Source organism: Vicugna pacos, chromosome 2, assembly GCF_048564905.1.
Source record: "Vicugna pacos chromosome 2, VicPac4, whole genome shotgun sequence".
In the NCBI taxonomy this organism is placed as follows: domain Eukaryota; kingdom Metazoa; phylum Chordata; class Mammalia; order Artiodactyla; family Camelidae; genus Vicugna; species Vicugna pacos.
Genome location: NC_132988.1, coordinates 78,294,651 through 78,438,829, shown reverse-complemented (window position 1 = coordinate 78,438,829; position 144,179 = coordinate 78,294,651). Strand labels below are relative to the sequence as shown.

Sequence of the window (144,179 nt, the reverse complement as noted above, 5' to 3'; positions counted from 1 at the left end):
ATTTCAAGTGTCCTACTAGACAGCCAATGTGTATTTATGAATGGAATTACTAAAGAAGCAACTTGACTCCATCTAGGGAGCAGTTTCTGCGAGCCCTGAGCGATTCTCTGGGACTAAAGAACTGAAGAGAACTCGCTGGCCTTACTTTCACAATTGTCTTGGTACCTCTAGGGAAATGCACAAAGTGTTGCTGAGAAGCACAGATTGTGCATTTCTTATTTGTTTATTTATACCCCACCTTATTCCAGGAAGGATTTAAGATGGCTTAAGGAGATGCATATGGTAACACAAATAAATTCACATAAGCAGAGAAAGTTGAGGCAAAATTAAAAGTGTAAGAAAGAAAGACATTACCAGTAATGCACTTAGTATATAAAAAGTATGTCATGTAACTGCATACCTCTGCCAGAAGTGGGCCACCATTTTGTCTGTTTCAAGGAGAGAATACCATTAGTTACGCTTTCTACAGTGTTCTTAAGATAAATACCAACCAGAATCTCCAAAGCAGCTTGACTGCTTCAGAGAGACACGTGTCCAATGGGTTCTCATAGAATGGATAATGTCCTTAATTTGCTTTACAGCAAATACTTTTTTCAGATTATCCCTTATAACACCCCTCACTATGGATCGATGAAACCATCCCAAGGCACATTTAGGTTAACGATACGGTGCGTGGGGGTGGTGAGGCAATGCTAGGGATCCAGGTATACACACCTCTCACGTTGACTTTACCTAAGGATAGAGTCTGAAATGCCTAGAAGAACAGAAGAACTGCAAATCCTTGTAACAACCATTTTCCTCCTTCACATTAATTAAACACCTATTATATGCAAAGCGCAGTGCTAAATTCAAGGCATAGAGTCCTTAAAGTACTGTCAGTATCTGTTTTTATCTGGGGAAGAAGATGACAGATGTTTATCAAAGAATCTCAAAAATAGGCATATAATTATAGCTGTGATAAGTGGGCTAATGGAAACATCTGGAAAGTCAGTGACAGTTAATGAGACAAGGTGAGAAATCCAGTGGTATCAAGGGTAAAAGAGAGGACAGTGGGAGTGCAGAGGAAGGGTAGGTTATAAAAGCAACCAGCACACACACTGAGGCAGAAACATCTGCATACACTTGACCACTTGAGAAGGCTGGTCTGGCTGGAGGCTGGAGGGCAGGAGAAGAGTGTTGTGAGACCCGCTCAGAGAGCAGGACAGAGGCCAGTCCAGACCGCACCTTGCAGAATGAGATGAGGATTAAATTTTAACCTAAGAAGACTGGGAAGCCACTGAAAACTTTTGAACAGGCAGGCAGTGGTTCAAACATATTTGTACTTTTAAAAATTGTTCAGGGTGAGATGTACAGACTGGAAAGGTTAGGGTGGGAATAAATGTGGAGAGCAGCGCGAGAAGGCTCTCAAGGTGCAAAAGACAGTGTGGCTCAGACTAGAGTGTTGTGATAGAAATGAAAAGGTGAGAATGAATTTGAGAGCATCTTCGAGTTCAAATCAACAGGACCGATATTTTTGCTTCCAAGAGACTGAAATAGCTATTGATGGGCAGTGTTTTCTGAGGATAAATTTCCTAACAAGTCCTTGCAGTGCAGTTATTTTATGTGGCAAGTTAAGTACAAAGCCATATGTTTTAAAAGCCAGCTATTCTGGGGACAGAATGAAAAAAACCTAAGCAGCCTGGATAGAGGCCATCTTATCTCCCCTTGAAGATGAGTAGTCAAGACCCAAGGCAGGGCCAAGACTCTCTTCAGAGAGTAATTCTTTCAATCCACCTGAATGCACAGCAGTGGAGAAGACGTCAATGTCCTCTGCCATCAAGTGTGGCTAGTGAGAATTTTAATTGGACAATTTACATAACAGATTTTTCAACCTTGACCATTAAAAATCTCAGGGAAGCACTCATGCCACCCGCAATTTCGGTTGCATTTTCGGTAGTTACGTGTGCCTTCAACAAAATGAACAACTCTTTGCCTCACTTTTCTAGATGAAGTGAATTGCTACAAAGGATAATCAGATTGAAGCTGAGGTGAATTTGCAAACAATAAAGGCTTCTGGGTTTGGAGGAATTTAGCTCTTCTTTCAAGCAATAGCTGGATAACAAGGCCATTTGTCAATTAAGACCACACCTAGTTTGCGATCTTAAAATAGTGGCGTCTCGTGAAAACTGCTTATCTCCCTAGCCTCTGGAAGTCTCTCGTCTCTGGGGAACCCATTCAGATCTTCCAGTATGGTGTAAAGGGGGCTGCTCGAGTCTTGTCTCATTTTAGTCCACTGGGAAGGTGCCCATTCTCAGCATATCCCAGAGCAGGGTATTCATGAGCATCGATTGCCAGGCATCCTCATGGAGCTCCTAGAGCTTAGAAGACAGCTGGTTCCCATCCACAGAAGCAGAGGTTATGGCATCAACAATGTCTCTAACCCTACCCGTGCCACATGTGAGAATAATACTGAATTGCAGCATTTATGTGTCAAGCACTATTCTGAGAGCTTTATCTTGCTTCAAAACCAACTTATTTTACAAATGAGAAAACCAAGGCACACAGCTTGGATATATTTAAGGTCACAGAGCCAGGATGTTGCTGAGCCCGGATTGAACTAGGCAGTCTTCTCTGCTATCTGTGCTCTTAAATGCTCTTCTTGGCTGCCTGAGCTTGCATGCTCAAGAAATGGTCGGTCAATTTAGATGGACATGTGTAGTAGTATTTCCTACTTGGTTTTTCTTTCTCTCTTATTATTTTTTTCCAGGAAAATCAATGTTCACTGCTTCAGCAAAAGAAAATGCAGTGATGCTCTGTGAACGCCATAGCTCTGAGTACACAGGAAGCTTTCAAGCCACAGCTCACTCACATTCAAGTCAAAAAGCCAAGGAAGATGGAGCCTGAGACGTGACACATTATTGGTTGTGACTTCTACCATTGAGTTTGCTGAAATTTACTATGATATCCCACTGGCAGGGAGCTGAGCGGTGTTTCTCATCTATTTCAAAATATGCTTTATTTAAACACCAAAGCAAACCACTCAGGCATCGTCATAGGGAACTCCTTCTCTTGTTTGTGTATTAAGTAACTCTGTACTTCATGCCAGACTATACAGAAAGACAGGTGGAATCCCTGTGCTCAGTGGAATTGCATTCAGAGAGTAACCAGCACATTCTGTGTGCCTCGCAAAGGTGCCCCCAGAGGGGTCTGTTTGTGCTGAGAAGTCACTTGTTGGGTCCATTGACCAGTTTCCTATTTCTCAGGGAAAGTGGAGACCACCAGGCAAGAACTGCCTCTGTTTCTTTTCTCCGATGCATGAATCTATCTGTACTACCTGGCCTTCTGTTCTTGGAGGTGGCTCTGTAGCTGGGCCTCTACAAGATGGGCTGAGGAAATAAAACCTGCTGGTGCAAGAAAAAGACAAGAGAACAAACACTGGGGAGGCTGTGGAGAAAACAGAACCCTAGTGGGCTGTTGGTGGGATTGTAAACTGGTAAAGACATTATGGAAAACAGTAGATGGAGGATCCTCAAAAAGTTAAAAATAGAACTACCAATAGCCTTTGGCCCTAAATTCTGAATGCCCACGAACACCCCTGGACCTAAGATAGAGCCACAGCCACTGAAGCTGTGAGTTAGAGGCTGTTCCTGCTTCCTTCCACACTAACACAGGATCCTGGATGGGAGAGGCCAGCCAGCCAAGCCTCAGCCTTGTCCCCACAACCTAACTGTGTGGGGCATGGGAACGCAAGCGTCGGGCTTTTTGACTTCCCCGAACACACAGTAGCATGTTTCATGTCATTGAAAGCCAAGACTCGTTAAATTTTAGGGTGATAAACGGCATAAAACAGAAAAAACTGCAAAGACAAAAACTGATACATGCAGCATGGAATTAAAAATTTTGTGTGATAAGAACGCTAAATTATAAAGTAAATGAGACAATCGGGGGGGAAGGAATAATAACACATAAGCTAAATAAAACTCTAACAAGCTTATCATATAAAAATTTCTCTAAAAGTAATACAAAAAATCTTGTTAAGGGAATGACAAAGGGTAAAAGTGGACAATTCACAGGAAAAATAAAGAATGTGAGAAATTCGGGGCCTTTCCCGGTGTCTATGCCATCTCATGGATGAGGACTCGCTGGGGCTGCAGAGCTGAGCCTATGAGTGGCTGTCAGTGTTCTACTCCCACCAGCTGTGTAAGAGGATGGAGTAGAAAAAAGAGGGGAAATTGGAAGTCAAGTCCAAGAGAAGTGACACTGAGCACGAATGAGGTATATAGTGAAAAATGAGCTTAGGACAGCAGCCAAGGCCAAGTTACAAGGTTCAGGAGGCTCTCTCTTCAGACTATCTCATTTAATCCTCAGACAGCTACAGCACCGGTATCTTTATAATGCCTCTTTTACAGCAGAGGGAACGAAAGCTCAGAAGACTGAAGCGACTGCCCCAAGGGACCCCGTCATGTAGAAAAGCCAGAATGTGAAAATGCTGATGTTCCTCGTTTACTGCTGTTTTAGTTGTCAAAAATATTTATGGGATTTGCACGGCCAGAGAACAGAGCTGTGACTGATGACCCACAATCATCAGAGCTGATTTCATGTACTATCACGTCTTAGACAATCACACTTCATTTCGCCCTGGAACTTGGGAGAATGACATTGTCGCTTGGGTGGGGCCCTAAGAGCCCCGGGGGTGGGTCTGTGGGTGTTGCGATCTGCTGCACCTTGTTACATCCCCTGCTTCTGTCCTGGCCAACCTCACGCTTGGTGCAACCTTTTTTCTTAAGGAACAACGGTCTAGACAAAAAAACTCCTCCCTGGGCAGAAGTGCCTCCAGAGAGATGCTATGCGAACTCTTTGCGCCCCCCCTCCTTCCAGCCCTTCCCCGCAGGCCACCCGCCCCTCTTCCTCACTCTTTGCAGCTGCAGAATCACCACTACATCCCTGCTCATTGTAAGTGACCAGACTAGGCAAATAGGAAGACGGATGGTTGGCCAGGGAAATTTGGGCCACCGTGATGGGAAAGGTGCAGAGGAAAACATTACGGCCTGAGCCCCTTTGAAACAGGCTGACAGTTGACAGATGAGTATCCATAAAATGACAAAGGCCTCCCTGTGTAAAGACCTTTGCCACCAGCGCTTCTCCCTGGGAAACTAACTGCCCTCAACTGTCAGTGAAAATATTATTTTTTTTTTTTCCTGGTGATTATTCCCGTCCCCGTTTCTCGGACCACAGAATAGCCTGCACTTTGCATATGTGGGTTTTCTCCATCATGGTGGCTGTGGCAACCCCTGGCCCCCGATTCTCTCAATAAGAGGTGACAAGTTATCCTGGTGATTAAATGGTTATACCCGGGATAGTGAGCTGGAATGTGCAACTGTAAGATCTAATTGTGGTTCCGAGGGACAGATGCTGGGAGAATCCTAAGATTTTTTCAAAAGTAGTGTTAAGAATCCCTAAAGGATCCATGAAAAAGACCTGGCTGTATTTACAAAGCTTTGAGTCTGCAGCAGACAATGGATACTAAAAACAATGCTGCGCACAGCCTCAAAGAAGCCCTGCTGATGTGACTGCGGGTTTCGTATTCTGTTTATTTGTCTGTCCCATCGCCGTGGGCAATAGAGAGTATGAAAAGGGGAGGAGAGGAAAGAGGGCAAACTGTGGCAACTGTGAAATAGAGGGCGGGCTCTTCTTTCCCTCCGGACTCCTTTATCTTGGGAATCCTCTCAGGAATTTGAAGGAGGCATTTCCTCCTCTCTGACGACAACTTTGGATTCAGAGCCTGTCTTGATCCTTTTCTCTAGAGCACAGCTGTCCAGCAGGATTTTCCGTGATGACAGTCGTGTTCCACGTGTGCGCTGTCTGACTGCCTGATGGGTGGTCTCACGTGGCTACTGAGCACTTGAAATGGGGCTCATGTGAACGAGGAACTGGATTTTAATTCAATTAAATTTGGATGCAAGTATCCTTGATTAGTCATTGGACAGTGGAGCACTAGACCCGCCAGCGTGTCCACCTTAGTGCCGTATGTGAAGTATTCAAGTCCTGTGGGTGTAAACTTCAGAGGAGAATTAAAAATGAGACACACAGCTCAAGTACAGAATTTAACTGGATTCGGGCCATTTAACACGAGGTTAAGCAGCAACAGAGTCTTTCCAGGACTTCTATGTAGTCTCCTCTCTTCCTGTCCATGAGCCTTTCCTTCAGAGACTACCTCTGGAATGTTCTACCTCCTCCTCGAGCTCGGACTGGACTCTGTATTTTATGACTTTGAACAAGAGAGTGGATCCTTTGCTTTTGGGGACTTCAAGCCCATTTCCATTGGCTTCACATAAGAATTTCCTCCCTGTCAGCCTCCTGATCCATCGACTTGGCCATGACTCCTGCAAGGTTCTAGTCCCCTCAGCTCTGAACTTGCTGTGTTTTTTCTGCCAGTCCTTCCTGCCTTTGCTCTTCCACATATCAACTTTCTTCTGCATCTTCTCTCCCTCTTCCTACCATCCTTAGTTTGGCTCTTTACCTGCTCTGGAATCCCTGAGCCACCCACTCCCCTTGAGTAGCTTCAGAGTTCAAGGTCATACTAGGTTTGTGAAAGAAAATGTTCTCATCATTTTCCAGATTCCTAGCATTGTTTCCTCACAAATATTTATAATTTTAAGCTTTATCTTTTACATTTTACCACATTTACTTTCGTTCTCTTTTAAGTTTGCTTTTCAGTCTACCGACCTATCTGGGAAGATGTCAGAGATGTTCTTCTTTGTTTTTATCGCTGTTATTTCATCTGCCCTCACGTTCACACACACACACACACATACCCCAGAGGTATATATTAGAGTAATTCATTAAACCATAATATAAACTCAGTGGAGAGAGGCTGCTGTTTTAAATATGTGTGCCAGTATTTAATTAGAGATATTCATGAATACGTTTTATACTCCTCCCCACTTCACCCCCAAAATACTTCTTTTCCATTATCATTAAACTAACATGACAAAGTATAGATAAGCACTTCACAGCTTGTACAGCACTATGTAAATGTAATTTTGTCATTACATTTGTCTTGGAAGACAACTTTGCGGTGACCGTCTCAGAGAGGGGTAGTGGCTGCCTGCCTTCCCTGGAAGATGCCAGCCTGGCCAACATGGGGAGGCCTCAGCTGCCATTCTCTGTACACAACTCTGTCCCCATGGCTGCCTGGGCTAGAGGTGGGGACCCGACCCCTGCCAGACAAATGACATTCTCCCCCTGAGGACTTTGGTTTGTGATAGAAAGACAGGCGGTCTGAGCTCATTACATTGGAGGATATGAAAATGTGAGAAATTTACAGGGGAAATCTTGTACCTTCCAAGTGGATGGACAATGTGAAAAAAAAATAGGTCTGTGGGAGACAGAGAGAAAGAGAGGGATATTAGGTCCATGGAGAGAAGCAGAAATGAAGTATAAAGGCTGAGTTTTGTTGACCCTCCCTGGTACCTGGCTGCTTTCCTATTCTTTGTGCTTCGTTATATTTACATGAATGTTTGTTTCTGTTACTTAGAACCAAAGAGTTCAAACTAGCACAGCGGAACACTGAGAAATTGAAAATCCAGAGCATAATCTAGTTAACTCCATGTTGCTCTATAGTTATTGGCTATCACCCCTGGGTCTGGCCAGCCAAAGTATAAAACCATGTTTGTCATCACAAAGGTGAGGAGAACTAGAGGATAAACACAAATTCATCACTACTTCAAGAATCACAACACACCGTATGTTCCATGAATGGTTCAAGCCTTATAACCAGCAGGGAAGACACAAGGTGTGAGTAGCCATGGCCATGGTCCATGAAGCACCTGTACAATTGATTACTTTTGTAGTGTCAGGGCTTAGGGAGTCCTGGGCGGCACCCCCAAGAAATCCACTGCTAAGTTCCCTCTTGTCAGGCCCTCTGGTTCTCATCTGTGATAAACACAACAGGAATTCCAACCAAGTCACCTCTAGCCAATATTTTATTTAGGATGTAGTTACACAGGCCCTACATCATCAAATTTGTAGGCAGCTCCTCAGCCAACCCACATTACCAGTGTGTCTGGGATTGTGTGTTGTGATACGTGTGGTGTGAGGGGAGGAGGGAGGCCTGGAAGAGAGAATGCTTGTGATGACAGAGTTCTAGTTCAACCGACATGACCATGTCTTTTGTGTCTCCGGCTTGCAGTGACACCCATCTCCTCTCAGTTACCGTTTTCATGTTTCAGCTGGGAAACGCTATCTTCTCTAATACATATTTTCACATAGCCTATTAAGACCAGCATCTTTGATTCTTTGTCTAATTTAGGCCATACAAATGTGTATTGAGGTGCTTTTTCCCATGTTACTAGTCATGAGAAAAGACTTTTATTTCCTCTTTGAGGGCCTAGTTCAATGAGGAGAAATGAAAGGGCAGAAACAGGTAACTGTCCTTTCTTAAGGCAAGTCCTGCTGCAAAGGGACACTTACTCATGCTTTAGAGAAAGGAGAGAAGAGAGGTCTACCCATCTCTGAAAGGAGAACTGCCGCTCAGACACCACAGGAGTAGTGATGCTGTGGACCAGGATGCAGGGAGGCGGCCGCAGAACCCGGGTCTGATTCAACTGCCCACAAGCCTCTCTCATCAGATCTGGGGCATTTCTCTTAACTAACCGCAAGAGGCCTCTTTCTTCATCTGTTTAAAAAAAAATGGAGATAATAATAGCTGTTCTACATGTCCTACTATAGTTGATATAACGAGCAAATAAAATAAGGTATAAAAGTACTTAGAATGAAGCATGTTGACAATGTAAGCAAGACTTATTTTTTTTCTTTTTTACATTTTTATTGATTCATAATAATTTTACAGTGTTGTGTCAAATTCCAGTGTTCAGTACAATTTTTCAGTCAAACAAGTATACATTTATATATAATATATTTTGTTAAATTATATGTTAATATAGTATATGTTGTTACATGAAAATTATTATACATAAATTATAATTTTATATAAATATAATTATATTAAATATAATTTATTTATGTGTGGGTTTTCAAGTCCATTCAATGGTTTCTTTTGACCACACTCTTGACCTCACATCGCCTGTCATAAAATACATTTCCAGACATTTTATCTTTACAAAAAGAATACTTTACCACAGATTCAAGATAAAAATAGAAATTTGCAGCTAAAGGTCTACAGGGGAGAAAAATCTAAATGAGTCCATTAACGATAACTAAAAAGTCAGTCTATAACAAATGGAAAAGGCAAGTAAACAGTCACATTTAATGAAATCTAGTTAAGGAAATAAATCACTCTCTGTTTCTCTTTTCCCCAATGCCACTGTTTCATGACTAGGTTTTTGAAACTAAGCATTTGGAGATAAAGTTAATACTAAATGTGGTTTCTCAACTATTTAAATAGCAAGTCTTTCTCCCATGTTTACTTAAATGCAAACACAGAGCTGCATGTAGTCCAAACACTGAGGGCTTTATATACTAAGACGATGTAGTATCAGTGCAAATGAGAATCTACGTGATAAGAAACATCAAGCTTCTACCTTACTCTTTTCTGTCCCAAATGGAATTTCTGCAGATAAAATCCTTGAAATTAATGATTTGAAAAGATTAACTTTTTAGTATCATAATGAAAACCGAAGCTGATAATTAGCCTCTTATACTACTCATTTGTATGGTTGAGATTCTCATTTAAGCCATCAGAAAGTCACTTTTTAAAAACTGTTTATCAAATATTCCACATTTTTCTTAAACAAATATAGATTTATGGGGTGCTTATTATATACCAATTGATAGTCTACACACTTGAACTACATCTATAAGCAAAAGAAAATTTATTAAAAATTTGAAGGTAACCGAGGTAATAAAATGTTTTTTTTTGGCTTATCTACATAGTATTGCCTTAAATATGGTTAAAATAGATAATAATTTCTGTTTTCTACTCTATGAAGGTAATAGTTATCTTTCATAAACCAATGTTCTATTTTAACAGATCAACAAGAAGAAAGAATTTTTTTTTAATCTGAATTCATTTGACCTTGCAAAGTGTACAGTGGTGCTATATTAACAAAACAGATTTAGTTCAAGAACATCCCACCATCTCTCCTTTTTTCCTTCCACATTTTGATGTGCGTGTTAGTAGTTGGAGGTAAAAAATTAATAGACATAGTTTTGTTTTTGTATTTTGTCTATCCTTCCAAGAAAATTGAGTGTACAAATAAAGTTTAAAGGGGATGGGTATAGCTCAGGGGTAGATCTCATGCTTAGCATGCACAAGGTCCTAGATTCAATCCCCAGGACCTCCATTAAAATAAATAAATAGATAGATGATAGATAGATAGATAGATAGATAGATAGATAGGTAGATAGATAGTTAGATAGAGAGACAGACAGATAATAAAGTTGGAGACCATTGCTGTGCATGGCAGAAGTGAACACTCTTGTGAGCACATTTCCAGCACAGGAGTAGAGTGAAAAGAATACAGGATTAAAAGACGAGGTTGTGGGTTCTACCTCATGCCTTGATGCAAACTTGTCTAAACTCATAACTGCATTAAATCCCCTAGACATAAGCTCCTGCATCCGCAAAATTAGAGTTGGATCAGATGACCTGAAAGATCTTTTTTAAATATAAAATTCTCTAATTCCCACTGGTAGAAACAGTGTAGGACATAGATCAATATGTAATTCTGGACATGAAGAAAGAAATGCTACAAGCAAATATATCATTAAATACTACTCTAAAAAATTACAAAACAGAAGGCAAGTTTTTAACTATAAACAGATTAAAACTGTAAAAGCTATGAGTTATATTCAACTCCTAAGACCACAGTAGCCTGTGGGAGGAAAAAGGCATGAGTATAAAATTAACCAAATGGCAGCTTTTGCATTCCTACCTGCAAGAACTATTGAGATGTCTCATAGCCCAGTTTTTCTCTCCTCTTTGGACAGGACCAAATTATGTTAAAACCTTCCTGTCATTGCTGTATGTGCTGCTCTGTGCCCTGAGGCCACATGCCTGTGAGAAAAGTGTCTGTGTCAATGGTAATCACAACCCACCTGGCCCAAAGATACTCAGAAAATGCTTATTCCCAGATCCAGCAACACCAACTTCACTGCTTTGGTGGCCCCCGATGACATCTCATGGAGATGGGTGAGGACTTCCTCAAAGGCTTTTATTCTGTGCCTGGCTTCTTCCATTCTTTGTAGTTTCTTCTTTCAATTAATTAATTCCTTCAATACTTTTTAATCAATTATATAGTATATGGAAAATACTGTGCTAAAAACCAGGGACACAAAGATATTCTTGGTAGACAGTGTGGCAGGGAAGATAGACATAGAACACATAATTACAAGTGTTGGGTAAAAACAGAATCTCTAGGACTCTGTAAGAAGCTATGGTGAATTTCCCTTAGGTAAGTTTGGAAGCCATTTGAGTGGCACCATACGATCATGAATTATAAGTATCTTCTCAGGGGCCATCAACAAGCATCTCAAGATTACACACAGACATGTCAACCTGTCCAACTTCCAACAGGTTTTCTACCAATCTCAGAACCATTTAGGTCACCTTTGTCTAACAGTCTTTTATGTTACATAATTCTGGGGCCAGACTGTTAGTCCCAAAGTTGCCTTTACAATACAAGGTCCTTTCATACCAGGGTTCATGAGTTAGGCATGCCACTGAATGGTGAGAACATGGACTGCCAGGTTCAGATCACTGTTACAACACTCTCTGGCTGTGCAATCTTAGGTAGTTAGTCAACTTCTCTGAACCTCATTTCTTTACCTGTATAACAGAGGACTAATAGGGTTATTGTGAGGATTAATTGAGACATCTGTGCTTTGCACATATCTTGTTCATAATGGGCTGTCAAAAATGCTAGCTCTTGTTACTCCTCTCCTCCCTGAAATCCTCTTTCAATATGTGTGCATTTTGATTACTACTGAAAGGAAATGAAAAAAATTTAAATAGTGGATCATAGTGATAAAATTGTAGGTGATGGTTAATGATGTCTCAGTCTCTGCTATATTTTGTTCATCAAATATGTATCATATATTTAAACTTTTTCTTTTACACAGGTAGTACCTATTTATGGTATATAATGTAGAAAATCAGGAAAGTAAAAAGAAGAAAAAATAATCACTCATAATCTCATAATTTAAAGATGTCTATTGCCAAAGTAAATTTAATGCTAGGTGAAGATGGTAGGAACCTTGTTGGAAAACATCAATCTCATATTTAGTAAATAGGGCACAGATCCTGTTGAAGGGCTGACTTGAAAGGAGAGAAAAAGGGACTGACATGCTCAGATAGGGTTTTGGCTCGAGGTTCATGAAGGCCCCATCTCTCTCCATATAGCTAATCCAGGCTGAGGGAGCCCAAGTCTAGGAAATCATCAGAACCAAGAATTTCCAGCTCACTCAGTTCTAGCAATGGGGCTCTGTGAGCCTTGGTCACCCTGGCCACTGACCTTCCTCCCTGGGAAAACAGAGATAATCTTTGAAGACTCTACTTCCTTTTATCAAGTTATCTCATAAAATACTTAGTCTTATAAAATACTTAAGCTGGCCAATCTTCAAAAGTAGAAAGCAGAAATAAGGTAAAAGTATTTAATGCTTATAAACAACACAGAGTGAAACTCTTAGAGATGGATAAAAATATTTGGGTTCTACAACCAAGGATGGCAAATATAATGCTCCATGCATGGGCCAGAAGTAAATTGAATATCATTTAGTTAAGCATTTTGATTTTGTTTAATGGGAAGTTAATTCCTGAAATGGCAAACTGTCTCTTCCACGTGGCAGAATATAAATGGAATCCAAACCTACCTGGTTCTCATTTGGTTCTCTGGTTCCCATTTCTATACCCACTCTGGATGAGTATATTTGAGATCCAAAGTGAATGTCTCGACCTGCCCAAAGGCCTTCCTCACCCTGGCAGAATGAGATATGCAGGTGTCCTAAGGCAAAAGGGCCACCAACAAAATTTAAGTAGGAAATAAAAGAGCCTAATGGAAAGAGAATAGAATATAGATTCAAGAGACATGAGAACACCGTTTACCATCTCTGTGACCTTCAGCAAGACCCTTCACTTCATTAAACCTAATTGTGTCATCTTCACACTGGAAATAACAATAATTCTTTCCCTATGGGCTTCAGTGGGCTACTGGTGAACTCTTTGTAAATAGTAAAGTGGTATTTAAACACAGTATGTGATAATCATTGTTATATGCCAAGAATTAGTGTGCCAGTGAGATCTAGTTTTTAGACAGAGAGCTGAATTAGAAATTTAATTGGGGATAGATATACTAAGAATGAAAATGTCAATTTTATTTACTTTCTTTAAAAGAAAAATAGTGCCAGCTACAAGAACTAACTCAAGAGTTCAAGTTTAAAGAACACCATCTCCGTTTTAATTAAAGTACATAAACCATGGCCTATAATGACAGCTACAACCAAGAGGAGATGATACTAAAACCAGTAGTTTCCTGGCACCATTCCACTGGAACTAGTCTGTTTAATAGAGGGTTGGTAAAGAGCTACAGAACAGGGTATTCTCCTTTGAAGAGAACTCCCTACTGGCAGGTCTCTGAAAATCCAATTAGCAACAACTGTCAGAAATTAGCTATTGAAGATGACATCTATATAAAACCTAAATGCTCCTGTCCTTTCTAGTCTTTGCATACAGAATTAACTCATACTTATTTCCTCCTGGAGCCCCTGCTTGCCTAATCTCCAGAAAATACCTTTCCTCAAAATAGCTCCTTACCACTTCTGGGTCTCCTAGGAGCCTGTCTTTGGAATTGGTCCTTCACATGCTTCTGTTCCTGCCTTCCACACATTGGTGGTTGCTTTTGCTACTAATGAGGGCATCATGAGATCCTGGTGTACTGTCCTCTGCTGGAAATAGCCACTGACATCTTATGGCATAATCTCCTGCCTGGCCCCTGGTCTTCCCCCACATGGAGGTCCCAACTCACTTCAAGGGCTGAGGATGCTTCAAGCTTCTTCTGGCCTCAGGGCCCTGTCCTTTCTGAAGTCCCATCCCCTCAACCCAAGAGAGAAGAGAAAGGCCTTCCCTCAGCTCTTCCCTTCACAAGTCCAAGCTACTTATCATGTCTTGTCTCAGGGCTAGCCTATTCACAAGATGACTATTTACAGATATATTCCTTTCTGAAGGAACTCTCTACTCTTAGAGTAGGGTCTGGCCTTAGAGTCACACAATTAAAATAAAGCAACTTTCCCCAAGCCTGTATTTTTAGGTCTTAAAATTTTGACATTTTCAATATGTGGAGTCTGGTCCAGTTTATACTGTTTTAGGCTAAGTTCAGATCTTTTTGCATTATTTCTTTCATCATGAAGTAAAGACTCAAGCCAGCAAGATTTCCCTGTTGGTCTGGTCTTGGCCTTCCAGACTTTTGTGAAAAAATAAACAAATAAATAAGAAAATACCCTGAAAAGGGAATTGATTGTCTCATGTAACTAGGAGGTCCTGGAATGGAAATCCCACACACTCATTGTCACAACTGGTTTCCCTCTCTCTCTACCTCTGCATTGTGATTCTCTCTTACTCTAGAAGGAATTCCTCCATGTAGCAGGTAGAAGGTTGAGGGTTTTATGGCTACAGACAATTCTAAGCCAATTGTCACCCCACTCATCTTAGCAACCACAAAGAGGAGAGCAGAAAGGACTCTGACCCATCATTGGTCACACCCGCATCCCTGGCCAGTCATCAGAGTTGAGAGGATATAGGCAGCTCCACCAGAACCAGATGGACTGACAGAGGCCAGAGGAAAGGACTGTTCCAAGAAGGAGAAGGTAGGTACAATGAACAAACAGAAACAAGGGAAATTAGGGCCATATAAACACAAATTTAGGGATTGGAAAATAGATTATCTACCTCTTCAAAAGTGGTTTACTAAAACCTCCAATGTGCAATACTAAATAGATCCATTAATATCTTAGTGGGATAAACTTCATTTAGGCACCTTCACTGAATTGAAGACCCTTTTGATAGTATTTGCCTCCTGCCTTAAGTTCTGAAGTCTCTGCTAGAGTGGTACCTGTTAAAACAGAGAGATTCTGTTCCAAGCCCACTGCCAGGCTCCTGCCTAGGAAGTAGAACTTAGCTGCAACTCTCTAAATTGGAGATTTTCCAGGTTTAAAATTATCAGTCCCACTGGAAGCCCTGTTACATATGTAGTGTTACTACTTAGTAACACTTAAAACATGGGTTTTAAAATCAGACGAATCTGAATTTGAATCCTTTCTCCACCTTGTGAGCAAAACGGAGGTAGTAATTTCTACTCTACTAGGTGGTGGTGAGGACTAAATTAAGTCATGCTCTATAAAACTATGACTAATGGTAGTAGCACAGTGGTTTCATAATCAATTCAACTTTTACTTTCACTCAAACCATTTCTATATACTTTATCAGGAAGTGAAAACTTTTCAACTAAGTGAATCGTCTATTGTAATCATTCAACTGGCTTAAAAAAAGAAAACTGACAGTAACATCAGTTTTCAAATACAGCCCATGGTTTTTGAAGAAAGTGTTTACATAATGGGATTTTGGAATGTATGCAATAAGAAGCAGCAGAAGGAAAGAGCGAAAAGGGAAAAGGAAAGAGTGAAAAGAAGGAGTGAACAGAGGCCAGAGAGAGTGAAGTATGTACTGTGGGGTCTTAATTCTAAAGTCAGAGGTTTCTCACACTGATTCCTAACTTAGAAACTCGGGCTAAAGACCTCACAGTATGTGGAAATTTCAGTTTCACAGTCTAGGAGATTTGGGACTCAGATAACATTCATCAAACAGTTCAGCCTAGAGATATTCATGGGTCTGGCTTATACTCAGTGTAAGTAAAAAGGACCCCGCTGAGATGGATTCTTCCTAACTAAAACAAAACCACTGGAAATGAGAGACTATTAAGGAAGCTTAATATCCCTGAGAAGAAGCAACCTGAATTTAGCAGCTTAAGGTCCCAATCCTCGAAGAGTTTCAGGTTTCAAAGAATTTTAATTTGGAGAATTACAAATCTAGTGCATTATGGACATTGAAAGAATATATTAAAATCCCAAACTGGAAGAAAGTCTGAAGAATCTTCGTAAGTTATTACATCATTGAGGTTCAGTAGATACTTTCCATGAAAAAGTCAGATTCCATACTGAGATATGAGCAGGGTACTCGCGAGAAAGGCAGATGGGGAGAGGAGGAAGATGAGAGGTATGGGAGAGGGGAAGGAAAGAGAGAGAGAAAGAAGAGAAGAGCAGGTGGGAAATGAGAACGTGCTATAGTGGGAATGGGAAATAAAAAAACAGGACTCTCCCCTGCCCCTCCCACACACCTATCACTGTCATAGGCAGATTTACCATGAATTAGTCAAGTTTAAATTTTAGGGTGCCTCTTTTGCTCAAGTCTTCTTTCAAGACCCAAAGGAGAAGCCTGAACTGACTGTTCTCACTGTCATGTTTACTAAGTTTGCAAACCTAAGGTTTTTACCACAATCAGTCAGGACCACTGGCTCTTTTGGCTCCTTCCACTCCACATTCCTCTCTAGTCAGGTGGCACCAGGGGGAACAGGCATATTTCAGGATCACACTAAGGGGAAGTTAAGTTATGGATACCTCTGGGTTGAATTCAGTGGGATATATTTATGAAGTTCATAGTTATAGGGCCAGAGTTCATACCACCATCTGGATATGCCCCATGGTACCAGCACCAGGAAGATGTGACTGGAGGAGGAGAAAAGATGTTTAATGTGAACAGAGCTGTGAGCTATCTCTGAATAAATTCTTCAAAATATTACAACTCATATATGAAAGAAACTTGATACAGGTTTTCCCAAATTTGACAACTCTAAAGTTTTGCATGACCTTGCCAATAACAAATTATGAGGCTGGAGAAATGCTTCTAAACTACCAGTAAATTAAAAATTCTTTAACTATTCCAGAGGAGAGTTTATATTATTTCCCTAATCTTTTGTAAAAAAAAAATGTTATTATTTTGGTTTCTAGATAAAATACAAGATACCTGGTTAAATTTGAATTTCAAACAAACAACAAATAATTTTAGTATAAGTATTCCCAATATAGTACAGAATTCAAATTGAACTAGACTTCTTGTATGTTTATTTGTTAAACCTGGCAACCCTATAAAGTAAAAAATCATTAGTATAGGAAAAGAAGAGTATGCAGCCTAAAAATGCAGGAAAGGAAGCATTATAGAGGTGTGTTAGGCAATTAATTAAGAAAAAGCATAGTTGTTTTTCATGACTTTGTGATATTTATAGTACTTGCCAGCTTTGTCCTTTAATAAATATATATATACTAAATTTATAATCAATATTTCTAAGGCAGCCCACAGACCCGGATCTGCCCCTGCCCTCACCTCTTCCCCTAAAGGATACAAGAATCTCTCAGGTCTCCTAGGAGTAGAATGGGAAGGACAGCCAAAAGGAGTAATGATCTAATGCTGGCTAAATACATTAAAGGGAGTAAGAAGGGTTTTACAACTGTACCAGGGAAAAGAAATATTTGAGCATATGTAGAGCCATTAACAAATAAGGAAAGGGGTGAAATTAATAATGACTCTAAAACAGCTGAGATAATGAACTTCTTTTTCAACTCTGTCTTTGGCAAGATAAATAAGGAAATGGAATTTGCAGAATTAGGAAGTAATGAAGACCTTGTAAAAATAGCTATTAATATAAGGTAGGTAAAAAATGCTTAGAAAACCTGAATAAATCAAGATGACTTGGAAATATGCATCCTGGAGTCTAGAGGTGAGCACATAATGGAGTCACTAAACTGCAGATCATTGTTTTTAAGAATTGTGAGGAGATTGAGAGCAGAGAGGACAATGGGAAGCACACACACAAAAAATGAATTCCAGGAAAGAAGTTGAAAAGTATAAAAAATTATTCTAGCCACTATAAAGTACATTTGAATTATTTAATAACCCAAAGGAAACAGGCTACTTATTAAGGAAATTCAATAAAAATATTTATTAAAGCTCATAAGATCACAAAACCAGAGAAGAGTCAATAATTTGTATGTACATTAAGAAGGCTGCCAGATAATAAAAGAGGCATGTATGTAGTATTATATGTAATGAATATTTCATATGCAAAATTATTCTTGATTGGCTGGATGAAGAATGTAGTTTATTCAATTAAAACCAATACAAGAATCATAAATTACAAAAATAAATCATAAACACTAAAATGTAATGCTGGAAGAAAAATAGTGGGATAGAGGAAGAGTGAAAGGAGCAGGAGCTATGCTAATTGCCAGCCAGATTCTTAAACTCTTTTGAGATTCTCAAAAGAGGTATTAGCAAGATCTGTAACTGATAAGTTTCTGATTAGGAAGATTCTTCAACTTAGACCTCATGAAATCACAAAGTCCAAGAACTAGAAGTTACCTAACATAAGGATATTGAAATTAATTTTCACAAGGCAAAAAATAAAATCCAAGGAACAACAAAAATCAATGAAAAATTGACATTAGCCAATTCAATTATTCGATAGATGGGAAAGTTGGGACTCAACACTTGTCCAAGGTAGCTAAAAACAAAGCCAGGATTGGAAACCAGATCTTTCTGATTTTGTGTTTAACGGTTGTTTTTTAGATTTTGTCGTAAGCCCCATGAGGGCAGAGACCACTGTACCTCAGCACCTCACCCTATGCCTGGCATACACATACTCAATATTTGCTAAGTTATTTGGTAAGCATGATACTACCACTATTCACCTTTACTTTTATTTAAGGAATCCCCTCCTTTTGTTCCTAATGTCCTATTAGCAAGTAGTCTTGGTGTGATTACTCCTGAGGTGCCACAAGCAGAAAACTACTTATTCATTCTTGAAAATGATGTTAATTTTATTAAAGGCAACAGTGACATCAAAGTTTTTTGCCCTAAAAGAAAGGATTTGTAGATTCATGTTTGTGATAACCCTTTTAGGTATGTGTGTGTTTGCATTCATTCAGAGGAAAAGTGATCTCTAGAGAATGAAGATTATGTATGTGAAGAACCTGGGCAAGAGCAAGCTTCATCTAGAAAGGAAGAATAGATATTCAGCAAATGTTTCGTTTTCTCTCTCATCTTTGAAGCAGCAGGGGCATTCGCACCCACAGCAGTCAGATCACTTCTTATGCATCAAGAGACAACCTGGAATACCAGTGCACATTACTGCGAATGGAGAACATCCTAGAAAACGGAATAGAGAAAGGCTAAGAAGTCTCAGGGAAACAAATGGTCTCAATCTACTCTTAAGTGAGCCCCAGAACCACACCAATACCTGATTCTATTGTCAACTGACCTTGTGACATTAATGAAAGTGCCTTGGGTATCTGAAATGAATTTGAAGCCTCTGTTCAATGATTCCAGAACTTCTACAGAGAAAGGGCTCATAAGCAGCAATGTTTCAATGTGTTAGGGAAATTGCATGGCAAACACAACATTTTAATTTAGATTGTGTATGTACTTACGGTGGCTGGACAGAAGTTGGTCTGTTCTTAGAGATGATCAGTATTCTATTGTTCATCTCCTTCCTCAGGGAGGCCACAGTTTGGGCTCTCACTGCCTGTGCCCTCAAAAATAATAAAGGAGCTAACCTTGGGCACCTTGTTGTGATATAGGGAGGCTGTAAACAGTTTAACCTGGAAAAGATCTATCTTCATCATGATTAACAAATTTTGTCTCTAGGAAAGCTGCACATGGAGTAAAGTACAAGACCAGAAGAAATGGGAGTAGATCATTCTGACTGGACCATCTGACTGGGAGGCAGTTCAGAGATGATCCTAAATCCAGAACAGCTAAGAAAGAATTTCAACTCAAGAAGACAGATCAAAAACCACACTTGTCTGTTGCAGTCCTAAGTGCTGCTAGTTCTCAGAAACGAACCAGCTCAATGCAGCCAAGGATGTTTGGGAGTCTTTCGTCTGAATGCTGGATTGGACAGCTTATTGTGTGCTTTTTGAAATGAAGACTCTAGGCGTCTTGACTACAGCTAAACACAAGGTCATAACCTTCATCTGTCATTCAGATGCAAATGAACAGCTAAATTCATGTTTAAATACTCTTTAAGTTGCTCAGATGTGTTTCTTTCACTTGAGTATCTCCCCCCAAAATTACTATGGCATGTGTGCTCCTCTTCAATGTCCAATCTTTCCACTCTTGGAAAAGCAGAACTGGACCACTCAGCATTATTCTCTGTATTGTATTAATGAAGAGTTGCTAGGAAGAGACATGAGAAGGGCAGGCTCTCAGCTGACTTAGAAATTAATTACAGAAAAATGCAGAGACAGGGTTCTTAGAGACTCAGTGAGATCAAAGCTGATTTCAGACATGTTTCTGAAAAAGCAGAGGCATAAATTCTATTCTGTCATGAAGAAAATTGTCTTCTTTTCACTCAGTGATTTTTGTAACTCAAATTTAAAGTTCATCTTCTCTTAGCAGAATATTATTTCAACAAATTCTTTTTTGACAATAGTTCAATTAGACAAAAAGTTTCCTTACTCAATAAAAGAGACACAATGGTGCTGTTGTTTTGGCTGTGGCTTTTCAAGGAAACACATTTTAGAAAATCACCCCAAATAATGTCAGTTTGAAGGTGCAGCATTTATTAAGCTCTGACTACATGAGAGGCACTGTGCTGAGGAAAGTGAGTACAGAGATAAATAACACATGCTTTTGGATCAATCTAAAGACCTGTAACCAGGAGAAGGACAGGCACATTTGCAGATAACCATGATCCAAAGCAACTATAAACTGTGAATTCAAGGTAAGTCCATAGATAAGGGCCAAGAGAATGTCTATAAAATCTTATGCCACATTTACAGTAGTAAAAATGTTTAGAACAATGAGCAGTATTGTTTTGCTCTATTTGGTGGTGGGTAGTTCATATCTGTATCATTGAGTTGAGCTCTGAGCATCATATTTTAAGAAGGATATAGACAAACTGGAGTATCTTGAAATGAAAGTGAAAGGCTGGTTGAGGAAACAGACAAAACATGTCCTGAAGAGTAGCTTTAGGAGGTGAAGATGTTCAGCCCTGGGAAGAGTGATAAAGCAGCCCGTGATAAATGTCTTTAAAGAACAGAGTGCTGTCCTGCGAAGGGGGAGTGGACTCCAGCAGACAAGGCAAGTACCAGTGGGTGGAAATTAAAAACAGGTAACCCTGGATATTAGGCGACTCTTCTAGCAATTAAAACTGCTTTTAATTGGAATGGTTGTCTCTGAAAAGTGTGAACTGCTTGCTTATAGAATTGTTCAAGAGAGGCTGCATGGTTACTCGTGGAGGGTGTTGGAGAAGGGGTTCATGCAATAAAGAGGCTTTGGCTAAATGACTCTTTAGGACCCTCTGAGGTCTCTAGGGTCCTTAGTACTATATTAGGGGACTAAGAACATACAAAGGAAGAATGGGCAAGGAATATTAATGCTGCTCATAAGAACTGGGGGTCCTTGTACAGGACATGAGACTTAAGCTGAGATTTGAAGAGCAGCTAGGATCTCAGAACATAGTGATGAAAAGAAAGTGCATTCCCAGTATAAGCAGCAGCAAAAACAATTGTAAATGATGTTACCCTTGGGAAATAAGGGTCATGAAAAGAGTCTGGGCTTTGGAGTTAGACTGACCTGCATTCAAGTCCTGGTTCACTTTCTTTTAGTGACTGTGTCTCCACCGATGACTTCAGCTAAGACTGTACCCTCCCCAGTACCATGTCCTTCTTAGCTCCAGACCCGTTCAAAAAGCATCCTCATGGGTCTCATATACTTCTTAAACTCAATATGTTTACAGCTAAGCTTGCTGTCTTTCATTTGAAATCAACTCCTCTTTCTAAATTCCCTACTTCAGTGAAAGCATCGCTGAGTACCCTCGTTGTCTGGCCAAAACATGGGAATCAGCTTAGATTTATCCTTTTTCACACAGTATATGGCCGCTGCCAATCCCCACTTCCTGGCCACCTCCTCTCCTAAATAGATTGAAGTATTTTCTTCCTCCTTTCCAGGCCCATGCCTCTGCTTACTTCAGAAGTCTGTTGTTTCTCACTTAAACTCCTAAGTAGTCTAACTCGATCTTCACCACATTTTTGCCTTCAGCATATCTTCCACCTTGGGGTAAAAATGCCATATTAATTGCCAATCTTACCACATATCTTTTCTGCTTAAAGGTATCAGCAAATTCTTATCATCTTCATGATAAAATTTAAGTTACTTAATGTGGCACACAAAGTTCTTCATGGTCAAACCCTTGTTAAGTTGAATTCAGTACAACCCTTGTTTTACTCTCAACTCCTTCCTTAGTGAAGTTCTTGCCATTGTCCATTGTACCACATTTCTCCAAGCTTCTAGTCCTTTGCTCATGGAAACTCTTGGACTAGAAACCCACTTCTCAGTTATTCTCTTGGTTCACTCTTTTGTGAAGGCTCAGCTCTGGTATCACCACCCTTGGAAGCCTTCCCTGAACACATTTTCCTCTTTCCTCTTCCACTTTGTTAAAAGCTCCCAGAGCAACCTGTATGTGCCTTTATCATGGCATTACTCACACTCCAGTGTGATTGTCCACTTACTCCTCCACCTTCTATACCAGTCTCTGAGCAACTGGAGGGCAAGTATGGCATCTGGCATCTTCAGCTGCTGTATCCCTGGCACCTGGAAGCTACATAGTGGAATGGATGACAGTTCTCCTTACTGGTTGTACAGTCTTGAACTTAACTTCTATGAGCTTCATTTTAATAATCTGTGAAGCAGAAATCTAATAATCTGTGAAGCACTGTGGGGAGCTTGATGAATTTTAAGAGCTAGACTATTGTTCCATCTCTGGGAAGCAGAAGAACAGCTCAATTATGAAAGCATGTTTTTAATCAACAAAGGATTTGTTATTATAAATAATATTGAGTCATATCTGGATTTCAATCCAAAAGAAACAACTTTAATTTTTACCCATTTTTGCATTTTTCTTTTTTTAATAATTTTTATCATTAGAATAAATTCATTTATGTGTTCACCTCAAATTCTTTCTTAAACAAAGTAAAGCATTATTTAATTTGCATCTAAATGTTTAAAATACTGATTATTTATGAACGTTAACTTAGGAAACAATAGATACAAATATAAACAATTTGTAAAACAGACTTTGCACTAAAGGCCCTAACTATAGTGAATTTATGGTATTTCTATTTCTGATCCTAATGTATTTGTATTTTCCTTAGTCTACCTTAAAATGAAGTAGTGAACCTAGCTCAGAGCTAGCAAGTCAAATAGTGACGGGACCTGATACTCCAGGCCTGGCGATGCTGCGCAACTAACCAAAGTCAAAGTACGCTCAGAGGTAGGGTGACTGCCAGTCCATGGAACAGGCTAAAGCTTGCTTCATCCCCATCCTTTCCCCCAAACCCCAGCACCCAATTAGAGCTTCACTAATGCCACCTCTGTAAGACTGGCTCCATCTTGATAATACTAAAGGCTGTAACACACACACACACACACACACACACAAAACCCTTGTAATTCACTTATTCAATTTCCTAAAATGCTTATTTCATTTTGTAAAATATTGATGACAAATTCTAAAGACTTCTCCATTTGACTACCATTTATTGAAGACCCACTAAGCCTGAACACTGTGTTAGGTGTGGGGATGCAAAAGAAAGACACACAGGTCCTTGGCACCAGGACCTTAGAGTTGAGGAGACAAGCTCTATGTACCAGAACTGTAAAATAACATAAAATGAGTTAAAATGGTGACATATAAGATCTGCAAAAAGGATGTACAGATAAGGGATAATGGGAGGCCTGGGCTTCTTGTGGTAACAAGGACAGGGATAAAGAGCTTAGAGAAAAATAATCTTGAATACAATAAGGGTTATAAATATTGTTGAGTGAAGCAGTCAACAGGGATCTTAAAATTCACAAGCCAAAGGTTTGTGATTGTATCTATTTAATCATTTGAGCCTCTCTAACGACTGCACTTGGCCAGCTTTGGGGACGAAAGAGAAACAGGAGATACTGGGGACTACTTGCCCAGGTATGGATACTGGAGGGGTGGGGTATATATCCCCTGCTCTTATCCACCAAGTATAAGGGTAGATACAAAATTTTACTATCAGCTGAACGGGCCCTTGGGAAGAGTGAAGACACTAACTCAGCCACAGTTTTATGCACATCATTTTCCTCCTACTGTCCATGTACACTGTCCTCACAAGGGCTCTACCCTGCCCTTGTCTGGCTCTTTGTTTAGTATGCTTTGAAACATCAACTATTTAGCACCCTACTTCTAACCCATTAGTAATGTACTGGCTTCACTGTGAGTCCTCTCCTCTCATAAATAAAAGCTAGAAGAAAGACTGACTAAGGGAATATCACTCAATTCCCTTTGGGATGCTTCTCCATCCCCACTCATTCTTCCATCCTCTCAAAGAAGCAAAAGAAGATTCTTGCAGATAACCTGAGACAGCTGCCGGTTGCCATCAGTGTGGAGACAAGATGGAGACAACTTAAGAACCAGCGAAGGGGACCAACCACGTGAAGCACAGATCTTGCATAAAATCATCCAGTGTGAAGAACTGGGTGTCTGCATCTATGCTCATCAGGAAGTTTAACCAGGGAGACCAGCCAATGAGAAGAGAGATGGCTGAGACCTCCCAAGGTAGCTGCCTCATCTTTCTACAACAAGCTCACCCTGCACAGTTTGGGTGAGTGACGTATCACATTCAGACAGCAATGTTCTCATTTCAGCCTTTCAAAAGATAAAGCTACCAATGGAATTGGAGATTAGAGGAATTCTAAAACATCGTCCAAGTAAGTCTGCTGTGCTAGGAGAGGTGGTAGGTTTCTCTCTTGTGACCAAAAGCTAGAGGGTCAAGCCTATCAAAGAACAAAAATTCATAAATAATTTACTTTTTGAATTGATTGTGTATGTTTGGTTTGGGGGAGGGAGTCATAAAAATAATCATTTCTCCTCAAGGATCCTACTTATAATAACAATGATAAACAAAGGCTTCCATATAGTTCCAGGAAGTCTGCTAAGCAGTTTCCATGTTTAAACACACATAACTCTCAAAAATACCTTATGAAATTGGTACTATTACTCTACCTATTCTACAAATGAGGAAATTCAGGCATAAAGAAGTCATGCAGATGTAAAGACGCACAGCTGGCAAGAAATGGAACAGTGTTTATATTTACGCAGTCTGGCTCCAGGGTATGGTCTTTAAACTGCTACGGTAGCGTAGCCTGGTAAGACACCCAGCTATCTAAAAAGATTCTGTTCACATAAAGATGTTATCAATAAAATCCACCTTCCAAAATTAGCTCAGAAAGGAAGACAAAAGAAAAAAATGAATGTAGGGTAACTAGGCGTAGTAAAGAGAACACTGGAATAAGAATATGTTATATATGAATAAGTCATGCTGACGATTTTCATTCAACTCTACCTTCATCTCCTCAGTTGTAAAATGACACCAACCTCACAGCAATATAAAGGTAAATAAAGTTTTGCATGTAAATGCCTATTACCTAATAAGTGTAAATAAACACTACCATGGAACACATTTGGCACCTATGTTGGTAACTTACCTACTGTGTATCATTCTATGCTCACCTCTTCGACCCTTGTGATTATATTGGGTAGATAATCCAGGATAACCTTCCCATCAGAAAATCCTCAACCGTCTGCAGCTGCGCTTTACAAGGGAAGGGATGGTGCCCCGGGGACAAACTGTGATTTCCTGAAAGAGGATCAAACCCCGTATCCTTTTCTTACTGCCTTCTGACCTCGTGTTAGTAACCTGATGAAGACCAAGGGATTATTTTAGCTCTCACGGAGGCAGGGCCGGCGGAAGGAGGGGGTACTGCCTGGCTCACAGAAGGAGGGCGACATCTTCAGACACAGAACAGGCCAGTGACAACCTTTTACTTTCAATTACTGACCTTCTGAATAAAAGGACTGGTTGTATCAGCCAAAAAAACAAACAAAAACAAAAACAAAAACAAAAACACCCAATCACATCTGCGAGATCCCTTTGCTATGTAAGGCAACATATTCACAGAAGTGGGGATCAGGATGTGGATAAATTGGGGGTTGAAGGGGCATTATTCTGTCTACAACAGGGCCCATGATCAGATTTTGACTGAAGTGATCACTAGTGGAAAATCCAGGAGTATTTGTCTTTGATAAGAAGAAATACAAGAAGAAAAGATTAATAAAGGTCAATAAATCTGTAAATCCTAGGCTTCTCTTTCTATGGGATTATAAACAATGCATTTAATATCTTATGATGACAGTATTCACCTTAGTGTGACCAAAAAGTTAAATCTGTAACTTGTCTACTTTATGATAATAGACCATCCATCAGGGGCAACTTAAGACAGGGATTGCCAACTCAAATGCCCACAGGGGCTAGACAGATAATGTAAATGAATGAAGCAGTTCAGGTATTGGATTAGGCAGAGACGGTGATAAACTGAAGTACATGGCTTGTCTAGAAGAGGAAGCTTCTACCCAGTTGCAGGCAATTACTGCCGTACCAAATGCCAAATTCAACATAATTTAGAAATCTAGATTTTTATGTGAAGTTCCTTTTTCAGAAATAATTGCTCACTTTAAGAAATAATTGTGCTAGTCCAACAAAACACTTCTGTCTTTGGTAATCTACCTGCCAGTCATTCATTTCTGACCTCTCGCCTAATAGTTCATCATGATGTATTTCCTCCCTTGAAATACCTAATACCAAGTAAGCCAGAAAGTTCAGCCTCCCCAGACTTAGGTCCAGACCTGATTAGTCTCAACTTAGAGCCAGATAACCTGGAAGACTCATCATCCCTCGCTCTTATCCTGGGAGTCCTTTCTTCTGCACCTTCCCTTTCCATTCCTTCAGATGGAATTCTTCCCCTGTTCATATTTCTTAATCCTCTCCACTCTTCAGAGCCAAGCTCTAGTGCCACTCCTCTATGACACCTCCTGGGTGCTCCCAACTAGACATGCTCTTTTCCCTCCTTGGTGTTCTCCCAGCATGTCTTATCTCCTCACCTAAGCTGTGAGCTCCCTGAGGATAGGAACTGTGTTCCTCACCTTTAATGCCCTGCAGAGCTTTGCATGTACAAATTATCCAGTCTCCGTTTGCTGAATGAATGGGCTCTGAGGGAATCAGTGAGAAGAAGGGGAACTAAGTTTTATGTAGGTGCTTACTAAGCAGTATGAGGGCAGGTGGCACAGGTAACACAGTGGAAAGTGCACTGGCTTTGGATTCAGAGACCTGGGTTCAAATTTTGATCTTGACTTCTACTGGCCACCTGCTCAATTTAGGCATATTGCTTTCTCTTTCTGAATCTCAATTTTCCCAAATGCCTACCTCACATTGATCAAAATAAAAGATAGAACATGCAAAGTACTTAGTATAACACACACACAGAGCATCCCCCTCCCCCACTGACACACACACACAAGTCTAACCAGAAGTTTCCAGAAACTTCCTTTCTTTACCTAATGTTCCTAAACAACTTTATGAGACAAACTTTAGGCAACGCTTCCTTCAACCAAGCAGGGAGCCTGGAAAATTCCAGCAGAATTCCATGAGCTTTTCAGGGAATTATGAAGGATCCTTTTTCATGAGATTCTCACATTTTTCCATGTCAAGTTCTTCCTTTCAGTCATTATCATATTAGCCTAAGAGAACCAACCCCCTCCACACACCCCCCCCCCCCGCCAAAAAGAGAATACACAAAGAAGGACCAGATTTGTCAACAATCTCCTTAGGCTCATTTCCTTGAAATCTTTCTGTCCAGCCTGTGCTTATTTTCCTATCAATGACAAGGACCAGTTCATGGACTGCATGGAATATTTCAAGGAGACGTGCGATTCTGACCTCTGAATGCCAGGCTGACTTTCACAGTGCGTAGCTAGCTTTGGGGAGAGCAGCCTTTGATCAGCTCAGCGGGGGGAGCTTTATTAGGAGTGCTTACTGAGGACCGTGCACACGCTGCCATTTCTGCCCACCCACTGTCTACCCAAGGCAAGGTAGTGGTGGTACATGGCCTCTCCTGACTCACGGGAGTGGTGCTTAAGGTTTAGTTTATTTCTTTTTAAAATCCAGCTCCCTTCATAATGACCTGTCAGGGGGTAGTCCCCATCTCTTAATTGTCAAGGGAGAACCATGCCAAGATCAAAGCAACTGTGGAGACGGGAGGGAAGTCTTAGGACAACAAAAGAGAAAAGAGGAAAGAAAAGAAAGAACAAAGGAGGGAAGAGTGTAGAGGGAGACGGGATCACAGCATCCCTCCTGGGCCTCCCCTTCTGCTCGTTTGCGTCTATTAAACCTTCACAGCCATGCATCTTACATACCTAAGATCTATGGGCAACATGGGGCTGTGGGGCAGGTTATGCTCCATATTCGCAAAGAGAGACCAGTAAACTTTCAGGGGCTTAGCCCCGACCGCCGCCGTCTCTGGGCTCTGAATACACATTTCACACTGGGTTCTGTTTGGCCACTGCCTGGCTTCACAGCTGTGCCGATTGCTCAGTGGGGAATGCCACGTCTGTTCTCCAAAGGAATTCAACAAATTAACTATGAACAAAGTCGCTTGGACATAACAGAGATTCACACATGCTGTGTCATGCCAAGGAGAAGCTTGTCAGCTTGCTGTTTTCACAGATATGAAAAGAAAATTCCCAGGGCCCACCAACTGGATGGAAGTACAACTCTGTTTAGAAATGAAGGCAGGAGACGAGGTGAGGGAACAGGGCAGCACCACAGGCCAAGATGAAAATCCCCAGAAATACCCCATTAACAGGATCACAAAGACAGTAATTTGTGGTAGGAAGAAAAGCTTATTTTAAATAAGTCCTCACAGATTAGTATAATATCTATACACAGACAGAGGTAGATGCAGTGATCTAAAACCAAACAGTGAAAAAGGAAAGACTGGATGGAAAGCCTGAAGACCTTCAGGGTTTCTGTCTGGTGTTTTATGTACACAATTTACTTTTAATTCATATGATGATCCAGTAAGGTACATGTACACTCGGAAGGACAGTGGGAATGCCTGAGGCTCAAAAAGAAGTTAAAGCAGTTAGTCAGACAGAAAAGGTCACAAATTGTATGATTCCATTTATATGAAATATCCAGAGTAGGTAAATCCATAGGGGTGGGAAGCAGATTCATGGTTTCCAGGCGCTGGGAGGACGGGGAAATGGGAGTGATGGCTTAATGGGTAAAGGCTGCCTCTTAGGGTGGTGAAAGTGTTTTGAAACTAGATAGAGGTAATGGTTGCACAACATTGTGAATGTAATAAATGCCACTGAACTGTGCACTTTAATATGGTAAATTTTATGCTATGTTAACTTTACTCCAATGGAAAAAAAAGTTCAATAAATTTTGTCTACTCACAGACATAGAAAACAAACTTATGGTTACCAGAGAGGAAAGCAGGTGGGGAGGGATAAATTGGGAGTTCAAGATTTATAGATACCAAGTACTATATATAAAATAGATAAACAACCAGGTCCTATTGAATGGCACAGGGAACTGTAGTCAAAACCTTGTAATAACCTATAATAAAAGAGAATATGAAAAGGAATATATATGTGTATAAATGAAACACTATGCTGTACACCAGAAATTAACACATTTAAAATTGACTATACTTCAATTAAATCAATCAATCAATCAATCAATCAATCAACCTTATCTAGAGTTACATAGCTACTAAGTGGTAGAGCCTAGACTAGAACCCAGGTTTGGCTAAATCAGGTCCATAACAAAAGATGAATAGTCTGTCAATTCATTAGTGGTTCGTACATAAAACTAACCGGAGTTGCGAACAAGCCATGTCTCTTTTCAACGCTCGTCCTTGGAACATGTGGTTCTTCTTTATACCCTTTTTCCTCAGTTTACCAGCCCTAGATTTTTGCCTGGTTAACTTCTCACCCTTCAGGATTCCTTCTTCACTACTATAACCATAACCACATGCTTGAGTATATTACTTATTATGTTGTGTTTCCGCCCTGATTTAGTTGTGAGACAGAAGTTTTATCATGATGGTTAAATACAAAAATAGTGTTGGTGAAGCACTTTTATCAAAGAAAGGCAAAGTTAAATGTCTTGATTAGTTTAAATCAAGAACTAAGGCAAAGATGTTTATAATGCATATCTCTGGCTGGTGGAAGATCATTTTTATATGCTTTCTAAGTTTATTTTTATTTTTTAAATTAAACAAATAATTTCTTAAAACCTGCTATTTTAATAAATTCATAGTGTACAGAAATATTCTTTAATTTTGTCATTAACCCCTATACTCATCATCTTTTAATTATTCTCAAACATCATCATCACACAACAGAAAAAAGAAAACTACCTTGCTTTATTGCAGTTCTCTAGGATATCTGTAGTACTTCAACAATATTTCTGTGTTTTCTTTTTACCTTAAAGGTAAGAATATTTAATTCCTTAATCTTGAATTTATATAAAAAATCTTATTTTCAGCTCCTTTATGGGTTTAAAAGTTTTTGTGAACTGAAATTGCAATTCAACTACCATTTACAAATTGCTTGTAAGTGTATCACAGGATCTCAATTCATGTAGAAAAACTTTAAAAACAAACCCTCTCAGTCTGGTAACTACCTGTCCTGCTCTTCTCTCAAGAAGCCACCAATACTAATTCACTTATCCACACCATGTCCTTGACAGCCAGCGACAGGCGCTATTTCCTCCAGGTTCTGGATGGGGAAACCAAGGGCAGAGGGGTTAAGTAATGTACTGAAGTCTCACAGCTATTCATGGCCAAGTTTAACTCTCAATCAGTCAGCAGTGCTGATTTCCAATTAAAAATTTAAAACACAGCCAATGTGAGGAAGTGACATTTCTTTTGTTTTCAAGGAGCATCAGCGTATCTTCCAGACACTAATATCCTACAAGATTAGTCCCCTGGAACTGCTGATGGTCTGCCACTTTCCAGTCATCATATTTAAGTTGAATCCAGTCAACTTCACTGATACTCCAGAACTCTGATCTCCTAGAGGCCAGGAATGATTTTCCATGAAGCAAGGAGGGTGATAAATTATAGATAAACTGGCTAGAGATTGAAGATGGCATTGGATTGTTCATGGAGAAACTGCATGGCCACAGTTAATACTTTGCATAAATCCCTTGATTCGGCACAAATAAAATTTTGATTTATGACACTAAACCTTTAAATGAAAAAGCAGTATGTTTTTGTTTGACTTAATTTGAAGCATACTAAAATTGTACTCTATTTCTACAAGCAGTGGATAGCAAGAATGTTCAAGGGTCTCTGCCTATTTTTTAAGCTGTCGTTAGAAATGATTAATATTTAAGAGAAATCAATAAAAATTGAATTTGAAAAAAATCAATATTTAAGCTAAAGCATTACAAATCACATGACTAACATTGACACCCTTCATATATTAAAAAGGTTTGTTTTCCTGTGGCATGTGGATAATGCTACAGCTGTTATGAAGCAAAATTTTAAAAGTGGTGATATATTAGTTTGAGCCGTAAGGATAAATCATTTTGAAAATCAACCTCAGTCCTTTAAGACAAAGAAAAACATTGGACTAAATGACAGCAAATATTAAATCTCACTGTCAAATATATATTAATGTAAGTACATATGGATTTGTATACATATCTATTTCTAGCAATCTTTCTTCCACCCTTTTTTGCTTGCACAGTAGCTATGTCAAAAAAGCAGAAGTAGTTATTTAAAATGGTAAATATAGTTGTGTTTTAGTTGAGTTGTGGTGGATGAAAAGAATAACAATATCCTTAAGTTCAGAAACCATGCTGCCATCACAATCCCAAAGGAGTCTCCAAGCAAACATACACTCTTTATAACTAGTTACAGTTTATCCCCAGATTACTGTATGACCTTATATCCTGGTGACCTAGACCAGACCACGCATGAGCTTCCCAGGCCCCTTTTGTCCCTTCCAGCCTCAGTGTCCCCCAAACTGGGCCTCTCTCTGATTCCTACTTGGCTTTTCGAGAGCAGCCTAGTTTCATTTAAAAAGAGGCGCTACCCTGGCATGTCATACTCTGCTAGCTGCACATGACCCAAGGAAACACAGGAAAACAGCGAAAGAGAATATTTGCCTACACTTTCTTCTATTCATAGTTCTTTTACGATGAGCCCTATTTAAGGGTTACTCCTCTCCTTTCACTCAGATACTTTTCCAATCTCATGTCATTCCACACTTACCCACGGTTACTCTGCTTTAGCCAAGCATACAAAGAAATTTTGACATACAAAGAAACAGTCCTCTGTAGCTTGCTCAAAGGCTGTTCCATCCGCCTCCTCTGTGGCATGTGGCCCTAGCTCGGAGGTCTGCTAAGAGGATTAGAAACCCAAATTCCTCAAGCATTAGTAATATTTAGGTTTTACTGTTCCTGTGCATGGTTTTTCCTGCTAATTAAATGTTATCTCTATTAACAAGTGGGCTAAGCCTTGACCAAGAGTAGGTGCTAAACTACACTCAGTTATTGAATAAGTATGCAGGAAGAATAAAAAGGGATTAGAGCAAATTTTAGTATTATAAATAAAAATTCATAAATTATTTAACATTTCTTTAAGATGCTTTCTAGAAGGGCGATTTATATTTGCTAACTTTTTTTTTTTAAGCTAGTTAACTTCCTACCAAATAGTACACACAGTTGGGTTAACCCAATTTATTTTGGTCAGAAATTGATCTTGGAACCATTCAAATGGTTCATTCAAATGGACTGGTTTTCTAAGAATTTGTATAATTTGTGTAATGTATACTGTAAAGTTAGTTGAATGAATTCTTTTGTCAGGAATATATGATCAATGTGCATCTCCTGAAATACTATGGAATCAACCTTGCTTACAGTCTACCGAAAACAAGGTGAACTACAATTCCTTGCTGTAAGGCAAAGGCCACCATCTCTTACTGTTCAATTCAGGGAGATCACATGTGGAACTGCAGTAAGTCAGCAACATAATCCAGGTAGCAAAATTCTATGAATCAAATCTTTTTGATATGAGAGGTTCTTTCCAGCTCATCTCAGAATTAAATAAAATTTACTTCTATTCTGTCCTCATTCCATGCACCATGTTACTACTATGTTAGTTCACACATTAATGTATTAGTTAATCCATGCATTTATTAAACATATATTTATTGAGGACCCACTGTGTGTCCTAATTAAGAAGACACATATTTAAACAGAAAACAAGAACATGTTGAATTATATGAGAGAAAAACCTCAAGATATTTTGGGAGTAGAGGAAAGAGGTATTTAATTCACCCTGTTGGGGGATGTCATGGAAGCCTTTTAAAGGGGAGCCACCCAAGAATAGCTGTAAATGCTGACACTGAAAAGGGGCAGGTGAAGCATTATCAAAGCACAGATGTGAGACACCACAAGCTGCGTGCCAGAGCAGTTCTGTGTTGTCAGAACACCAATTTCAAGGCAAAGAACTGCAGCAGATGAGGCTGGAGTCATAAGTCAAGACCAGAGCACCAGGGACTTCTTGGCCACCCTAAGGAACTTGGATCATACCCTGTAGGTGACATGAAGTCACTGAAAGGTTTTAGCTAAAGGAGCATCAAAGTCAGATTTGAAATGTTGATTATCCCCTGTGGTGTCTGTGTTGAGGAATGAGATTTGAGGCAGACAAAATTAGAGCAGTAAAGATGAGACACCTGTGATAGTAACCCAAGTAGAGACGTAGGGAGAGTCACAAACTGGAGAGAGGCAACAGGATTGAAGAACATGCGGTGGATTCAACAAATATTCAGGCTTTAAAATTTGCAAGACAGTAGTGAAAAATGAGTGTTAGGTTTGGAGAATGAGGAAAAGGGCAGAGCCAAGAATGACAGGTTTCTAACTTGGGTGACTTCATATGTCAGTCAAATAGAGAAACAGAGAATTCATAATGGGAGACAAGTTTAGGGAGAAGGTGTTCTTTTCAATTAGTTTGAGTTGTGAACAGTACGAATTACATATAGATCATCTCACTACCAGAAAGATACCAGAGTATCTCACAAGTTGACTATAGGAACTTGGAACAGAAAGTCTGAGCTGGAGATAAAATTGTAGACCTAACCAATGTTATGAGTCCAAACCTCTTCTTCACTTTGACACTGAAGATACAGTTTTGATACCATAAACACAGCCACCAGAGGTTGTCATTTTATCTGACCTTCTAGAAAACTCCTTGGGTCCTGGGAATATCAAGGACATTCTCCCTTTCTCCTCCCTTCTGATAAGAATATTTTAGTGAGTGTTTTTCAGATTGTGTGTCATGATTTGTTAGTGGATTGTGAACTTAATTTTGTTGATGTGTTAGGTATTTATTTTGAACCAAGTAGACAAGAACAAAATAGACTGTAATAGAAGCAGCTAGAAAACAGTGTGTCTCATATAGTAATTGTGTATGTGTGTGCATAAAATTAAACAAAGTTAAAGATTACTTATTCTTACTGTGTGAGATTCACTTTAGTATAGAATATATTTTCTCTTTTCTTCTATTCAGTTATAGTCCATTCTATTTGAATGTGTGTGTGTGTGTGTGTGTGTGTGTGTGTGTTGGGTTGCAGTGTGTCGGCTGTGATCAAAAACATTTGAAATCCCTGGCCTGGACTGAGAGAACTTGAAAATAACTTTTAGATAGGGGAGGAAAGAGAAAACATAGTACTCTAAAAGTAGCAAGTTAATATTTAAAAGTTGATTCACTGAAGCCCAGACTTCAGACAATACTATAGAGCTACAGTCATCAAGACAGCATGGTATTGGTACCAAAACAGACATATAGACCAATGGAACAGAATAGAGAGCCCAGAAATGAACCCACAAACTTTTGGTCAACTCATCTTAGACAAAGGAGGCAAGAATATACAATGGAATAAAGATAGTCTCTTCAGCAAATGGTATTGGGAAAACTGGACAGCAGCATGTAAAACAGTGAAGCTAGAACACTCCCTTACACCATATACAAAAATCAACTCAAAATGGATTAAAGACTTAAACATAAGACAAGATACAATAAACCTCCTAGAGGAAAACATAGGCAAAACATTATCTGACATACATTTCAAAAATTTTCTCCTACAAGAAATAAAAGCAAGAATAAACAAATGGGACCTAATGAAACTTACAAGCTTCTGCACAGCAAAGGAAACCAGAAGTAAAACAAGAAGAAAACCTACGGAATGGGAGAAAATTTTTGCAAGTGAAACCGACAAAAGCTTGATCTCCAGAATATATAAGCAGCTCATACGACTCAATAAGAAAAAAATAAACAACCCAATCCAAAAATGGGCAGAAGACCTAAGCAAGCAAGTCTCCAAGGAAGACATACAAATGATCAAAAAGCACATGAAAAAATGCTCAATATCACTAATTATCAGAGAAATGCAAATCAAAACTACAATGAGGTATCACCTCACACCAGTCAGAATGGCCGTCATTCAAAAATCCAAAAATGACAAATGCTGGAGAGGCTGTGGAGAAAGGGGAACCCTCCTACACTGCTGGTGGGAATGCAGTTTGGTGCAGCCACTGTAGAAAACAGTGTGGAGATTCCTCAAAAGACTAGGAATAGACTTACCATATGACCCAGGAATCCCACTCCTGGGCTTGTATCCAGAAGGAACCCTACTTCAGGATGACACCTGCACCCCAATGTTCATAGTAGCACTATTTACAATAGCCAAAACATGGAAACAGCCTAAATGTCCATCAACAGGTGACTGGATAAAGAAGAGGTGGTATATTTATACAATGGAATACTACTCAGCCATAAAAACCGACAACATAATGCCATTTGCAGCAACATGGATGCTCCTAGAGAATGTCATTCTAAGTGAAGTAAGCCAGAAAGAGAAAGAAAAATACCATATGAGATCGCTCATATGTGGAATCTAAAAAACAAAAACAAACAAACAAACAAAAACAAAGCATAAATACAGGACAGAAATAGACTCATGGACAGAGAATACAGACTTGTGGTTACCAGGGGGGTAGAGGGTGGGAAGGGATAGACTGGGATTTCAAAATTGTAGAGTGGATAAACAAGATTACACTGTATAGCACAGGGAAATATACACAAAATGTTATGATAAATCACAGAGAAAAAAATGTGACAATGAGTGTGTATATGTCCATGAATGACTGAAAAATCGTGCTGAACACTGGAATTTGACACAACATTGTAAAATGATTATAAATCAATAAAAAATGTTAAAAAAAAAATAAATAAAAATTTTGTCATAAAAAAAAGTTGATTCACATTTGTATTTAAGGAAATGACTGGAATTACGGCAGAGACAAACAAGTCATGAATTAGGAGACAAGCTGGGAACCACATAAAGGTAAAATAAAGAATTATATGCCGATGTATGTAGAACTTGTCTTTAAATAAAGTTTATTTCAACAGAAAAGTAGATAAGATCAATTAAGACTATGGTATAAAAGGGTAGGGAGTGTTAGGTTAAAGATGAAGGAAGAGAAGCACATCAAAAAATGGATTGGCAAAGCAAGACATGTCCACAAAGCAGTGTGAGAAGGAGTAGCTAGAGAGTTACAAAAAGAGCCAGCAGAGCGGGCCGTCATTAAAGGCAAGGATGACAGCGAGTTTCAGCACTCCCCCAACCTCTACAAAATTCCCACCCCCGAAGTCTCTTGGGAGAAGATGCTACAAAAACCTCAGAAAAGTGAATATCCGTTTGATTTCTTCTTCCCTTGTATAACCTCCCTTCGGCCTGTATTTTATATTTTAAATTAAAGTAAATTAAAATTAACTTTAAATTGAGAACTTTGTGACTCTGGCTACAAATAAACATTATAAAACTAAGATGAAGAATTATGTAAGGTGTGCATTTTCCTGACCATGAAGGAGTTGAAAAAAATCACCTTTCTTGTTAAAACGTCTTACTATCACATCAGAGGATGTGATTCAGTGTTGGGTAACAGAAAAACCTCAAATGACAGCAGTGTTAAAAATATAGAAATTTGCTTCTCTCTCTCTCAATCAAAAAGTATGGAAATAAAAACTCCAGAGTTAATATGGCACTCCACAGTGACAATGGCTCAAGCCCCACTGGGTGTGACTTTCCTCCGCAAGATCGTCTCATTATTCAATATGGTGGCAGGCCCAGTGAAGTTCCATGTCTTACCTACACTTACATCTCATTGTCTAGTCCTTAGTCACATGAGCACACCTAGCTGGAAGGGAAGCTAGAAGCTATAGTCTTTATTCTGAGTTGTTCTGTGCCAATCTATAAATTCTATATACCTTAATTAAATCCGGGAGAGTCTACGATCACTATCATCCAAATAAAAATAGTTGCCTTTCCAAGGTGATCTATCTTTTCAGTTTTCCTGGGATTGAGATGTCTTCTACGATACAAGACTTTGAGTACTAAAAGTGAGGAAGTTCTGGGCAAACCAGGGGTAGATATCACATTACCTTTGACATAGTCAAAAAGACTATATACTTATTTTCAACAAAACTACCAATGCTAAAACCAGGTTTGGAATACCTTTTTAAAATACAGTCTTCAAAGCCTAAAGTTGATTTATGAAAATGTCCTCTGGGGTAGAAAATCTACATTTCATTTCCCCAAATAGCCAAGACCCATTTGGAGAAAATTCTGATAAAGTTCAAGCAAAAAATACTGACAGTATTTTTTGACAGTAAACCCAAAATATATTTCAGGAAATACTTTGAACACTGGATAACATTGTTTTTTTTAAACATTTTTTATTGATTTATAATCATTTTACAATGTTGTGTCAAATTCCAGTGTTCAGCACAATTTTTCAGTCATTCATGGACATATACACACTCATTGTCGCATTTTTTTTTTCTGTGAGTTATCATAACATTTTGTGATAACATTGTTGAAATAAGACTCAAGTCCTTTCATGGGACTACTTTGAAAGGAAATGATTGCAAAGGAGAACAATTTGTTAGCTTATAGGTATAACTCAACCTATTTTTAAATCAATAGCTTAATTAACAAAAGGCCCAAAATATTAATAAAATTATATTTGACTTCTTTGAAAATATGATTTTTCTCAAGCATATCTGTATTTGAATTTTTAATAGGCATTTCAGTTTTCAGTAAACCTGCATTATATTTTAATTGTGATTCAGAATCAATATTGCCCAAGAGATTATTTCCCATTATAGTCTCTGGAATCGTCCAGAGCTGCTTTTATAACAATTGATACAAGCCGGGGAGAGCATTTAGATGACTTCTCTAATGACACCACCTCCACAGACTGCAATGCTGCAAGGTTTCTTTTCAGCCTTGAAGGGAGGGGACACCAAGGACCCACTCCAACTTAATCTTTACTTGTCAAATCTGGACCGTATTTTATTTCACAGAATCAGAAGCAATATCTCAAAACATTTGCTGCGGGGAAAGACTTCCAGATTTGAGTGGAATAGGGCAATTTCATAGGACATTTCAATCAGGCAACAGATTTGTACTATTAATGGAGAAGTTAATGAAAACAAGTCCCCCAAAAAGAGCTAGCTGTGAGTCGGCATTTTAGACCTTCCAGCACTGAAGTTTGTTGTTCTCATTGACAGACAGGCAAAGAAAAATCATTCTGCTACTGAGAAAAAGGAAAATGCATTTCATCACCCTATCATACATGAATACAAACTTCTAGAGAAAAAAACATGAGAAACTAATAAACAACTATTTATCAAAGGAAGAGGAGGCAACATTTAGCTTGAAAGATTTTGCTCCCAAACTAAATTACATCTTCTATTCTGCTTTGCATAAAATGCATGATTCTGCTTAGATTGTTCTAGTTACCAAAAAATAAGTGAAGACTTCTGATCTGACTTCATAGTTTTTATGATGTGCTCTCATCCACGTCATAAATGGAATTTTTTTTTTTGGTTTCGCTTTTATTGAAGTCTGTGCAGTAAATATTAGCAGGTTGGAAAGCCTGACAACCACTTTTCTTAAGGCACAAGGAAAGTGCTTCCTGCTTTTCCCTCCCTACTGGTATCTGCCACAACATTAATTAAGACATAGTCTTTCCCATTTTTTCACATCTCTTCACATAAAGTATATATAGTAAAGAATAATTACCATTTTATAGCAGTTAATAATTTTCAAAGTGCTTTCTAAATCAACATCTCATTTTACCCTTCCAGTAACCTTTCTAGATTAATATAATTTTGCCTACTTTACAGACAAACAATTGAGATGTAGTATGTTTGAATATCTTACCCAAGATCTCATAGCTAGGAAGTGTCTGAAAATTCAGTTCTTCTGAGCCTAAACTCAGCACTCTTTCTCCAATGCCAAAAATTCTGTTTGAAAGGTTATCAGAATTTCTTTGTGCTGCTCATGAGAGGAAAAAAAATGAAACCAGTTTAATGTTCATTCTCTGTTAATATGAGAAAGAGACACTAAATATCAATATTCTTCAGCAAAGATCTGCAGGAGCCAGAATCTAAAAATGGATGCACACACACACCTCAAATTAGAGGAAGCAGACAGTCAACCATCTTGGAGCATATGTGATGAAATCTAAAAATCTTTTCCACCAAAAAACATGCATGCCACATACAAAATTTATAGACAATTTCTGAGAATTTACTGGGCCCGTTTAGCTCCTCTGTAGACAAGTGTAGATAGAATCTCTACTGTCCTGGAAATTTTTAGTCACCGTGGACATCTAAATCTATTTTACCAATATATCAAGTAGGCATTTTCTAGTTCTCTTACTGGGCTCCTCAATAGCATTAGACCCTAGTTGACATTCCTTTATTCTAGAAATATTTTCCTTCTTTGGCTATGTGAGATCACAATAGTTTTTTCCTCCTACTTCTCTGCTTCTTCTCAGACTGTTTGTTCTCAGTCTCGTTTGCTAGCTCATGCCTTTCTACCTGGTCTCTGGTTTCCAGTTTCCCAAGGCTTGATATTTTTCAATTTTATTCATATTTTAAAAGAACTAACTTTAACTTTTTTGATTTTTCTGAGTTGTTCCTCTGATTTCTATTTCATTGATACAAACTGTCCAGTATTTTCATTCTACTTGATTTAGGTGTTTTGTGGTTTTTTTTTTAAAATTCTTTTTCTACCTTCTTAAGGTGGAAGCTTAGATTGTTGATTTGAAATCTTCCTTCTTTTAATAATAAGCATTTAAAAATAATTTTCCCTCTAAATAAAACTTTAGCTGCATCCCACAAATTTGGATATGTTGTGTTTTCCTTTTCACTCAATTTGAACTATTTTCTAGTTTTCTTTGTAATTTCTTTTTTACATTTCTGTTATTTAGAAGAATATTTAAATTTTCAGTAATTTTGGATTTTCCAAATTTCTTATTAATTTTTAATTTATTTCATTGTGATCAGCAATTGCATACTATGTGATTTAAAATTCTCTTAAATTTATCAGAACACCTTTTAGATCCCAGCACATGGTCCATGTGTCTGTGAAAGAATGTATATTTTGCTACTGTTGGACGAAATGTTCTATAAATGTCCATTAAGTCAAGTTGGTTGATTGATAGTGCTGTTAATGTCTTCTGTGTCCTTATGGATTTTTATTGTCTATTTGTTCTATCAATGTCTGAAAAGTATTTGCGTGTTTTTCTATTTAGTTCTTTTAAATATTGCTTCATATATTTGGAAGCTCTGTTATTAGTTACATATATATTTAAGATGTTTATTTCTTCTTAATAAATCAAAGGTTCTATTTCAAATGTCCTTATTTATTTCATTTAATGCTCTTTTTCTATTTTAAACAATATTAATGCAGCTATCTTACAATTAGAATATGTGTATTATATTTTTCTATCCTATTACTTTTTAAGTAATGTGTCTTTACATTTATAGTGTGTATCTTATAAACATCATACATTTGGATCTTACTTTCTTCTTCGGACTGATAATCTCTTCCTTTTAATTGGCTCTTCTCTAGAAGAGCAGAGCAGAATGAAGTAAATGGAACAATATTATTCTAGGCTTCTTACATTATTTATATGTGAAGGGGAATAATATTAATCCAAATTAAATTGTGAGAGGTTTGGGATATATGTCTTAATTCCTAGAGCACATACAGAAAATAATACAAAGAAGTATAACTAGAAAAGATAAAATGGAATACCAAAAATATGTTGTATAAGTCAAAAGAAGAAATAAAAGAATAATAAAGTAAAAAATAAAAATCAAGATGGTAGACTTAAATTCAACCATATCAAAAAATTATTTTAAAGTTAAAGATTTTATTTCTACATGTATTATAACTGCAAAATTTTTTTATTATTTTTGATTTAGACAATCAATTATCATTTACAGAAATTTTAAAATAAGAAATAAAAGAGGTATTTTTAATCTTTAATGAGATATTTACCATTTCTAGCATTCTTTAGTCTTTCCAATAGATTTATGTTTCTTTCTGATTACATAACCTTTCAACCTGAAGCCTTCATTTAGAATTTCTGGTAGTTCTGGTCTGCTGATGTTGAATGCTCACTTTTATTTATATCTGAAACATCTTTACTTTTTGCTTTCACTTTTGAAGGATATTTTCACTAGATTCAGAGGTCTCTGTTGGCTCTTTTTTTTCTTCTTCTTCTTCTTTTTCTTTCAAGCACTCTAAACATGCAACTTCACTGTTTTCTGACTTGCATTGTCTCTGGAGAAAAGCAAGCCCTCACCTTTATGGTTGCTACCCTCTATATAATGTGTCTTTTTTCTAGATTTTTCTCTTTTTGGTTATTAATAACATGGTTATGATGTGTCTCAGTATGGTTTTCTTGATATTTATCCTGCTTGCAGTTTGTTGAATTACTGAATCTGTGCTTTAGTAATTTCATCATATTTGCAAATTTTTGAGCCATTATTTCTTCAAGTAATTTTTTGGCACCATTTTCTCCTTCCTCTCTTTTGGGGACTCCACACACTGCTTATATTATCCCTGAAGATTTGTTTGGCTATATTTCTTTTCAATTTTTTTCTTTCTGTATCAGTTAAATACTTCTTAGTGACATATCCTAAAGTTCAATGACCCCCCTTTTTTTCCCTCTTCTGTCCAATTTAATGTAAGTTCCATCCAATAAAATATTAATTTTAGATATTCTAGTTTTTACTTCTAGCATTTCCATTTATTTCTTTTTGAAAGCTGTCATTTTTCTGCTGAAATATACCCTGTCTTCACCATTACATCCCCCTTTTTTCCCACAAATCCTTTGATATTTTTGTAATAGTTGTTTTAAGCTCTTGTCTTCTAATGCAAATAACTGGGCCATCTACAGGTCTTCCTCTGTTGACCATATTTGCTTTTGTTTATGGGTCACATTTTCCTGCTGTTTTAAGTAGGAACACAGAGATGACTGAGATATGCTTTCTTCTATTTTGCTTATTGTGAAGAAATTATAAGCCACTTTCTCTATAGGTGGAATCAAGTTGATCTGAAACTGGACTTCAAGTTTCATTAGATTGAGTGCATTTGTGATTAGCCCAACTTCTAACCTCTCATGGCAAAATTAACTTTTTTATCTTGTCATTTTAGCCGGGATAAAGTTGGGCTCTAATTTCAGATACTTATGTTTTGCCTTTGATTCAACTTAATCAGAGCCCTAGAACTCAAACCCCAAGAATATGCAGACATCTGCAGTTTCTCTCCATTTTCTGATCTTTACTCATTGTCACTTTCTTGGCAAAATTTGTGGTGAGAAGATAATTTTCAGGCCAACTAATATAAATTTTTTTTGTATTTTGACTCTTTCAGATTTCAGTCTGTTTTCCTGGCCCACCTTTTTGTCCAGCGTTCAGCTGATTTGTCTTCATCCTTGCACAGTGTCTCTGTCTCTCAAGTTGGTTCTTCTATTCATATGATTCAGATCAGGAAACTGCCTCTGGTGTAGCAGCTACCACAGAGTTTTGCTGACCTATGAAATTCTTATTTTTTTCTGGAATTCAGTTGACCAGAGCTTCTTGTTTGTGGGTTTCTTGCTGTTACCATGACAGGGAAGTTCTCTGGCATCTTTCTACATCCTAACTGGTAGTGGAGCATCAAGATCATGTCTTTTTTATTTGCGTTAAATCTCTAGTGCCTAATACAGTGATAGAAATTAAATATCTGTAGACCATAAATAAAAATAGAATGAAGATGTTTCTGGTATGTGGAGAAAATAAAATATGATATTCACAGTTTACAAGGTAAAATAATAGATGGTAGTTTAGGACCAGAATATTTTTAATGATGTTTTAAACAAGAGTATCATTGTCTTTGAAAAGTCAAGTGATGTTTGGTGATAATATCCATGACCTGGCACTATTCCTTGATCAGAATAAGTAGGTAGTTAGGGGAATTCTCTCAGGCAACAACCTGGGATACAGAGATAAAAATTTAGGTCTTGAGAAAAATGGCAATTGCTTTTAAAATCCAGAAGGTTAAGGAATGGAGAACAACACGAGGGAAACACTCCCAATGGAGCATGGCTCAAAGCTCTCCACTAATATAATCTTTGCCAACAGACCAAGGTGGTAATAATGACAAATGGGTAAGGATTTTTGTTTCTTGTCTTGCTTAATTTCCAGCTCTTCTGTGTTTACTCCATTCTCTTGGAAAACGGAAAACAATTAGGATTTGACCTAACATGTGAGAGAAGATCAAGCTTGAAGGGAAGATCAAATGTCCTCAGACTGAGAGGCAAGTTGGTCTGTAATGTCTGGAAATCAGGCCAAGGCTGGCATCTCACCATGCACATGGGAAAGGCGTTAACCTACTGGTAGCAATGCATGTACTGCTTATTCCAAAACTTCTCAGGTCTCCTAATCTAAAAAGCATATGTGGACTGAAATAACAAAAGAAATCCAGTCTTTCCATTACACATTCTGTCATGTTATTAAACTGAAAATAAGTGCATTTTAAAATACCCACTAGCAAGAAATGTTATAGAATACAGATGCATCAAATAGTGTTGAAGTACCCATTTATCTCAGACTTATAGATTGTGTCACATGTCCTAACCCCCAAAAGGCAAGTTATGAGTGACTCTGAGCCAGCAAAGGGTCTCATAGGCTATATCAGGTCCACTCTCCACTAGTGCCGATGATATTACTCTAATTCTAAAATGCTGGTATCAATAGCATTGTATTGGAGTTGATGTTGTTATGATGACATTGGCATCCTTTTGTTGGCATTAAGCCTGTTGGCCTAGCTCCTCCATAGGCAATCACTACTGCATCTAAAGGATTTATTCAATGCCTGCTTCAGTGTATTTGTCTGTCAGACCTGCTCTTTAAAATCTGACAATATGTGATAAGCAAAAGGGGCAGCCAAAGACCCAAAGAGTAAAACAAACTTTCAATAAATACGTATGTATATAGAGAGGGCAATATGTTCATTGCAGAGGGATTGAATATAAAGGAAGGAATGAGGTCAAAGGAAATTTTCTGCTCTTCCAGTGGCCTGCGAAAGTTTTCTCTGAAATAGGAAGATATCAGAAGTGCTCAAGAAAGAAAAGAGAATGTGCAAATGTACGAAGATTCCTAAACAGCTTGGAAGTTTGAGATTAAAAGATTATTTATATATATATTATTTTTATACAGTTTTTAAAGGTTATACTCCATTTGCAGTTATTACAAAATATTGACTATATTCCTCATGTTGTACAATACATCCTTGTAACCTGTCTTTATACCCAGTAGTTTGTACCTCCCACTCCCCCACCCTATATTGCCCGTCTCCTCCCTCTTCCCATTGGTAACCACTAGTTTGTTCTCTTTGCCTGTGAGTCTGCTTTTTTGTTGTTGTTATACTCACTAGTTTGTTGTATTTTTTTAATTCCACATATAACTGATACACATTATTTGTCTTTCCCTTTCTGACTTATTTCACTCAGCATAATGCCCTCCAAGTCCATCTATATTGCTGCAAGTAGAAAAATTTTATGCTTTTTAATGGCTGAATAGTATTCCATTGTGTGTGTATATAGATAGACTGATAGATTAATATATACTGACAAAAAACATAGATCAATAGTACAAAATCAAAATCCCAGAAAGACACCTACATGAATGCATTCAACTGATATTTGACAAAGGAGCAAAGTTACTTCGATGAAGAAAGGATAGGTTTTTCAACAAAAAGTGATGGAATTGAATGTCTACACACAAAATAACAGAACTTACACTTTTCACAAAAATAAACTTAAAATGGATCAGAGACCTAAATGTAAAACCCCAAACCACAAAACTTCTAGAAGATAGGAGAAAATCTAGGTGATGTTGCGTTTGGTAAAGAACATTTTAGATAAAATAACAAAGGCACAATCAACAAAGTTTTAATAAAATTTTAAAATTTTGCTTTGAAAGGCACTGTTAAAGGAATAAAAATCCAGCCACAGACTGGGAGAAAATATCAACAAAACACACATTTGATAAAGGACTTTTTTCCCCCAAATATACAAACAATTCCTAAAACTAAACAATAAGAAAACAAATTACTCAATTTGAAAAACAGGGAAAAAATCTGAATAGACACAGCTCCAAAGAAGATACACAGATGGAAAAGAAGCATGAGAAGATGCTCAAAATCATATGTTGTTAGGTAATTGCAAATTAAAACAAGATACACATCAAGTAAAGTGGCCAAAATCCAAACAACTGACAACAACAAAGGATGTAGAGCAACAGGAAATTTCATTCACTCCTGATGGAAATGCAAAATAATACAGCCATAGAAGACATTTTGACACATTTTTGCAAAGATAAATCATACAATCTAGCAATCATGCTCTTAAGTATTTACCCAAATTAGTTGAAAACATATGTCCACACAAAAACCTGCACTTGAATATTTATAGAAACTTTATTCATAGCTACCAAAACTTGGAAGCAACCAAGATGTCCTTCATAGGTGAGTGGATAAACAAACTATGCCACATCCGTACAATGGAGTATTATTCAGCAATAAGAAGAAATGAGCTATCAAGCCACACAAATTCACAGAGGAAACTTAAATGCATATTGCTAAATGAAAAAAGCCAGTCTGAAAAGGCTGCATACTGTATGATTCTGATTACATGGCAGTCTGGAAAAGCCAAAAGTATAGAGACTGCAAAATATCAGGGGTTGCCTGGGGTGTGGGTGAGGGAGACGAACAGAAGGAGGAAAGAATATGTAAAGTACAGGAGATTCTTAGAATAGTGAAACTATTCTGTATGACAGTGTAATAGCGGATGTGTGATGTTACACATTTGTCAAAGCCAATAGTATGCTAAAGCACAAAGAGTGAACTTTAATGTGTATAAATTTTAAAAAATTATTTAGGAGTTCAGAGGATCTCAGAAAAGAGTAACGATTGTGACAGGAGACTCTAACTGTATGAAATGAGGTTGGGGACAAGATGCTTACTTAGGTAACTTTGGAAATGAATGGAGCCTGTAAGACTAAAGGCAAATAGAACTGCATATAAATGTAACTTAGTTGATAACGTTGTTTCCCACAGAGACAGGGGTTAACAGTTCTGATACTGCTATATGTATATACACATACATATGTACACTAGAATTGAATAAAATGGACAGAACATGGTAAAAGCCAGGTTTTTTACTATTGGAATGGTAATTTACAGATAAGCAAGAGCAGGAGGCTAAAATGATCCATGTGCTAATGGATTAGAATTGGAGGCACCAGAAAGAACTCATCTTTGGCTTAATATACATATTGTTACATACAGAAATATTTGAGTGTGTGTATATATACACATATATTTTTTGCTCTATCAACTTAGAGGATCTAAAATAAACAACATCCTAGTCACAACAAGCACACTTAGAACCCAGATCTTGGTTTCTAATATTATTCTCAAAAAAAAAAGAACCTGTGCCCCTTGATAAAATGCTGATTCTAGGACTGAGACAAGAAATATATAAGATGAACCTATAGAATCAGAAGTAAGGATGTGTTCAAAAAAAAACTGATGGGTGTATGACAAAGGGTCACAGGAGATAACTAAGAGAGCTCTCAATAGCCAAATCTGGAGCAATTTGAGCAACAAAATAAAGTAGTATTGGATTATAACTCAGAGTATAAAATAAATACCTTTGCGTCTATACTGACATAAATAAATGATTAAATAAATTAATAAATGAGGAAGAAGAAATAAATCTCCCATACAGAAGCATTCCAAAAAAACTATGTAGAGACTCCATCTTAAAGTAGGGGCATCGTATCTCCCCACTCGTTGAGTATGTGCTGTGCATAGTGACTTCCCTTCAAAAAGTACAGTATGGAAAGAGGTAAAAAAAAAAAAAAGAGAGAGAGAGAGAGAATAATCTCACAGTAGAGAAAATTGGCAAACACTACTTAAGCCAGGTGATCAAAGTCAACACCAAGAGTCATAAATCATGTTCCAGTATGTACCCCTGATAGGATGTGATGAAAACGGCACTTTACCATTGTGGTCTTCCTCTCTAAAACACACAGCCCCAGTCTAATCATGATAAAAGCCATCAGACAAATTCTAATAGAGAAGCTTCCTACAGTATGCTCGACCAGTACTCCTCAAAACCCTCAAGGTCAACAAAAATAAGGAAAGTCTAAGAAATTGTCACAGTTAAGATGAGCCTAAGGAGCATGACAAATAAATGCAATGTGGAATCCTGGAACAGAAAAAAAAAAAAAGAAGAACATTGTGTAAAAACTGAGAAAATCTCAATAAACTGTGGATTTCAGTTAGTAATAACATATCAATAATATATCAATGTTGTTCATTAGCTATAACAAATGTATCATTTGAATATAAGATGTTAATAATAGGGGAAACTCTACTTGGAGAAGGGTAGTGTTACATATGGGACCCCTCTGTACTATCTGCTCAAATGGTGCCAGAACAATTAGTCATATACAAAAAATATGATCTTTGAGTCACACTTTGCAACATATACAAAAGTTGATTCAAAATGGATCATAGACCTAAATATTCTATACAAAACTATAGAATTTCTAGGAAAAAATCAGAGAAAATATTTATGATTTGGGGTTAGATAACGATTTCTTAAGATACAAAAACACAAACTATAAGAAAAAAATCTCAAAATTATTTTGCTGAACTAAAAGAAAGTCCAATGTGTGTATACATGTAGAGCTCCATTTTTATTAGATGGTAGAAAACACAAATCAACTCTACACTGACAGTAGATCAGTGGTTGTCTGGACCTGGGGTTTGGGGTTAGGGATTGCCTAGGACGAGGCACAAGACTTTTCAGGTGATGGAAATATTCTATATAATGACTGTGATGGTAGTTATATGAATAATTTTTTGTCAAAACTCATCAAATGTACATTTAAGATGAGTGCATTTTATTGTACATAAACTATAGCTTTTAAGGTTGATTTTTTTAAAATACAGGAAAGTCCTTTTTATGTATTCTTTTTGCATTTAAAATAAAAAGGGAGGGAGGAAAAAAATTCGTAAAGGCTGAGAGATGAACCAGTAATCCCCACCCACCAAGCCCCTGCCACAGAGCCGATCTTTTTTTTTAAGAATCAGAGAAAATATTTTAATTGGTTACATTTGTCTCATATGGTTCGCAGGAAATTTTTTCAATTAAAGTGAGAGAATTTGTAAATGTAAACCAGGCTCAGGAAGCAGGCAAATTGTTATTAGTATAATAAGGCCAAGGTTTTGTTTTTTTTTTTGGAAGGAATAACATATAAACTTCAGTATTCTTAAGATTAATGATCCTGAGAAGAAAATCATTTTTTTTGTGGTAGCAAAATATATTTGTCCTCAGACTATAAAATAGCAAAATGAGTGACAGCCATTATTGATGGAGAATTGGAACTAGATTTGAAGCATCTATTTCCACTCTGCATCATCCAGTACTGATGGCCCAGAACACATTCCTCTTTCCCCAGGAGCCCGCAGAAGCTTGGGCAGCTCACCATCCTTTGATAACCAAACACAGCCCCAGTGTGCAAAAGGAAGGAGGCCACTGGGGTTGCAACTTTGTTTCAGAATGACCTAGAAGTGACAACATGTCACTAAATCATGTGGCCAAACCCAGCAGGAAGGAGCCCTGCCCACAGAGAGAGGACATTGCAAAATTCATGGTGAACAGGGTGTGGTCTAGGGAGGGGTGAAGAATTGGGGCCATTAATGAAATAAATTCATCGTAATCATTCTTCATGGAGGCAATTACTCAAGTCTCTCCCACATGCAAAATCTGCTCAGACCCATTCCAGCACCCACAAGTTTTTTCAGTTATGGTCTTAGGCTCAAAGTCCTAACACACATCATGTCAGTTCCTTGAGCAAAAACTTTGGTCATTCCCCACATCATTGAGAAAAGTATACAACACCTTTCAAATCTGACCTCAACCTCCATTCTAACATCAATCCCGACGTATAATCAGACCCCTCCCCTAGGCTGCCAATATCTAGCCTTTCTTTATCACTTACCATCACCTAGCACATCACGCTCTTTTGTGTGCTCCCGCCTCACACTGGCTCTTCTTTCTCCCTTTACAGCCCTAAGCACACAGCAGTTCACTTCTATCACTGTGCTGCGAGCTCCGTAAGCAGAAGAAATAAAACTGATTCCTGTTTGCATTCTTAACACCTGGAACATGGTAAGTACTCAGTAAATGTCTGTTACATGAACTAAAGCAATTCAATTGTAAAAAATAAAATAAAAAGGAGGCCTTTATTTGTAGTGAATTCAACTGAGTCAAACTTCATTACTTTTCATCTCTAGGTCAACCTGGAAATCTGGAACCAGAAATGGAACTCTAACCTACATGGTGCTTAGTAAGCAGTAGCATTCGATTCATAATTTGTGCAAGTAGACAGGCATTTTTTTTTTGCTTGAACATCATATCTACATGCACACTGCTTCTATTGATTGTTTATCCAAGAGGCCTGAGAATCAATTTATTAAAAGCCTCACTCTTTTTGGTTTGTGCTTCAGTGTACGATTGAGGAAGGACTGGGGGAGGCTTGAAACACAGTCATAACATGACAGAGGAAGAAAGGGAACAAAAGAATGTGTAGGGGATGATTAAGTGCTTTTGAATTTACACAGTGAAATATGGACAGTTTAAATGTCTTTGCTATTTGCTTCTTTTCAAACTGTGAGCAGTTTCAAACACCCCATGCTGCTCCAAGATTAATTGAGTTCTGCATGCTTTTGGCTTGCTCCGGGTACCAAGGAGAAAGGATTTCCACACAACCTGTATTTGCCAGAGAAAAGAGAATATCTCATTAATGTATGATTAATAGCCATTTGTGAAGTGATTAATTAGTCATTTTGACAATAAACTGAGCCTACGTATATGCCTTTGCTAGATTCAGGTTTCACATGTAGCAGAAAAAGAGGGCGTCTGGCTTCTTGCTTCCTTCCTGCACCAAGACTAGAAAAATCCAAAGGCCTTTGCATATTCTGGTCTTGTCTGATTTCATCTGGTTTGTCTTTAAGAACAACGGCCCTGAAATGGAAGCTCTCCAGCATGATTGATGGCTTCTCTTTCTATCTGCAAGTTGGAAATACAGAAAAGGATTTTCCCCCATAGGTCTTACTGCTTATTGGTACAAGAGTTATTTCCACTTTGCTGCAGAATTGATTTGCAACATTGGTGTATGAGTTTGTATATTTTTCTCACTGGCCCGTCACAAAGCATAAGTCAGCAAGACTTCTGCAGTATGATGGATTAGGTACAGGAGCCTCCTGGTAATGTTTCCATTAAAAGGATGAGCATATTGTCATTAACTTTGGGGGGCTGGAAAAATCCAAATTCTGTAGCTTGACATCTCACAGACTATATTATTTAGTAGCTTTCATTTCCCCCACATCCAGTACTATCTATTGTACCTCGGGTGGATTTCTGCATCTATGATTGCCCATTCTGTAAAATAAAGACATTAGGAAAACACTAAAGGGTCAACAGCAATAGGTCTAAGCTTACATCCTGCTTCCTACCAAATAAAACCACTTATTTGATTCAAAAGAGGAGAAGAACAGAGATTGGGGAAGAACATCTGCTTATCTAAACTGTTAGAAAGAATTATTCATTGCAGGATATACTGAAGCATCCTAAGAACTTAATTAACCAAAATGAAAACAGGAGCAGAAAAATCAAATCTCAAACTTCTGGTTTCTAGTTTTTTTGTTAAAATCATTTGGTAGCATAGAAACACTCATCTCCTCTTCCTGTCTCTTTCCCCTCCTCCATTTCTGTGTAATTTGGTGTAGGATGAATGTGGTGGGGGTGGGGGAGGTGTACTACCAGAAGGCTCTTTTGGAACAAGTTTGAGTAAAACAAAATAAGTAGAACAATGTAATAAAATAAATATTAAAAATAACTGTGACGTGTCTGAGAAAGGCATCACAGTGGTTTAAAAAAGAAACTGGCTTTGGATTATGACAGAGCTGGGTTTGACTCTTGGCTTCACCAATTTCTAACTGCATAGCATGAATAAGTAGCAATTTTATTAAGCCTTGGTTTTATTTGTAAAATAAATATACTAGTATTTACCCATGAATATTGTAAGATTCAGATTTAATGCCTATAAAATGTACAATGTCTGACACATACCTAAGGCTCCCTAAATAGATGTAAGATATAGAGCTCTGAGTGTGTGTGTGTCTGTCTGTGTGTGTGTGCAGTACTCTGAGTACCATTATCTCCCATCATCTAAAGATGCAACATGCCTACATAGCTTCATATACAGTCATATGGATATAATTAAATGCAAGGGTCCATGGGCTCCAAGGACATATAGGGACTCCCAAAAAGAGATCTACAGCCTCTGAACAACCAAGGTCTAAACCAATGAAAGATGAAGAAAAGTTTTACTCTTCAGAACATTCTGTTACATAAGCCTAACTTTAGTTACCACCTTTCTGGACAATATTTAGGCTGAAAATGGATCTTTTAATAACTGACAGGTTATTTTTTTCATGTTAACAGTTAACACACTGAAAAGCACACCATATCACCAGTTATCTTCAATGGACATGTCTATATAACCGTTTTCCAAAACTGTATGACTCAGGTTGGGAAATGAGAGGTCTCTGGAGTGGAGAGCTTGAACAATATAGCTGATACTTTTTCTCATCATTCTAACACGTATCTTCTTTTCATATTTTAAAATCTCTGATTGAAATCAGAAATGTCTTCTAATCAATGGTGAGTCAGTTTAATTGGCAGCATTGTTTTTATTTCTTAATGGAACATTAGGGAGACATATAATTGATGAAGTCTTAGAATTGATGAAATATATTAAGTGGTTTTCATGAACAAGAGCAGATATTGTCATAGACTACGTGAGAGTTCCACTAAGTGGCCTTTGGAGGGCACTGAGTGTTCCACCATGGGACAGCAGAGCCCACGTCTGGCCATTGCATACCATTTTGCCATTTTTTCAGTCAATATTTTAAGGTACAAGAGCTGTTACAGATTTTGGTGGCAGAATATGCCTCAATTTAATAATAATATAATTGGGAAGAGGGTTACATAGGGTAGCAACTTTTTTGAATACATACAATTTCCATAGAAATCCCCAAGGAATATGTACTATAAAGCATAAAATAATGGCCTTATCTTCTGAGATAAGCATAGTAAACTTAACAGGGATTAATAGACTGCTTTATTGTCGCTTGACAACTTCCATTACCAAATTCACCATAAAACTAAATTATATATCTCCAGGAAAAATCAATCAATATCATATCCAAGTCATGGTGTTATTTTATGTAACTTCAAGCCAGCAATAAATATCTTTTGATTTTTTGATTTGCCCTAAGTGTTTGAAATCAAGTGAAATACTACCTATAAAGCAACTAGTTGATATCTTCCATTTTATTCTTTGAATTCAGTTCTCTCAGGAATTTTTTTAACTTGAGAAATTTCTAGCTGTAGTCTTACTTTTTTCAACTTATGCAGGAACATAATGACAGTATCACATGTAGTGTTTATAAATGGATTAAAAAAATGAGCTTCATCTTTGGCATGAGTGATCTCTGCCATAAAACACAAAAGATTGTTATAGCAGTAAAGATTTTGCAGTAATGAGACAAGTCACTGAGAAAAGTGTTGAATTATCCTTTCTTTCAAATAGATTTACTTTTCATATCTATTACTTAGGATTTATCTACTATAGTGTGGGAGAAAAAGTGAGTTCTAAACCTCAAGCTAAATCAATACTATGTTTAAGTTCAATGATAGACATTCATTTATAAAATTCTCTAGTAGGTGGGACTCTCAGAAACAAAGAATAAAATTTGTCTCTGGGAATGATGTGACCTACATAAGAATTGGGCAGATCAGACAGATTCCAAATTAATAATGCATTATGCTCTTTCTTAAATATGTTCAGACTTGGAGAGTAAAGAAGGATTTTTCTGCTAAGCTAAAAAGCAGTCATAAAGCACAATAAACTAAGACTCTTCCTCCACTGTTGGTGGGAATGTTGTTTGGTGCAGCCATTAAGGTAAACAGTATGGAGATTCCTCAAAAAATTGAAAACAGATTTGCCCTATGATCCAGCAATCCCACTCCTGGGCATATATCGGGAGGAAATCTAATTTGAAAAGATACATGCACCCCAATGTTCATAGTAGCAGTATTTACAGTAGCCAAGACATGGAAGCAACTTAAATGCCCATCAACAAATGACTGGATAAAGAAGTTATGGAATGCTACTCAGCAACAAAAAAAGAACAAAATAATATCATTTGCAGAAACGTGGATGGCCCTGCAGATAACCATTCTAAGTGAAGTAAGCCAGAAAGAGAAAGAAAAATACCATGTGCTATCAATTTTATGTGGAATCTAAAAAGGGACACAAATGAACTTACTTATAAAACAGAGACAGACTCACAGACAAAGAAAATAAATCTATGGTTACCAGTGGGGAAAGAGGATGAGGAGGGATAAATTGGGGGTTCAGGATTAGCAGATACAAATTATTATATATAAAATTGATAAACAACAAGGTCCTACTGTATAGCACAGGGAACTATATTCAATATCTTGTAATAGTCTATAATGAATAAGAATATGAAAAGGAATATATATGTACAACTGATTACTATGCTGTACATTAGAAATTAACACATTGTAAATTGACTATATCTCAATATAAATAAATAAATAAATAAATAAATAAATAAATAAATAAATAAATAAAAAATCTGTTCTTAATAAAAATTAAAGTAACAGTAGAGTGGGATGAAATTGTACTCAGTTAATAGCAAAAGATTACCATTCTTTGAAACCAAGATCAAATTCAAGAAAATGGGAATTCCAGATTCTTTTGTAATTTGGATAATTATCTAAATGGATTTGAGTTCTGTGATTACTATATGGATTATCCTAATTGTAGTTATCATTGCTCATTAATGTACTCACTGAAAATATTTGATATTTAAAATAACTGGAGTAGCCATTTCTGATATTTGCTGTGCTCTTTCTCCTTAGTAGGTATATTTTCAGGATGTATGTGTGTGTGTTTAGCTACATTAACCATGTGAAGATAACAACTCTATCCACCACTGAAAACCCACTTGATATCCCACCCAACCATTGAGTCACGGACAAATGATGAAATCTAGTTCAATTAAAACTTTTTGATATTTGTTTTATGTTAGGACTCTTCTCTTGACTCAATAGCATTCTCTTATGTGTGTTCTTATTCCAAATTACTTAGTTTTAACCTACTTAGGTTCATGCCCCTCTTTGGAATTATGATGAAATCTAAGGACACGTTCCCTTCAAAAATGCTTGTAAATTCACACAGATTGACTCTCCACACAAACTCAGTGGGGGTGTGGCATTTAACATAATGGAAGAGACAGGTGAGATGAGAATGATGGGTCTGTGGGCACATGGACAACACATTCACTTGTTTTTTGCCATGTGTGAATGTAGCACAATTGTAGTCCTTTTGCTCTAAGAAAAGAAAGAAATTCAGACCTTCATGTGGAATCTCCAGATTTTTGAGTATTGATAACTAATTAATTTTTTAAACATAAGATAGGCCAAACATATTTTAGAGCCCAGAGAGCTAGTGAGCCTTCAGGCATGTGATCTCTTCCCAGGAATTCCAGCAATAGAATTGCTACAACCATTCCTAGGAGAGCCACTCCCACTTGCCTTCAAGAGGGGGACGAACTGACAGCAACAGGTTTCAATTCAGTAACTTGTGAGGGATATCGAGGGATTCCTCTAATTACATAGATTTTCTCATAATCTCAAATTCACAAACCAATATTTCTGATGTGTTCTGTTCCCACAGGTTCTCCCATCCTATCTCAAATATCTTCCAAATTTCCAGGGTACACACACAATATATATTTACTTGGGGTGTATCACTTCCAGGCTCTGTGCTTGGCATTGGACATACAATGACAATAAACACAGCTCTTCCTTTGTGGGCGACCACAGTCTAGTGAAACTAGAAACATTGTATGACATAAGTGATGTTGTAATAGATTATATACCAAGGTACAATAGAAGCACGAAAAAGAAAGGGGGCAACTCTATGTAGGAATCCATGAAAGATTTTACAGAAGAGCAAATTCTTGGGAAGAAGTCACCAAGCAGAGAAGGAGAGGATATATGTTCCAGACTGAGGAGGAAAATGTGTGAAGGCAAAAAGGAGGGAAACAGGACAGAGCAACACAAGTGCTTTGGAAAGTAGCAAGAAATTTTATATGGCTACCGTGAAAGTACAGGATTATAGCTACAGAGATGGGTGGAGGCCTTGAATGCTCTACATGCCATCCTAAGAAGTTGAGTCTTTCCTGTTCAAGATGGTTAGAAGTAGGGTAGTGACATGATAAATTACGGATATTCAAGTATGACTCCATATGTCCCACTTCTTCCTGGCAGTTAGGCACACTGAGTCTCATCACAGGCCATCCCCACTCGGGGTGGCCCATCTGTATACAAAGAAATGTGTGCAAGCAGCTTGGTTCCACATCCCATGAGGTTTCATTTCCTTGAGGCTGTTTTCAAGCTGACACAACCAAAACAGCAGCAAGCTGCATTTTCAGATTAAGCAGAATTAAGGGAGGAAAAAGAAAGAAAAGTGAAAACAGGCATATTTGCTGTCAGTGAGAGAAGAAAAGAATAAGTGAAGTTAGTCCACATGGAGAGACATTTGAAATGAAACTCCAGAACTGGCCTCATTAGAGAGCCACGAGAACCTGCACCCCTTCGCTCCGCCTGGCTACTTCTGCAATAATTTGCTAGTTTTATTTAGGAATCTCTCTAGCTGGGGATGGAACCTCTTACATTTGTCAAGTACCAGCAGTACATAAATGGAATAGCATTATAGAACAACAGACAGATACCTGCACCTATGCATATTAGTGATGTGCTAACATCTCTCTGTGGTTCAGAATGCGTAACGAGCTTTCTCTCTGCCAAGTGCTCAACGGCACAGTAAAGGTAACGTGTGTAATCACACCTTCATAATAAATGCAATCTAGTCAGCAAAAGCCACCCAGGGTAGCAGGGAAAAGAAATCTTGAAAATGCGTTTATTTTATTGCTTACTCCTCCATGTGAGTTTTGGCTCCCTACTGGCCACTGATGGAGAGCTAGTTCATGTGACAGGGGGCCTGAAGCTGACTGAAAAGGAACCTATTGTGTTTCTTCCTTTTTAAAAAAAATAAATAAATAAACACAACATTTTAAAAGTCAACTGAGTTCAGACTCTTTCCTCCATGAGCGTAAATGCATAGTAATAGAGCCCAAATCCTTGTCAGAGAGAGGCTGCGTTACAGGAAAGGGGGGAAGAGAGATCGCTGCCAGAACCAAAACCATTCCTTGAATCCCATTCACATCTGAAAACCTAAGAGCTTTCTCCTCCCTGCCACGTCATGCTTTTCTGCTGCCTATCCAAAAGCATGAGTCTTCTCCATGATTTTTTATCACCATACAAGGGAACCAGTCACTTCAGAAACCCCAAACGTTTCTGATTATTGCCTGCAAAATCACATGTGGTTGATATCTAGGCTGGAGTTCCCAATAAACCTTATTCTACTGGAGAAGATAACTGTAGCCTCACTAGAAATTTGCTTGAAATTTATATTCTAAGGGAGATTGCACAGGTCAAAGAGGAAGAATGCATGATGACATCAACTTAATCTCTCCACCCGTTTGCTTTCAGCTTTATTCTAAGAAATGTAATTGCAATCAAATAATATTATAGCTAAACATTAATAATACATAATATAATCATACTACATATGTCATATATAAAATATCATAGTAATTAATATATTTATATATAATTACATGTTACATAATTATATTGGTAACCAATAGAATAAGCAGACAAAAAAAAAACAGTAAGGATACAGAATTGGACAAGATTAACAAACCTGAACTAATTGACATGACAGTACGACATCCAACGGATGCAACTGACACATCCCTTTCCAAACTCACACAGAATATTTTTACCAAATTTTACCAAATGATTAGCTATAAAGTAGACTTCAAAACATCCCAAAGAATCTTAATCATTCGAATATACCCTGTTTAACACAACAGAAGAATTATTTAAAGTAGAAATCATTAATAAAAGAATATCTTTTAAAAACCCAAATGTTTGGAAATTCAGCTGAGCACATATAAGAAACTGAAAGGTCAAGGAAGAAATTTCAGTGGAAATTAGAAAGTATTTTTGACTTACAAAAATATATAATATACTGAAACGTGTGGGCTTTAGCTACAACAGTGTATAGAGGACAACTTATAGCCTTATTTACATTTACTAGAAAAGTTGAAACTTAATGATCTAAATATCAATCTCAAAAAGTTAAAAGAGCAGCAAATTTTGTATGAAGGAGGTAAAAAGGATGAAAATAATAGAGACAACAGCAGAAGTTAACTAAATAAAAACATACTTGCAATAGAGAAAATCAACAAGCTAAAAATTAGTCTTTTAAAAATAAACCAATGAAAGACAAAATTGATACATCTAGGAAAGACTGATCAAGAAAAAAAGTAAAAATTATCAGTATCAAATATGAAAAAAGGGATTTTCTTTCTACAGAAAGTAAAGGGTATGCTAACATTCAATAATTCAGATTAAATGGATAAAATCCTAAAAAAAAAAACACATCTTACCAAAACTGACACAAGAAGGAAAATAAAATCACAAGAAGAAAAAAAATCATGCATTTTTCCTCTTTGACCTGTACAATCTCCCTTAGAATACAAATTTCAAGTTTTAAACCTTCCCCCAAAGAAATCTTCAGGCTCAAATGGCTAGTAGTGAACTCTTCTTACCATTTAAGGAAGAAATTAGCACCAATCTTAAACTCCTCCAAAGAATAACAAAATGAAAATACTCTGCAATTCATTTTATGAGGCCATTATAAACCTAACATTAAAAGATATCAAGGACATTATAAATAAAGTATAAGACAATAGCTCTCATAAACATAGATCCTAAAGAAATACTAACAAATTGAATCTAAGTGATATTTTTTTAAAAGATTATACATTATGATCAAATTGAGTTCCTTGCAGGAATGAAAGGATGATTTAATATTTGAAAATCAATAAACATAATTCACCAGATTCACAAAATAAAGGAGAAAACTCTTATGATCATCAATAGATTTTCCTAAATTAGATTCATATTTATTTAAGCCACCATAAATAATTCCTACCATCTAATAAGTACATACTCAAAATTATATTTGTTTGTTTTCCTTCCTCTCTGTATTTCATGGCTAGAGTCTTCTGATGCCACTCACATTAATAGGTTAAACTCTACAGAAGATCAGCTATGATCATTTTCATTTAATTCTCAGTCAAACACTGCATTTTCCCACTGACTATGAAATGACTTCCAAAGTCTCTTTCTTTCCCTGTTATTCAAATTGCTCTACGATATGGCTCAATTTATCTTTTGTGTTTTTTCCCAAGATTCCACCAAGCATTTTACATACTTTGATTTGCTTAGTTGAAAAGTGTGTTGGAAACAATGATGAATTCACTGTAGAGAATTTGATGGGCACATCACCCTTGACCTCTTCCATTGTTCCCCATATAAATATACACATAAATAAATTCTCTAGAGGAACTGGCATGTTTTCTCCAAATGTGAAATGAGACCTAAGCAATTAACCAGTTTCCCTTTTCATATTGGTCACCAGAAATTTAAAAGTCATATTCAAATCTAGTGACTGTGTAGGATTTTAGAATTTTCTTGTCTGTATCTATTTCCCTTCTTGTCAGTTTCTTTGTGTTGGTATTGAATTTTATTATAAAATATATATTTATCTCCCCATTATTTTCCTTATAAAAATTATTTTTAACAATATTTCTTTTATAAATGGTCTATATCCCTCATAGAATGATGTGAAACAGGTAAGAAAATATCAAATTCCAATCTGGATGAACATATTTTAAGCTTTCAAATTTCTGGGCCTTTCTTCTTGATTTTTTTTCCTTAACCTAAATTATTCCCACATGACTATCACCACCCTGTTACCTAAAATATTTTACTCGTTTTACTCTATTGATCAAAATTGCATCCTTCCTTCAATGCTCATTTTGGATGTTGGCTTTCTCATAAAATTCACTGAAGCAAATGCAATTTGTATGAAGTTCACCTTCAAGTAACAGAAAACTTGTTGAATTTCTCTTACTCTGAACTCCTCCATGTGTTGGCTTTTTCCTCAGACTGGTGTTGAGATGGCTACAGCAGTACCAACCGTCACATCCAGTCATGGCAACATGCAAAGGAACAAAAGGCATCTATTCCTTCTCTTGCTAGAGGGAAAGGATATGGTTCCCAGAGTCCTCTCCCACAAGCATTATTAGCCAGAGTTGGGGCATAACCATTCCTGAACTCTGCACAGGAAAGAATAATGGAATTACCATGAACGGCTTAAGCTAACCACCTTAAATCCTCTGGGGCTAGACAGGAGGCCAGTTCCCCTGGAACCCATGATCATGTGGAGAAAGTGGACAGTAAGCAAAATCAAGATTTGTTAGGAAGGAAAAAGAGGTGAATTTGAGTACTGGGTAGACCAAGGGTGAATTCTGTCTTCGTGCTCTCTCCTTCCCAGAATTCCCAGGCCATTCAGTTTGTACCTTCCACAACTCACCTTATGTTTTCTGTATACTTCCTTCATTTCTGCTTCCTACCAGCATTAAGTTCTTTGAGGGTAGAGACCCATCTGATTGCCCCACTCAGCAACCTGAAGAGGGGTTGGTCATATTAGCCACTTAATAAGTACAGTTCAACTAAATTAATCTCATTTTTCTCCTGGAAGCCTCGGTACAAAAACTATGTCTCTTGGGATTTACGTCCATAGCAGATATTTTTGTGTAGCTTCATATTTTGACTTGGAGTGCTTGCCACCCACTGGTCCACACTTACAAAGACGCTGCTCATCCCACCTTGGGTGGGGTAAGTCCTGTGCTTTGATTTTCCCACAGAAAAAGCACCCCTCATTTGTCAACATGCACTCACTCACCTCGTTCCCTTTTTGGTTCATTTGTAGATTGGCTGGCAGGGGCTGAGTGCAAACTGAGGCTAAAGGACAAAGCCTTTCTCTGTGCAAAGATGACTGGCTCACACCTGGATCAAGCTTGTGGCCCAGGCCTCATTAGCACCATATTCTAATCCTGCAGAGAGCTCCCCGCTAGACCTCTAAGAGCAGCAGACACTGTGCCCTACAGTGGCCAGGAGGAGCCGGGGAACATCTGGTAGACCATAGGGTGGCTGCAAAATATTCAATGTTTGAAGAAAGGAATCCCCCCGACCTCGCCAGGCCCCAGAGATACAGCATTTGAAGAAAGACGTCTCCTCACTCAAAGCCGCTCTCTTCCCACCCACCCTGGCAGCAACAGTAAAACTTTAAATAATCTCAGTGGTTCTTTTCCTCCCACAGCATGAATACAATCTGAGTATAAGCAGGCTGTTGTTCCCAGGATCCAATGAAATATTTTATTTATTTCGATTAGAAATCATCCTAATCAGCTCATTTGAAAAAGAGTACCCTGGAATGCACAAACACCACTCTATTCCCTATAATAGAAGAAAAGATACATTCTCATGTGGAAGAGAGGCAAAACAAATAAAAAAATTCCTAGCTAAATTCCTGAGAAGCAAACTTAACCAAATTTCCAACAACTGCTTTGACTAAAAATACCAGATTCCATGTTAAAGATATGGGAGCACTTTTATGCATTAATATCTGCCCAGCTCACAGAGGCAGAGTAATCATTATGCATTCCCCAAAAGTGTTTGGGGACTAACAAAAAGCAGAAAAATCCTCTGGGGTGCCCACCAAAAAAGATGACTTCTGGGAATGTCAGACTAGAATCAGGACCGTAAGATTTGTTTGAAAGTTTAGAGTTTAAATCTACACTGCTCCATTCAGCCCATCTCTCAGAAGTTGAAGATGCCTGTTTCCTTTGACCCAACAGAACACAGGAAACCAGAGCCAGTGCTAAATTGTTTCAAGGTGGCACTGTCAAGCAGGGCTGAGCGTGTGTCCCCAACCTGTTTTCTTACATTGGCTTCCTTGTACTACAAAGTCTTCTAGCTTTACTTTTGGACAGCAAGGTTCAGACAAGGGACCTAAAGCAAAAAATTTTTTAAAAAAGGGGGTTGTGGAAAGATGAATTCTTATAGGTAACTAATATTTGTGCTTCTCTGAAAAATAATATGTTCCATCTGCTAGAGCTGAAACTAGGAAATCTAGGTACCAGTAGTCTAATGAAAAATGAAAGAATGAAGGAGAAAATGAATATAGTTCAGGCTCTAACTGGCACTATGACATTAGATAAGGTACTTAGCCTCTCTGAGTCTCAATTTCCTTATTCATAATCTGTAGCAGTAGTTTCTTCTTTGTAATGTAAGGAGGATTAGATGCGGTAACCTGTGTATTTTGTTTAACACAATGCTTAACTGTAATAATCCAAGAAATATCATTACTGTAATTATCACAATGGCTGGGCTTCCTGTTTCTGTGGTATTAGGGCTCTTGTCATGGAAAAGGAGTGAAGGGATAGGATATAGCAACTTTAAACCTACTGACCACAGAGATATGTCTTGAAAACTAAATCATCCTCAGTAAAAAGTTATTCCATACCAGAGAGACATTATTAACTGGGTCATGGCAAAAAAGAAGGAAAAAAAAAAAAAAAAGAAGCCTCCAGCCCTGATGAAACCCAAATTGTTACTGAAGACAGCAAGTAGCCAGTCAACAGCCCATTATCTTGATACAGAGATTTAACCAAAAGCTGGATCCACTGGCTGAAGATCAGAACTGGATCTTGATGAAGCAGCAAGTGGCAACAGCCTGACTGAGGGGAAAGAATCTCCACACCCAGCCCTCAGCTGAATGTCACAGTGCCTGACCTTGGGGAGGGAACACCCAGACTGCAAAGCCTCATCTAGAGAGCTGGGCTGAGGAAGGTTCAAAGGATACTTGATTTTCAACGTGACCTTGGGGAGGGAACACCCAGACTGCAAAGCCTCATCTAGACAGCTGGGCTGAGGAAGGTTCAAAGGATACTTGATTTTCAACGTGCCCAAAGTCAACATTTGGGGAAGAATCCTAGTCTCTCTTCTCTCATGCTCCCCTCTCTAACACATCTGCTTTATTCACTCGAGTTCCAGACCCTCCCATACACCACAGACCCACGCATACGCACTCTAAAAATAGCTAACACTCGCATACTGCTTACCACGTGCTTGGCACAATTCTAATGTTGTATGACTATTAATTCATTTAATAATCAGATCATTTATAGTCCCATTTTTACCTAATAAAACTGAGGTACAGAGAGATTAATTAACTTGCCTAAGGTCACAGAGGTGACAAAGCACAGAGCCATTATTGAAGGTGGACAGTCTGGCTCCAGAGTCTGTGATCTTAATATGGTCGCTCTGTTAGATGAAATGTGAAGTAAATACTACAAATATTCATAACTCACTCAACAAATATTCATTAAGTCCTGCAAAATTAGATAAAAAACAAGTAAATTCTTCAACCTCAAAGATCTTCGAATCTGGTAAATATGATAACTGCCATACGTAAATGACTACAATGAAAAGTAACAAGCACTAAGTGATAGTGATTTGGGGTTTCAGGAAAGAAGAAATTACTCCTGTCTGGGATGAGAAAAGTTTCTATAGGAAAGTCAAGATTTAAGTTTGGCTCTGAAGAAAGGGTCTAATACTCAGAGATGTCATGAAAAGACATTATAAGACTCATTTTTATTCATCACTGACATGAGAATCACCTGAGAACATTTTTTAAAATACTGATGCTTGAATTAATATTGATTAAAAACACTGATGCCTGAAAGAGTTAGTGTCAGAATGATGACTTGTGAAAAAGAGTCCACCAGCCATTGTTGACTTCGAAGATGAAAGGAAGCCACACATCAAGTAATGCAGGAAGCCTCTAGAAGCTGGAAAGGGCAGGGAAACGTTCTCCTCAAGAGCCTCCTGAGAGACATGCAACTCTGCTGACGTCTTGATTTTAGCCTGTGAGACCCATTTTGGACTCCCAATCTCCAGAATTGTAAGCTAATAAATATGTGTTTTGTTTTTTTTTTAATACTGATGGCTGAGATATCCCTACACATTCAATAGCACAGATAAAGTTAAACAGTCAAAAAATGCCAAGCGTGGTAAGGATGTGGAACAAATGGACTTCTCACACGCTGCTAGTAGGACTGGAAATGGTACAGCCACTCTGAGAAGCAATATGGCAGTATCTACAAAGGAAGACCTAGACTCACCATATGACCCAGCAATCTCACTCCTGCAAAAATGAAAACATTTGTCCATACAAAGACTGTTGCAAATATCCCTGGGAACATTATTCATACCAAATAACTGGAAGCAGTTGGTAAAAAGAGAACTAAATTGTGGCTTAGCCCGCACTATGGAATTCTACTCAGCAATAAAAAGGGGCAACACGGATGAGTCTCAAAAACATAAATATGTGATATGTAGAAATAGTCAAACCTAAATGAATACACGTTCTATGATTCCATTTATATGAAATTCTAGAAAAGGCAAAACTTCGGTGACAGAAAGCAGATCAGTGGTTGCCTGAGTTCAAGTGTCAGGGGAGGGGATCAACCACAAAGGGGTACAAGGAAGCTTAGGGAGGCAGAACTGTTCCAAGTCTTGACTGTGCTGATGGTTATACCACTGTATACAGTTAACACACTTCATCAGGCTGTATGGTTAAATGGATGAATTTTATTGTACATAAATTATACTTCAGTTAGCTGGAACCACATCATAGACCAATTAAATCAGAGCCCCTGACAGGTCTGGGCATCAGTGTTTTTTAGCTCCCTAGGAACTTCTAATATGCAGCCAGAGTGAAGAGCTGCTCCTTGAGAAAAATAAACAGTATGCTCAAATGTATGCATAAAAATAAATAAATATTATTTTATAAATAATTTTTTAACTTTTGAAAAGAATAAAACTGGGTATCTTCGGGAAACAAAGTGATTAGAGCACAGAGTCTACAAATACAAATCATTCAAATTAATCTGGAAATATAACCTGGGAAAGACCATGGAAGCCCATGTTTCTTCATAGTGAAAGAATGTTCCAGACTATCCATCAGAAAGCAAACTTTTCCCTGAAAACTTGTACAGAAATTAATTTCAATTTTTAAAAATGAAAATATTATTAATATTCATTAAGTGTCTGTGAATAGCATCATCATTGTTATTGATAATAAATATTCACTTGGACTCTATTGTGTCCACACTAAGGATTACAGTCAAGAAGAGAACTGATTATTATATCGCTTTTGATCTTGAGCAAGTTCTCTATTTTTAACCTCAATAAATTTCTATTTACTAATCTATAAAGTCAAGTGTTAAGCTAAATGATGTCACACACCCCTTCCAGCTCCATTTCCTCACATGCAAAGGAATTAAACCTAGGAAACAATGCCATGTTGAAAATAATGGAGCAGGGTCCCAAGGGACCTGGATCTGGAAATCAGTCAAGACATGTGACTGATATTCTTTCTGTCTTCTTATTTCAGGGGCCATACAGTGCCCGTCCTTCCATCTGCTTGCTTCTCCTCATTCTAGACTCATTTGTTCTGCTCACTTATCTTCCTATGCTCCAAAATGTCAGCTTCAGCTCCCAAGTCTACAGAATCTTTCAGATTGGCTTCCAAAATCTGAGAAAGAATTTTGTCTCTGCTTTCAACCTAAAGATGGCCCCTACCTCTTCAGGTCTAGTGTCAATTCCTGATGCACTTGTGTCTGGTGGGGTTTAGATTCTAGGGGTGGGAGTGTGGAGCAGGGAGAGTTTAACATGTAGGACTGCTCCTTCCTGGGCAGCGCAAGCAATGAGACTATCTAGTACCTCAGTGATTGAGTCATTTATTTTTCACTTTCCAGTGTCTTTGAGGGTTTTCTAATTTTATTATCTGAATATAAGTTCTGGAGATTTTTCTGTGTGTGCACATGTGTATGCTTCAGGCAACATTCTTCTACTGTTTATTACAACTTCTTCTGAAAACAATTATCAAATTATTGATACCAAATTTTTCCAAATATTTGGTTTGCATTTCTTCAATAAAAGGTATTATTTTTTACATCCAACAAGAAAGGAGTTTTTTGCACCTGGCTGTCTGGCTAAATCAGCAACTCTTTCATTTGTGTAGCAAAATCCCAAGAAAGCAGTAATTGCATGTCTTAAACAGAAATGATAATGTTGGAGGTGACATCTGATAGTTTAATACTTAAAACAGCCATAGCTTGAGTATTCTGAGAAACTGAGACATACTTTTCTAGGCAACAATATACCAAGATGGGTATTTGTTTTTTTCAACCAAAAGCCAAAGTATCATTGATAGAACAAACAACAAGCCAAAAGAAAAACTTCTCATTGCTGCAACAAAAATGTTTTATAAAATCTAACCTGACAGATGTTTTACAAGTCATGCATTGAATTAGATTTTTCAACTCATGAAACTCTTATAAATACACAGATTGATATAGTAGCAAATAGGAACAGAAAAGTCTAGCACTATGGAAATGCAGTTGCCTAAGACAATAAACTTGATTCTGAACAGAGACTAAGTGTTTTTTGAAACTAGTTATGATACATGGATGTAAACATAAAACAAGGACTAAGAAAGGGGAGGATACAGACAAGGCAAAGAGGAAACACAGCTCTCCCATGATTTTCATTTACTCTACAGTAAATAAAGATTGGTAGTTAAAAAATCAGAACTTAGTTCTACTATTATGTGTGTAACATATAGTAATTGTGTGTGCATATATGTATATACACATAGGTACATGTGCATGGTTAAGATCATTATCGAGTATATGCTTGGTCGATTAGCTAACCCCTTCTGTTGCCTTCATACAGTTAAAGAACCCCTTCCAGCACCAGGAAGAGAGCTGAGTGTGCTACCTGCTGTGCACATCCGTGGTCTGTGTCCACTTCTCTGTGTCTGTCCGTCTCTTTCCTTCTCTTTCTCCTAGTTTCAAGAGTAATTCAGAAATTCTCCCTGGCATTCTCATGCTAAAGCAATTTTCCACAGCAGCATTTAACCTTCCCTTGAGGGTAGATTATGCTCCCATGTCAAAGTCATATCAAACCTTTGGGGCCATTAACCCTTCTTCAGGCTGTAATGCAGCACTGCCAGTATGAAATATAAAATTGCTCATTAGAAACCAGCAAGGGGAAAAAAGTCCCCAGTAGACAGAACTAAAAGCCTGGCATCTCTAGATTGCATGCATCATCACAGCATCAGCAGCTGCTTCCTTAGGCACTGGCAGAACTGTAAATCTGAGAGCGTAGCTATTCATCTACAGTATGGTTAGGAGGAGGCCAGAAAAGGACAGAATGACATAGGCTGAAAAATGGGTTGCTGATCAGCTAAGATTACCATTTAACTCCAAAGGTTGTGCTAATATAATCATCCTCTGTCACTGCACAAGGGAAACTTAGGAGGGCCCTAATTACTTTGCTCTTGTTATCCTTTGTTCCCAATCCAACATTACATCTAACAAATGAATGGGCAGACCATCCACTTATTATATACATAAATTCATATTAGCTAAGATGGCACACATACTTTGATCTTGCCAAGAGGATTCTGGGAATTGACAGAAGTTTTTCATCTAAGTCTCCAAAGGCCTGGCCCAGGATACAGGCCTAAGCCATTACTCTTAGAATCAGCTCTGACTATTCCAGTGGGAGCAAAAGATAAGAATTTTTAAAACTATTCCCCTAACTCTTCAACCAGTGGAATGTTGACTCATCAGAGGAAGAGCTGACTGACTTGATATTGAGGTGATGCTTTTTCTAGGAAGGATCCTTTAGGAATCTGCAAAGTCTGGCCTCTAGAATTTCCCAATAGGCATTTTTTTTTATAAAGTTATATCCATCATCAAAAGGCCCCAAATGTTTTTGCTCATTTACATTTATAATAGTTGTCAGATTCAAATATTCTTCACTAGTCCACTTAGGAAGTATGTTATATTAACTAACAGGAATAATTATGTTTCACTTTATTTTGCTTTGACAATAATGAGAGGAAAAGAAAAAGTAGTAGTCTTTCTTTAACCCTGATGGGACCAGAAGGAAGCCACGGGGTCAGTGAAAGATTGGTGGATTAGAACTGGAACTCTGGTGGTTCTCATTTCAAGAAAATAGCCCACTCAGTATTTCTTTTCTAAAAAACACCATTTTATTTATTTTATTTATTTTATTTAGATAATTAAAATGAAACAAAAATCTCCTATGACTCTAGTAAACAAAGATAACACTAGCAATGCATTAAGATATCTTTCCAAATATATACAATATTATATATAATTATATTTATATAAATATATCTATTATTGACTCTTTGTAGCTGGTTTAAGGATATTAATTAATATATAGATCCTGAATACATACAAATGAATACAGAACTCAGCACCTCTCCCTTCTTTGCTGTTAACACCATATCAGGCCAGGGCAAAACATGAATATGACTTACTTTTTCCAACACTGCTTTCCCTGCTTCAAAAGTATGAACTCTCTCTTCCAAGCTTAGAAGCTCAGTATCTTTTCTGGTAAAAATCATCACCATGAATAGTGTAAAAATAAAGAACGAGTCTAAAATGAAACAAAAAAGTAGGCATAAGCTTAGGGAATAGTTTTCTTCATCTAAACCTATCAATCAAGATGTTAAGCACTCATAACACATTTCAATCAAACTCACGTGAAACTTGGCACTTCCGAGCCCTGCTCCTCTCACAGTCATATGGTCCTGCTCCCTGTCAAACAGCCTTCAGCTTCATGGGAGTGACATCTGTACCTCCAGATGTTCATGTTTTATCAGGCCCTTCGCAGCCATTTTGATCAGGGTACATGTACACAAATTATATCATAAATCTTCTCACACTTCATATACTATATCAAATAAGAAAAACCACCAAATTTACACAGAGCTATATTAAGCCCAGGAAATGTAACTTGAGATTTAACACACTATTTATAAGGATGTGCTATTATTCTTAATCCCTCAATTAATACCAGCTAGCACTACTGTACAGATTTATTACGGACCATATGCTCCTTAATTATCACTGCCTCCCAAAGTTACCACTCTGCACATCTGCAGCCGATGTGGGCTGCTGTTCCTCTGTCCCTGCCTCAGCAGGATCAGAGAACCATTTTTCAGCTGGACACCTTGACGAAGAGTCAACCCCAACATCGTCTCAGAAGAGTGATTATAATGAAATAAAAGGAAAGGGAAACTGACAGTGTTTCAGGGAGAGCGCTGAGGAAGGAAGAGATCCACTGTCAATGACGTACCTCATCTTTCAGGTTCATAGTAACTGAAATGGATTTTAATTGTTGATTGTTCATGTTCAGCCTCCAAAATCTGGCTGTTGCCAGTGGAATTAAGCAGGCGTTTTCCTCTCTTGAAGCAAAGGAGAAGGCACAGAGTGTGCAAACACTAACATTGTTCTCAGATCAAGACGTGTCGTGGTGATTTAAAATCTTTTGGACTGCACGACGGGGGGAAACATAACTCATGGGGACTTGGATTAAATTTGTAAAGATTTACACTGCAATTTTCAATGAAGTTCTAGTTAATTAAGCGTCTCTCTACGTTACAAAGGCACAGTTCTTATCAACTGTTTTCCCCTTTATTGAAGTTTAACATTCTTAAGGTCACACATTTCTTTCCTCCGGTAGATGCGAGAGACATATGTATTCAGACAAATGCTTCCTGAAATACTATAGGCTTGATTAGAAGATGGCAAGCTTTAGCAGAAAGATATCTGGCTTACGAATCCAGAGGCAGAGTTGGGAAAATCACCCAACATTACAGTTTTTCATTTGTGTTACAAAGGGCTTAAGCTAGCTGAACCTCAGGGTTCCTCTCATCCCTAAATTAGCAACACTAATATATTAGTATTGAATTCAAGATATTTATCATCTTTTGTGTTTTAGCCATCCAGGGAGCTTGATGAATATTTTTTAGTCCTATTCTGTATTGACAGAAATTAAGATCTCAAGAATCCATTCATTCACCAAATACCTTACAATCAGAACCAGTCTGAGAATCAGTCTCTTGCTTTGGAAATTTTCTTATTAATTCCCCAAAATTTCTTTAAAAATCTTTCAAAATTAGAGCTTTAAATACTTATTTACAGAAATTAGAGCCTAGAATAGTCAAGAAAATCTAGAAGATGAAGACCAACAGAGCTGCAGGACTTGCTACCAGAGTTCAAGGCTTATTATAGAGCAAAGATAACTAAGATAGTTAGGTTTCAGCCCAAGGATAGGCAAATAAACCAAAGAGACAGGATGGAGAACCAAGGAACAAATCCACCAAGATGCAGTCACCTGCTTTATAATACAGCTGTCACTGCAACCCAGTGGGGACAGGAGAGTCTTTTCAATAAATGGGGAGAAAAAGAAATTTGACCTCAACTTCACACTACGAACAATAATTAATTTGAGATGAATCAGAGACCCAAATGTGAAAGGTATACAATAAACTTTTTAGAAAAAATAGAGAAGAATGTCTTAAAGATCTTGAGATAGGCAAATATTTCTTAAACTGGAAAAGGAACAATTAGCCATAAGAAAAAAGATAATTTGCTGTGCATGAAATTTAAAACTTCTACTCTTTGAGAGGCACCATTTAAAAAATGAAAGAGCAAGCCACAGGCTGGAAAAAAATAATTGCGATACATGTATCCAGGAAATGACTCATTTAAGATATATAAACAACTACAAATCAATAATGAAAGACAGACAACCCAAATTCATTTTAAATTGGGGAAAGACTTGATCGGGCACTTCACAAAAGTGAAGTATATAGCCAATAAACATAGAAAGAAGCTTAATATTCTTGGTCAGCTGAGACATGCAAATTAAAACCATAATGAAAAACTACCACACACCATCTAAAATGGTGGACGTAGAAGGATCTATTCCCATAATGTCAAATGTTAGTGACAATGTGGAACTCTCATATATGGCCAATGGGGGTGTAAACTGAAGTAGCCTCTTGGGGAAACTTTCAGCCCACCTACTAAATCTAAATATGGCTTTATCCTATGACCCAGCAATCACTCCCGGTGCTATGTCCACTATAACAAACATTTACAACAATGTTCATAGCAGCATTATTTATCGTAGCTAAAAGCCAGAAACAACCCAAGTTTCCATCAACAAAAGAACGAATAACTAAACTGTAATACAATCATACAATGAAATAACTCACATCAGTGAACAAGAACAAACTTCTGCTTCATACTATAACATGACTAAAATCTCACTGAAATAATGTTTGGCAGAAAAGAAGCTTGACACAGAAAAGTATATATTGTGTGATTATACTTATATGAAGTCCAAAAACAGGCAAAACTAATATATGGTGGTAAAGAACAAAAGAGTGGTTACCCCCGGAATGAGGAGTGGGACTGAGGGCTGAGTAGGGCTGGACGTCTGGGTGGTGGTTACATATATATAATGATTGTCCTGTTGTGATCTGTGTGTGTCATTGTTTGTAAGCTATATCTCAATAATGTCTGTGTAAGAGTATGTGTGTGTGTATGTATCCATCTCCCAGAGAACAAAAGTGACATTATATTCTACTGATATAATTTTTGTTCTTATATTTTAAGTAAATTTAAAACATTTTTTCTCAATGTAAATTAGAACCCCCCAATTTATGAGAAAAGTAATAAACTGAGTTTCCTCTGTAGATGGACATACTCTTACTTAGATAGATATAACTTCTCAAATGGAGTATTAATGTAGGACTCTCTTCTTATTTAAGCTGCCAAAAAGTCACGAGGTAAAGGGAAAACTGTTTAATGTAGGAGAGTACGTAGAAATTTGTATCATTATATGTCAAGTGAGTAATGCATTTGAAGAAACGGAAACATATGACCAACAAGACCAACAGTCATTTTGAGAACATTCATTTTTCCTGTGAACTGAAATGAATATGGAGCTAAATTTTGAAGGGCTGAGGCCCTAAACACCCCTGCTGCTCCCCAAAACAGAGGTGAAATCCACCAATGACCAGTGGGCACCGTTGTCCTGAAGCCTAGATTCAGAAGAAACTGACACTTACCATTTACTATTTTTTTAAAGCAGGCCTTAAAAAAATTCACACTTTGTTACCTTAGTTTTCTCTTCTCAATGACTTTGGTGTGCACCAAACATGGTAAGAAGATGCCCCCCGAGCCCCAGCTTCCCTTTCCCTAGACCGAAGGGGCAAAGATTTCAGAGCAAGTGAGAAGACAGCGCCCTTCCAGTCTTCCCCTCTCTCAAGAGCTCAGGGCTCATCCACAGCAGCCCCTCATACTTAGGGGGTGTGAGCAGATGTAAAACAAGTCACAACAAATGTACGTTGTAAACAAAGCACCCAAACTGCAGAGTAGATTTAAAAATTCCTTTTTCAAGCTGAAAAAATGGCAGTTGAGAGGTTAATGGCTTGCCCTAGGGGACAAAGCTAGAAAGAAGCAACCTTTTTATCATGAACCACCTCTTCATGAGAGTATATTGTGCAGAAAAACACACACATACTCGTACCTTGGGAACGATGGCTCATCTGTTACACACATCAGACAGAGGCTCACCAAGATATCAAGGGCTCAAGGTCTTATTTTCAAAGAATAGGTGAATTCACCTCCATGACACTATATTCAATCAGCCATTTTTCAAATAGGAAATTGCAATCATGTATTAAAATATGGTCACAGACCTTAGGTAAGACATTACCCATAGATACTACCTTATATATTATCTCTATATATCTATATAATCTATAGAAGCAAAAATACCCACAAACCTGTAATACATAAGAATATTACATTTTTTACAGTGTTCCTCAAGAGGCAGGAAAATGAACACATAATCACTCCAGCATTGCCTGTGACACTTTTTGCGTTTTCTACGTTTAGTGTTTTCTTGTTAGAACCTAGACATCCCTTCTTAAGAAACTTACTTTGTGTCATAGCCAACAGATGGGAAATTATAACCAAATGTTTAAATATGACAATTAACTTCCTGACTAAACAAAATAACACCTATTTCAGAATAGAAACAATTATTTTAAATCAGTAAGAAACAGCATGTAATGTATGTATTCATGCACTGTAAGGTAGCTGACTTAGCCAAAGTTATATGTCATTGAACAAAGACAACTTCTCATGTAAAGCTGTTTCTACCCATCTGAATTCTGCTGATTTGCCTCACTAAAATCTTTTTTAAATTAATTCTAGAACTTCATGAGCCAAATTAGCTCAGAAAGATACAAACTCCCAGAGTACAGGAGACGACCTACTCCAATGCCCTCCTTTTCCTCATGGAAGACATGAGGTCCAGGAAAGTGATGTGGTCAGGTTCACAGGGCTCCCATTCCAAAAGGCATCTATTGTGAATATAATCTAACCAATTCAGAGACCATCCTTATTTGACTTGCGACTCCCTAGACTGACACTAGTCAAACTCATAAGCCCTAGTTTTAGAAAATAAAAGTTCTTTGTAAAGGCCAATGTTCAAGTCTAAGCAAAAGAGGGTCTTTCATACTCAAATCATTTCCTTTTTAAAACCAAGATCCTTGACTTGTTTCTAGTTATATGGAAATTGCTACTGACAACTTTGAAGAAACTGGGAAACCAAAACGAAAACGTCCTCAGGATTTTAACATCTTAGAATGCTCGCTAGATGTTGCCAGGGAATCATGCAACTCGATTCCCAGTAAGTACCTGCACCTATGGCATTTCTGATATCGAAAAGCTTGGGCTGTGGCTAAGACTGACCACCCTTCGTACCTGTGAGACCCTAGGCAGGTTACCTAACCTCTCTGTCCCTCAGTTTCCTCTTCTGTTACATGAAGATAATAATAGCACCTGCTCCACAAGTTACTGTATCCGGGTAGATACACGTGAAACACATAGAACAGTGCCTAGGGACATACGCTTTGACTGCTGTCATTACCATTACGTTGATGATAAGATGATGATTGTGTTGTTGCACTTGTAAAAGAGAAACAGTAAATAAGATTTATCGATCCATCCTTAGTCATTAACAAATTAATTTCATTTAAAAATTTACTTCAGAAATATTTTAAAAATTAACCTGTCTTAAGTTCACCTAGGTATGGCTTCTCCAAGCCTTAGGTCTCTTTGTGTACAAATTAGTGCCTGGCAGCTTGCCGTCTATGTATCACCTGTTCAATAGGCATTTGTTGAATTAATGAAGGTTTAAATAAACCAAGCTCAAAGGAAAAGAGATGGCTGCCCACCCCCCCCACACACACACATATCAACCCTGCCCAATTTATTGGAAGGCGCCCAAATCACTGATGAAACATTTGGCTCAAGTCTTCAAAATAGTACACAAATAGATAAATGGTCTTTTTTTTTCTTATAGCTTTTAATATCCTGTTCTTTATAAATGACTTTCAGACTCATTTTATATTATGGTTATCTTCTGAAAATGTATTATATCCTAATAGCCAGGCTTCTTTCCCTACCTCCAATCCTAGCTTTTTGGTTTGGTGCTGATTTTTTTACTTTGAGACATTAATTTAAGTATTCTGCTTGTCAGTGGATGAGTGAATGAATTATTCATTTTATTATGAAACATAAATTTTAAAGAACAGCATTATAACTTCTTTTTACATGCCAAAAATAATAGATCATCCCAGAAGCCATTATAGCACCCTTTGTCTCACAGAGGGTGCACTTTTGAAAGCTGTGCCAAACTAATGTGTTTTAGGATAACTACAGCCATGCAACCTTAAAAGAAGCCAGCTCAGTTCAGTATCTAAATAAAAATGTAAGCTATACGTCAAGTCAGAAATTAGGCAATATTGGAATTCCTTGATTACTGTTAGCACTAACCAGAACAAATGATCAAGGCGACACCAATAGGGCAATCACTGCCTCCTCTCCATAATGATAACACAAACCTTCACCTCCCATATCGAAATGTCATCTTCATGCAAATGTGATAGATGTAAAACTAACAAACAGAACTGACATAAGTTAATCTCAACATTAGTTACCATTTACTCTAACTAAAGACCGTATCATACTCTGCATGTAAGTATAAACATGCATATATAAACTAGACTGAATTGCACTAAGTATCTGTTAGTATAAAGCATTCCATCTAAAGTTTCTGATTTTTTTCAGATCAGTTAGACATGAATATTTTAAAGATGTGTCTCCACAGCCAAGCATTTATAACACTTTAGAGTAACCACTGTTTTTCCCTATATGTTATAGCCTCTGCTCAACCTAATGACAAAAACCATTTTTTAACATGTTTTTATAAATGCCTGTCTGCATCTCTCCTTTCCCAGACTTGTCTCATTAGTTGTATAGAGCAATGAGGTTTAGCTGACTGGCATCCTGTTAGACTCAACAGATAATATGCATATTACTTTCTGGCCCACCTTTATTTTTAAAAATTAATAAAAAGGAACATGAGAGATAATCATTACAGACTAAGGAACAGCCATTACAATGGAGGAGATAGATATACTCAGTGACAGAGAAGTGAATGAACCTAGGCAATTAAGACTATTGAGGAACATGAAAAACCACACTGATTATTTTAATTTCCTAAACTCTTTAGTGTCTGAAAGGCTCTTTAAAACTTCATATTCTTTCACATTTGTCTGCCACTATTATCTTGTCCAAGCTCTCCTTCATGCTACCCAGAAAGACCGTTAGCATCAAACTGGCAAGATTTAATCAGAGTTTATTGCTTCAGATAAAAACACTCCCATATTTTTTTATCTTTTTATTAAATTTACAAACTTGGGCACCCACATTAGGGATCAAAAGGTGAATGCCTGCTTCCTCTACAGGAATGCAGTGTTCCATTTCTCATATAATAAAAAGCCCTTTCCTTTGACTTGCTAACCAGAAACGAGGCTTTTTCTTATTGAAGTAGGGCCCAAGAACTTTCCCTGAGATTATACTCAGGGATGACAATCTCTTTAACGACAACAACCACAAAAAGACAAATTTAAACATCTGGCCCTCGCACATGGATGTATTACAAAAGCAAAGTAAACACACGATATTTGTAGAGCACAGAAATAATACTGCTGATTCAGAAGTCACATACTAGGAGAATTTTAGAGCTCCTATGTATACACAGACACATGATAATAAAAGTTAGAAGATTTCTTAACATATAATTTTAGCCCAATTTTTGATCTCAAAGAAAAGTGTAACTTCTCCCAGAAAAATATTTTTTCCTTTATAGTGACTATCAACTTCCAGTTTTGAGATTAGATAACTTATATGTTCTGATTTAGAAATGGATTCCAAAACTACTAGAAGTGTCCACTAACTGTCCACCTGCACCATGGTAGACCCTGGTAAAAAGAAAGCAAGATATGAATGTCATTAAAATTACATTTAGTAAATATTAACATTTTTTTCTTAAACATAAGAAAATTTCAAGTATGTAAAAGGTAATTGTTATTTTTCTATATCATTTCTTAATAATAACCACCATTTGTTAAGTCCATTAGATGCTAAGACTATTACACACATTAGCCAAATAAGATGAGCATTACTGTGTGTGTGTGTGTGTGTGTGTGTGTGCGTGTGTGTGTGCTCCAAGACCAATTGCATTTTGTTTTCTTATTTGTTTCTAATAAATTAAATATTGTTCAGCCTGACAAGCTATTCAAAGTTGGTTGAATAGTTCACTAATAGTTCATTAGTTGCCCTGCCTTACTTCCAAAATCATGATATGTGTTTTTTTAAATAAAGTATTCTATATATAAAATTCAAAATGCTAGTCATAAGTACCTCAAGAATGTGTCATATTATTTTAGAACTAAATCAGAGCACATTCTTAATCTAAAAGCAACATACCTAGATAAGGTTTTTTAACATTATAAATACAAAAATCTACAAAGAAATATAGGTCATTTATTTTACAAGCCACTGCGCATGAATAATACCACATTTTGCTATCAAATAAACTATTGAATTATGCATACTTTTTGGAATTTTAATTATTTTTGAGCCTTATTATAATTCCCTCTGGTAAGGCAGATTTTTAGTAAATATACAAAAAAATTATATATTCAAATGATTGTTGTCCTCCAACATAATAATTTTAGAAGGACTTTCATGTATATCCTTGTGTACCAAATGATTTCTAGAGCTCCTTTTTCAGAGATGATTACTACAGACTTGCTTTATAGTTTTAACAGCTTTGGAACAGCAACAACCTCATTCCCCTAAATATCATTACCCTGCCTTACTGAATTTTAAATATGTTTGGCTGATTTCAAGAAGAAAATCTATCCTCCATAAGTGAAAATATTCTACCACTCAGGATATTCAAGAGAAAGTGTGATAGGCTTGGAAAGGAAGTCCAAGAGTGTATTCACTGGAATAATCTCAAGGCAACTACTTCCAAAGGAACAAAAATTGGGGATATATAGCAATATTTTAAAAAAATTTTTGTATTACTTTGTCACATCTCATAATACTCTAAAAGATTTTGGTCAATGAAATTTATGCAATTCAGCACTCTTCCTAAAAAGGAATGAGGGAAGAAAATAATTCAAAGGAATTTTCAAATTAGATATGAAATGAATTAACATTAATTTCTAGATGCTCTACCATCATAGTTATAGCTTTAAGAAAGAAAAATTAAAGGTGTATAGGCTTTGTGACCCTTGGAACTGGTTGGAGGATGGTTAATGACCATGCGAAAAGGCAACCTATGATTAGAAATTGTGGGAAACCAAAAGTTACCGGAGGTGATAACTCAACCTTAACATCATCTAGCTTGTCCTGCTCTAATGAAGTCCACGGACCCTCAGTGTATGGTTTTGGTAACTCTAAGTACGCAGGAAGTTTAAACCCTCATGCTTGCTCATGATTTCCCAGCCTTGGATGCTCATGATCACCCTATTCTCCTGTACACAGTTCCCAATTTGGCACACTATTTTCTAGGGTAGTAATGGTGAAACACATGTAATATGCTTCCATAGTACACTATATATTATAAAACCACACACATTTTGGGTAATTATTTAGCATCCCCAAAGGTTAAATCCATTTTGCATCCATAGTGTAAAACTCAGGTCTGACTGGCTTTCCATTACTTCCCCAGTGCCTAGCAAGGTGCCTGGCATATAGTAAATGAATATTGGAAGGAATCAAGGAATGAAGGAAAGAATGGAGGGAGTTAGGGATTTTGTTCTTGGTAGGGTAGACCTTGATACAGAGTGCAAGTGAATGTCTTTAAACTGGCAGTACAATTTCTTTATTGATTAAGTTTTAAGTATTGCTGATACTTTATTAAATATATATTTTATTTTTTCTTCTACTCATATCATATCTTTTTCAAATAATGGCCAAAATAGTCTCAGTCAGTCCCTTTATTGATAAGAAATACACACACACACACACACACGTGCGCGCACACACAACATGCACATGCACACTTTTAAACAAAAGACTTAAAGAAAAGTCTGTTAGAGAATCTCATAAGCTCTGGGGAGATAACACATTTCAACAAATCTTTTCACTCAATGAAGGATAATTACTTTGAAAGGGAAAGTTTGCCTTCATAAATAGATTTTAACACTAATGAACCCACAAGAAGGACTTAGAATTGCATTGTTCTTGAAAAAGATCAAGAATATTGTCACATTGAGAAACCACACTAAGGGCTTGTTAAATGGCCTGATTTAAAATGCTATGTGAACCCAAACAAAGTATTTATAGTGTATCTTTCTGCTTCTTTACCTGTCCAGGCATTAGACAATACTATGCAGCATGGTCCTATAAAGGAACAGATAAAAGCCACATCCCCTTCATGTGAATGGGGCAGCCATTGCTCAGCTCCAGCCATGGTGGCTAGAAAACTTGCCAGAGCATCTTATTTTTTAAGAGAAGCCAGAAATAAGATTGTTACGTAAATCTCAACATTTTTAGTGTCAGTAATTAATCTAAATTTTTTGGACATTGTAGATGACTTCTACTTCTGGTTAGGACATCAGAAATTCACAGGACACCATTGTTCCTACTCCAGTAACCAGAACAAGATGTCTAAGCTACCCGATCATAGGTCTGTTGCTGTAGTTTTTAAACCATCGGGAGTTGAGAACACTATGAAACCTAAATAAGATGACGTGCCTTTCCTAGGACAAGAGAGAGACACAGATATTTTCGTATTTGATAAAGCAGCAGGAAAAAGAAGGATTGGCCATAGACAGCCAAACTTGTCACGAACTCAATAACTGCATGTAGGATGGGATTGCAGGTGGTCTTCTGAGGAGCTCCAGCCATGGAACAAGTCTGCACCCGTCTCCCAGCTGTGCCTTCACCAAGTGCACACTAGTGGTATAGTGAAGGCCGGGGGTGCACCAGGAGAAGTGAGGGAGGACCTCTGAGGCAAGCAGGGCTTTCCCTGGTGGAAGGGGGCAAACTCCTGAGACGGGGGGCAGGAGAGGATTGCTAAGAAAAGTCCCTTCACCCTTCACTGGTGCTTGGAAGCATGTCTTCAAAGGCAGGGTCAGATCAGGAGAGGTCTGAGAGACTTCTCAAAGATACAGAAGCTGGGAAGGAGTCCCGTGGGAAGTACCACATGGACCTACACACATGTGTGTGAGGAAAAGGTGAGGGCAAATAACAGTATTTCCAGACAACCAAAGAGGCAAACCAAAACCCCACTGTAGACGCCAAATAAAATACTTACAGGCCAGTAATGACTACCAGTTTTCAGAACTTTCCTCTAAACAAAACGCAGTATTGCCTATAATTCACAAAATGGCTTATTGCCAATCCTATCACTAGTCAGCAAGTAGCCAATAAACCAAATTTTAGCTCAAATTTACTAGTTTAATTTCAAATAAGATTATCCAGAGACAAGATACCCTTAGCATCTGGAGAGAAAAGTGGTCATAAGAGTGTGATCAGACTGAGAGGTTTTTGATGACAGGGTCCCTGTTTTTTTAATCTTTAAATCCCCAGTTCTTGGGGCACAGAAGTTTCAAATACTTACTGATCAGAAGAATATAACTTCTGATATATATAAGAAAATAGCATACTTTTATGAGCATTGTAGAGTCAATAAATTAACAAGATACTGCTTTTATTAACTAGCTCAGTCGCTCTTACCTCATTCATAGTTTTTTTTTTAATAAACTCTACCATATACAAAGAAAACCATACACAAGGTACAATTACACTGGTTACCATGTCAATGGGACATGATATCATTTCTTATCAACTTAACATCATCATATAGGGTAGGCATGCACTGCTGATGTTTTATGGACTTAGGGAGTTAAGGCAAAACTTTCCTACATTTAGTCTGCATAAACAAGTTTACAAGGATAATGTCTATTTGCAAAATTGGAGCTGGAAGAATTAAAAATGAGTTGCTAATATCATCCATTTTTAGCTGAAAAGGACCTAGAATATCTAACAACCAGAAAAATAAAATTCCTAAAGACAGGGCACATAGGAGAGCATACTTCATTGAAAGTCTCTTTAAAGCAGCTGCTGTCCCACGATATATTTCAAACAAGTATAGGACAGCCCAGATGCATTGTGGGATGATAAAACTTACCTCGGAGAGGGATAATTGTTAGCTGTAAATGTGTAAGTGAGATAAAATCTCAGGGTTTCCTAACTATTAGAGCCTACATGTCAGAGTGAGTTTTAATTAACAGAATGCTGTAAAGGTTTCTCAGAAACAACTATAAAATCTAAATAAATTGTGGTCTGTGTAAAACTTGGTGAAGATAATTTTTCTGCCAATGTGGTAGAAAATCTAGCTTGAAATTTATAGTGTTGATGGCAATTATATCTGCTCTATCAGATTTAGCAAGAAATATAATAAAAGCTCTAGGAACACTCTGTTGCAAAGATGTCAGCATTAATAAGTCAGGACTTCAACATTTTTACACTAACTTTAAAAAAAAACATGGAAATTAAATGAAGCAAAAAAAAATCAACCTATCATGTAATTGTGAATGCAGTGTTTGTTAATCCTCCTATAAAATGAATCTTTTGTAACCCTCAGGGAATAGACTATGCTAAAACTCAGTGCCAAAACTTGTCACTACAGAATTTCCACGATACGAAAACTCCAAGGGAAAAAAAAAATGGTGCATACATTTCTATTACATAGAGTGTTTAATAGAAAACAGATCAAAATAAATAAAGCTGAACACTATTGACAATGACAGAGGGAGCAGAAAGCATCACTGCAAAGTAAAAGTCAGAATTACAGAACATATCACAGAGTGACGCCTCTTGGAATGACTGCAATCTGTAAAATGTGAGCTCTGCTGATTGCCCGAATAAAGCTGCAGAAGGAAAATGATGCCTGGCACCTACAGATGACATTGGAAAATTACTAATTAACATATTTTTGTTAGAAGCCCACAGAAATGGCTTTTCTGAGAACATGTTCTCTAATACAGTCATTCCTGAGGTCTGCTCTAGAGAGGAGTCTGCTCTGAGAACAAGAAGCCCCACTCAGCCCCAAAGCTGAGTTTGTTCGGCAGCAGGACTTCCTCCAAATATGATCCTAAAGTTATCTTAAAATGTAACAATCCCAGGACTTCTACCAAGATTTTTGCTTTCTATTCACATTTTAATCTTTTTTGTTTGTTTTTAACTGAAACTAGGGCCACTGCCAGCTGTGACATTTACTGTGATTTTGGACAAGTATCTTAATGTCTCTGTGCCTCAGTTTCCCCAACTATGAAGTGATTAAAACAGTACTCAGAGGTTGCTTGTGAGAATTCATAGTGTCTGGCATGTAATACTCATAATACAAGCATTTTCTCTTTTTTTGGAAATTTCCAAATCAAATTTCCTTATTACTTCAATCAGTTCTGAGATAGATGACTGAAAAAAGAAGGAGCCGCTAGAGATTCTTATCTAATGAAGGATATAAGAACAATCTCCAGGCAAAGATCTATTTGTAAAAAAAATTGTGAAGCAGGCAAACAATAATTGATAGAGAAATCCTCTTGAGCAAGCTTTATAAGTTCAATAAGCATAAATGAACACCTAAATTTCTAAAGACATCAAAAAGTTTTCTTCTTCCTACCTTTACTCCCTCCCAACCTCAAAACATACCTCTTCTTTGGATTCATTTATTATTATCTTAAATGTGAATAGTTAGTGGTATAATATTTTTATGCAAAAATGCTACCATTCCTGAAGGTGCTGGAGGGTGGGGGAGAGATGGCCACATATCAAGCATTGTTAGTACTTTACTCCTTAGAGTAAATGAGCATTGGAATTTTCTGAGAACCAGTGTTGGTAAAACAAAGCATGCAGAGAATAGTTCTGAGAAAGATAAAGCACAGAAAGAGTAGATTACAACCTCCAAAGGCAAGCTTCATCTTCTTCACACTCTTGCCCGGGGCTAGCAAAACGTATCTCATAAATTCTGATGAATTACAGAACGACGTTCCGTAGAAGACGTCTTACCCGACCTCCACGTAACGAAATCATCAGATTAGCCGATACCCTCTCCTCCCGCGGTAAAGCAGACTTCGCACGTAAAGCAGGGCGTGCTGACGGCCGGAGGCTGGCACACTCCAGTTCCCAATAATTGCAGCGGATGTTAACAAGGGCAGTTACTTAGGTCTGTTCCCAAACCTGTTTATACCAGTTGCACTTGTTATAAAGATGTAATACAATTAAACGTTTGGTAAGATAATGTGAGTCTGAGGTGTGGCTTCTATGTCTTAGTTGGACCTGCCTCCCAGAAGGTCAAGCCTAAGACAAGGCTCTACATGCGGGCAGTTACTGTGATCCCAAGAGTGGAGAACCAGAAAGATCAGAAAGCCAAGCTAACAGTGTGTTACCGAGCAGGTTACAGTTGTTAGCAGCAGGGGCAGAATCCCCCCAGGTCCTCTGAGGAGCCATGTCCAATGTGTCTACAGGTCCCATCCCCCACTGATCAAAGGTTTCCCTTGGGGCATAACTCCCTGGCACACGCATGAGGTGGCTGCACCCATGTGTTGTGAGGTTGCTGAAACCTGTGCTTGGGGAGTTTCCCTAAGGCACACCGAAAGCATGTCATGCTGTGGCATTAGAAAGCCCTGGTCAAACGTACAGCTGACACTGAGCACTGTCAGTTTATACCTGCCAAACGCTGTGGCTGCGATAATAGCTGCAATGAGAGGTGGACCAAGATGAAGTGAGGTGCCCAATAGGCTGTAAAAAATAAAGTGACTGCTTTACAAAACCTTACAGTGATAGCTAACAAAATATTGCTATCAAATTTGATGTGGGTAAAACAACTATAAAAGTTTGGGAAAAAACAACTGTAAAATTTTTCAAATTGCTTCACCAGAGTCTACTCGAGCCAAAATGAAGTTGGATATTATAAAAATGTATTATGTGTTTGATGTATGCAGAAAAGGACACAGGTAACTCTAATGAGATTCATGCTCCATGAAAAGGCTTCTGGCTCCGGACTGAAAAATTGGTAAATGAAAGTGTACTTACATTTTTAGGTCAGGTAAAACATTTAAGACGTGTGTGTCATGTTTTAATCATGTCCTGCTTTATTCAACTTTTCGTAATGGTTCCAACTGCATTAGACAAATGAGCTCTTACTGTGTTTTCCTGAAATCCTTAATTTCATTATATTCTAGGTAGCATGGCAAAAGCACTTCTCAGTTTATCTGAGACACATGGTGCAAATTATTATCACATAGTTATATGAACTATTTTAATTAATAGAAAATGTTAACTAGTCAATCTTCCAAAAATTAATTGAGTAGCCACTCACTGCCTTTACTCAGACCACCAGCCAAAGCCTCCTAACTGGACTCCCTATCTCCAACTTGAATCCATTCTCCACAGTGCAAATCTTTCTAAAGTGCAAATTTGATCTTATCATCTGCTGGAAATCTGTTGGCCTCAGACAAAATTCAAACTACTTATTCTGACTCATAGGCCATTCATTCATTCATTCATTCACTGTTAATTGAGCATCTTCTATATACCAGACCCTATTTAACTCTCTATCCTAATTACTTGCCACTACCGCCTCACAATTCAAATTCCAACCATTTGAATGTGGATCTTTTCCCCCAGGGGTTAGCTAGGTGATGAGATGCCCCCCTGCCCCAGCTCTTTCAAGGCTCTGTTGAACTCTGTACCTTGGGAGTGGCCAGGCATTCCTCCTGAGGAATGCCTGATCAAATGGTCATCTCCTGCCAACTGGTTCTGAGTCCACCTTCATGGAAGCTGTCCCTTACAATCTTCCAAAAAGTACACGCAGCATTTAGCTGCCCTGTCTCCTGTCCATGTTTTTTTTCCACTCCAGAAAAACACTTCTCTGAAACCCTCTCCAGTGCTGGTGGAGAAAAGTGTTCTGTATAGTTAAGATGAGATCACTTATTACTCTTAAATAGTTGTTCCAAGGATTGCTCCGCCTCTAAGTCTTCCAGCTCCACCTCTTCCTGTAGCACATCAGCTTCACAATCTCGTTACATTTATTACTGAACAAAAATTAAAATAGGTGTCTATGAGAATAAAATGTCCCATAAAATGAGAGCATAGTAATAGAAGAATAAATTACAAGTAGTTGAAGCCAAGTTGATAGAATTCTTAATACTAGATTCTTTGATTTTTTTTAAAGCTATTTATTTTAAACCAAATTGACATTACCTGTCATGTAAGGGAAGAACTATTTTAAGTTTTGTTTTTTAATCTGAGTCTAGTTACTTCTTAGAGTCTGAGTTACTTCTAAATTAGAGTTAATTCTGAGTAACCCAAATTTTATAATAACTTTATATGAAGTGTAACCTCTAAAAATATCAAATCATTATGTTGTACATCTGAAAGTAATATAATACTGTAAGTCAATGATACTTCAATAAATAAATAAAAAGAATTTAAACTAAAGAAGCTTCATTTTTGCCTTTTATCACAAGAATAAGTATAGATCAATCACTAGAGCTAGTTAAGTGTAGGAATGTTTTATCTGCACATGACCCATATTTAATACAAAATCAACTCTCACTAAATGTTTGGGAGAATTATGTCCATAACTCAGTTTAGATTCTTAAATTACCAATAAAATTTAAATAGAGCATTGAGTACTGAGTGCTGTGGAAATGAATATGGTACTGAGGAAAACAGTAGAAACAACCCTGGCTTTGAGAAAGTCATTTTATACTTTGGAAGTCAGAATTTCCTCATCTATAAAATGAGGGGGTCAGACTGAATTGTCTCAAAGATGGTTTCTTAACCCTGATTTAACACTAACTTGACTTGTTTCCAGTTATCCTTTTCATGCTTGTTGACACATAGAGTTGAGATGTCTTTTTTTTTTAAACACAGAGCTGAGCAATTATTTATTTTCCACATAGAATTTATCCTCTGCCTGTCTTCTTTTTCTTCATTACAAAACATCTCTCCTGTTCTCTAATGTGGGTGTTGACAAGCAGTGATGAAGATGCCTAGCATTTCAGACCTTGCTTGTCAAGGCTGCTCATCACCACTGCCTTGAATTGGTCGCCCCCTTGGAAAGCTACAGGAACTCTCTTCAAAAGTCAGGACAGACGCAACACTCTTCCCAACATCCAAAGCACCGAGAGAAGAGTGATGGAAGCTATGCACATTGCTGGTGAAAATCTCCAAGATCTGCTTTAGCAGCATGACCTCCATGCATTCAGTAGAGCTACGTGGAGCAAAGACTGCTGCCAGTGGTGGGTGGAGAGTCATCAGTATCCCTTGAAATGGTGGGATGTGTCCATTTCTTTGGTACACGCTGTTTTGTAGCTTTGAATAAATACTGGCATGAATTTTAGAAAGTTTCAAACCATGGCTCTTGTTTTCAATTGAAAACATCTAACATTAAATGGTTGGGACCCTCCTCCCTGCTACCAGACACTTTTTACAGTGGTTTCAGAAACAACATCAATGATCACCTCAATATTTTGCTATATTGTCCATTCACTCTACAAGTACTTTTTGGAATGTCTACCAGGTGTCAGGTCCTATACTAGGCACTGGGGATATAGAGATAAAAGACAATCTCTGCCCTTAGGGTTTCACCGTCCAGTGGGAAGCCAAGCAATTGAAGAGACAGGAGATGCAGAAAGACATGCTCAAATAAATCTTGTCTATTAACTTGAAAGTTGTCACCAGTTTTATGGGCTTACTAGTAAAAGGCCTCTGAACTGAAATGAACCAAGCAACAGTAAAAGATCATTACTGAATACACTGCTATGCTATTGATTAACTCCTATTTGTCATACACATTAATGATGAAAAGCAACATGTAAGTGCTAAGTATGAGTTTTTCCCTATCCAGTTAATAACTTAATTGTGACATTTGGGTTATATGTCAAGCTTCAAGCAGCATTCAAACTATCACTAAAACCCAACAACACAGTGTCATCAAATACAGTGATCCAAAGATGATAAAATTTTATGCATGTTTTTATGCATTGCATATGTATAAGTCAGCAAATCTATAACGGTAATTTGCAATAGACATAAATTGATATTACTATAATAGCTGTATATTTAAGGTAACTGTCCATTTTGTCACAAAATGTGTGATAATCATGACATGCATAAAGTCTCCCTAAGGGAGCCATAGACTGTACTCAGGAGAGGCAGCCAACCCATAGGAAGTCAGCAGGGAGGGAGCCAGGAGAAAAATATCCCCTGACTTTACCCCTCTTCCTCCTTCCTGTCTCCAGCCAGCACCCCATGGGTGAACCCAATGAGAGGCCAGAGAGCTCAGAAGCCCATGAGTGGGGTCCATACAGGCCAGCGTCCCAATACACAAAATAGGGTGGAGAAGGGTAAGGTGTGCAGGGACAGCTGGAAAGTATTCAACACAGTACTAGCTGTAGTAATCGTAACAGTAGTACTAGTAGGAACAGTAGTAGTAGCAACAGTATTGAGAAATGTGAGCTAGATGCTAGTGCAAACAGGTCTTTATTCCACCCATGACCAAAGTTGTGGATTTCAAGATTGAAATCAGAATGGGTACTAGTGCTATTGCGTGTCATGTTCTATTAGTGACTGAAGAACACTGAGCTAAGAAGATAAACAATTCTGTATATGATACAATAAATATCTAAAAAGATGTTACTGTACTGGAAAGATAAGCTGAAATCAACATAAAATGTATTTGGGGAAAATAAATGTTACCTTTTACACGCCACAAATTAATCACAAAAAAAGAATAGAAGTAGATGTGTTAAAAGCTCGAGAATTTTACTTGATCCGCAATGCAATGGAAGAATATTCGACTTCAATTTGTGAGCAGAAATACAGACTCAAAACCAAGGAGGGACTAGGTCCATAGTCATAAGTCAGAAGATGGGGACTGAAAAACATGGTGAAGATCAGAAATACTCAGAAACAATTCTGCTGAACCCACAGCCACTGAGACCTGCTGCAGGTCCTTGTGTCACCAGAGAGGCTCTGAGTTGGATTTGCATTAATAATCAGTTGGAGCTTTTGGTCATTTCATTCTGCTTTTAGATACAGTTTGAATCAGTTCTTTACATAACCTCCATTTTTCCCAGGTGAGAAATTTGAGATATTTCAAAAGACTGGCAATATCCCAGTAATTTTCCACTTAAATCATATGCATAAGAAATATCTGACACAACTCATTTATCCTGAGACTTCTTTTCCTTTTCAATTTAAGATTTTAAAATGGAACATTTTAAAGTAGAGATTGACATGAAAAATGTTCTCAAAGATTCTTTGAACAAGTTGGGGTAGGAAGAAGAGAAAGCTAACAAGCTCTGAGTACTTAGTATGCGCTAAATACTTCACATGTATTTCTGTTCTTAATCCACAAAATCATCCTATAATGTTTACGGCACTTATTTCCATTTCATTAATGTGTAAAATCTTGGCTTTAAAGAGGTAAATAAATTAACCCATCAGTTAATAGCAGGATTCAAACCCAGAATGCATAATCTCTTCTTTGTTTTGATCTGGGATATTTCAAACCTTATTTCCCCTTGTAAATCTCTGTTATAATTTTGCTGTAATTAGCTTGCATGAACCATAATTGGGAGACAAAACACAAAAGATACTCAGAAATGTTCAGCGAGCGATGATCAATAGTGGAAAATAGCAATGATGTTCATACGACCTCAGGCTGACCAGACCTTTCAGCAAGCCAGCACCTGTCAATGCCACATTGCTCCACTACCATACATCTATATTTCCCATCCAGGTGTGTATGTAACTAGCTAGCAGATCATATTTTCTCAAGTCTAGTCAAATGTCATCATCCATGCACACAAAATACTCTGAACTGTTAAGTAATTCCTAAGAGGAAAGTGGGGTGAGACTTAATGGGGGCCATATTAATGAGTTAGCATTTACCATCATATATAAGCCCTGCTGATTCATTTTGGATCACTACTGAAAAAATATTAGGCTACATTACAACAGCTCAGGTCTATTTTAAAAATATACCACTTTTTTTTTAAGTATGTGGGTAACATTAAATGTAGTTAGTAAATTTCTTACAGATTCCACACTTTGAAAAATAATAAATTACTTAGGAACCTCTGACAATGTCTGACCATCCAAATTCAAACATATGAGGAAGTAATGCAGGTGCACGTTTAAAGGATGTAGCTCCGTTGCTCGCATTGTTTCAGATGCTGTGCTTTGAGTCTCTTGGAGACACACATTGACTTACTGAGGTCCATTCAGATTTCTCTGAAGCCCTGGCCAGGGCATGAAAACAATCTTGCTGCTCAGGAGGCCAAATTTACTCCCCAAGGGCACCAAGAATTTTCCCCAAGGGCAGCACTTAGCCCTGCCCCGACTACCTGGCTACAACGCTTGTTTTCAGTCATCAAGATACAACATTTAGTTATGCTATTGTCATGAACCTTTTGTGCCTTTGGGAGAGAATTATAGTCTACCTTCCAACCATATGACCCAGAGCTTCAGTCACAAAGCTGCTAATGTTGATCATATGACAAATAACTCAACCACTCTGTTAAATGCCTTATAGGAGCCCATTTAGAAGCTAGAGCCAAAAAAGAAGAGAGATGAGCAGTCAGTGAGGCTTCCACCTACTTCTCCCCTTTGCCACTCACAGCTCCTCGCTGTGTGCAGGAGGCAGCCCTCAGTCACTTAAGACTCTTGATGAGGGAGATACTCATGGTGTTTGACTTTATTACAGCCGAGCCAAATCAAATGCACAGGCACTGCTTCCTTAGATGTCTATATTTCACTTAAACTGGGATAAAGCAAAGAAACTGGAATATTGTCTCATCATGCATTCTAAATCAGCCAGGGTAGAATATAATGGGGAGTTAATCAGATCACTGAAACTCTAATTCACTTGGTATTGATCGGGCAGATTCCTAATGGGACGGCAGACCAATTTCAAATTACAGTAAGCTGACTTGTCCTGGAATACCAATGACCAGGCTGGCGGACGAGCCAAGAGGACCGTGAGCTCTGCTCTCCGGTTGCTCCCGCCGAGCCGGCAGCCATGAATGCGTAATCCGATGCGGCATTTAGCTAATTAATAGGGGATTGATGAAAGGTTCGGTTTTGAAAGCAGCCATCTCACTTGGATAAACGTGGGACCAGAGTCCCATGGGGATGGGTAGTCGGGTCTTGGGAAGGTAGGTATACAATGAAAGCTAATGGAAAGTAATGCAATTAACTCGGGCTTTTAATTATATTAATCAGTGACTTCATAGGAGCCCACTGCATACAGAATGCGCTCCTTTACTCTTGCTAGCACCATGTTTGTGATTCATGTCTGAATCGAAATCAAACAGCAATGGGAAGAAATAGATGCAGGCGCATTTATATTAGTTCATTTTCCCCATGGCTAGAAGTTTTTCTGGTATGTAAGAGTAAAGAGAAGAGAAAGGGGGCAGGAAGAAAGGAAAAGGGGGAGGGAAGCAATGGGTGATAATGGTCATCTTCTAAGGGAGAAGTGAGCTCGAAGTTGGTTTTGTTAAGATCGGTTGTTACTTTATACTTCCTTCTACGTTAGATTATTTGGCCTGGGAGTGTGAACAAATAACCAGCGTATTTACATGTAGTGAAAGCAGCTCAGTGACGAAATTGATTGATTTTTACGTTTTGGAAACAACCTGCTGAACTATTAGACCAAATACTCAAAAGGATGATTTATTCTCACTAACAACTTCTTGACTTAGTTCTCTTCTTTAACCATCTTTCCCTCTCCTGCGTGCACTGTGTGTGGACTGTGTGTATTTGCGCGTGTATACATGTGTGCGGAACCTATCGGGCTCCTCTTTTCTTTCTAGAGTCACAGAAATCACAGCTTCAGGCAGACACCAGACAGAAGTGTGTCTAGAACAGAACAGCTTCCAATGAGCCAAGACTTTCTAAGCTTGACCCAGACAGATGGACCTCAGCCCAAAGGAAACAGTCATATTTGCAAGGAAAATAAAGTCATATTTTTCTCCCACAGGGAGAAATTTTTCAATCTCCCGGTATATCCATCAGGAAACTTGCTTTAGGAAATTAAACCTGACATTTAAAAGCCAGAGCTTTACCGCTTAACCAGAGCTAGTACTCACTATTTGAAGAATTTTTCCAAGTATTAGCTGGATGTATTATTATCCCCATTTTAAAGAAGAGAAAAATGAGACACAAAGAGATTCATTAATTTGCCCAAGTTCATGTATCTCACAAGCCAAGGAGCCAGTACTCAGATCTACCCCAAAGTCCAGATTTATTACTACTCTTAACAGTCTGGGTGCTACCACATCTGAGTCCAGAGAGTTGCAGAGGGTGAATGGAAAGAAAAGGGGAGCATGGACTATTACTAATGACAATAGCTGAGCTCTGACCTATTTAAGTCAAGCATTATAGTTGTACAGAGCATCACAGACATATACTATCATGTTAGTCTAATTCAATTCTTAACTCTAACATGGATGTCATGTATATAGACATGATAATATCATGTTAGTCTAATTCAGTTCTTAACTCTAACATGGATGTCATGTATATAGACATTTCTAAAACCAACACAATTCCCTAAAGAGTTCAATAAGCAAATGATAGCATATTAATATTAAGTAATATTAGTTACAATGTAAGTGATAAAGTTATGCTCTGTGTGATTATGTGAAAATAATGAAAGATCTAAGAAGTCCAGGATTTCTTTCTCTGTCGTCAGAAGCTAGCTTGGCCCACGGGAGGCACTAATTAAGCACTTAATGAATGTGCTGAATAAATTAAATATTTATATGCAATTCCGTTGAGAAAATAGAATAAAAAATTATACATACCTATTGATTACAACACTGAAAGAGTTTCTGACAGAATGATTGTATAAAGTAGAGATTATCAAAAAGTAGGTTGTTGAAATGTAAATTTTTAATAAAATAAAATAAAAAGATTTAGTTGTCTGATTATTACTTTTGGCTTTTATTTTAAATATACACTATCTAAATTACAAATGCACAGGTCTTATAATATAGCAATGTCACATCTAGGTAATATAACCTAAAGAAACTCTAGCCTGTGTGATTCAAGGGTATTTTTATTAGCTAAAGAAAATGGTTAGTACCTAATAATCATCAATAAGAGAATAATAAGTTGTGGTCTACAAAAGGGAATACTACACAGAAGTTAAAATAACTGAATTGGGTTTACATGGAGCAATATAAATATCAAAACCAATGTTGACTTTTAAAAATCTACAAAGGTGTATATATATATTTATGTAAAATTTAAAAGTGATCAAAGCAATACTATTTGCTGTTTACAGATAAGAACATATGTGGTAAAAGTTTTGAAACATGGACATTAAAGATTTGTTAAAATGTGGTAAAATGTTAAGGTGTTAATATAAAAGTGTGAGTTCTTATGCATCTATTTTATATTATCTTTTGTACTTTGTGTATGTGAATTACATAATGTATATAATTAAACAATTTTAATGAGTACACATTCAATATTTTAATATGAGTAAAATTAATTATTTGTTGGCTTGAATAGTACCTTGAAAATCATTTTAAAAAATTATTTTATCTCCAGATACTTTACTCACCTTTTTGAATGTATGTTGGAAAATATTTGTGAGAGGGAGAAAGGAAAGCCTTCTATTCCCGGGTGGAAATTATGCCTGGAGTAGACTTTATCCGTTTGCACTGGGTTGTATAAACCTCATCTGCCTAATAGAACTGAATGGGGCATCAAAAGCAGTGACCACTAGAGAGCCCAAGGCAGTGGACAGAGGTGAGAACTAGAACCAAGAAGTTCAAACCAGTTTCCTAAGAAGGGAGTTCCATATCACCTGCATCAGAATCACCCAGGATGATAGTCAAAAACAAATTCTTGGGCCTAGGTTTATTTAATTATAAACACCAGAATGGAGCCCAAGACTTTGCCTTTGTAACAAGAACTCTCCAAATGATTCCCATGCACATTAAAATCTGAGAACCACTGAGTTAAATCACTCAGTGGGTTCAGGGCATTTTTCTGAGGACCCTATGAACTGGTGAGTTCCCTTGAACTAGGAAGCAAAATCCATTAAAAAGTCCAAGAAAATGTATGAGGTCTTTGAATGAGGAAAGGGACAAATCTGCTAAGAGATAGAATACTATAAGAATGAGAAAATGACAAGGCAAGCATGATGGCTATAAAACCAGTTTTACAATCACACACCCATTCTAAAGATAACGCTCAGATATTTGCTTGGAATAATAGACGGAGAAATCTGCTTATATTAAAGGTAACATCAGCCTTACCAACAAGCTGCTGGATATGAAGAAAAACCAAAAGGACATTGATACCCAATGTAAAGTGTCTAGCTCAATGCTTGGTTTACACTACCTGGTCAATACCCTTTGCTGTGGTGATGGCCAGTCAGAGTCAGGCAAAAGAAAAGGATGCTCTGGGAGCTTAGCACAAGAAACTTTCGGATCAGTGCAGGAAATGCAGAAAAAGAATTCCTAAAGGTAAGACAGACACGCAACAGACAAGGGCCTTCTCAGCTAGAGGAATCTCCCGGACGGGCAAGGAGGCATTGGCAAGGACTGCAAGGATGGCTGAGATCATTAGAAGCCAATCCCACAAGGACCTCTGGCACAAGGCAGAGCAGATGAACTGAGTGGGCAGAAAAACTGGGACACAGATTCTAAAAAGGACTGAGACTCTCACCAGGCTCTGGAGTGGTGCCAACCCACATCTCTGTAGGGCTACAATTGAGCAGCTTGATCTCACATTCCACCTAGATGGGCAGGCTTGGAAGACCATCAAGAGACTTCCAGCATCAGATGCTTCTGCAGTTGCATCAGAGGGATCAAGTAAAGGACTACAGACCAGGAACAAGCACTATGAAGGCTTTATAAGATTTGATAATGCTGTCTTTCATCCATCTTTGTTATTTTTGTACCTCTATTTCTTCACAGTGATTAAAGGCAAATCCTTCAAATGCAAAAGTCCAGTATACCTACTGTGGAGTATGGCAAGGAGAGAGAAGAGAATTCTCCTATTTTGTAGTCAGTTGGAAATATGGGTAGTAGCAGCTTGTAAAGGGAAAGAATGTGGATCAAAAAACGTGGCACAGGAAGCAAGCAAGAAGTGGGTAAGAATCTGCCTAAGAATTAGTTGGCCAAAAAGGCTTAAGGAGGCTCCCCCATGGTTTTCTGACCCTGAACAACATTCTTCATTCCTTTCTTTTATTAGACTAAGAACAAGCTGCTATATCCCAGGCTGATTAAATTGTAGAATGAAGAAACGCAATACGCAAGGGATGCAATTAAAACTCTGCCAATGAGACTTAACAAATTTCCTGAAACTCAAAACATGTATTTTACTCTATGGATTTAGGAATAATGAGAGTTATTAACACAGGGGTTAAGAGGAGCTGTAGCTGGAAGAATTCAGCTGACCAAATTAAGACCTTCGTAGAAAAATCAGGCTGGGGAACTGAGGTTATAAGGTGTTAAAAGACAAACTGAGGCATACTAAAAAATTTAAGAGTTTCCTTGAGTGAAAATCTATTCAAATCAGGCAGTGCCAGACAGGAAGTAGTTAGAAGCACTCAACAAACAGGAGCTTATGCTAAGACATTTATAGAGAAGAGAGGAAAGCAAAGCAAGGAAATTATTTGATTGGCTAGAGCTTAAGTGGTTGCACTGTTTTTGGAAAGTCTAGTTGGCTGTTTGTGATTGGTTGTCCTAAGTTTCCATCTCTCAACCTTGAGATATTTACAGGCTGAGGTTTTGGCATTTGCTTATGAGGGCTGCTAAGGCATTAGTGTCACCTCAGTGTAATGGCACGCTTGTTTAATTAATTTAACAAAGTAAATCTAGAAACCCTTTTATAACTTTTGCTAAATGTACCTAACTAAAATGATGAAGGGGGAGGGTATAGCTCAAGCACATGAGGTCGTAGATTCAATCCTCAGCACCTCCTCTAAAAATAAACAAATGAACAAACCTAATCACCTGCCCCCCAACCAAAAAAATGAATAAATAAAATAGTGAAGATAGTGTACTTTAAAAGATGTCAATCCTTTTTTTCCAGCTTAGATATTACTTATATTTACCCCAAATCAGTTTTGTCTTACCCTGAAACTTTTCCAGATATTTCTTCCAAATTATGATGAAATATTGCAAGTGAGTTTTGGGGTTTTTTGGTTTGTGTTTTGGTTTTGCTGTTGTTTGTTTGCAGCAGCTAGTATTCTTTTACTGCAGGATGAGGCCCTCCTGCACCCCCTCTCCCACCTGCCTCCAGATGCCTGATGCCCTCCCCGCCGCCCCACCTTCCCACCCCTCCCACACCACTTCCACCTGTTCAACACTATAGAAGATTCTTACCTACTTTTCACAACACAGGCCCTAACAGCTTTCTTATTTATACAAATTGTAGATTCATTAACAAAAAACAAACTCTTGCCTTGACTTTGAGGAAGAAGCTCCTGGTTCTCCCGGCCACTGCACAACTCACTCTTACTCCTGAGTATGCTACACTTACAATCCATAAAACTTTAGACTAATTTATAAATATTTACAGCTGGTTAGACAGATTACCGAGTAGTACATAATATTAACATGATATTTAAGCAGCAGGAGAGAAACTCTAACTCGGTGATTGTTCTAAATGTGTTTTAGTGGGGCTTGGCTTGAAGGTGACCCCCTACATAGAGAGCAACAACAGAAGAATGAGTTCAAGCAAGAGTCCCAGAGTGCTATCCATTCTAATGCATCCCAATTCTTTATTTCAAAATCATTCATTAAAATAAAGAGTATAGAAACAAATACATATGTACTGGACTGCCCTGTATCTCGGATATAGGAGAGGGGCAGAAGGGAAATTCACTGCATACCTTCTGCCTTGTAATTTTTCTCTTGTTCCAGACAATGACTTCAACTTTTCTAGCAAGATGAAGTTTTAATTGCCACAGGCTTTCTTCTTCATTGGTGTTCAGTGCCTCATCCCAAATAAAAAGGGATTCAGTGGAAAAGAAAAACACTGTTTCCCCTCCATCTCCTTTCCTGCTTCTCCTTGTGAGACCAAAAGAGAATGATTATAGTCACATAGTCTATTTCTCTATCAACAGCATGAACCTACAAAACTGTCTTTTCTCTTATTAGAAAAGTACTTTTCTCCACCTGACTGCCTCTGACTTTATCCTTTGCCATTCTTCTATTTCAGGAAAACTCACTGCATATTTCTTCCTGTCTCTCTGATCAATACATTCTTTCACTGGTTTTACTTTGTACTGCTGGTAATTTGCTGGACTGGTGTTTCAGTTATATTCCCCAAAGGCCAGTGTTCCTTCCAAAATAAATTCTTTTAAGACATTTGAATATTTACTAATAGTAATGAGGAGTTGTGAACAGTGATAAAAAGATTTCACCAGCTGATAGACTTAGGAATGCTGGATTAAAAGAAGAGGCAATAATTTCAACAGGGCCAAGAATTCATTTTTTTTATGAGAAACCAGACCCTATCTTTTAATGATCTGATATAAAATGGTAAAAAGTAGTAAAGTAGTGATGGAGGTAAGGTGCATGGAATTCACAGACAGCAAGAAAGGGACAAGCAAGCAGCCTTCAATTTGAACTCTAAGTCAGTTGATAAATTCTCTGCTCTGTCTTATGTGCTCCATGTTATTAGGGAAACACTAGGCTCATACCTTATGTATTTTAACCTGGAGGTCAAGGGTTTCCAGGTGAATTCTGTCTCTGATGAAGGTATTAGTAAGTAATCTCACAATATCCCAGGACACCCAGATGGTGAAGACATACGGGAATGTCTATTCGGCTTATTAGTGCCCAGTCTCTCTCTTCTCACATGTGAATCACCAAGTAGAAGGTCATCAACTGAATTCCTCTTTTATCAACAGTGCCTACTAGTAGTATGGTTGTCAAAATCCAGACTCTCCAGTGAGGCAAACTTTAAATGACCCCTGACCATTAAACTCTTTGAGGATTTCAAAATCATGGCAACATATTGTTCTAGTCAGCACAGGCTATGTTAAATTGCAGTAACAACTTAACCCCTGAATCTCAATCCATTCACATAACAAAAGTTCATTTTTAGCTTACGCTACATGTCCAATGCAGTTTGGTAAAGTGGTTCCATCCCAGAAAGTCACAGTGTCTTTGGCTGAGACTGGCTCTGTCTTCTTGCAATGCTGCCGTCTCAGCAGGTGGCTTCCAGATTGCTGAGGCAGAAAGCAAGAGAGCTAGTGGGTCATGTGGAGGCTTTTTACTGTGTACATGTCAAGCTCAGTAACAGTCCATTGGACTGAACCCATTAAAGGCCCCAATCAACTGCAGGGCCCAGCAAGGGAAACCTTCTTCTGTGTGCCCGAGAGGTCTAATAATTCTGCCATCTAGCTATGGTGTCAATTTCACCCAAACAGTATTTCATAAGAAAAACTCTCATTTCAAGTCTAGTTATAGACTTGAAAAACATCCCCTATGGTAAAATTTTTTATAGTTTAATTTTTGAAAGCCTTTATTCCTTAACTCATTCTAGATATTGTAAATTCTGATTTGCAATTTGAATGCCTTGAGTTTTTGTTAACTTTTTAATTAAGACATTAACATATAATAAAAGTCATTTATTTCAAGGGCACCGTTGGATGAGTTTTGGTAATTACATATACTCATATAACCACCATCACAATCAAGACATAGAATAGTTCCCTTACCCTCTTGCTGCCCCGCTGCTGTCAACACCAACTCCTATCCCACCTCTGACACCAGGTAACAATTCATCTATTTTCCATCAATGTAATTTTGAATGCTTTGAATTTAACTTGAAAAATTTGTTTCATTATCCAAAAAAAGAAAATTAGAAGTTTTTTGTCAGCTTTTGAAATTGAGACAAGTTATTTGATAAATATTTTATTCTACTCATCATTCACAGTATTTCCATCATACTGTATAATAGTAGTCCTTTGCATTCAAATAATACAAGATATACTGTCCAAAACACTTTCAAAAGGCAACAACCTGGTGACTTATTTACTTAATATGCTTATTGGTTTCCCCAGTGTTATGCAATATTAAATAAAAGTGTTCCTTCCTCTTTGTATCTACATCACAATCAAAGTTGAGTTGAGAGAAAAAAATAGGAGAAATTAGGGGGAGGTCTTCCAAACTTGCTTTGGAACTTATAGAATAACTGCTCTCTATATTGACGACCATAGATAGGGATGTATCAGCACATGTGAGTGTGTGTGTGTGTGTGTGTGTGTGTGTATGTGTATGTATATCTGTTGGAGGATCACTACCGAGAGCCACTACGAATATTCACTGCACTAATGAAAATTCCCTTCCCTCCTCCCTCATCACAGAGCTGTGACAAGGGATCACAGTAAATCCAGACTTGGAAAATGAGCTGTATCAACCCTCCAGTCAGGGGGAACTGCAACAGGAGGCTGTCAAAGCCCTGGGGGCAAGGTAAGTTACATAACCCTTTCAAACTCAATTGTAATTTGCTCTTCTCATCTTCTAGGGAGACAAAAGGTTGTCAGGAAAGGGTTTGCCACAGAGCTTTAGGCATGCACAGCAGTGGCTAGTGTCTTTATAGGAAGGCACCATAACGACAGTCATAAGGGAAATCGTTGAACCGACACAAGTGCAAAGGGTACAAATAACGATGTCACTCTATGCTTTTTTGAAAGGGAGAGAAGGCAGTCTGTGTTCCTAGGGAACCCAGTGAGTTGGGAGTAGAGTGCAGATGGCGCTGGTGAAAGAGCAAAGCATGAGAAGCAGGTGTCCCCATGCGTCAAGTGCAAGTCGGCGTATAGATATTTGCTAAACAACACTGCATTCTCAACACATTCCATCCTGACTGAAGTATTCATCTTTTCCTTCAATGGATCAACAAATATTTTGTGAGTACGTGCTCTCCGCAAGACAAAATATTAGGGTCAAGAGATGAGAGCCATAACCAGAGGTTGAGTTCCCTCACACAACATATAATAATATAAATGCTTTGCCTCACCTTCACCCACTCTTTTAGAGTTACCTTTCCACTATAACATTACTCCTAGGCCTTTCTCCTACCTTCACCTTTCCTGAGAACCTCCACCATAGAATCTATGCACAATGGGTTCTAGGCCAGAACTGTCCAAAAGAACTTCACAGAATGATGGAAATGTTCTATTTCTGTGTTGTCTAATGGAGTAGTTCCTAGCTATATGTGGCTATCAAGCATCTGAAATGTATCTAGTGAGGCTGAGACACTGAAGTTTTCATTTTAATTTTGATTCATTCAAATTTAAATAGTCACAGGTGGCTAGTGGCTACTGCATTGAACATTACTGTTTTTGACATTTTTAATTTCCTCATCTTGCTTCCACCCAATATTTACCTTTCCTATTTTCTTCTAAGTAACAAGTTCTTACATTAACTTGATGCATTAAGGAGTGTTTCAATGAAGGATCATAATACCCCCTTAGGTACTGAATTGAGTTGGATAGCATCCCTCCAAAACTCATGCCCTTCCTGGAATCTCAGACTGTGATCTTATTTGGATAAACAAGGTCACTGATGATGTAATTAGTTAAGATGAGGTTATACTGGACTAGATTGAGCCCTTAATTCAGAATGACTGGTGCCCTCATAATAAGAGGAGAAGACAGGCAGACACAGGGAGAACACCAAAGGTACCCTGTGGATTGCTGGCAGCACCAGATGCTAAGAGAAAGGCATGGAACATACTCTCCTCTAGAGCCTTCAGAGAGAGCACAGCACTGCTGACACCTCGATCTCAGACTCCCAGCCTTCAGACAGTGAGAGAAGGCATTTTTGTTGTGTTAAGCCACCCAATCTGTGGTAATGTTACAGAAGCCGTAGGAAATTACACAGGAACTTAAACTGGCTTCACCTATGTCTTCACCATTGTGTCATTTAATAAAGCCTTCATGATATTAAATTTGACACCAAAATTATTAATGTTGAACAGTGTAAGATCCACAGTAGAGTAACTAGCAATCAGGATGTTTAAGGATAGTAAAGGACAAGATGGTGCCTTGATGAAGTGGGATCTTCCCATTTCTTCCCAGCTAGATTTTCTCCCAAACCAGACTTTACTTCAGAAGACTGTATTGCAGACTGAGACATCTTTGTGAATCAAAGATGTGAATCAAGTCTTAGAAGGAAGCCTGGCTTCTGTCTGCAGCCCATTACTGACCTAAGGCCTCGATGATCACATTAAGAAAATAAAGCATTATTCATCCAGAGAAAAAGCATGACAAGTAATGATGTATTATTCCTAAAATGTAACATTCCTAAAACATCTTTCTGAAAACTCATGGGAATTCATACACACATGTATGTGTATAATATGTGTACCTTTACAAGGACAAGTGTGCGTATAAATGTGGATGTGTGTGAGTGTCTATTGTATGTGTACATCATGTAAATAAAATCTATGTTCCCTAAATGATTGAGTGCTTTCTCAGGGAAGCTGGAATCCCATCAATAATTTCCAAAGAGTGACCCTGGATCTGCCTCTCAAGGAGATGGTCTTTAATAAGTTTAGTTTATACTAAAGTCAACCTTGAGGGCACCATCAAGATGAACTACAATCGACCTGAAGAGCAGTCAAAGGCCTCAACACCCACAGTTCTGCACCCACCCCTACCCCTGATGAGGAGACCAAGAATTTAGAGCAAACCTGTATTCAACATACCACAGTCCACACCTCTCCTATGCAACTTTGGGTTGTTTCCATAAACATGCTTTGCTGCCATAGTATTCAGTCTAATATGTCTGTTTTGAGGGTTTTAAACATGCAGGAATGTGAAATATTTTATGGACAGGTTTTTTACCTCAGAGAGATCTCAGCAACTATGGTCTGGCCCTCAGGGTTCACCTGAGCAGAGAGACCCAGGGAGGGAAACCACAGGGATTTGTCAGAACCTGATAGGTAAGTCAGTGAAGCCTCTGGAGACCTCTCCCTCAGTGGGCTGCACTTGGAATAAAGAAACAGCTGTTTTTATTAGTACAGGTCCACCGAGAGAGTCAGAATGAGAGGCTTTTCCTGTGGCAGGAAAGACCTCATTAGACCATAATTGATGGGATCCAAGAAAGGTTGCAGAGAATGCCCCCTGCATCTCAGAGAGGTTCAAGGCTCCCCATAAATTTCACCGATGACATTGATCCCAGTCCTGGAAAAACCTCTGTGGGAACTGCATCGTTAGGCTTCAGTGGATTCCTACTCTTTTCCAGAAAGCTATATATCAGCTATAAATTGTTATTGATAAATGTTGGAACCCAGTTCTGGTGTTTTCAGAGCTTCTGCAGCCTGAAAGCACCCCACGTGTGGTAGGGATGCAAGAAGGACGCAGACAACCTGACAGGTCTGTTCACATCCCCCGGGAGCTCGGCAAGCAGTGGGGTTTCCAGCCTCACACAAGAAAGGACAGCATTCACACAACCGAGGGACATTTGCCCCAAGCAGCACTTTCACGTCAGCCCTCTGATAGCTGTCAGCGTGTTCTACGAGGGGGCTTGGGCTGGTACTCATCTGCTTTGGGTGACTTTCAGAGGTTTAGGAGTTTCAAAACCCAGTCATTTGCTCTTATCAGAGCCCTATTGCTGATCTGCCTCTGGCCTGAAAAGAGATTTGCAAGAAAGCAATTGTACTGCAGGCTGAGAAATACCCACAATTTGTAGCTGAAGGTGCAGAGCATTGATGAAGATGAAGAAAGTGAATATGGAGTAGAAAATTTTATTTCCAAGAATGCCTGATTTTTATTCAGAAGACATTGTCTATTGATTCTGTATAAAGTCAGGGCAACTTTTCTTTTATTGTGTGTGACTAAGATATATAAGGCTCTTTTAGCGCGTGTTTTAGAACTATGATTGCACAGTTCAAACGAGAACCGATACACTCCCAATAGGTGGACCTCAATGCCACACAGAGGGCAGTGGAAGATCTGCTCGTGTGTGATGTATTTATTTAGCAGGACTCTGGTCAACATTCTGCTCTAATAGCTTTTCTTTACCTACAGAGTAAATAAAGAAAACATTCTGCTCTGATAGCTTTTTCTTTTACCTACCAAACTTTTGCTCCTCCAACTACTCTGATTTTAATAGGCTAGAAAACATTTTCAAAATGGTTGTGATTTGGACATTTGGCCTATGAGATCCTATTTTCCAGTAAATACACCCTTATCTCTTATATCCACATGAGGGAAACATTTCAAAAAATCAGAAACATTCAGAAATTTGAGATTTTCATTATTTAGATTTGTGTATCACTCTTTCCTAAAACCTTTAAACTTCTCTCAATGAAAATGTAAATCAGAGATTAGGAAATGATGAGATCATGTAACATACCCACAGCTAGGCTATTTTAGTGCTTAAAATGGAATAAGATGCACAAACCAATATATTCCAAAGTGTATTAAAGTGCATTTGTTTTTAAAAATGTACCTTTCTATTGGGTAGAATCTTATGCATAGTAATATAAATATCAACAGAAGGAATTTGGGATTTCCTTCTTGCTGGGGAAAATACTAGTAATCATCATTCTGTTCCTTAAAATATGTGATTGTTCTGAACTTAAAACTTGATTTCCAGAATGCTTTAATATATCATACAGCGTACTATTACTCGTAGCTTGACATTTCAAAAAGTAGTAGATAGAGTACCTAAGATCTTTTTTAAAAGCATCTCAATTATTTATTAAGATTAATGGAGATGCATGTACAGCTTAAGAACAAAATTGCAATTACTTATTATATCTAAATTTATGATTGCACCGAATTTGAAGGCTGAATAATCACAAGCTAAGGACCACAACTTAAAAGTGTAGGGCATATTGTATTAACAGTTGATCATATAAATAATTAGGGAACAGCATAAGTAGTGGTTGAGCTCAAGAACTTACAAAGGTACCCAGATTCAAGCCCTTGTCCTGCCACCTCAGAACAGAATCTCAGTTTTCTACTCCATAAAATGGGCATAACAATTCCTGTGGGTTGTTTTGTGTGTGAGAGAATCAAATAAAATAATCCACGTAATCACAATATATGCACATAGTAAATACTTAGTATTTGGTGGCTATTCTTTTTAGTAACATTCATGATAAAAGCAAAACATAGAAAGAGTGTCTCTAGACATGCAAATTAAACCAACTTGAGGGACTGGTGGGTGATAAATAAATAATGTATTCTGAATTAGTGGACAAGGAAACAGCCTAAATGTCCATTGACAGATGACTGGATAAAGAATCTGTAGTATATTTATGCAACGGAATACTACTCATCCATAAAAAAGAATAAAATAATGCCATTAGCAGCAACATGGATGGACCTGGAGAATGTCATTCTAAGTGAAATAAGCCAGAAAGAGAAAGAAAAATACCATATATAACTCATATGTGGAATATGAAAGAAAAAAGAGACAAAGGAACTTATTTACAAAACAGAAGCAGACTCAGAGACATAGAAAACAAACTTATGGTTACAGTGGGGAAGGGGTGGGAAGGGATAAATTGGGAGTACGAGATTTGCAGATACTACTATATATAAAATAGATAAACAACAAGTTTATACTGTATAGCACAGGGAATTATATTCAGTATCTTGTAGTAACTTATGGTGAAAAACAATATGAAAACGAATATATGCATGTTTATGAACGACTGAAGTACTGTGCTGTACATCAGAAACTGACATAACATTGTAAACTGACTATACTTCAATAAAAATATATAATTTTTTAAAAATCTTAGCTAAAAATGTTCACTGATTTTCAAATAGGAGTCATTTTGATAAAGAAAGTTCCAAGCAACCTTATAGCTCTTACCTAGCCTTAGAAATTGTTTATGCAAAGATTACCAATTACCTCCAGAGGACAACCCAGTGGACCTTTATAATCTTGATGCTGCCTGACTGTGATGTGGCGTTTACTACACTATTTCTACAACACTGCTACTTGCTCCAGCTCTGCTTGTCTCAGTCTTCTAGTAATCCCCTATCCTTATTATTTCTCAGGATTTTGCTTTCTGCCTGCATTTTATTATTAATACTCCCCCAGGGAAATCTTAACTGTGCCAATCACTCTGACTTACGTCTATATCATGAGAAATCCTGAATACATAACTCCTGTTCCTAAACCCCAAATTCACATTCCTAATTTTCTTTGGATCTCTATATCTAGCACACTGGCACTAAGCGAAAGAAAGTTTCCTCCCATTATAGTTAATGGTGAGTTTTTTACTGAGTATATTGTTATGGAATTATCATACTTTGAGGAAAGAGGGTCAACACCACAGTCCTAACAATCAGCCATCAGTAAAGCAGTCTCTCAGATAAGAAACCAGGACTCCAAAGGAAGAGTCAATTTGAAATTTTCTCTGATCCTTGAACCAAAAAAAAAAAGAAAAGGGCAATATTACCAAGAACCAGTTCTGAAGTGGCAGAAATCACAACAGGGTCCACCAGGTGAAAATAACTTAGCAGCTGGAAAGGCAAGATATCAGGAAAAATTTCAGAGAGGGTGCACTTGACTTCTATGACTGTAGCTGTCCTAGAAAACAAGATATATATTGAGGCAAAAATCTAAGACTTGGGAACAAGTTAGCTAGAATGGAGTCAAAAACCCATTCTTTTTAGTATCAATTCATAAATTCTCTTTTTTTTTTCTAGGCAAAGTAGAAGCAATATATTTTGCAGCATTTTTTCCTTCCAACCAATGACTTGTCAATTCTCCCACCTCCTGTTAAACACGTAAATGAAGCAGCCTCCAAAATTTAACTTTTACACTTAAGACTCAGTATCTGTCATACTCACACTCTACATTAAGGTTACAAACAACACATGTCCCTCGTATTAAATATCTGAATGAAAAGTTTCCTCCTCATCGTGTGAACAAACCTTTGCATCTGTTAAAATCTGGTTCTGAGCTACACATAACATATATAGTAACTCAACTCTGAGTGAATCCATTGATATATTCAGTACGTTAACAAATTAAAATGTACCCAATTTTACCCATATTTCATTTTTACATGTATTTCAAAATGGGCCTTCCCTACCTTCTTCTTAGGTAGGAAAGTAATTAAAGGTTAATTGGACACCTATAGAACTTTAGTCAACTACTTAAATGAGAAAAATAGCTCTAATTTTTAAGATTTCTAATGGCTACAGTGTGGTTTCAGTCGGACCAAATTCAGGCAAGACAGCCTCAATTCATGCTGACACGTGGAAACCACAGAGATAATGATTAATCTAACAAAAGGGCAAGTTTGGCGGCTTCGTGTTACCGAGAAGCCATTCTAAGCACTACTTCTCTGTGGCAGCATTGTGACTGTGCCCTCCACCGCCTACAAACATCCTTTGAGGGGTGGAAGATCTTCAGCTGTGGTGCATCCAATTGACTCCATCTTTGACATCTTTAAAGCTTGGAATACTTGAAACAGCAGGTGAACACCAACATCTTCCTAGAATACCAACTTTACATTAAACATGTAACATTAAACAAAAAGCAAATGCACAAAAGTTTATATTCATTTTTAACAATGAGACATCCCTCAAGTCCCTGCCACCATTTGTACGGTTTCATCAGACTCAAAAGTTTTGCTAGAATATGGATTACTTTTGCAATAAAAGCAACTGTAATTCTTAAGATACCTATTTGAAATGTCTAAAACATGTACCACTTTTACTCTGACAGGTAACATAAATTTCAAACAAGCTCTTCCCTAGGTGACACTATTGAAGCCAAAAGGCAGGTGGGGTAGGTATTATTTTAGCCTAACTACATTGACAATATTTACACCTCTTTTAACAACTTACCAAATACAACACTGCTGACCTGTCATTTCGTTTGGATGTAGTGACTCAAAAGTACAGAATATTTTAAGACATGAAAATTTCACCTATTAGATTTCAAATTAAGTGATAAAAGCAAAGGCAATTCAAATAGTAACATGGCACAATTTTCCGTTAGTGGTTTTAAAACACTCATTTAAACAAGGGATGAGTTCACTTGGTTAGATATTTGAAATACAACTTTATTCTGATTCTAAACGAAAAGGAATGGGAATGACAGTAACAAACAAGATTTCACCACTGAATATTGTGATGTGACTGTAGCAGTCTTATATTTGAAACTCAGGGAGGAAACAACTGCGTTCCAAAAACAGCTAAATATGCAGGTCCAAAAAAATGAAGGTTGTTTTTTTTTAACTGCCACATTCACTCCGAAGCCCATTCATCTCCTTCAGCATCCCAAAGATTAAGCACATGTTCTGCTTAGCTATATAATAAAGTGGCAAACACGCTGCACCACTGACATCACAGGACAGTTGCCTATAAAACTAGACTTCTGACGCTGGGCTCCAGCTTCACTTTCTCACAGGTCGTCATCTTCATCCGGGAGAGCAGTTGTCTGCGCAACCTCTAGATCGTGCTCATACTGCGCGGCCAGGGCTGGGTCCATGACCACCTCCGGCGGGGCCAGAGCAGGCATGGCGACGAACTTCAAGTTCGGGTCTCCGATCAGTTTTCTAGCAAGCCAGAGGAAGGGCTTTTCAAAGTTGTAGTTACTTTTGGCAGAAATGTCATAGTACTGAAGATTCTTCTTTCGGTGAAAGACAATTGATTTTGCCTTAACTTTTCTGTCCTTAATATCCACTTTGTTGCCACACAACACAATGGGGATGTTTTCACACACTCGCACCAGGTCTCTATGCCAGTTCGGCACATTCTTGTAAGTAACTCTCGATGTTACATTGAACATTATAATGGCACACTGAGCTTGGATATAATAGCCGTCTCTCAGTCCACCAAATTTCTCCTGACCAGCTGTGTCCCACACGTTGAACTTAACAGGCCCTCTGTTGGTATGGAACACAAGGGGATGGACCTCAACACCCAAGGTAGCTACATACTTCTTCTCAAATTCACCAGTCAGGTGGCGTTTCACGAAGGTAGTTTTCCCAGTACCACCATCTCCCACCAGTACAAGTTTGAACTGAACTTGAGGTTCTCCTTGGGCAGCCATCGTGATGTTACTTCCAGAAGTGTCTCCACGCCCGTCGAACTGAGGCCATAAATTCTCTTTATTTTTCTTATGTCTTTAGTATTTAGTGACCTTAATTTTGAAAACCAAGACTTTCTCATCTTGGCTAGAGGTCACCAAGTCTAAGGGTCTGTTCATGCTTGGGTAGTAGATTTTACAGGGGCCGTTGGCCCAGAGGTGGCCAAGGGGTTCCACATAAGGAAACCTCATGAGAAGGTCAAGTCCATGAGAAGGTAAAACTGAGGGTCAGGTCAGGGCCAAGTGGTAAGGGGCCCCTGTGCCTGAAATTCTTCTTCCGGTTCTCATATCTGCTAAAGACAGGAAGGGTTCTGTGTTTGAGTTTCATTAAGGGGCCTGCTCCTCTACATCTAACAGTCAACAAATCCAAAAGGGAACTGACTTATTGCTGCTGGTTATCAATTGCCATCCCTAAAATGTGCGTTTTATGTCTCTGTTAATGCTGTTATGCAACTTCTCTGAATTTGTCTCCTCACTTGTAAACGTGCAGTGCCAAGACTTGACCTAAGTACCTCTCAGGGTTCCCCCTACACAGATTAGGCCTTAATCTGCACTCTTTTAACCACGTCACTCCACTGTTTTCAAAAATAAAAAACAATCTGAGTCAAATATCTATTTTTATTAGGTTTTTCAAGGGTCCTTAAGAGCATTCCAGCTCTGTCCACTCTCTCCTACAATTATATAACACTGAGCAGTCATTATTTTCATTCTCTTTGCATGCATTCTATTCTGGGTTTCTATCTAACTGTCATAAATTTGTGAAACAGAAAAACACATCCCTGCCTGCCTTTAAATACAATTTCCTGTTTACATAGCTTTGACAAATTCATGCTGATTGACTCCTGTCTTTTTTTAAGGCCAAGTGCTCAATTATAAAGTATTTTTACAGGGGTCCATCTTATCTTTTATACAGCATCAACCATCTTCTTATTCATTCAAAATAAATTTAAAATTCCATACATCTCAGCATTTGTACCTTCATCCATCACATGGATCTAAGATATATCCTAACTCTTTAATAAATTGCTAAAAAGAAAATTAGCTAGGATTAGTGAGAGTCATTGCATGGGCTCTAGAAAAGGGGAGACAGTCTAAAAACTTAAACACTACAAAGCATTATCTTGCTGAGATTATGGCTAAATCACCCTTTGTATCTGTGCTCAAAATCTCATGTAAAACATATAAGAAAATCAACTCTCTTCAATGAGTGCATAATATAATTTACTTATTAAAAGAATACTCATCAAGTAGAGGAAGTTTCCTTTCCTTCAGAACCTTTTAACCTACGCTGTGCCCGGAATACACAGACACACACACAAACAGTATTGATTTCCAGAATTTCTCCATGGAATGCCAAAAATAATAAACAAAAAATAAATCAAAAGCAACAGCCTCCTTCCATTATGTATTAAATATCTTCCCCATGAAGTTAGGACAAATAGAGATGTATATAGAGAGCAATGGAAACATAAATCTATTGTCGTAGTAATCGATTTCTGCCTTGTTCCTTTATTTCTAGTAAATAATGATCTTCAGGTCTTTCATGGTGGCACTGTAGCCAAAGTCAGCCTCAAGATCCCTGGAAGTGTTTCATCTTTGATAAAACTAGTGATGCTGCTTTCTCTCCAAAATCATTACACTCACCATTTCCTGTTGTAGAGTAGAAACAACACTTAGTAGAATGAGAAGAAATTTAAAAGGATATTCACTTTAAGAGCTTTCTGGCCAGCCATGTATATGGTTAATGAAACATTGTATATTGTTCTATGGCAAATAAGAAAGAGAAGTTCTCTAGAAAATGTGGCCCTGGCATATTACCATTAAACTCCTGAAAATGAAGATAAAATATTGATGTTGAATACTAGAAAAATCATGAAAAGTCTTAAATATTAAGTAGATCTGATTAGACCTGAAGCTCAGCCAAACTGAGAAGTCTCAGCTAATGAGATAAAAAAGAAAAATAATTTAACTTACCTAGATATGTGAATTCAGTAAGCAAAGACCACTACTGCAATTTTATACAGACCTTCATGTTCCTTCGCATTGCTCATTTCTCAGCAAAATTCATGGCATGATGCATGATCAAGTCAGATCATTAGATTTTAGGATATACAGGAAGACGTCAATTTATTTATAAGATAAACAATTGAGGTTGAATTCTGAATCTGGCACTTAATTATCTATATGCCTTGAGAAAAAAATCATGTAACCTTTTTATATAATGAGGTTGCATAGAGATATAGATGGAAAGTAATAGATAACTGTCAAGCTTCTATTTAAAGCATGTGGTTTGTGTATTCTAGTTTGAAACCAAGATGCTTTCTGGAGCGAGGGAGAAGGGATTCCAAGAGGGACAGAGAAAAAGTAACATGGGGCAAATATAAATCCTGTAATGTGAGCCTTTCTCTTTATTTTAGTACTAGCAGCAGCAGCATTAGTAGTAGTAGGTGGTGGTGGTAGTGGTGATGGTGGTGTTATTTCCAAAGGCAAAACTCACATAAGGTTGGCACTCATGGTCTCAGTGGCCTAGTCACTAAAGCTCATATATATCTATCTTTTTGTGTATATATATATTTTTTTTAATTGAAGTATAGTCAGTTTACAATGTGTCAACTGCTGGTGTACAGCGTAATGCTTCAGTCATGCATGAATATACATATACTTGTTTTCATATTCTTTTTCACCATAAGTTACTATAAGATATTGAATATAGTTTCTCATGCTATATAGTTTGAACTTGTTGTTTATCTATTTTATATATAGTGGTTAGTGTCTGTAAATCTGGAATTCCCAATTTATCCCTTCCACCCCCTTCTCCTCCTGGTAATCATAAGTTTGTTTTCTATGTCTGTGAGTCTGTTTCTGTCTTATAAATAAGTTTGTTTGTCTTTTTTTTTAAATTCCATATATAAGTGATATCATACGGTATTTTTCTTTCTCTTTCTGGCTTACTTCACTTAGAATGATGATCTCCAGGTCCACCTATGTTGCTGCAAATGACATTATTTTATTATTTTTATGGCTGAGTAGTATTCCATTGTATAAATATACCACAACTTCTTTACCCAGTCATCTGTCAATGGACATTTAGGTCGTTTCCTTGTCTTGGTTATTGTAAATAGTGCTGCTATGAACATTGGGGTGCATGTACCTTTTTGAATTAAGGTTCCCTCTGGATATACGCCCAGGTGTGGGATTGCTGGGTCATAGGTTAAGTCTATTTTTAGGAGTAAAGACAGTCTCTTCAGCAAATGGTGTTGGGAAAACTGGACTGGAAAGCTGTATGTAAATTAATGAAGTTAGAATACTCCCTCACACCATTTATAAAAATAAATTTAAAATGGCTTAAAGATTTAAACAATAAGATGACACTATAAATCTCTTAGAAGAATCATAGGCAAAACATTTTCTGATATAAATCACAGCTATGTTCTCCTAGGGCAGTCTAACCAAGCAATAGAAGTAAGAGCAAAAATTAACAAATGGGACCTAATTAAACCTACATATCTATCTTAATAAGTTCAATTACTTCAGTGAATCATTCAGTCAAGACTCATGCTTTGCTCCAGCCCCTCACTTCAGGATATGCACCTTTTATAAAGGGCTATGTTTCTCTGACACAGATGTAGGAACTGAGTTTTTGTGGGACCTTGTAGGTGGATGTCAAACATAAAATAAATGCTGACTGAATCTTATGGAGAAATCAATTGTGTCAACCACAGATTTTCTGGGTCAGTAGGTTAGATGTAATAGAAGCAGTGACAGATGCCTAGGATGATGACTCTTGCAGTCACCAATCAAGCCAGTCAAAAACAATGTTAAAAGAAACAGATACCCTACAACCAAAGAGATTAGAAGAAATGATGTGTTTTGTGCAATAAATTAAATCTGTGATGCCATTAATGAACAGCCCTCATATTCCTCTAACATTCCTCCCCCTGCAAAATTACGCCCATCATGTCTGGGTAACGGTGCCGTGAGGTCAACCAAAGCCCATGGACTTAATACAGATTAATACTTTATAGTTCTTCGAGTGAGGGTTTTTTTTTTTTTTCTTTTGATGAAGTCTTGATATCTATGCCCCACATCCCCACTTTAACCCAACGATCGTCACATGAAAGAAGTGCTACCAGTGACAATTCAATTTGCTTTTTCAAGAATTTGCAAATGTAGGCAAAGTCGGCTGGGAATGATGCATCTTTTACACAACTTTTACATTAAGAAGACATGAGCTCTATTGGATTACTATCATAGAGGCAAGAACAGCAAAAACTAAAAATGACATGTTACCTAATCATTACTTTGACAATAATTGTCAAGAACAGAATTTCTTTATAGATTTTGGACGTAGCCTTTGAAGCAAAAAAAGGACTCAGATGCTGTGTCGGCCTGAGCTAAAAGGATTTTAAAAATTTAATCTTTAAGAGAAGCTCCTGAGATACAGGCTAAAAGAGTTTATAAAGGTCATAAAAAAATTAACTTATCTTGCTGACTGAAGCTTTTTTAATGCACTCTAAGTTACAAAGGAATCGCATCTGGAGCCTTTAGGCCAATGGTCTACTATATTTTTCTCTCATTAGTAAGGACAGCAAAAATCTGCATTGGGATTTTTACCACTGCAATCATCTCGGATTCATTAGTCTTCATGATTGAATATGAGGAGAGCACGGAGCCAGTGGTGCAGGAATATTTCGTACTTACCTCATTTGCTCACACCGCAGTTCCGGAGGCAGCCAGAGTCAGGAGGGGAGTGGGCCTGCTCCCAGGGCTCCACGCGGTTAAGAGTCAGTCTGACTTCCATCAGGCCCAACTGAAGGAAATAAATGCAATAAAAGGTCTTTAAGGCCAGGACTATTGCTTACATAAAGGAAAGTTCATACCTCGCTTGATACAGAGCATCAAAAACAAAATGGGAGGGGCCTCTACAGATGTCATTGGCACAGGGTCGGACCATTCCTGAGCATTACTCCAGGAGACCCAAGGGAAGGGAACTTCACCTTGTGAGCTTCAGCCCCCTCAAATATAGATTAGGAATAATCAAGAGGCCCTGCCTACCTCTCAGGGAATTGTAAGCCACGTATGAAATACATTTAAGAACACTTTATTAGGATTAAGCCCCATATAAATATGGGCACTATCATCATATCAACCATGAAGACCATGATTATGCCTGAAAGATAGATATATGAATATAGTTATACCTTAGTTTAAATTAACCTAGTAGACATACACAGGATTTTCTAAAACCAGGCGCCCTATTTTATCCTTTATCTGTTTAACGTCAATGGTGCCAGGTACATAGCAGATGCTTAATAAATATTTTTTAAATGAATATGTTAGCAGACAGTGAGTCCCCTATATTAGGAAGCCCACCGAAGTGTGGGTCCTTGCCTCCAGCTGTGAAAGAATTCACGCAGCAGAGGCAGCGGAAGAATTGAACAGCCGTTTTATTGCTCAGAAGGGTAAATGCAAAGAATCACTTGATGGGGCAGGGTAGCCGTCAACGAAGATGGCGATAGAGACAACTCCGTCTGCAGCTGGGGCCATGTGGACTTTTATGGGAGGCTTCCACCATCATGTCCTCCTTCCCAGTGTGCTGGAGCCAATCATTCCTTATATGGGCTTCTCAGTCCTCGTATGGGCTTTTCTGGTTGTTGTCATGGCAATCATCAACTGTTAAGGCGCTGGTGGGTATGTCGTTTAGCATGCACATACATTACAATGAGAGTACAGTGAGGCTCGAGGTCCACTGGAAGTCAAATCCTCCACCATCCTGGAGACCATTGGTTCTAACCAGTTCTTATTTCTTCTCTGCAGCTGCCTCCTGAGACTTAGATAAGAGTAATTGATTTCTGTTTGAGGGAGGGGTAGAGATATGATCCTGGGGGCAACAGCCTTGGTAACAAAAAGGCAAGTTGCTTTTAATCAGAATGCTTGCAATCTGGTGAACCCAGCATCTCCCCTAAATAAAAATGTCCAAAGATTCTGTTCAGCCATGAAAGTTTTAAAGGGAAACTGGGGGGAGCGGGGATAATCTCAGTTAATTGTTGAGATAGGTGGTCAGAATAATTGCCCTCCCCCAACGCCTGCAGGTTTGTCCTAATCAACTGCTTGAGCCCGCTCTTCTGTGACCCATGGAGGCCTGGGAGACTTAAGCTCTTCCATAAACAAGAGGCAAGGGTTGAGGGTGGGCACAGGGTCCTGCTCAGTATCAAATAGATGATAATCATTTTATAAAGAGAATAACTTCAGGAATTTCTTAGGTAAAAAAATCCTCTTCCATGATTAAAATAAGATTCGATTTTTAAAATCTGTCTATATGATTTACACTTAGGGAGGGTTTACAGCATAATGGATGGGAGAACAGAATGAAAGTCAGACTGCCTAAGTTTGAAGCCCAAATCCATCGCTTATTAGCCAGTGCATGTGACTTAACCTTCTTCCTCTTTTCTAATACAGAGGTAATAACAGTACCAACCTCTGTTGTTGATGTTAGGAGTAAAGAGATCGTCCATGCAAAGTGTATAACACAGTGCTTGGGTCACGGAAGGTCCTTAATAAAAGTTGTGATTGACGTTGTTTTAACCGTAGCCGTGGTCCTTCTTCTTGTTGCTGCTTCTGTCATTAGATTCATCATTGTTTAAAAGTGGGCTTCAGCATAGGGAGAATTTCTCAGACAATTCAGGGACTAAGTCTGCCAGACTGGACGTTTAACATCACACTGACGCTTTCTGAGGCTCTCAAGATGAGAGGCTGACTTTCACTGCTGTCACTTGGCTCCTTAGGACTGACAAGGAAAGAGCCAATGAACACTTGTCAGACCTGTTAAAAAAAAAAAATGCCCATAAAATTTTGTAACCCAGCTGCAGTACTGGTTTAGCCATTTACTCTCAGGCTGAAGTCTTCTGTTAGCTGGAATTTTGATTGGACTGCCTCCCTTAACTTAAATTATTTTCCAAATTAAAAAACTTCCAATAAGCCAACCTTTAACAAGGAGGTCATGCGGGGGGTGCTTCTCGGAAGTAAATTGCATTCTTCTCATTTGTATTCATAACAAGATCCCCTAACAAGTGAGGATATTATATAGCTGGACAACAGGAAGCAATGTCTGTTAATCAGAAAATCCAGCATCATTTGCTTAGTAACTTTTTTGGTTAAAGATCCTGCTAGGATTTTTATTCATTTTGCTGAATTCTATGATTGTATCAGAGGTTCTTGGCATCCTTATTATTTATTACAACTTGCTCCACACAGGGGTCACTGTCTTCTAGCCTTTTTAATCATGATGATGACAGTTGAGAATTGACACCGTACACTATTGTGTACTGTCAAATGCATAACAAATGCCTTAATCAGGCTTAAATAGCTTAAGAACTGCAACTATTTATTGCAGGTCAAAGGCAGATTTCTAGGGATGGCCAGACGAGATGTGAGGACGCTGATTTCAATATACCCTCCCCCCCATGATATCATCTAATTTGATCAGTTGCTTCATTTTATATGAAACCCTGTCTCTTTTACAGTAGCAGTAACCGAGATCAAACAATCTAGGGAGAGGCATCAAGTAGAAGTAATAGCCGGATTATACTAGCTGTTTTATCAGGTTAATAAATTTATAAAATCAGAAACTTGACAGACAAATTAAATATAGCTCATTCCCTTAATAGGCTGAGGAATCTTCAGAGAGAACAAGGGCCTTTTAGCACTTGTTTAGTGATAAATAGACTACAATTGCAGCACCTACGTTTCCTTCTCTGATTCTCAGAGCAGAGAAGAAATTTTCAAAATGGAGTCCTCAGTCCCACCATAGTCACAATTTCTAGGCTTTATCCGATTTCTCCCAAACTGGAAGCAACGCTCTCTAAAAGCTGGTACAAGTCAAGTGTTAGCAAACAGGCTCATGGTGATCACCAAAGAATCATTTTCTGTTTCCCACTAAAATAGTGTATTTCATACTCAGAGGCAGAGATAGTAGGCAGCACATTCCACACCGTCTGACAGGTAGGATTAACTACATCAAGACTCTGTTTCAAAACTAAAAGGGTACTTGTTGCTCCTTAATACTTTTAAAGCAAATTCTTTGTGTCTGCTCTGAGCATGCCAAGGTGGGAGGGCATTTATTTCCACAGCAGGAGGCCCGTGGCAACACTCCATCGCTGGGACATTGCATTTATTATGCTAAATGACCGATGCACAGTTAATCACTGGGCCTGAGAGATGGCGTCGGGGGCGGCACTGGCTTCCTCTGTATGAGTATTGACAGGCTGGCTTGGAGATCAGCCTGCCTGGGGTTTCAGTCAATTAGAAAACACCTGATCCATGAAGTGGACTGACTGTACTTTCAAAATAAACTTGGATTGGACTAGATGCTGTTCTATTCCAATATGAATCTTTAAGTCGTGATCAACGAGGTCAGTGTACCTGCAATTATCCACTTGTTCTATGTGGGACATGCTACACTCTGGCTCTCTGTGACGGCTTCTAAAAATATTAGAGGAATAATCAGCATGATAAATGCCAACAACTTTTATGTTGATTTTATAACCACAACAACCATTTAGAAACATTTCATTTCTCCTCTTTCTTCCAGCTCAGAATAAGTCCCTCAACATTATCCAAATGACCGTGTGAAATGGGGAGACTACAAGAGCAGGTGCCTATAAATTACGTTTTGAGCAACCAACCATTCTGTTCTATGAAAGCATCCAGCTTTTCCAGATACAGGAAAAAATGATGTAAAGGTTTTGAGCTTTAATTGTTAACGTCTAAGATTTTTCTGTTCACCCTATCAAAACCGAAGAAAGTTTTCCTTGACCATCGTAGGGTCCCTGGCTGGGTCTGCAAAGTAAAATTGATGAAGAAAGATTAACAGGACAAAAGCATACAGATTTATTTAATGTAAGTTTTATATGACATGGGAGACTTCAAGAAGAAATAAGGACCGAAAGAAACAGAACTGAGTATTTCATGCTAGGTTTGAAGAAGAGTGGACAGTTTGGAGGAATATGCAAGGTCACAGAGTACAAAGTAACTGTAGTAATTTGGGGAAACTTAGCAAAGCTTATTTGTTAGGCTCCTTCTTGATGTCCCTTTGCCTTCAGAGATAAGGATGCTCCAGATATAGGGAGGGCCCCTCTCATATGAGGGTTTTATGGCCTGTGTCAGGGGAGAAGGGTAGGGTAGGGGGTAGGTGACCTTCTTCCTTTTGCCATTTTTCAAACTCCTTCAGCTTAAATATGCAATATGCAAAGGTGCCATAGTGTGGGACAGCTTGTCCTGAAGCCCATCAACCCTCTCCTGTTGCTCATCATCCTGTGGTTGTCTTGTGGATTCTACGTGTATGATGCTCTGTCCCTCCTTGTCTATTCCCACTGCCACTCCCCTGGTTTAGGCCTTTGTTACTGCTCTCCAGGGCTCAGCAGCCTCCTTAATACCAGTCTTCCAGCTCTTTAATCTACTTTATATGCTATGATCACATTAATCTTCTTAAAGTATAAATTAGATTATGTCATTTCCTTGCTCAAAAATCTTTAATGGCTCCATATTGCTTAATTTTAAAAGTCTGAACTGCTTAGTCCAGTGTTCAGCAGCCATCCCCCATCCCATCTACCTTTCAATCTTCTGTCCCTTTAGCGGAATTAATCGCTATTCATCACTACACAGTGTCTACACGGGATTTCCCTTTCCACGTGTTTGGCCATGCCCTTCTCCACCCACACTGGATTTCCCTTTCCTTCCCAAATTTATTTTGCATCACCAAATCCTGCCGGCTCTTCCTTCTCTAATGTCCTCCAATTGGATGTAATGTGTCCTCATGCTACAGAGAACTGGATCTATGTGTCTTACGACACTCTACCTTGTATGGTGGTTCTCTGTATCTCATATGCCTATATGTGTGTGTGTGTGTGTGTGTGTGTGTGTGTGTGTGTGTGTGTGTGTGTGTTTATTTATTTATTTATTTATCTTTATTTATATTACCTAAATTCCTTGAAAGTAGAATCTAGATTTAATTCATTTGTACATCCCTCTTAGTACTTATCTCAGTGACTGGCATATTGTATCCATTTAATAAATATTTATTGATGTGTTCCATTCAAAAATGAGTGGATGGTTCCTAATTTACTATCTTTAAAGCATCATAAATTTACTTTTTCAGACACCTGCTTTCACCTATTCAGAGCTTGAAGCATTCCAGATTCTAACAGCTGTTCATGGACAGCTGGGAGGAATCACAATGCAGATACCAAATCATCAGTATAGCTCTCAAGCTCACATCTTCACCTGGTTATGCGTTCCAGACAGCTGTGCCTTCTTGGAAATGCACTTGGCTTCGGAAGCAGGCCCTGTCTGTAGTACCTCTGTAGCATTCCAGAATAAACACGACGGGCCTTGATGTAGAGTAGAGTTTGTGCAAGTTTGTGATCTGTTTATGTTCTTTGGGGACTTCGGGGGGAGTCATTTTGCATTTGTAACAATGCTTCTTAGGGCCTCATTCAATTTCAGATCACACTGATTTTACTTTTAGTGAAAAAATAGTGCAGACCCTGTGATGGCGAAAAGATGAGTAAAGAAAATGTATAACTCAGCATATGCTGGAGGCCAGAAACAAGACCCAATGATGCATATTTAGGCTCACTTTTCCTGAACTGAATGCATGTTCTGCATCCAAATGTACATTAACTTTATCTGTTGAGCCATTTTTTAAACTTGTCTGCTCTGAGATTTTTCTTAGCATTCTCTTGGGACTGTGACCAGAGGTAGAGCATTACTGAGTATCCATGTTTCCTCATCTCCCATGGTGTATTTTATTCCATGCCCTTTGTTTTGTTTCTTTCCACCTGATTACTCATATGTACCCTTTTCCTGTACTCTATGTTGGGTGGGGGTAGATGGAGAAAGAAAATAAATATGCCCACGGTTGTCGCTAGTAGACACCAGTTTATAAATAGCACTGGTTTGACTGTGCACTGGTTTTCTGAATACAGGAAGGTCAAGAAAAACATTTTCTTTTGAAATGAAAAAAGGAGGTTAAAACAAGAGTTTTAATAACAGGCTTGACACAGAGCAGTGTAATACCAACATGAATTACACTTGGTACCAGACTTTTATTGGAAGTCTTAGATTGCTTTGTTCCTGTCCCTGACATAATATTCAGAGTTGGGTTTATATTTGTCCAGAAGGGAGCTGCTTGCTATAGTCCATGCAAATCAAATGCTTGATTTATGCACCATTCTACTGGAGGGTGTAACATTAAATTTAATTTTGCGAGGAAAGCCTGAGGTGTTTCAATGCCTGGGCCTGACATTGTGAACTAGGCAGAGAGGTGCACAAGAACTCATCACAGTTTCCAATATGCGAAATGCAGCATTTGAATGAAACATTTGTCTCTTGTCAAAAAGGCGGAATGTCTGTTCTTGGTAAAATATTTCTACCCCCACCCCTCAGGACACACCCAGCACATTTTTGGCCTTCATCACAGATCTCGATGAAAGATGAGTGACTACAGGCATTTTGTGGACTGAGGGGGACATCGAAAAACAGCTGTCTGTGAAACGCTCAATAATCAGTAATATCAACCCCACCGTCTTCACCTTGACTGCTGAACGTTGCCACAGAAGGTCCGTGTGACTGTGCTCATCAGCCAGATGACAAGTTTGAGATGGTTCATCCTTAGCTGGATGTGAGTCGCCTATCCTGCTGCTCATCACTGGTTGGCTCCCTTTCTAATTCCCCTACAGCGACTACTCAGCACTTACCCACGCTGTCCTCAGAATCACAAGCTCAATGCCGAACCCTCAGGCTCAGCAGAAATTCTGCCGTTTACTTCCAGAAGACCAAGGGTCCTCAGAAAGCAACACCATCAGCATTCCTTCCACGTGTTCCATACGCTTCTGCTAGTGGTGTTGGTCCTCCATTGCTCACGGAAGAGCGTCCACCCCCTTTAAAATGCAGGTAAGGCCTTTAGTAACCTGCCTTGCCCTTGCCTTCCAGCCTCATCTCTTTCATATCCCACCTGGACTCTTGGCCTTCCGAGCTGTATCACGGCCCCTGCTGGCCCCCAGCCTGGAATGACTTTCCCTACTCCACCACTAGCAACGTCTACTTCTCTGTGAAGCTCTCCTCTGTCAAGAGAGACTAGCTTACTCCATTCATAGCCCTAGTATAAAAACAATATTATGTTATTTTTCCTGGACCTGGCTTGCCCACCAGTTTTAAGTGCATCTTATTTAATTTTGGATCACCCAGAGCACCCAACACAGAATCTGATACCTACTAGGCACTCAATCAGTGCTTCTGAAGTTAGACTGAATTCAATGATCACTGTGATAGCCAGAGGGAAACAAATGTGTGTGAGGCAAAAAGAATCTACATTATCCCAATTTTTCCTACACTTAGCCAAACTAATATAAGGTGAGCCAAATCATAGACCCAAACTTCCTTTTTTTTTTTTTTTGTATTCGTGAATAGTGAGTCTTTATGGGATAATTCCATTCTCCTAAATTCTTCCTTTGTCTCTTTTTTTCTAACATTTTTTATTGATTTATAATCATTTTACAATGTTATGTCACATTCCAATGTAGAGCACAATTTTTCAGTTATACATGAATATATATATATATTCATTGTCACATTTTTTTCTCTGTGAGATACCGTAAGATCCTGTGTACACTTCCCTGTGCTATACAGTATAATCTTGTTTATCCACTCTACAATTTTGAAATCCCGTCTATCCCTTCCCATCCTCCACCTCCTTGGCAACCACAAGTTTGTATTCTGTGTCTATGAGTCTGTTTCTGTTTTGTATTTATGCTTTGTTTGTTTGTTTTTGGTTTTTTTTAGATTCCACATATGAGTGATCTTATATGGTATTTTTCTTTCTCTTTCTGGCTTACTTCACTTAGAATGACATTCTCTAGGAGCATCCATGTTGCTGCAAATGGCGTTATGTTGTCGGCTTTTATGGCTGAGTAATATTCCATTGTATAAATATATTGCATCTTCTTTATCCAGTCATCTGTTGATGGACATTTAGGCTATCTCCATGCATAGACCCAAACTTCTGTCTTTAGAAATTCTAGATCTGGAGCCTGGCAGTGGCAGAAATCAACTGTCCTTTTGAGCTTTCTCTTTAATTATGTATGCATTTGTTTCAACCTATGAAATAAATACAGATGTTCCAAGTTTAAAACGTATTTTAATTTCCCAGTTTTTTTTTAAAGTTTACATGAAAATAGGACTTGTTTTACTCCAATTTCCTGAGGAATCTTTCCTTACATACATGTGTCCTAAGACTCTCTTGGTCTAAATAGTCAGAAATCTTGATAGTCAAGTTTCACTATTTAAATATTTAATCATACCTTTAACTAATATTGAGTACTTAAATAATATAAATTCTTTCGACTCAACCAGGCTGACACAAGTTATTTAAAAATAACCACATCCTATGTGTGAACTATATCTAAATACTATGCCTATCAAAGTTCCATTGAAATATCTTTATTTACATTTTGTGTTGCCTTTTACTATGAAATCTGGGAGACTAACGTTTAATTCTGGACTTAAAATGAAAGTGAGAACATATTAGCATCCCATTCTTGCCTTTATTCAATAAAAATAGGTGAGAGAAGGGCAAAGCCCTTTTTTTAAATGCCAGTCAGAAGCAATAAAATCACCATTCCAAACTGTGTGGCCAGTGGCCAAAAGTGACGAAAGGGATCCTGGTGTGGTGTGCAAGTCTGTGGACAGAAGAAACCAGGTCAAAAGAAAGAAACTCACTGAAATGTTGTATCTTCAAATACTTGTTCAAAACAAAAGTACTCTGTCAGTTCATTATTGCCCTGTCCCTCAGTTTTATTCTCCACTCCACCTCCCCAGCATATACACACAGACACACAGACACACATGCACACCAGCTTCAACATCATTGATTCCAAGAGTTTGTAGGGTCTCTTGTCTATTGGGAGGTAAGTGAAAAGCAGGTCCTAGTTACATAAGCCCATGAAGGAAGGGAAGTCCATCTGCATTCTGAAACCGAAATGCAATAGTCTGTAGGAATGAAGTCACTAGACTAGAAATCAGAATTCTAGGATCAGCTCTGCCGTGCAGCAAGCTAAACATGTCAACTCAGACTAGTCCTTTCACTATCTGAGTCTGTTTCTTCATGTTATGCTGGAACAGTTGGAGACAATATTCCCCTGTACTAAGGAGAAAAGATATTAGAGATAAAGGGAAAGAAAAGCTCTACAGAGAGAATGAGCTGGTACAGTGAAGAGACTGTTAATGAATAAGTTAAGAAAAATAAGGTTAAAGTGGAAGTGAAACCAGATTCTGGAAGGTGTTAAAAGCTGAGCTAGAGTTGGGAAGCTAGAACAGAAGGAATTGCTTTAAAATAAAGTTTCAATCTGATAATCCTATTAGTTAACTTCATTGTGGACAGAGAGGTGTGGTAACAGGAACATGAGAGGATGAAAATAATTAGAATACTAGTTGTAAAGATGAATTGCTAGGCAGCAAGTTCAGGGAAATCAAATATTTTCCATAATGCAAATCTGTTCAACTAAACTTGAGCGATGGCAAAGAATAATTAAAGGCTATTAAAGGGGACCAGCTCCCCTAGGACTCAAATCATCCTTTATAATTGGGCTGCTTTCATGGATTTTCTTGGGAATCTGAGTTACTATGCAATTAAAGGTACCTATCATGTGAATTCAGACCCAATCCAGTCTCTTGTGCATCCAGAGTTAGAATGACATGTAGATGATGTAGCTCTTTTTAAAAATACTGCTAATGGGATAAACCCAACGTTCACTTAAACTGGAAGATCAGTCTCTGAAATACATATTTTTATAGCATTTGCTTAAACCCATGAAATAATTGTCTTTGTTGATTGACACACTTCTATCGTACCCTTAACAACTATTAGACAAAGAAGGGCAACTACTGCTTATTTTTTATTGAGTGTTTTCCTTGTGCCAGGCATTGTTTAGGCACTTGACACGCACTATCTCATTTAATCATTACAAAAATCTCTGTGAGGCACATACTATTATTATCCTCACTTCACAGATGAAGATACTCTGCACAGAGAGACTCAGTAATTTGCCCACATTTGTACCAAGAATCAGTGACAGACCTGGGAACCCAATGCTGCGGATTGGGTCCAGAGTCATTTCTCACTTCTAAATACACTGCCTCCCATCTGAAAGGGTTGGACCCCAAGGGCAGCCCGTGTTTTCTCTCCGCATCTACTCCACCCCCAACAAGAACAATTGCTGATGTGTCAGCTCACTTAGAGACCAAGAACGTTATAGAAGGCGCAGATTTTTGTTACCCTTGTAACAGAATGCTCTATTAGAGATTAAACTTATCACACCAGAGCTCAAATCAGTCAGCATTTCAACAAAAGACCTGTTCCCAGCAGCACACCACGGGTGGATGGTACCAATGGTCCACCTTAGTCAATAATAAATACTCTTCCCAGAAAACTCTTGCTGTTCTATGTTTACAACATTTTCTGCAGATGGTGTTGTGCTTTAATAATATATATTTAAGTTTCAAATAATTACATTTGTATTTCTTATCCTTTGATAAACATTATATTCTACACAGAAGTTAATTCAAAGAACTCCAATTACATAAGTCAGTTCAAACTTGCTGTGGCACAGTTTGTGTGGTTCACCCCTGTGATACTACATATGTCTGTCTTGAAACAGTAGATTCTAAATAAACAATAATAGCGCAGAGATTGTAAAGACAAAGAAATAGAGCTTGAGTTAGTTTAATTATACCATCCATTCCAAAGCAGTAGATTAAATCATGCCAGTGTTTACTATCATTCAGAAAATTTATAATTTTTGCAGAAGATGAAAACCTCAGAAGTTTTTACAGAATATAATATAACCAGAGCAGAATTGCTTACTTGAGTCTGTTGGGAAGGAACAGGTCTAACACAAAAAGAAGGGGGTGTAGAGGATTTGCTTTAGGTTGAAAAATCTTGGGTTGAGTAGGACTTTTATGTTGTATCTTCTAAACTTTTCTCATGCTCCAGCAAGTCCCCAAACACCCATAAGGGAGGCTGTGATGTTCTTAAGACCTATGATACCCAGTGACCATGAGACCAGCTATTCCGTCAGTGAACTGGGTTTCCCTGCAGCCCTGTGCGCACATCAACAGCTACAAACACAAACACAGCTGTCAGGCTGAATGGACTATTTCTCCATTTCTCCTCTTCCTCATTCCACTCACAAACAAACTGCTGAGATCAAAAAGTAACTTAAATGTCCTGGCATAAAAGCCACACAATCAGCTGGGACTCTAGTCTCCTTTCCTTTGTGTTTTATCAAAAAGAACTGGGATGCAGAGATAAACAAATATTTGGTCCATTTTAGAAATCCTGTTTGCTGAGAAAGCACCAGGGCAAAGGGCAAACTTTACTAGATTTTAAGGCAGGAGATCTAGGTTCCAGTCATACTTTAGTTACTGCCATAAGTTTGAGTAGGTCAAATTCTTACTAGGAAAAAGGTTTCCCATCTGCAAAATAACCTTAATACCCTCAGGTGGTTACCATGAAGGTAAAATTAAACAATACGTTGTAGAAACATAAGGAATCATATAAACATAAAATAATATTGTTAGCCTTCCCTGAAATTAAATTTATATATATATATATATATATATATATATATATATATATATATATATATATATATATATATATATAAAGAGAGAATTTATAAGATTACAAGCATGTAGAAAGATTACAAGAAAATGTAGACAGGACAGGAGAGAATGACCAATGAATATCCAAAAGTGTTTGTAAGACATCAGAATAATTTTCTACCTTCCTGAGTTTGCTAGATAGAGTATTTAACAGCACTGTTAGGTATATATTATTTCCTTTCATTTTAGGGATAATTAAAATAAGGCTTAGAGATTCATTAGTTTATTCAACATGCATTTACTGAGCATCTCCAATTCAGGCCCTGAGAGTTAAGTTACTTTCCCAAGGCGGCACCACACCAGGCAGCAAAATCAGGATCCACACCCAGGTCTGTCAGCGCTCCAAGCCCACTCCAGCAGCAATGATGGGAAGTGCCTGGAAGCTGTGAGGAGTATTAGAGCACATACATTCCCAACTCTCTCTCTATTCCAAGCATAAATAGAGGACTAAATACCATGGAAGAATCTTTGCATCATTAATAACTAAGAGGAGGTGGTGACAGGCTGCTGCTAACATTCCCAGATGACATAGTCAGCATTTTGGACGACAGAGTAGAATCCACTAATTCAGCTTAACAAGTATTTACTGCTAACCTAGGATGAGCCAGGTAACATGCTAGGTGATTGTGGAGATTAAAGACATGAGTCAAGTAGTCCCTGCCCCAGCGAAGCCCAAAAGCTAAAAGGGAAAACAGACGTAAGAAGGGATAAAGACCTTGAAGGACAGCTGGAGATCGTCCTTGACAAACCTGGTTCCCACACGTGAGAGACAGCCCCTGGGTATAACCCTGTACGTGTTGCTGTTGTTTTTAATGTATGTGTGGAGGACACTGAAGTTTCAATGAGCTGAAGCAAGTAAATTTTGTGTCCTCAGTAGGCACATTATGTGAGATCTGGCTGAAACTCAAGTCATATTAAAAATAATCAATCTTTGGCTGTATATACTAACATTTTATTAGCACTTTATGATTCCCAAAACACTTCCTCAAACACTAGGCACCTAGTGCCTAGGTGAGAAACTCTATGTTAAAGGATCTGTAAAGATGCTTTCAGCTTTGCATTTTACAAAGGAATTTATCCCTTCCAAATAAAAATACTGTAAGTTACTAAAAAGCATTGATAAATTCCCTTTCAGAAAATGAAGATACAGAAATTCTGTTCTTCCTTCATTTTTCTTCTCCATACAAAAACAACCCTCATTAACCTATCCCCTCAAGTTTGTCAATATCGATAGTTTCGTGTTAAACTGGTTTCCACTAGAGGTGGGGGATGTAGGGGGAAAATATATGCCCCTGCTTTTTTTTTCAATATCCTGAAGTGTACCTGGCAGGCATCTTAGGAAAATGAGCCCCATGTCCATATGAAGATTCAGGATTATCAGTAAACTTGATGAAAGCTAAATTCTCTTTCCAAAGCATAATTGTCATCCAGGAGCTTTTCTCTCTCCCCTGTTCTCAATTCTTCATTACTATACATGCAGCAGTTAGCATACTGCAGAGCAGGAAGGCTTTAAATCTCTGAAGTTTAAAGTTTGTTAAAATGCACATAACTGTACATATTGAAAATCTTAGATTCCTCTGTATCCCAAATGCATAGGGGAACTAGGCTTGAAATTAAAAATAAAAAAGGAAAGTGCAGTAAATTGTTCTGTTTCTCTCTGTGTCATATATTCATCAGGATAGAGCTGCACGACAAATTCAATGAAATAAAATGAGTTTTTATAACTCAATGGGAGTTCTAGAAAAGTATCTGAACTCAGTATTTGTCATGGACATTTGGAAAGACTTACTATCTCAGACCCAAAGCACTGATGCGAGTTCTATGAATATTAACGAAAAGTAACCAAACCAAGGGGCAAATGGTTCTCTAACATTCATTTCCCCCACCCCCCCTACTTTTTTTTCCCCCAAAATAGTCCTTTGCCTCCTGAACAATTCAAGCAAATGTCTCATGCTTTGTGTCCTGAACTTGGAATTATACTTGCTAACTTAATTTCATATGGAAGGATTTTGAACTGGAGTTGACTCAGAAGCCACTGATCACCTCAGTGGATATTTTCATGCCTGGACTGGAGTGAAGTGATCCATGTGCAGCAAGAATTGCTACTGAAGATCTCGTCTCAGAGCAAATGTCAGTCACTGACGGATGTCAAATATGGGTACATGAAAGTACATGAATAGCAGGAACTTGTTCAGGAAAGGGGTCCATGGTGAAGAGAAGGGAATGAGCAATTTATGGAGTGTCTGCATGGGACCTGGTGCTTTGCTGCATTATATCATGCAGTTCTTCTCCTTGAGGTGAACATTATTATATGCTCTTTACAAAGTAGTTAGTTCAATCAACAAATATTTTTGAGTATCCATTACATACCACATGTTGTTTATAAGTAAACCAGCCTATAAGGTCCTTTCTATTATGGAGCTTCACTGGATGATGTTATTTTGAAGGTCTTTAAATCTATATGGCATTTATGCATATATATTAATAAAGAGCTACCAAATCAGTAACTTGACACCCGTAATAACCTGATACACATTCAATATCTTTGAAGTGCTTTGTCAACTATAAAGCAAATATAACCTTCGCTTATAGGATGTGTTTAATATATTAGAATGTTCCTGACCTGAAAAGTGGGGATAAGAATACCGACTCCTAGAATTGCCTTCAGGGTTACAGGAGATAGCATATATATTATTTTGAGCCCAACAAATATTATTTGCCCCTCTATTTCACTTCCTTTCCGTCCAATTTATTGAACCACTGCTTACCACTAAGTGAAATGTAATATAAATATAATTTATATTACATTTCACTTAGTGTAGATCAATAAATTTCTAAAGTAATGAAAAGAGGTCTTTTTAAGGCATATTTACATGAGATAATTCCATTGCCTGACATCCATGGACAGCATTAGAGAGAAGCTTTATTGAGTTCAAAAAACATACTTATGCATCTATGCCATTCTATAATCTGTAAAAAAATATGAAGTATGATATTACAGACCAGCTTTATTGCAGCAAACTTTCATGAAAGTAGTCTCTATATTCTTCTTCTAGTATATCTAAAACTTACAGTTTTAGAAAAACATGAGAAGGAAAACAGCAATATTTGATACAACACAGAAAAGAGTCACTGACCCTACCATGAAGAAATATTTAGTAACAAATCTATGCTGAACTTATTAATGTACATGGTGTTTTCATTTTTTCTCTCTCTCTTCTTCATTTCTCATTTCTGCTAATTATCTTGAAGATAGTGCAGGATTTGGAACAATTTATCATCAGAAATCTCCAGCAGATGGTGACAAAGAAAAGCTTTACCTTTCTCTATGATTTATACTTAGGATTCTCCCAGCAGTTAAAAAGATGTTGGGAGCACTGTTCCTTCACCAGTTTGGCTACTTTACCAGCAGTCTTTAGTGATGGTTGAATATTTACCAGTATTTTTTTTCTTCTTCCTGACCAACTCTGTCAAAGAAAATTCTAAAAGAGAAGGCAATCTCAAAATAATCACCTTACTAGAAATCAACAAACCTACAGGATCTTATTATTCAAACAACCGTTTTCCAAATTTCCCTAACATCCAAAGACAAGCCTGTGGAGCGTTTTAGTCTTCATTCCAAGAGCCAACATTGAACACTTTTTCTTCTTGTAATAAATACCCACAAGAGAGAAGATCTGAACAATGTGTCTGAAAAAGTTCCTTATCTTGATTTCCAAAAGCTTTTCAACATTCAGTTTCAAAGATGAAGTATCATTATGCATAATTACCTATGTTTTGTGATGATGATCCCCAGGAGAGTATAAAAAAGTCTTGACATAGCTCTGTGACCTTACATATATGATTGCTCTTCTCTCTGCCTGTTTTTCAAGAGAGAAATGTTAGGCCAGTGGTGGTTCTCAACAAGACGCAATCCCCGCCCCCTGACACACACTCCACACCGCCATTCTCCCTTCCTTTGGGCAGTTGGTGAAGTCTAGAGACTTTTTTTTGTTTGTAACAACTGGGGCTTGCTACTGACATCTAGTGGGTAGAAGCCAGGGATACTTCTAAACATCCTACAATGCACAGGACAAACCCCACAGCAAAGAATAATCTGGCACAAAAGCCAGTAGTGCTTAGGTAAGAAACTCTATGTTAGAGGATCTGTAAAGATGCTTTCAACTTTGAATTTTACAAATTTAATAGGTATAATATACATATATATATATATATGTATATTATACACACACACACACACACATATACACACACACTATACAATTCATATTAAACCAAACTTTCAACTTAACTAAATCTCAAATTTATTTTGAAGTTCTAACCAATGAAGAGGAAATGAAATAACTCAGCAGCTAGCCAATTAAGCAACACGTATGAAGTATCCACATTGAACCTGCAGCACTCGAGCAGGAAAAGATCTTAGGATGTAGTTCCAAATGAAATAAAAAGTCGGTCCTTGTGGGCTCCACCAAGAATAAACTCACTGGAGAACTGCTGGAAGACCTTCATGGTCTATCAACAGCCCTTTACTTCAAGCCAAAATAAAGCAAGACAGTTGTGAAGAGCTAGTCCTTCTACAGAGAAGTTTATGAAGATTTTCAAATAATTTATTCCTCAAAGGAATAGGAAGGCAGTGAATCAGCGGAGGTGGCAATGGCAGTACTCAGCAAAGGCTTAAACTATTCCCAACCCTTCCCTTAAAACAGCCAGAGCAACTATTAGCCCAGTTAAAAACTCATGGACTACATTTTCAACAAAACAAGGTGACAAGGTATCCACATGATATTTATCCAAAATACAAGCAAGTGGGGACAAATCACCAACAGTCATAGATGTGCATACTAACAGTGTTCGTGCAGGAAGAAGCAGAGGAAAACAAAAGACATCTACGGACTGAGAACAGGAGAACCCAAAGTAGCTAGCAGGTATTATTGGAAATCATGGCAGGCCAATTTGAGAGCAGTGATCAACACTGGAATAATTTTGCTCAGTGTAGTAGTACACGTGCACAAGGAGTTTAAAGAATGACCTAAAAGAGCTGGAGATATTCAGCTACTATGCACATATGGAACTGACCAGCCAGGAATTGCTTCCAGGACAGGGTGCCATTTTGAGGAGTGGAATCCAAATTAAGCAGGACAGGGACAATAGCCATAAAGAAAGAAAATGGTCCAGATAAAAGTGAATCCAGGGAAAAATACCAAGAAATATCAGAAATCAAGCTAGCAATGCTTTTTGATACTACATGAATGTCAGTAAACAATAAAACAAAAAGAGAATTGTTGTATAAAGTTAGAAAAGCTGTATGAATCGTGTCTCATTGTAATATTTCTGAAAAACTAAATTCACATAAAAATGAGCAGCAGAAAAGTACTGAGGTCTGTATTTTGGATAGTCGCTATAAGAAAAATGATAATAAGGAGCAGAGTAAGAGCCCTGTAGTCCGGACTGTCCAATAGCACTTTCGCCATGATGGAAATGTTCTCTATCTGTGCCGTCCAACACAGTAGCCGTTAGACATATGTGACCGTTGACTAGGAAGTCTGACAATCCAAATGTTTGATTTTAGTAAATTTCAATTAATTTAATTTAAATAGCTACGTGCTATTGTCAGATGTGACAATAAAAATACTTTATGACAAAGGAAGCCGAGTAGCTGATTTTAAATACTCAAGGAGAAACGTTATGAGGCGAAGATTTTATATTTAGAAAAAACTGACTGTAAAGTATAAAAAGGGCAGACAGCAAGCAATAAGAATTCAGTTACTACTGTCCTCAGAAGTGCGTCTTGAGGAATCTACCGCGGAACAAACCTCAAACAAGCAAGATGACTAGAAACCCATGGCAAGCATTAAATATAGAGCTATAGAGTTAAGATTTAGTGAGGATTGAAAGGGAGAGATTATAGTATGTAATGGCTACATGCTCTGATAATGTAGATCCAGAACAACCATTAAAAAATGTGGCGAGTATGGGACCAGCATATGTAAAATAATACTTGTTATTTTTAATTACTTACTATTACTAATAATCACTAACTAATTATTTTTAGTTTTTTATGATGGGCAGTGGTAGTATTAGTATTGCTATTCTGACACAATTGTATATATAAAGAGAGATTAAAAAATAATCATGGGGATTTTCTGATTCTATTAACCCTTGAGATCTAAGATTCTTGGTGTGAAACTAAGGAGACAGAGATATAATACAGATCCAGTTAAATAAAAGCACTGTAATCCTAAACATAAATTGGAAATATTGGTATAAATTTATAAGTATTTTATGTTTCTATACTAAAAGATTTATTCTGGCATTATTTTACATCTTTATATTTATATAACAGTTTGTTATATGTCATGAATATTATAACATACATATTAATATAATAATACATAATAAAATGTATTACATAATATAGCATTTCCTTATATATGCCTATATAATATATACGTATAGTGTGTATATGTGTATATCCTAGCTCTGTCCAATAAGAAGGCCTGGAAAAATGACCACTCAAACAGATACAAGGATCTCTAGGAGCCAAGCTGTGGTCTTGAAAAACCATCTCCATTAAAAGAAACCAGAGCTTCTTAAAGATATGACTGATTCAGGTCAGGATTAGGAAATGTACATGATGACCTTGAAACACATTGACATATAAAATGGATAGCAAGAAATCTATCTGAGACTAACAGAATCATGCCAAAAAGACTCGGAAACTAATTTATGAGTCCCCCACTGGCCAAAGGTGAAACAATTTAGACTCCAATAGGGATAAGCCATGCAATGGATTAAAAATTATCAAATATATTTAAATTATGTTTGGAATCCTTGAATTCCTAACAGCCAGTTTATCTTGAATACGGAGTAAACATAAAAGACAGCATTATCACCAGATAACCAAATGACATATAAGAAGAATCATCTTAAAAAATGTTTCTGGTTAGTAAAAAAAAAAAAAGAAAATGATAGAATTAGATAGAATGATAAAATTAGAGTAACACCGTTTTACAACTGAATAAATCTAAGTATTGAGCGTCAACAGCTGCTAACATCACAAAGGAACAAAAATTAGATTTGATATATCTTCTGGTGAAATAACACAATGCCAAGGAGATTGTACTCGAGCTCTACAAATGTTAAATAAATGGATGGATGGATGGATGGATGGATGGATGGATGGATAGGTGAGTGGAGATATATATATATATATATATATATATATATATATATATATATATATATATAAAACAAGACCATGTAATAGGAATTCTAAAGTGACTTTAAGCTTTAACACTGTGTAATTCTCTTTTAGCATTGATTGATTACCAGGGCCTTTGATGAAGTGAGTATCTCTGAGGACTTACATAAATTAATGTGGAGAAAAGTTCTCCCTCCCCTGAGGAACTGGGGTGTTTTCTCCTTATGGACAGTGCAGCTGATAGACCGCCCCTCTGGCCTTATCTTTGTGTAATGACAAGTTTATTCTTTTTCGTGTGTGTGTCTAACTTGTGCTATTGTGGCTTCCTTCTTGGCTTCATGAGCATAAAAATCCTCTGAGGATAAAAAACAAAGGATCAGAAAGGAGGCAAAGGTAAACCTGAGCCTGACTGAATGCACAGATGCAGTGTTAATCCTCATACTGCAAAGAAATGAAGTTTGAGAGGAAAATGCAGAGAATGGGAGATAGCAGCTGGTTTATACTTACATGCACTTCCTGCACTAGTCACTAGTCTTAGCTTCTCCCTACTGACTTATCCAAACGCAGTGGTGCGTAAATATTCTCCCATGAGAAACAGTACCAGTTTTATGTAACTAGTTTCATCAAAGGACCCATAATTACTGTCTGTAGAAGCCTATTATGCTTAGAAGGAATCATGCTATTTAGACCAAAATATTTATATATATATATATATATATAAAATAACATTTTGATCTGGATAAAGGCCAGATTTTCTTCAATAAGAAATCATACTATTCCCTCTGCTTCATGGAAACTACAGTTTAAAGTCTTTCTTCTACTGAGCTGTTGTATATCACATGAACCTTACAATCTGTCTAGCATTTTCGTCATTTCCTTATTTTTCTGGCCTTTTCTTCATACTTTTTAAAAATCTCCTTGCATTGGCCTCCTGAGCCAGTTGGAGTAATATTATGAAGCAAATGGCCAGACATAATGACTTTCCAAGGTCCTTGTGCCTCCTTATTAGCATTCAGTTAGCATAAGTCCTGACTTTATTATTGACTACATTGAATACACAAGACACTGACCTCTGCCATCTGCGACTAAATCTCTTCCTGCAGATCTATCAGAATGGTTTCATATATGGAGGAAGCAAGAGAAAACAAAGCAGCAGCCACTTATCTTTTCTGTCCCTAGAAACTTTAACACACTCACATCTGCAATCCAAAAAAGAAAAGACAGCCCCCTTTGCATTAATTACCGTAAAATCTGGAGTGAGGGTTGGAGCATAACCAAGAAGAAAAATTCAAGATGGCAATCCCAGACTCATCTTCCTAAACTAAGGTAAGACCGCTGAAAAAACAGAACCAGATATATCTGCCCACCACAAAGCAAGATGACCAGCACACATAGTTTATTACAGAGCTTTAAAATGAAGTGATAGGACCCAAGGAATGCATTGATTGAGTGATAATGACTTTACCCTCTGTGAATATGGGGAAATTTGCCAGTATAAGATAGCCTTACATTCCCAGTTATTCCCATACACAGTCATACTCACAGAAGGGCTGATGACGCATTCTGAGGGAAATATACCATGGAAATTATGCACTCTGGCCTTGAAGCTTTGGTGAGTGCAGAAAGGGAGGCCAGCAGACAACTGTGATATGATACACTGAGCTTTGTTCTGAAGACCCGGGCTTGAGTCTGGATTCTGCCGCAAACTTTGTGATGAAAAGTGACTCCAACTCCCTTAATCTCCTTCTTTTTTTTTATTTGACAAATAGTAGGATTTTAGATGATCTCACGCCAACATGAGCCATTTATGCAGAAATTTATCACCATTCCTTTCTTTTCTTGCCCCTACTAAATTGGATTATGCCTTTCTGGCATTACAGAAGCATATTGTCCCATATATCTCTGCTACCAGAGGTGAAATGATCTGGTCACATGTCAATTTTAAGAGGTGGCAAAAAAGAAAACCATACCAATGTAGGCTGTTTAAAAGATGAGTTTTTCTCCTAGCATATTTAATTGAATTTTAATGACGAAGAAGACGGAAAGAAGGGCAAATGCAGAAGCTTGAATGAGAAGCCATGGTTTGACCTAAATGTAGTATAAACTAACATCAACCATCCATTATTCTCAGGAAGACTGAGGCTTCTCTGCTTCCCTGAAGCACTTCCTTCTCCTCATTCCTTTATCAATCTACTTGACAAGAGAACAAATACAGCTCAGATCTGTAGAGTATGTTGGAGTTTGTAAAGCTCTTTCAAATATGTTATCACATTTAGCTGCTAACACAATGCTTTGACTTCATTTAGGTCTGTATGTCTGTATGCATGTATTATTGTTACGACTTGCAGATAAGAAAACTAAATTAGAGGAAGGTTAGATTCCTAAATTGTTTATATATCTAGGAAAACACTGAGCTGAGATCCCAAACCAGGTTTTCAGACTGTAAGTTCCCAATGTCTTTTCCATGGCATGCCACCAACTACCCCAACCTCAGTACACAATAGGAACCTCAGCTTAAGAAAAAGAATTTTATCTCCTTCCTTGATTCATGCCAAATAAATCCAAAACATGAGGGAGAGGTTAATGATTCCAGAAGTAACTTTTGCGTGCTCCAGTACAATACCAAAAGAGAGTCAATGGAAGACAAATAAGCTGTAAAATAGGAGAAAATATAAGAAGGTTGCAGTGGTTTTAACCGGATATATGTAAGATAGAGCTGTGAAAATGTCATAAATTATATTCTATATGGAAATGTACTACATGGAAAATGTTCATCAACCATATTCCGTTAAAACTTAAGAAGAAACAAGAATCGAGATTAGATGTAAACATAATTTTAACAACTTTTTATTATAAAATTAATGCATGTTTACTCTTTTAAAGTTTAAAAACACAAATTAACAAAAAGAATAAAATTACAAGCTGCTATTATCTCTTCATCCCCAAATAACCACGATTATATTGGTAGAGATCCTATCTGGCTGTGTTTTCTATGCATAAAAATGTATTCTTTTTCTGTACTCTACATATAATTTCATAAGCTTTCTTTTTTCCCAGCAATTTAATGTGAACACTTGTTCACATTATTGAATATTCTGCAACAATATTAAAAAGGCTACAAAGTATCCCATTTACAGTAATATGCTAAAATTTAGTTAGCCAATTCCATAGTTACATCATCTCCCATTTTTGATACTTACAGATAATGTTTCAATAACACCCTTGTAAACATATTTTTGCACCTTTTGATAACTGGGCTGTAGGGGTGCACCCTAGGGGAAATTTCTAAAAACAGAACCAATTAGTAAACAGGTATGCAATTATGAGCTTTTTTTACCCACTGCCAAACTGCCCTCCAGAAAGCTGAAACCAAGTTACACCCACTTGCGACGTGGGCTCACACCACTCCCTCTCCAGCACCAGCTATTATACTATCTACTAATCTGTGATACATGATGTATAATACTTCACTGGGGTTTTAATTTGCATTTATCTCTTAGTGTGACATTTTCCCCACATGTTCATTGAACATTTATATATCTTCTTTTATGAATTATTAATTTATATCTAAGAAAGAAATTTTTGACAGTGATGTACTACAGGAAGTATAAGAATGCTTTTCTCTGGAGTTCTTTAATATAATCATCTAAACCAGTTCTAGTAAAAACCCTTCTTGAAAACAGGGAGGACTGAACTAGATGAATTCATAAGAGCCCTACCAATCCTAAATTTCATTCACTCATTTATTCATTTAATCCTCTCCTGAATCCTTACTTTGTATAACATTTTATAAATTTGTATAGAGCTTTCTCATGCAATATTTTATCTGATCTTCACGGTAACACTATGAAAGGCATTACTGACCCAGGTCTGTAAATGTCTTCAAGAGGCACAGAAATTCCTTCAACCGAATAAATAATTTTTGTATCTGAGCACAAGGACATTTGTTCATTGGAGAACATCCTGTAGCTTTCATCAGAATCTTAAAGGCTGAGAATCGATGCCTTGTGAGAAAGAGAAGGAAGTTCTTCCCAGCTCTGTTTCACAAGTAAGAAAAAAGACCCCCTCCTTAAAGTTAACTGCCTTGTCTAAGGCTCAAGGCCAATCAGTGGTGAGAATGAGGATTAGCCCTGGTAGTTCCGAGTTCAGCGCAATTCCCACTGTCACTCAAGTGGAAAGAAGAAGTGTAGAAGCGTAGCACGTCATCCTTGCCTCAGGAGCATAATGGCCATCAGAGGAGCCAAGACTTAGGCATGCAAAGCTAAACAAGGTAAGTAAAGAATATCACTTTCCAATAGATTTCCTAAGACCTTGTGCTACACAATAAATGACCTGAATTTCAGAAATTATCTGAAAAGTTCAAAGTAGCCTTCAGAGAAAAGATCTGGACTGAGATCTACTAAGAAGAACGGGAGAAAGAGAATTCACGAAGAGGAGAGAGAGAGAAATTTAAGAACATTGGGCCTTGCGTAGAAATGTGCACATTCCAGAGATACTCGATAGACCACTGAGACTTTGGGAAAGAATTTCTACGTACACACATTGTGCTGAGCATTGGAACCACTCAGTGTAGGTTTGTACCCTGGGAAGAGCTATTTAACTTACCTAGGTTGCAGTTCAGTCACCAGGAAAATAAGGATAATAGTATTTAGCTTGAAGGGAAAATTTAACAAAATTGCCCGCCAAGCATATAACACAGCACTTCTCACAAAGCAGAGTCTCTATGAATTACTCACCCACCCCCAAGAAAAATATACATTTGAAAAGACAGGTTGAGACAAGATTTTAGAGAACACTGAATGCAAGGCTAAGAGTTTCGGGAAATCCTTTAGGATCTGTTGCTCTGAATAGCAGTGATATGATAAAAACAATGTTTAACAACGATAAATTTCACATTTGGGGGTATGATCAATTAAAAATTAAAAATTAGAAAGAAATGGAGTTGAGAAGAATAGCCAAGAGATTATTTATATATTCCACACCTAAGAAGTGGTAATGTCTGGTCTTGATGCTAGCAGAGCAACTCGAAAGAAAGGTACAAATAAAAAGAGATATTTTAAAGGATTTGATTAGCAATGAAAGAAAAAGGAGAAAAAAGATAGCTGTGAATGACAATACTTAGGGATGTCAAAAATAAGAGCTAATTAGGAGAGGTGAACATTGTTGTCTTTTAAACAAATTGAGTTTGAAATGACAATAGAATGTCCTATCTGCCGGGTTTCAGCCAAAAACCACTCAAGTTAATTTAAGCAGAAAAAGATTTGAAACAGGGAATTAAATACTTAAGAACAACTGAGAGCACTAGAAGAGAGGCTGGCCCTCCAGAAATAACTGCTAGAGGACTACGGCTGAGCGGGTCTGCCAGGGATGCGGTTAACTCTGCCAGTGTCAGGACGATAGGTGTTTAGGAGGCGCCTGGTAAGGTGATTCTTCATGTCAGGATCCCACCACTGTAACTGTGGTCCAGAATCACGAAGCTGGTGCTGTTACTGCTGCCGCTCTCCATAGCCACAAAGTGAGTTAGTGGGCCCGATCCAGCGCTGCAGAGAAGTCCAGCACGTGTCCATGGCGTGCTGGGGAGCAGCGCAATGCGAAAGCAGCTGGACCACGTGTTTCCGCCTTCCCAGTCTCACAGACACACAGCTAGTAGGCAGAACCTGTTTTGAACCCAGGGGCCTAGCTACAGGGGAGTCTGGGGGATGTAGTATTTTGTTTTGTTTTTAAATTTTTCGGTTTTCCAGACTCTGCACTTTATGAAGGCCCAAGAGAAGGCAGTTGGAATGGAGACACTGCCAAACTACCACATCCACCAACATGCCTCTGTGTAAATATTCAGTAGGTATTTGGAGAAGCATGGCCAAAGCTCACACGAGAGATAGCAGCTAAAGATAAAGGTATCGGAGTAAATAGGAGAAAGATGATAGTTGACCTAATTTTGTTTGAATATTTATAGAAAGGAAAGACAAAGCCTGAAAGACTTACAACTGAAGTTTGCAACTACTTGTACACCAATCATTGGGTCTATGACACAATGAATACCTCTAGGTGTCCATCAGGGCAGGACCAAAAAGGTGAGGGCCAGGAGCACCCAACCATTGTCCACAGACAACTGACATACAGTGTGATTTCAAGAGCACTGGAGTGACCCTAATAGCTAACTCCCCAACATCCCTTCCACCCTACGTGATTAATCTAAGCCAGTTAAGCCAGTATGGTTCCCCTTGCAAGTAATTGGCTTAATAATGCACCCAACAGTGGATTGTGACCAGTATCACTGGCAGTGGCACGGCTTGGCAGTGGCAGGGGAATGTTTTCTCACTCAGAGAGAGAAAGAGACAAAAAGAGAATGAGATGCTCCCATGCTTTTTGTGGGCATTGGCCTTTTTGAATGTGACCCCTGGAACAGACACTGCGATCCTGCCTGAGAATGAGGCCAATAAATGGCAGAGGGTGGAGCCAAGAGAGTCGCATAGAAAAAAACCTGGCACCCTCAAGAACTACTACACCTGGGCCTCTATTCCCCCATGCCATTCTTTGTTAAATTGGGCAATTTGAGCAGAGTTTTCTGTTACTCACAGCCAAAGACATTATCACTGATTCCAGCACCATGTTCCCCATGACACTGTCCATTAGATTTTCGATCTTTCCTAGCCTGTAATTTTCTCTACAAATAATAATCAATATATTTTAGTAGTCTAAAAAAGTATATGTATGGAATGTCATTTGAAGACTGTATTTATCTTTCAAGATTATTTTATTCAATTCAATTATTCAATTCAATTGAATCGAAAGGCTCAGAAATCAGAAGGCATTTATTCTTCAAGATTCAACTGGATTCTAATTTGAGCTTAAATTAGGTTTGCCTTGGGGTCTCTGACATGTGTGGAAACATGTGGTGAACTGATGGGAGTGCATGCCTTCAGGCATTCATCTGAATGAGCTTATTTTTAGGTAAAAATTGAGGAAAGAGTCTCCACTTCAGAGGAAGGGAGAGAGCATGCCTGTCCTGACTCAGCCCCATGAATCTCTAACGCCCCCACTGGAAGAAGTCAGAATGAGTTAAAAAGCCAAAGGAGCTGTTTCTTCTAGGGACTCTTTGAGATAGGCCACAAGCAACCCGAATTGGTACCTTGGTGAGGAAGCATGACTAACAGCAGCTGAAAGACACCACTCTCCCTGCTCCTCTATGGCTAAACGCAGCTTTGGCACATTGAGGGCTCCGAAGAGCAAAGTCACCCGGCATCTGTCGGTGCTTGGCCCCTTGGGGAATACTGAACAACCAGGGCGTCGGGAGCACTCTTAGCCACGACACTGCGACTGAAGCTCACACAGAACACTGGCTGTAATGGCTGCACACAGACGGCACACAAATAATTTCAAGGTCAAAGTCTTGGAAAGTGAGGCCAGAACAAGAGAGGCAGAACTCAGCAGATGTTGTGTGGACAATACAGTTCACCAGATTGTGTGTGAAGACATGTGAGACTGACCTGGTGCTTCCAGTAAACTGGTTCCGCTGTGATCAGGAGGAATCCAACAAGTCAACCAGGGGTTATTACCATTAAGGTGGCGCCCTTAGGGGGAACTCAGGCTGCATTTTGTATTCTAGGCTTTATCCCTGGATAAAATCTTCATCAAGAAGGTAGGAAGAACGCTAGACACATTCCGGCCCTGAACAGAACTGGGATTCTGACCTCATGCTCACAGCCTCGGATACGGCATACTGTAAACATCTGGAAACCCACCATCGCTTCCATCGTAAGGATCTTATTGAGAACAAGATTGGTGTGTCTCCCATTAGATTCATGTAAGAAATTTGCTTCAGCCCTTATTACCAGGAAAGCTCTATCCTTCCTGAAGAGTGTGTGTTTTCTTCTTCAAAGGCAATGAGGATTTGCTGCCCACTCCTGTTTCTCTCCCTCCTTTGCCCAGCCTCAGGCTAACTTTCCCCTGAGGGTTCTCATCCTACTTGCTCTCTATTTTCCCTTGTTCTGAGCCCGCCCCATGCTCGTTGTGTATAGAAGGCTAGTGAACAACTGCCTTTAAGAAGTGAGGTGTGGGGGCAGGGTGAAGGGTAAGAAAGACAGAAGGGCCACAAGAAGGGAGGAAGGTTGGCTGGGAGAGCAGAGAGAGAAAAAAAGAGGATGGAAGAAAGGGGAAAGAGGAGAGAAGGCAAGAAGGGAAGAGAGGAAGGAGGAAGAGAGGAAGTAAAAGAAGAAAGCGGAAGGCACAAAGCAAAGGCGCAAAACGAGATGGAGCCTGACTGTGGAAGAGCGCCTCACAGTTGGTACCTAGCGCCTGCACAGGTGCTCCCTCGCTGGCTCCACTTAGAAGACGGTGAAATTCAATGATCAGGGAGCTAGCTACTAAGAAATTTTCCAAAATCAAGCACTAGTAATAACTGTTAGAGAGAGGACATAAAACTCCCTCCTGGTTTCGAATTGAGTTGTCTTCCACGTGTACCGTACAAGGTGATAAGAAACACACACACAAGGACGTTGTCTCCCCAGGGCCCCTCATCTATGATGATTGGTGCCAAAGGTACAGAGGGGTCCTACGTCCTCGCCCGCTAGCAGGCTAGACTATTCGCCCAGTCCAGTTATCAGAGGAGTGAGTTATGACTCAGCACCCAGAGAGCGCAGCACTGCCAGGATATAACCGGGGGCAGGGAACAAGCCAGCAGAGCTGGAAAACCCTGGAGGGTACCCTGAAGACTTGACAGGGGGAGGGCAGGTGAAAGAAAGTCCCCAGATTATTTATCTCTTATGACACATTAGTGGCCTGACTCAGCTAAATTTAGAAGGCTTTTTAGTAGAAAACAAGTAAGATTTAACTATCAAATCAGCTGAGTTTCCTAGTCAAACTGATAAACACCAATCTCAATTTGATGATTTTTTTTTACCTTTTACAATTTATTATTTTTAACAAGTATATATATAATACACATACGTACATGAGTATATGTATGTGTATGTATATATATATACATGTATTCAGCAAAAGAGATCCATTATCCTTTAGAAAATTCTGCAAGATACATAAACAATCTCTACTACATTACATAGCGTTGTGTTTGTTATCATGGTGAAACACAGAAAAATCAGTCTTTGTTTTTCCTGGAGTTTAAAAATCTAGCTGACTCATAAAGATAAATACAGAGGATAAATGAACTCTCTAAAGTTACTCATCAAAACACTTCCCTTATTCACGATCAGGGGCTATCTTTAGAAAGTTAAGGTGTGATGATGGCTCACTTACTACCTGGAATTGCAATTCAGGGCCACAATCCTTTGCTTCAAATACTACAGATGTTGCAAAAAGACAGCCTTGCCGGCTCACCTTAGGGGAGAAACACGTGAAAATATCCACCCCAATTTTATGGACTAGGGCAAATGATGAGCAAAATACGATCTGGACAGTTTGTTGTACTAATTTTCAAAGTACCAGGCTCTGCATATTTGGAATTAAACAGGGTAAAAGAAGATGAAACATTGCAACTTAGGTAAGAGGAATGTTTGGAGAACTTTATTAAACTCATCCTGTAACCTAAAACAACAACAACAACAACAAAAAAACAAAACCCACAAAAACACACAAAAACAAAAACAAAACGAAAAAACAGCAGACAAAAGGACAGTTACCAGGCTGATGGCAAGTCAGCACTAAAGCACAAGTGAAGGCTGCAGGCCTTATTGTTGACAGGGCTCTGTGTGGATTGACGGCACCCACTGCCATGAGCTGCATCATTGCTATCTCACCTTACGTGAGCCTGAAAAGGATCGCAGGGACTGCAGGGGAGGCATGGAACTACTTAGGCAAATGTCAACAATAAAATTCTAGGTCTATCTTATTTGTTTGTTTTTTATCTCTACCAAGGTTACATGAATAAAAGAGTCCATATTAAATGTCATGGGTGAAGAAGTAAAATTTTGAGCCACCTTGCAAAACAAAGCCAAGGAAATTAGCAGACAAGAGAAATGTTTGCAGTTAGAATGAAAATTACAGTTGCCAATAGTGCAAATAGATACAGAAAGCTAATAAATCCCAAGTGACAACCAACTGATAAAACCTTAAGAACTCTAAATGAATAGAAACCTTAAAGCCTGTTTAAAAAAAAGAGGGGGATGACTTCATTGGATAAATCAGATAACTATGTATTTCATCCCAGAAGAAGAAATAAAAGAAATTCTGATTTCTTAATCTTAATTTTGGATTGTGATATGTATTCACCTTGGACTTGAGAGCAAAAGAAGAGCTGATTCTAAAATAAACGTTGCTGCTACATGTCGGTGGCCCCAAGGAAATGTGAGTTAGGAACCGAGATAGGAAACCCAGATTTAATGTCCTTGGGGAAAACTAATGAGTGAGTTAACTAGTGAGTTACCTCAGGAGATGAGAAACTGAAAATTCAACTCAAAATATAAAAAGAATACATTGATGCTTTGTTCCCAAGTTTTAAGAAAGTCGTTGCTCCTCTGGAAAGCAGTAAGTGCAAATGCACAGAATTCTTAAGAAACAACTAAATTTATACCTATGAATTTTATCTTCCTTCATATTTTAGCTGTAGTAAGTTTACATCCTCTTCCCAATCCGTGATTCTTGCTTTCCATGCCCCATTTTTAACTTAAGAATTTATGTTGAAGGAGACAAAAAAAAAGGCAAATTAAAAATCCTTTACAAATCTCTATTAACTATCTTAGAGGGGGGAGCTTGTATTTCATTGACTGTAGTTTATGCAAATGGGACCAGAGGAATTAACATATTGGAAGGAGCTGACATTTGTCCTGATATATTGAATCGTTAGCGTGACAGAATCACTTAAGCCGGATTCACTAACATCAGGTTTCCTCTCATTATTGACCCCTACAGAGTAGGCTCTGACAAGTGGAACTGCTGCAAAGTTCATTAATAATGTGGAATAAATCAATTGTTCAGGAAATACTGAAAACAGATGACACTGAACTCGTACATTTTGCAAGTTCAGCACAAATACATCCCCACCAAGGACACAGAATCTCCCCGTGTCCTTTTCTGACCTACCCATGGTCTTCAACCTCTCCTGACCTCAAGCACCCCATGGGTGTACAGCTCCTCAGCCCCCTGGGGACACAGTAGACCAATGGTCATTCAAAAAGAAATAGCTTCAGGCCTGAAAAGAAAGAACACAGAGGCTTTTAAAAGACTTACAAACGTAAAGTGAGTGATGGCCGTGACACAGGGTGTGTGCTTGAGCTTTTTTCCACATTTATGGTTCAGATTTCAAATGTACTGTTTGTATTCCTCTGGACCGTAAACAACAAGACTGTAGCTCGTGTGGGTTAAAGGGTATTATCAAGAACAGGGAAAGGTCAAGAACAGAACCTGGTTCATTTTTTAAGATGCAGGGTCACCTTCTTCCAGGATGTGAAGAATCTCTTACTGTAGATGTTATACCCTGTGGCTACAGGCAACAACATGCTTTTGAAGTAGCACCTCTGTTTGTAGCACTAGCATCACCTCAACACTCTTCAAATTGTAATCGCTTAAATACCTCTGTCACCTAGAAGTTTTAATTTATATATTGCTGTACTCTCAAAACCTTTAGCAGTGTGTGTTTCTACGTTATACAATATAATCAGCTTGTGTTAGTCTATGCTTTGAGGCAGAAATAATGTGGATAAAGGAAATCCACCGAGAATCCAAAAATAATCTGGTTTTAGCCAATAGATTCAACTTCTCACCCACCAAGCCTCAAATTGAAGCTCCTTTCCTTGATTGATTTTTCCCCTCCTCAGAATGCTTAATAGAAATGCTAATGAGCAGTGTAATAACCAAAAGGAGGGTAGAATGAGGAAAAGGAAGCGAATCAACAGAAGAGAATAATCTACAGAGTAGGAAACTGGCCATAATCTACTGAAAATGAGTTACCCAGATTCTTACATTAGTGAATGATACTTTATTCCTTTCTTTTTTTCTTTATCAGATGGTATATATATTTTTAAAGGTGAGTTCCAATATTATAGACATTACACACAAGATTCCTTGAGAGAAAAATGAACGTGAAAACATTTCCATTAAACCTTTTTTTTTTTTTTGGTGGGGGAGGTAGTGGACAATGTTTATATGAAACCTAAATTACCTTGGCATTTAGGTGGTATCTCCTACCCCTCTGGTTTCATTTCTTTTAATTTTTTTTAATTAGGTTATCTATAAAGATTTCATGTGCCTCAGAACGTCTTTGAAACAATGAACAGAAGTCCCAGAGCACATAAAACTGAGGCTCCCTCTGTGAGTGTGGCCTTCCCTGGTCTCTGACTGGCTCCTTCTCCGACTTCAGGTCTCAAGATAAATGTCACCTCTTCAGACCAAACTCCTCTATTACTTCTTATGTTCACACCCTTTTGATTTTCTTTCTAGCCCTTATCATATTATATATTGCTATGTTTGTTCATTTACTAGCTCCTTTTAAAGTTTTTAGTTCCTACCGAATTAGAACATAAGCTCCATGAGGGCAGTAATGCGGCCAATATTTTTCCATCGTAGTGACTGGCACATTGTAGAATGGTAACGAATATTTGTTAAAAAGATAAACAAATAAAACCATGAGTACTTAACATACATCCAGCTATCCAGCTATTAATATTTTGTTTTTTAAAATTTGGCATAATAACTTAATCTAATTCCTTTTTTTCTTTTTTATACACTCTCCAGAACCAAAGTAGTCTAACCAGCTTAGAATTCTGTACAGAAGAATTCTATATCAAAAAAAAAATTTTTAGCAGCTTCTTTTTTAAGTGTAAATATTATCATTACAGAGAAAATGAGTATTACTCTCTTTCGTTAGGAAAGCAAAAGAAAAATACTCCTTAAGTTTCCACTAAGAGTGCAGGAAGAAGAAATCAGATTCTTAAAATGTGACAGCCAAGAGAAATCCTTTCCACACACTTCTATACCAAAGTGTTTAAGATGGTATAAGGTAGCATCAGAAATCAACTCTCTAACTCTACGGTGGTAATCATTTCACAGTATATAACTGTATCAGATCTCAATCATACCTCGATAAAATTGTTTGTTTGAAAAAAGAAGTCACATTTAAACTGTCTCTCAGTTTTAGTTCATTCATTCATTCATTTATTGAATAAATATTTACTTTGGGCCCCCCTTATGTTCTAGAGACTGGGCTGAATACTGTGATGTATTATAGCAAAGACAATATAGACACAGAGCTTAAAACCACACTACATATGTATAACTCCTTGCAATACAGGAAATGCTTTCCAATCTACTGTTTCTTAAAAGTTCCAAGCCTGGTTTTATGCTTACTGAAAATATCAAAGCATGGATTCTAGGCCCAAATCTCCAGGTAACTAAAGCAAAGAAAGCCTGAGGCTCAAAAACTAGAAAAATAACTAGGATCTCTCCAAATTGAAACAGAACAAAGTCATGTTTGTAGAACTCCATTTGTTTCCTTCTGTGTGGCTATAGGCCACATATTTAAAGCGAGACAATGTGAAAGTGAAAAGAAAGACATCAATCATTCTGAAAACTAAGTTGAATGCTTTGGAAATATTTGATAAAGGCAAGTTGTTTTGACGGACAACTGTGGAAAAGAGAAAAATTTTTAAATCTGAAAGAATTTTGCACTTAGGTTTCTCCACCACAGTATATTTAAATTCTTACTTCTCTTTAAAGAAAATGAAACAGGAAAACACGTAAGGTATTTGGCATGTCATTTATACAAGAAATATGAAAATGAGCTCCAAAAGCAGGCCCATACTAAAATAAAACCAAAAGGAGTGAAATAAGTCAGGCAGAGAGAGACAATACTGTGTGATACACGTATATGTAGAATCTAGAAAAGGTGAACTCATGGACAAGAGTAGAATAGTGGCTACCTGGGGTAGCAGGCTTGGGGGAATAGGTAAAGTTGGCCAGAGGATACAAACTTACAGTTATGAGATAAATTCTGGGGAATCTACTGTACAGCCTGGTGATTATAGTTAACAATACTGCATTATATGCTTGGAAGTTTCTAAGAGAATAGATCGTAAATGTTCTCACCACAAAACAGAAATGGTAATCATGTGAGGGGATGGTGGCATTAGCTAACATTATGGTGGTAATTATTACACAATATGTAAGTGTATCAAATTAACACGTTGTACACCTTAAACTTACACAATGTTATATGTCAATTATATTTCAATAAAGCAGAAATAAATAAATAAATTTTTGAAAAGAAAAAATTGAGAAAAAACAAATAGATTTTAA

The 144,179-nt window shown here is 37.9% G+C and overlaps 1 protein-coding gene and 1 long non-coding RNA gene across 3 annotated transcripts; both read right to left on the bottom strand.

Moving 5' to 3' along the window:
- Positions 1–49,636: 49,636 nt before the first annotated feature.
- Positions 49,637–98,007, bottom strand: LOC140700265 (uncharacterized). 2 transcript variants are annotated; one of them, XR_012078642.1, is made up of 4 exons: positions 97,959–98,007; positions 96,047–96,165; positions 67,979–68,097; positions 49,637–50,181 (listed from the first exon to the last, which is right to left on the bottom strand). It is a non-coding gene; the product is annotated as an uncharacterized lncRNA (long non-coding RNA). The 2 variants fall into 2 exon arrangements; XR_012078643.1 differs by lacking the exons at positions 96,047–96,165; positions 97,959–98,007 and adding an exon at positions 68,204–68,374.
- A 6,956-nt stretch (positions 98,008–104,963) lies between these two features.
- Positions 104,964–106,018, bottom strand: LOC116282961 (GTP-binding nuclear protein Ran-like). Its single transcript, XM_072942554.1, has one exon. The coding sequence runs from the start codon at positions 105,974–105,976 to the stop codon at positions 105,326–105,328; it is 651 nt and encodes a 216-aa protein (XP_072798655.1). The 5' UTR covers positions 105,977–106,018; the 3' UTR covers positions 104,964–105,325.
- Between the last annotated feature and the right edge of the window lie 38,161 nt (positions 106,019–144,179).

What these genes read in the sequence shown, in the direction of transcription:
- LOC116282961 (XM_072942554.1), bottom strand. Translation starts at nt 105,976, where the DNA reads ATGGCTGCCCAAGGAGAACCTCAAGTTCAGTTCAAACTTGTACTGGTG.